The sequence below is a fragment of the Oncorhynchus masou genome, chromosome 23, assembly GCF_036934945.1.
Source record: "Oncorhynchus masou masou isolate Uvic2021 chromosome 23, UVic_Omas_1.1, whole genome shotgun sequence".
In the NCBI taxonomy this organism is placed as follows: Eukaryota; Metazoa; Chordata; class Actinopteri; order Salmoniformes; family Salmonidae; genus Oncorhynchus; species Oncorhynchus masou.
In genome coordinates this window covers 14,754,302-14,898,480 of record NC_088234.1, presented here as the reverse complement: position 1 = coordinate 14,898,480, position 144,179 = coordinate 14,754,302, and the positions used below count along the sequence as shown (strand labels likewise).

General features: G+C 43.0%; 5 protein-coding genes, 2 long non-coding RNA genes and 1 pseudogene across 10 annotated transcripts; 2 read left to right on the top strand and 6 right to left on the bottom strand.

Annotated features, from left to right (window-relative positions):
• Nucleotides 1–28,965: 28,965 nt before the first annotated feature.
• LOC135510385 (fucolectin-like) lies at nt 28,966–36,466 on the bottom strand. The gene is made up of 8 exons (XM_064931260.1): nt 32,970–36,466; nt 32,627–32,664; nt 32,193–32,231; nt 31,528–31,813; nt 31,068–31,219; nt 30,583–30,674; nt 30,361–30,481; nt 28,966–30,025 (listed from the first exon to the last, which is right to left on the bottom strand). The coding sequence occupies exons 2-8, from the start codon at nt 32,658–32,660 to the stop codon at nt 30,000–30,002; spliced, it is 750 nt and encodes a 249-aa protein (XP_064787332.1). The 5' UTR covers nt 32,661–32,664; nt 32,970–36,466; the 3' UTR covers nt 28,966–29,999.
• Nucleotides 36,467–40,173: 3,707 nt separating this feature from the next.
• On the bottom strand, nt 40,174–55,046 carry LOC135510399 (uncharacterized). Of its 2 annotated transcripts, none has more exons than XR_010451116.1 (3): nt 54,991–55,046; nt 44,123–44,214; nt 40,174–41,252 (listed from the first exon to the last, which is right to left on the bottom strand). It is a non-coding gene; the product is annotated as an uncharacterized LOC135510399 (long non-coding RNA). The 2 variants fall into 2 exon arrangements; XR_010451115.1 differs by lacking the exon at nt 54,991–55,046 and adding an exon at nt 47,162–47,282.
• Nucleotides 55,047–55,113: 67 nt separating this feature from the next.
• Nucleotides 55,114–58,465, top strand: LOC135510400 (uncharacterized). The gene is made up of 2 exons (XR_010451117.1): nt 55,114–55,192; nt 55,975–58,465. It is a non-coding gene; the product is annotated as an uncharacterized LOC135510400 (long non-coding RNA).
• A 1,626-nt stretch (nt 58,466–60,091) lies between these two features.
• LOC135510383 (E3 ubiquitin-protein ligase TRIM39-like) lies at nt 60,092–64,531 on the top strand. The gene is made up of 9 exons (XM_064931258.1): nt 60,092–60,239; nt 60,517–60,621; nt 60,783–60,952; nt 61,150–61,248; nt 61,656–61,874; nt 62,489–62,594; nt 62,878–62,904; nt 63,384–63,559; nt 63,908–64,531. Exons 2-9 carry the CDS (start codon nt 60,519–60,521, stop codon nt 64,280–64,282), a joined length of 1,275 nt encoding a protein of 424 aa, XP_064787330.1. The 5' UTR covers nt 60,092–60,239; nt 60,517–60,518; the 3' UTR covers nt 64,283–64,531.
• A 4,491-nt stretch (nt 64,532–69,022) lies between these two features.
• On the bottom strand, nt 69,023–89,182 carry LOC135510372 (FACT complex subunit SPT16-like). Its single transcript, XM_064931239.1, has 25 exons — nt 88,738–89,182; nt 87,741–87,833; nt 86,091–86,261; nt 85,723–85,875; nt 85,340–85,486; nt 84,918–85,069; nt 80,831–81,003; nt 80,628–80,718; nt 79,099–79,172; nt 78,849–78,961; nt 78,572–78,637; nt 78,229–78,327; nt 77,985–78,100; nt 77,485–77,638; nt 77,210–77,337; nt 76,804–77,066; nt 75,853–75,971; nt 75,632–75,685; nt 75,355–75,539; nt 74,987–75,062; nt 71,817–71,986; nt 70,478–70,607; nt 70,252–70,381; nt 70,074–70,148; nt 69,023–69,827 (listed from the first exon to the last, which is right to left on the bottom strand). The coding sequence occupies exons 1-25, from the start codon at nt 88,801–88,803 to the stop codon at nt 69,721–69,723; spliced, it is 3,105 nt and encodes a 1,034-aa protein (XP_064787311.1). The 5' UTR covers nt 88,804–89,182; the 3' UTR covers nt 69,023–69,720.
• Nucleotides 89,183–89,501: 319 nt separating this feature from the next.
• LOC135510375 (TOX high mobility group box family member 4-A-like) lies at nt 89,502–100,698 on the bottom strand (annotated as a pseudogene).
• An 898-nt stretch (nt 100,699–101,596) lies between these two features.
• LOC135510369 (solute carrier family 12 member 6-like) lies at nt 101,597–126,516 on the bottom strand. 3 transcript variants are annotated; one of them, XM_064931232.1, is made up of 27 exons: nt 126,319–126,516; nt 124,642–124,684; nt 123,854–124,081; nt 117,347–117,441; nt 117,111–117,239; nt 116,520–116,666; nt 115,988–116,042; nt 114,594–114,724; nt 114,001–114,242; nt 113,525–113,643; nt 113,050–113,229; nt 112,807–112,971; nt 112,436–112,534; nt 112,011–112,068; nt 111,432–111,606; nt 111,208–111,326; nt 110,998–111,096; nt 110,337–110,456; nt 109,981–110,085; nt 109,712–109,880; nt 109,252–109,447; nt 108,840–109,009; nt 108,619–108,750; nt 107,497–107,622; nt 104,575–104,846; nt 104,307–104,440; nt 101,597–104,077 (listed from the first exon to the last, which is right to left on the bottom strand). In XM_064931232.1, the coding sequence occupies exons 3-27, from the start codon at nt 124,071–124,073 to the stop codon at nt 103,986–103,988; spliced, it is 3,549 nt and encodes a 1,182-aa protein (XP_064787304.1). In that variant the 5' UTR covers nt 124,074–124,081; nt 124,642–124,684; nt 126,319–126,516; the 3' UTR covers nt 101,597–103,985. The 3 variants fall into 3 exon arrangements, with proteins under 3 accessions (XP_064787304.1, XP_064787306.1, XP_064787305.1); XM_064931234.1 differs by having other exon boundaries at nt 107,515–107,622; XM_064931233.1 differs by lacking the exon at nt 124,642–124,684.
• Nucleotides 126,517–126,689: 173 nt separating this feature from the next.
• Nucleotides 126,690–128,015, bottom strand: LOC135510395 (H/ACA ribonucleoprotein complex subunit 3-like). Its single transcript, XM_064931278.1, has 2 exons — nt 127,825–128,015; nt 126,690–127,366 (listed from the first exon to the last, which is right to left on the bottom strand). The coding sequence occupies exons 1-2, from the start codon at nt 127,876–127,878 to the stop codon at nt 127,226–127,228; spliced, it is 195 nt and encodes a 64-aa protein (XP_064787350.1). The 5' UTR covers nt 127,879–128,015; the 3' UTR covers nt 126,690–127,225.
• Between the last annotated feature and the right edge of the window lie 16,164 nt (nt 128,016–144,179).

Below are 144,179 nucleotides of genomic sequence, written 5' to 3'. Positions count from 1 at the left end.
AAGTGCGTGAATTGGACCATTTTACTGTCTTGTCTTTGGAATCATGGAAATATGACTATTCTATAGTTAGAATATAATAGTGGGCACTTTGAATCCAGTGTTGTTTGAGATGACAACGAACTAAAATGCCAGGGAGGAGTTATTGTGACAGGGTAGGAACTAAAGTGTTGATAAGTGTTTCCTCGGGGACCCTATAAACTTTGGCTACATTGCATGTTTTTTTTCTTGGCTACTTGATATAGCTAACATATTCTTGCTTTGCATATTCCTCTTTGATTTAGAAGATACTGTTGCACAAACAGCATGTTGATTTAGGTCTACACCATCACTGGTACTATCAGGCTGTATTAGCTAGCTACGTTCGCTCTTAGTCAATACATTTATTAGCTAGCTAGCTATTATCATTAGCGGCTAACAAGATGTAGGGCAACTTGCTAAGAAAAGACAAACTAGATGTAAGAAACACAAACTCATTATAGAACGCTAGTGGATTTATATTAAGAAGCATAGTGAAAACAGCATTGTTGCATGTGCTACTTTGACCATGCAGACTGAACACAAGTTTCTCGTAGTTGAGGAACATCATATGTGCTCCTTGAGTGACAGGGGGTGTGGCTAGGTCTGTGTGGAAAGTGGCACGGATAAAAAGTGCCGGGGAGAGATGACTAGTAGCGAAGAAAACTAACAATTGACATTATACATGGCGTATCACATTTAACAAACCAAACATTCAATCTGTACATGTAGGTGGGGCTGCTAGGTATAAACTGGCAAGCCCAAAGTGACTATGCATAGGTAACAAACAAACAGCGAGAACATGTGTTCGTTAGTTCTTGCCCATTTCTTGGGGTTTGTACTCCCGAAGAGTGTTTTGGGGCTTGCCAGTTTATACATAGCAGTTCTCAACTGTTAGCAGCCAATGGCTAGCAGTTTCTTACTGGCAATAAAAACAGAAGATTGACCATTTTTTAGAGTCATTACTGAATGATTTACTGTAACAAGTCAAACATTAAACCTGGTAAACAATTCATGGTAACCTGGTAAACAATTAATTTATCACTAGTCACTTTATACAATGCATTCTAAATAATGCCACTTTAATAATGTTTACATATCTTACATTACTCATACTCTGCGGCAGGTAGCCTAGTGGTTAGAGCGTTGGATCCCCGAGCTCACAAGGTAAAAATCTGTCGTTCTGACCCTGAATAAGGCAGTTAACCCACTGTTCTTAGGCCGTCATTGAAAATAAGAATTTGTTCTTAACTGACTTGCCGAGTACAATAAAATAATATCACATGTATATACTGTATTTTATACCATGTATTGCACTTTTACTACACTCGCATTAACATCTGCTAACCATGTGTATGTGACAAATAACATTTCGATTTGATTTAGACCCTGAGTTTCTTTGAAACAGGCATTTAGTTGCTGAAATGTGTTGTTGCATAACTATATGAGACTGGGTTTAATTAAAGTTTTACGGTAGATTGATTGTCATCAATACAGTCCAATCTTAAACTATTGTGTCTCCTTAGAGTCTCTCACCAGGCTAGCCCCCTTCAGTTCCAGAGACACCTGGAAGAGAAATGACATACAGAAACTCTTTCATGTACTAATTGAGTTGACTCGCTAACACGTTCTCTTCTTACAATAACAACTTGGCAATAAGATAATAAGACCCAGAGTTTGGGCTGATTACATTTCAATTCAGTCTATTCAGGAAGTAAACCGAAATTCCACTTTTACATTTTCATAATTGAACCTCATTAAGGTATATTGAAATTAGAATAAATAAAATAAAATGTATTTCCTGAAATGGAATAAACCCCAACTCTGATGAAAGCACAATGTCTTCATTGCCTGTCTGTTGCAATAAGGAAAACAGTCTGTAATATGCTCCTTGTTGTTACCTGTCTGTGTGGGTCCACCCTCCTTCTCTTCTTCCTCACGGTGGAAAATCTGTCCATCTGGCTGAGTCCTCCAGCGCAGTTGAAAGTCAGACACCCCCTGCTTCACGAGCTCTACATGCAGCTAGATTAAAGATCAAGCTTTTAGGTTAAATTGTTAGATTATTTTCTCGCTCACTCTCTCTGTCTGTCTCTCCCTCCCCTTTTCCCTCCCCCTTTCCCTCTCGCTCGCCTGCTGTAGTAGCTGGTCACCGACTGCCTGGTTTGTCAGATCAGCATCTGATTGGATCTTCATCCTCACCACCATTCTCTTTGACTTGGGGGCTGAAATACATTTGCTGATATTTTTTATGGTGCAGAATAGTTCAAATCTGTGCAAAATACCGTAAATACCACAAAACTGTCTTGACAGTATGATTTTATTTAACGTATTTCGTTAACAATGCGCTGTACAAAAAGGTGATTGTTTTACTAAAGTTTAGTAAGCTGAGCAATGTGTAAATTACACTGATTTGTACTAATTTGCATTGTGAAAATGTCTCCCACATTGTCACAAAATAACATTCAATATAACAAAACATGAATTGTGGGAAAAAAATTATAATCTCCACTAAACCGAAGTTCGATACGAAAATAAGTATGTTCATTAAAGTTATTATTCGACGTACCTTCTCTGACAGAATAAATAAATGTACCAGGAAAGAAGTACCTTCTGTGGAAGACTCTGGAGTTTTGACAGTGGCAAATACTTCCACCTCACAAAGTGTGAGCCATTCCGACCTGCCAGGGATGACCACAACAACATAGCGACCCTCCATCACATTACACTGGAAGGTGTAGGTCTTTCCTGCTGGGATGTGGGATATGACAACACATCTGAAAGAGAGAGAGATGGTGAGAGGAGAGAGAAGGAGGTGGGGGATAAAGAGAGATGGGGTTGTGGGAGAGAGTGAGGCGGAGTGAGAGGAGAGAGGGGGTCGGGGGAACGTGGGGGTGGGGTCGAGAAAGAAAGGGCGTGGAGTTTGAGTTTATTTTTTACAGGGACAGTGCACATTAATCAACGTTTCAGTAAAAGTGCCGGTTTTAGCCAGCCGGCTAATTTTCCTCCGCAGTCCCTGGACAGGTTATTAAAAACAATTACAATATAGACAATCATTGGGAGAGAGAGAGGGACATGATTATTATACAGTGTGTTGAAATAGTGAAAATGCCTCTTCACTACAGGAAGACTGAACATATTTCATGAAACAGTTTTTTTTATAATCACATAAAATGTACAATCAATCAGATTATAGTATAATGTTATTTATTCTATTTCACTACTCACCTGGGGTTGTTGATGCCGTTGTTCTCCAGTGAGTTACCGATGCGGATCTCAGCACCATCAAGTCTCTCAGGAACAGCATCTCCTCTGTTGGTGATGGTGACAGCTGTCACTCTGGTCACATCCAGCAGGTCCACTCTCCACCAGGGGTTGGTCTCCTTTGCAGTGTGTGTGCAGGATCTTTTGTAATAGTCTGATTCTCTGTTCCCATCAATGGCATTTTGAGCATTTCCATACCCATTCAGTGATGACTGGCTGGCCACTCCTTTCAATGCTACATTTACTACCGGGACATAGAATGTTTTAATATAGAAATGCAAGTTATTCTTTATCATCTTACAGTGTATACATTTGACATGTTTAAAAGACGGGAGATATTAGTGGTAGGAGGGGGAGTGGAGGGGAGAGGGGTGGATGTTAGAGAAGAGATGTGATATTAGTGGTGGGAGGGGTTGAGGAAAGAGGAGTTTATGGGTCTGAAATAAGAGGTTAAGAGTTAAGTTATTATTACAATCTCTATATAAGACATAAATACAACATTAAAAGTGTGAAGCAAGTAACACCAATAAGAATATGACAGAAATCTTGAGTGATGTTCTGTCAGCAAGCACATTATTTATACTTCCAGAACATTGATGTTCTACTATATAAAAGTAATGTAAACTTGACTTGGTGATGGATGTGAAGACAGTGACAGATGATTACCTGCAGGAGTGCCATATACTTCCAACTCACACAGCGTGAGATATTCCTTCCTGACATAGATGACCACAACAACATAGCGACCCTCGATCTCATTACACTGGAAGGTGTTGGTCTCTCCTGCTGGGATGTGGGAGATGACAACACATCTGAAAGAGAGAGGGAGAGATAGAGACGGTGGGGGAGAGAGAGATGCATGGTTATTGTACAGTGCGGTGCTGTAGTTCAAATGCTTCTTCACAAAAGTATTACTGAAAATATCAACACATTTAATGAATAACTGTTATTTTTACTGAATCCCATAAACTTTATAATTAATCAGAACTACCGGCTCTGACGTTCGTCGGATGCGGCGGTGCTTGCAAACTATTATGGAATACAAAGTGTAACCCAGCTGCGAGCTGCCCATTGACACGAGCCTACCAGATGAGCTAAATGCCTTTCATGCTCGCTTTGAGGCAAGCAACACTGAAGCATGCATGAGAGCACCAGCTGTTCTGAACAACTGTGTGATCACGCTCTCCATAGCCAATGTAAGCAAGAACTTTAAAAAGGTCAACATTCACAAGGCCCCTGTTACCAGGGCGTGTACTCAGAGCAGGCGTGGACAAACTGGCAAGTGTCTTCACTGACATTTTCAACCTCTCCCTGACCAGGTCTGTAATACCCACATGTTTCATGTAGACCACCATAGTCCCTGTGACCAAGGAAGTGAAGGTAACCTGCCTAAATGACTACCACCCCGTAACACTCACATTGGTAGCCATGAAGTGATTTGAAAGACTGGTCATGTCTCACATCAACACCATCATCCCGGAAACCCTAGACCCACTGCAATTCGCATACTGCTCCAACAGATCCACAGATGACACAATCTCAATCAAACATCATACTGCCCTTTCCCACCTTGACAAAAGGAACATCTATGTGAGAATGCTATTCATTGACAACAGCTCAGTGTTCAACACCATAGTGCCAACAAAGCTCATCACTAAGCTGAGGATCCTAGGACTAAACACCTCCCTCTACAACTGGATCCTAGACTTCCTGACAGGCCGCCCTCAGATGGTAACGGTAGGCAACAACACATCTGCCATGCTGATTCTCAACACCGGTTCCCCTCGGGGGTGCGTACTTAGTCCCCTCCTGTACTCCCTGTTCACACATCACTGCATAGCCAAGTACAACTCCAACACCATCAGTAAGTTTGCTGATGACACAACAATGGTAGGCCTGATCACCGATAACGATGAGACAGCCTATAGGGAGGAGGTCAAAGACCTGTCAGTGTGGTGCCAGGCCAACAACCTCTCCCTCAATGTAAGCAAGACAAAGGAGATGATCGTGGACCACAGGAGAAGTAGGGCCAAACAGGACTCCATTTAAATCGACAGGGCTGAATTGGAGCGGGTCAAGATTTTCAAGTTCCTTGGTGTCCACATCACCAACAAACTATCATGGTCGAAACACGCCAAGACAGTTGTGAAGGGGCTACGACAACACCTTTTCCCCCTCAGGAGACTGAAACTATTTAGATTGGGCCCCCAGATCATAACAAAGGTATACAGCCCATTACATCACTGGAGCCAAGCTTCCTGCCATCCAAGACCTATATACCAGGTGGTGTCAGGGGAATGGAGGCCCAATAAAATTGTCAGACTCCAGTCACAGACTGTTCTCTCTCTCCTACCGCATGGCAAGCAGTACTGGAGCGCCAAGTCTAGGTCCAAAAGCCTCCTTAACAGCTTCTACCCCAAACTATAAGACAGCTGTACAATTAATCAAATGGACACCCTGACTATTTACATTGACCCCCTGCTGCTACTCGCTGTTTATCATCTTATCATCTATGCATAGTCACTTTACCCTTACTTACATGTATAAATTACCTCAACTAACCTGTGCCCCTTGAGCAACCTGGGCCCCCTGTATATAGCATTGTTATTGTTATGTATTTCTACTGTGTTACTTTTTGTTTTTGACTTTATTTAGTAAGTATTTTCATAACTATTTCTTAATCCGCACTGTTGGTTAAGGGCTTGTAAGTAAGCATTTCTCTGTCTGGTCTACACATGTTGTGTTCGTCGTATGTGACAAATACGATTTGATTTGAGTACAATGCTGTTTATTCAATTTCACTACTCACCTGGGGTTGTTGATGCCATTGTTCTCCAGTGAGTTACCGATGCGGATCTCAGCACCATCAAGTCTCTCAGGAACAACATCTCTGTTGGTGATGGTGACAGCTGTCACTTTGTACACATCCAGCAGGTCCACTCTCCACCAGGGGTTGGTCTCCTGTGCAGTGTGGGTGCAGGATCCATAGTTTGTGTTTCTGTTCCCATCAATTGCATAGTGAGCATTGCGATCCGAAAACTGTGATGACTGAGCAGCCTGTCCTCTCAATGCCACGTTGTCTGAGTGACAGAGACAGATATAATACACAGGTTTATTCATTAGTCCACACTGTAGCAATACGTTTTGCAACTGAAAACGTTTTGCAGGTTAGTTCAGTTTAGTCAGTCTCCATTTTGTTCCGTTTGGTTCCTAGTGAATACACCTCAGATATACTCATCCCCCTCCCGCTGTTCACACACACCTGCACCAACTTGTATTAAATGTAGATAGTTACCTTTAATTGGGCACTTTGTATTTGTAATTTATTATGGATCCCCATTAGCTGCTGCCAAAACAGCAGCTTCTCTTCCTGGGGTCCAGCTAAATTAACCATCCCGTATCCGGGATCGTGACTAAAGCCTCAGGCTCATTAGCATAACGCAACGTTAACGATTTCTGAAAATCGCAAATAAAATGAAAATAATGCGCCTGCTCTCAAGCTTAGCCTTTTCTTAACAACACTGTCATCTCAGATTTTCAAAATATGCTTTTGAACCATAGAAATTGACTAATTTTTGTAAGAGTATGCTAAGCTAGCTTAGCATTTTGAGTAGCATTTAGCACGCAACATTTTCACAAAAACCAGATAACCAAATAAATAAAATCATTTACCTTTGAAGAGCTTCGGATGTTTTCAATGAGGAGACTCTCAGTTACATACCAAATGCGCAGTTTTTCATTTACATTTACATTTAAGTCATTTAGCAGACGCTTTTATCCAGAGCGACTTACAAATTGGTGAATTCACCTTCTGACATCCAGTGGAACAGCCACTTTACAATAGTGCATCTAAATCATCTGTGTGTAGGAGAAATCGTTCCGTTTTGTACATCGCATTTGGCTACCGAAACTAACCGAAAATTCAGTCACCTACAACGTCAAACTTTTTCCGAATTAACTCCATAATATCGACCGAAACATGGCAAACGTTGTTTGGAATCAATCCTCAAGGTGTTTTTTCACGTATCTCTTCATTGATATGTCGTTCGTGGAAGCTTGCATTCTTCTCTAAATTCCATGGAAAAATACTTGCAGCTGACTTTTGCGCACCAATTTCGGCGCAGGACACCGGGCGGACACCTGGTAAATGTGGTCTCTGATGGTGAATCTTCCAATGATATGCCTACAAATACGTCACAATGCTGCAGACACCTTGGGGAAACGACAGAAAGGGCAGACTTACTCCTCTCGCATTCACAGCCATATAAGGAGACAATGGAAAACAGAGCCTCAAAAATCCTGCTCATTTCCTGGATGCCGTCTCATCTTGGTTTTGCCTGAAGCTCACGTTCTAGGGCACGCACAGAAAATATCTTTGTAGTTCTGGACACGTCAGAGTGTTTTCTTTCGAAAGCTATCAATTATATGCATAGTCGAGCATCTTTTTGTGACAAAATATCTTGTTTAAAACGGGAACGTTTTTCATCCAAAAATGAAATAGATAGATGGATAGCATACGATCATAAATTCATTTTAGACTACACAAGCTTACAAACAATTACAATGGCAAAGTCACAATAATCACAAGAATGGCTTCAAAGTCTACGTTGAAACCGAAGTTAAAGATCCAGGCAGCCTCTGGTTTTAACAATAAATTATCAAGACGCATTCTTGTGTTCTAACTACCCGCTTTTCAAAGCGTTCTGAACAAATTAAGGGAATCGTTCACAAACATTGGCACATCCTAAAATCTGATGATAGTCTCGGTAATGTGTTTTCGGACCTTCCCTTGGTCGTATTCTCGCGGGGCAGAAATCTCAGAGACCAATTGGTACACTCTGATTTACCACCCCAAGATATTCCTGAACAAAGTCTCTTTGCGCCCCTACTGGATGGAAATTACAAGTGTAATGGCTGTGCTCAATGCAATGGCACTTATAAATGTAGATCCTTCAAACACCCACAAATAGGGAAATCGATCCCAATCAAAGGTATTTTTACGTGCTCCACTAAGGCAGTCATTCATCTTATAACTTGTCCTTGTGGTAACATTTATGTGGGTAAAACATAAAACAAAGCGTGAATTAAAAGTACGTATCTCAGAGCATCGTAGCACCATTAGGTGTAAAAACTTTACTTACCCAGTTGCGGCCCACGTCTTGGAGGCAGGCCACTCGATTTCGTCTCTGCGTTAAATTGGTATCGAACATGTCACACCCTCCCTAGGAGAGGGGGTGACCTTGATAATTTATTGTTAAAACGAGAAGCTGCCTGGATCTTTAACTTAAAGACCCTTGCTCCCTTCGGTCTCAAGTAGACTTTGAAGCCATTCTTGTGATTATTGTGACTTTGTAATTGTTTGTAAGCTTGTGAAGTCGAAAATGAATTTATGATCGTATGCTATCCATTTGTTGTTTGTATGCTGTTCTTTGTATGCCATTTTAATATTTGATAATTAACCAATGATATTAGGCCATACTTGGCCATGATTACAGACACCTGTGTTTTTTGACACCACATAAACAAGTCATCCCGCGGTGTTTGTAACTATACCCTCATGAAGACAGCTTGGCTGTCAAAACGTTGGTAATTAACTTTTTGCATCTGAGCGCCTAGTGCGTGCAGCTCTCTTTTATTTTCAAACCCAACTCCACCACTATCACATATCTACAGTACTAAATCCATGTGTGTGTGTGTGTGTGTGTGTGTGTGTGTGTGTGTGTGTGTGTGTGTGTGTGTGTGTGTGTGTGTGTGTGTGTGTGTGTGTGTGTGTGTGTGTGTGTGTGTGTGTGTGTGTGTGTGTGTGTGTGTGTGCATGTGTCTCTGTGCCAATGTTTGTGTCTCTTCACAGTCCCCGCTGTTCTATAAGGTGTTTTTTTAATCTGTTTATTAAATCTAATTTTACTGCTTGCATCAGTTACTTGATGTGGAATAGAGTTCCATGTAGTCATGGCTCTATGTAGTACTGTGTGCCTCCCATAGGCTGTTCTGGACTTTGGGACTGTGAAGAGACCTCTTGTAGGGTATGCATGAGTGTCCGTAGTTTAGACAGACAGCTCGGTGAATTCAACATGTCAATACCTCTCATAAATAAAAGTAGTGTTGAAGTCAATCTCTCCTCCACTTTCAGCCAGGAGAGATTGACATGCATATTATTCATATCGCTCTCTCTGTGTACATCCAAGTACCAGCCGTGCTGCCCTGTTCTGAGCCAATTGCAATTTCCCTAAGTCATTTAGTGGCATCTGACCACACTACTGAACAGTAGTCAAGGTGTGACAAAACTAGGGCCTGTAGGACCTGCCTTGTTGATAGTGTTGTAAGAAGGTAGAAACTAGGGCCTGTAGGACCTGCCTTGTTGATAGTGTTGTAAGAAGGCAGAGCATCGCTTTATTATAGACAAACTTCTCCCCATCTTAGCTACTACTGCATCAATGTGTTTTGACCATGACAGTTTACAATCTAGTGTTACTCCAAGCAGCTTGCTCAACTTTAGGGTTTAGTGACGTTAACTGAATGAAAGTTATTACTAGGCCTAGCTTCTGTCACAGCGGCTAATGCTTGTACTTCATGCATTGATTAGTTGATTTATTTACTTATTCACTCATGTTTTTATTTATTATTTTTCAATGTATTGCTTCTGTCACAGTGGCCAATACTGATACTTCGTTCATTGATTCATTGATTTAGATTGTTTGTTTTGTCTGTCTGTCTTTTTTGTGTGATTGTTTTTGTGTCTGTCTGTCTGTCTGTCTGTCTGTCTGCTTTATTAAAAATGCATTTACCTATTTGCACCGTGACCCTCAGAAAGAGTAGGAAAATCCCTGTAAAGCCACAATAAGCATATGAATGATTAGTCATAATTAATCAATGTGAATTCACTATATGACAAGTTCTCTAATGTGCTATAGGGTAATGCTGATCATTAAAGATCTTTGACTTAGAGATGGAAGGGTTGGGGTCAATTCAATTTCTGTAAATCAGGAAGCACACTGAAATTCAAATTAATTGTTAAACTCTGAGTGGTTGTTTTGGGCTCTGTACATGAAAATAGAAAGTGACACATCATTTGAAAACTACAGGCCTTGTCTTTTTGGAAATGGAACTAAAATCTTACTGCTGACAGTGTCATAAGAATCTCTTAGAGTTGAACTTCATTGGAATACGGTTCACGTTCTGATTCGACAGGTACTGAAATAGAATTGACCCTAACCCTTGTAGGGATTTAGTTCTCACCAGAAACAGGGATAGCTCTCCAACTCCACTCCATGGATCTGGGATGTAGCAACATATTCATCAGTCAATATGAATTAATAACGTTAAACATTTCCCCCTTTTAATTATCAGTTAATATGATCTATTTCTGGACATCCAACACCTGAAATTTGCTGTAGAATGTGGATGTACTATTCTTGTCCTTTTCAGCATTTCCATGTCACACATACCACCACAACAATAACCTTTTATTAATGTGATAACCCATTTTCTTTACTGATATATTATCATAATTCTTTATTATAGTATTAGCCAAGGTTTTGAACAATAACACAGCATATCCAAACATAAGATTAACATACCTGTATTGAGAGGGTTATCTTGTCCTTTGCTGAATCCCTCGCTGCTCTCCTCCGTCTCAGTGTGTGTGATGGATTCTTCTTACTCTCTTTTCTCTCTCTCTCTCTCTGTTTGGCAAACATGCAAACCTGGGTCATGTTCATTAGTGAACACAACAGAAAAAATGTAGCAACTTTTTGCAACTGAAAACAAAAATGTGTGTTTGTGATTGGAAAATATCAGATAGTCCCTCACTCCTTGTTACAATCTGTTTTCTTCCGTTTGGTGCCTTATGAACACAACCCTCTATTAGCCAAAGTTGGGGAGGTTAAGGTGAGGTGTATTTGGTTAGCAGTGAGCTGTAGCCCACCACCGTGTGTGTGTGTGTGTGTGTGTGTGTGTGTGTGTGTGTGTGTGTGTGTGTGTGTGTGTGTGTGTGTGTGTGTGTGTGTGTGTGTGTGTGTGTGTGTGTGTGTGTGTGTGTGTGTGTGTGCCGGTGTGTTTGCCGTTGCGCGTGTGTGTGTGTGTGTGTGCGTGTGTGTGCGTGTGTGTGTGTGTGTGTGTGTGTGTGTGTGTGTGTGTGTGTGTGTGTGTGTGTGTGTGTGTGTGTGTGTGTGTGTGTGGTGTTGTTTCCTGGGGATTTGTTTAACAGTCATCCAGATAACCTCATCCTCTCCCTGAGGTGTCAATAGTTACACAACTTCAGCCTTTTCCGTCCCTGATGGAAACTGTTTGAATCTGATGGAAACAGTGGATGCTCCTCAGAGGAAGAAGTGGAGGACCATCCTCCTTGGTGAATTTCATACAAATTTAAAGGGTGTAACATTTTTAAAGTGATATTTTTTAGATACAACTAGTATATTAAATATAATCACGTCACCAAACAATAGATTAAAACACACTAGTTTGCAAAGAAGGTCTACATTAGCCTCAACAGCACTCTGTAGGGTTGCACAATTGTGTAGCCAGAAGACAGCTAGCTTCCGTCCTCCTCTGGGAACATTGACTTCAATACAAAACCTAGGAGGCTCATGGTTCTCACCCTCCTCCATAGACTTACACAGTAATTATGACAACATCTGGAGGACGACCTCCAGCCTATCTGAGCTCTTGCAGCATGAACTGACATGTTGTCCACCCAATCAAATGATCAGAGAATTAATCTAGTACTGAATGCATACAATACAGCTAGCTAGCACTGCATTGCATAAAATGTGGTGAGTAGTTGACTCAAAGAGAGAGAAAGACAATAGTTGAACAGTTTTGAACAAATTAAAGTAAACTCACCCCACTCCGTACAAATGTGCGTAACCGCGACATTCAAACGAAGCTACAAAGAAAACTAATGGGACTGTAGCGACTGTTTTGACAAAATCGGGGGTGTGAACTAGGTTTCTATTCAAGCGTTGATCGACATGGTAATTGCACTATAGTATTGGAGAAAAGTTGAAAAAACGGACCCTTCGTTACATCTAAACGTGTCATGTCATAACGTACAGCACGCATAAAGCTACTATTTATGTCTTACAATCTCTCTCCACCAGGTGTAGCACTTCTCTCATCCTTGAAAAACAAGAAATGGACAGTGACGGGGGTAAGGGGGATACCTGGTCATTTTTTGCGTCATCATTGCATGCGATCATCATTCTCAATGCCACTGTTTACTTCTAAGATCACTTTAGTACCGCCCTAAAAACCCGATTCAAATTCGTAAAAAAACATTGAAATAGGTATGTAATGACACATTATATAAACTCTTTATAGTGTTTTATTTACATTTTAGAGGCGATAAGCTGATAAATTGGACAGATGGAGTGAAAAAATAAATAATTATCTCGGTCTCACTACCACGCATTAGTTTCGCTTCCCCACCCGCCATTTTTAAAAAGACCCGACGGGGCTCATTGCCTGCTTGAATTATGCAGAAACGGGCAGCGTTTAGGTCATGTAATAGATTCTGTTTGAAAGGGGAGAAATTGTGCGTTACACTGGTATTGACATTACAGTTGATTACTCTCTCTTTCTCTCTCTCGGAGGACCTGAGCCCTAGGACCATGCCCCAGGACTACCTGACATGATGACTCCTTACTGTCCCCAGTCCACCTGGCCGTGCTGCTGCTCCAGTTTCAACTGTTCTGCCTTATTATTATTTGACCATGCTGGTCATTTATGAACATTTGAACATCTTGGCCATGTTCTGTTATAATCTCCACCCGGCACAGCCGGAAGAGGACTGGCCACCCCACATATGCTCTCTCTAATTCTCTTCCTTTCTCTCTCTCGGAGGACCTGAGCCCTAGGACCATGCCCCAGGACTACCTGACATGATGACTCCTTGCTGTCCCCAGTCCACCTGGCCGTGCTGCTGCTCCAGTTTCAACTGTTCTGCCTTATTATTATTCGACCATGCTGGTCATTTATGAACATTTGAACATCTTGTCCATGTTCTGTTATAATTTCTACCCGGCACAGCCAGAAGAGGACTGGCCACCCCACATAGCCTGGTTCCTCTCTAGGTTTCTTCCTAGGTTTTGGCCTTTCTAGGGAGTTTTTCCTAACCACCGTGCTTCTACACCTGCATTGCTTGCTGTTTGGGGTTTTAGGCTGGGTTTCTGTACAGCACTTTGAGATATCAGCTGATGTACGAAGGGCTATATAAATAAATTTGATTTGAGTTGATCTGGAAGTATTAGGTTTTTGGGCCACTAAAATAAGGGCGATGTTTACGTGAGTTTACGTTAATGTATTACAAAATGAAGGAGAAGCAAGAGAGAGAGATTTTTTTCACTTTCAGATACTTGGCTAGTTTACATGGCTAGTTTAGCCTACTGAAACACCCTGCTCAAAGAGAGGGATGCTATGTTAGCTAGCTGGCTATGACTAGCAACACTGTTACGGAGTCTAGTTGATAGGTAATCGACTAGTCGGACTGTTCCCCGGACTCCACGTGTAGGGATTTGTACAATGCACAACCAAGGCTATTGAACTTGACATTGGTGTCTGTCTTTATTCCTTTATCCAACACATCATACTGATACAAACACTGGAACTCAATTTTTTATTTTTTTATTTTAAACTTTATTTAACTAGGCAAGTGAGTTACTTACGCGTTAGTTCTGTTAGTTATGCTGACTATGACGTTACCTTAGCTAATATGGTGTTTTCGTCTGGTCACATACAGCTGATGTGTTGTGCATTGATGTCCACAAGCAAACGGACAATGTGAGAGGAGGAGAGAGCATAGAAGGAATACATTGTGGCTGCTATAAAAGTGAACTGTGTTTACGCATGATCAGGGGTGTATTCATTCCACCGATTCTGTTGAAAAAAATTCTTAAACGGAAGCAAACGGAACAAAATGGGGATAAACATACATTAATTTGTCCAATAGCAACTCTCTTTTGCAACTGTTGGACTAATGATTACACACTATATCAGCTATATGTTGTATGTGTCAAACTGCTTTGCTTTATATTGACCAGGACGCAATTGTAAATGATAACTTGTTCTCAACTTGCCTACCTGATTAAATAAAGGTGAAATAAATAAATAAAATATGCAAGCAATATTGTGCAAGGCGGTATTGAATGTCACTGTCTGTCCATGTGTCACTGTCTGCCCCCTCAAATTTGTCTCTCGATCTTTGTGCACCTGCATTGTAAACTTTCATTCATAGGTTAAGTTGTAGCAACTTCGTTATGGGTATAAGGAAAATTTGAGTATCATGTAGTAGCCTGAACCCATCGCTGTTACATTGAACTGGATGAATGGGATATGAATGAGATTCATCCAATATGCATGCTGTAATAGAAATTAGGCCATGTTCATGTGAAAACATGTTGTCCTCCCTCATCATACACGACATTGACCGCAGCTAGATAGAATCAGTGTGAATCTGATCGAAACTGTGAAATTCTGATGGTAATTGTATGAATTTGATTGAAACTGTAAATCTGACGGAAACTGTTTTGAATCTGACAGAAACTGTTTTGAATCTGACAGAAACTGTTTTGAATCTGACAGAAACTGTTTTGAATCTGACAGAAACTGTGTAAATCTGACAGAAACTGTAAATCTGGAAACTGTGTAAATCTGACAGAAACTGTAAATCTGACAGAAAATGTTTGAATCTGGAAATTGTGTAAACTTGATGGAAATTGTGTAAATCTGATGGAAATTGTGTAAATCTGATGGAAACTGTTTGAATCTGGAAACTGTGTAAATCTGATGGAAACTGTTTGAATCTGGAAACTGTGTAAATCTGACGGAAACTGTTTGAATCTGGAAACTGTGTAAATCTGATGGAAACTGTGTAAATCTGATGGAAACTGTGTAAATCTAACAGAAACTGTACTTCTGACAGAAACTGTACATCTGACGGAAACTGTGTAAATCTGACAGGAACTGTACATCTGATGGACCGGAATTATTATTATTATATATACACTGCTCAAAAAAATTAACTGTGTAAATCTGATGGAAACTGTAAATCTGACAGAAATTGTTTGAATCTGGAAACTGTGTAAATCTGACGGAAACTGTTGAATCTGGAAACTGTGTAAATCTGATGGAAATTGTGTAAATCTGATGGAAATTGTGTAAATCTGATGGAAACTGTTTGAATCTGGAAACTGTGTAAATCTGATGGAAATTGTGTAAATCTGATGGAAATTGTGTAAATCTGATGGAAACTGTTTGAAACTGGAAACTGTGTAAATCTGACGGAAACTGTTTGAATCTGGAAACTGTGTAAATCTGACAGAAACTGTGTAAATCTGATGGAAATTGTGTAAATCTGATGGAAACTGTTTGAATCTGGAAACTGTGTAAATCTGATGGAAACTGTGTAAATCTGACAGAAACTGTACATCTGATGGAAACTGTGTAAATCTGACAGAAACTGTTTGAATCTGGAAACTGTGTAAATCTGATGGAAACTGTGTAAATCTGACAGAAATTGTGTACATCTGACAGAAACTGTACATCTGACGGAAACTGTGTAAATCTGACAGGAACTGTACATCTGATGGAAACTGTGTAAATCTGATGGAAACTGTAAATCTGACAGAAACTGTTTGAATCTGGAAACTGTGTAAATCTGATGGAAACTGTTTGAATCTGATGGAAACTTTGTGAATATGTTGGATACTGTTTGAATCTATTGGGTCATTCTTGATTTCTGGTGTTAAACTGTCCCTTGACTTTGGCACCATGTAAAAGAAAAAAGACAAAAACATGACAAATAATACAATTCCTGTTTAATTGAACTGTTTTTCCCCCTCCATTTTGTGTCATTTGTGTAATTGGTGTAATGCATTCAAAATAACTCATTACAAATATATACAAGGACGTTGAGCATTCTATCTAGTGGCAAACTGTTATCGGGGGAGGGGTCTAGATTCAAGACAATTATTAGCTAATCACGCTCTTTTAGTATTTCATACATTTGAGGATTCCATTGATCATTTGTTGTCTAAATCCAGTTTCATTTGTTGTTACTATAACTAATTGAAGGGAAATAAGATTTTGAGCATAATTATTAATCATGTCACTTTAGACAATAATTGTTTTATGATTGATTTCAGATAACCCTTCTTTACCTGAAATGTCTCATTGGTGATACTGCTGCTACTGGTGGCACAATGTTATCATAATGGTAAAACATTTTCCTTGTCATTTAAGCTAGGATTTTAGTTGATTCAGAATGGAGGTCAAAAGTTACATTTTCTAAATGCCTAATTGCCACCGTAACTCAAGAATAACCCTTTTGGAAACTGTGAGTCTGTTGGAAACTGTGAGTCTGTTGGAAACTGTGAGTCTGTTGGAAACTGTGAGTCTGTTGGAAACTGTGAGTCTGTTGGAAACTGTGAGTCTGTTGGAAACTGTGAGTCTGTTGGAAACTGTGAGTCTGTTGGAAACTGTGAGTCTGTTGTAAACTGTGAGTCTGTTGGAAACTGTGAGTCTGTTGTAAACTGTGAGTCTGTTGGAAACTGTGAGTCTGTTGGAAACTGTGAGTCTGTTGGAAACTGTGAGTCTGTTGAAAACTGTGAATCTGATGGAAACTATGTGAATCTGTTGGAAATTAAATATGTCACTGTAAATATTCAAATACCATAAATAAAGCCAAAAGCTGAAATGAGTCGTTTCTACTTTAACAATAATGCAGCTTTTTTATTTGTTTCCATTCCCCTCCCAAGTCTGCTCTCTATTTCAGTTTCCTCCTTACCTCCTAATTGTTTTAACTTATATATTATCATCATTCTTTATTATAATATTAGCCAAGGTTATTGAACAATCAAACAATATAAATAAACAGATTGTACCTGTATTGAGAGGGTTATCTTGTCCTTCGCTTGAATCTCTCGCTTCTCTCCTCCGTCTCAGTGTGTGTGATGGATCTTCTTGCTCTTTTTTTCCTCCCTCTGTCTGGCAAACATGCAAATCTGGGTCATTTTCATTAGGACACACAAAATAAATTAAAAAGTCAACTTTTTCCAACAGGAAACAAAAATTATTATTTGTTATTGGATAAGATCAGGTAGTCCCTCACTCACTGTTTCAATTTGATTTCTTTCCATTGTTGCCTTATGAATACAACCCTGTATTATCCAATCAATGGGAAGGTAAGGTGAGGTTTCTTTGGTTACCAGTGGTCCGTAGCCCACCATCCCGTGTGTGTGTGCGTGTATGTGTGGTGTTTCCCGGGGGATTTGGTTAGCAGTCATCCATAGAACCTCATGTACTACCTGAGGTGAAATATGTAAACTGTGGTTTATTTAACAACAGTGCTTTTACTCAGAATAATTCTCACTTTAAAGAATTACAATCAATTAATCTATTACTCAAATGTATAATAATGTATATTCAAGTTGTATTTTTATTAAACCTCTACTATCAAACCTGAACTGTATCTTAGAGGTGACATACACTTAAAGACAAAACCAAACTGAAAAATCCATTATAATTAAGTTATACATGTTTTCTCCCAGTAAGAAAGAATAACATATTCTACTATTTGTATAATTTATTCAGTTTAATTTAAACTATTTTGTCTCCCTGGAGGGTCTTGGTGCTGGGGTCTCACATGTCCATAACCCACAACCTCAAGAGTGTGTGTGTGTTTTTTTATTTAACTAGGCAAGTCAGTTAATAATTCTTATTCACAATGACGGCCTAAAAACAGTGCTGCCTTGTTCAGGGGCAGAACGACAGATTGTTACCTGGTCAGCTCAGGGATTCGATCTAGCAACCTTTCAGTTACTGGCCCAACGCTGTGCGTGTGTGCATGTGTGATCAAACATGACAACATTCTGCTGGACGAACACAGTAAGATGGCTCAGCCAATCATATCTGATTTTTGGTATGCTTAGCTCGCCAGTCTAATAGAGATCAATATAATTACTGGGGTGGATTAACTGTGTATTGTTGTGTTTTGTTGTAGGTGGTACAGATTCTGATTCCACCAACATGCACTTCCAACCCCTAGCTCTGCACAAAGTAAGGGTAAGTTGGCCGAAGTATTTACAATAGAGGTCGACCGCTTATGATTTTTTTAACGCAGACACTGATTATTGGAGGACCAAAAAAAAGCAGATACCGATTAATCGGACGATTTTTATTTATTTGTAATAATGACAATTACAACAATACTGAATGAACACTTATTTTAACTTAATATAATACCAATTTAAAAAATCAATTTAGCCTCAAATAAATAATGAAACATGTTCAATTTGGTTACGATTCAAAAACAAAGTGTTGGAGAAGTAAAAGTGTAATATGTGCCATGTAAAAAAGCTCATGTTTGAGTTCCTTGCTCAGAACATTAGAACATATGAAAGTTGGTGGTTCCTTTTAACATGAGACTTCAATATTCCAAGGTAAGAGGTTTTAGGTTGTAGTTAATATAGTATTTATAGGACTATTTCTCTCTATACCATTTGTATTTTATATACCTTTGACTATTAGATGTTCTTATAGGCACTATGGTATTGCCAGTGTAACAGTATAGCTTCCATCCCTCTCCTCACCCCTACCTGGGCTCGAACCAGGAACACATCGACAACAGCCACACTCGAAGCAGCGTTACCCATCGCTCCACAAAAGCTGCAGCCCTTGCAGAGCAAGGGGAATAACTACTCCAAGTCTCAGAGCCAGTGATGTTTGAAACGCTATTAGCACGCACCCCACTAACTAGTGAGCCATTTCACACGTTACACCAGCCATTAGGCTGATAGGCTTGAAGTCATAAACAGCGCTGTGCTTGTGAAGAGCTGCTGGCAAAACGCACAAAAGTGCTGTTTGAATGAATGCTTACGAGCCTGCTGCTGCCTACCATCGCTCAGTCAGACTGCTCCATCAAATCATAGACTTAATTATAACATAACACACAGAAATACGAGACTTTGGTCATTTAATATGGTCGAATCCGGATACTATCATTTAGAAAACAAAACGTTTATTATTTCAGTGAAATACGGAACCGTTCGGTATTTTATTTATCGGGTGGCATCCCTAAGTCTAAATATTCTTGTTACATTGCACAACCTTCAATATTATGTCATAATTACGTAAAATTCTGGCAAATTAGATCGCAACGAGCCAGTCTGCCCAAACTGTTGCATATACCCTGACTCTGCGTGCAATGAACGCAAGAGAAGTGACACAATTTCACCTGCTTAATATTGCCTGCTAACTTGGATATCTTTAGCTAAATATGCAGGTTTAAAAATATATACTTCTCTGTTTTAATTTTAAGAAAGGCATTGGTGTTTATGGTTAGGTACAGCCGTCCAACGATTGTGCTTTTTTCGCAAATGCGCTTTTGTTAAATCATCCCCCAGCATTGCATATGCAACGCAGGACACGCTAGATAAACTAGTAATATCATCAACCATGTGTAGTTAACTAGTGATTATGATTGATTGATTGTTTTTTATAAGATAAGTTTAATGCTAGCTAGCACCTTACCTTGGCTTCTACTGCATTTGCTGACAAGGTGAAAATCTGTCGTTCTGCCCCTGAACGAGGCAGTGAACCCACCATTCCTAGGCCGTCATTGAAAATAAGAATGTGTTCCTAACTGACTTGCCAGGTTAAATAAAGGTATACAAAAAATATATAGAAAAAAATCTGCAAAATCATTGCCCAACACGGTGGTCCCCTGGAGTGGCTCAAAGGCCAAGAAGATGAGAGGTAGCAGGTCGTGGTTCTTCACAATTATGTCGTTGAGACCCCGGTGATTGATGCACGGGCGCAGGGTTTTGTCCGGCAGGGTAGGCAAAAGGACGGATGCAGCCTGCTTCATGGGAGTCCTCAATGTAGGTCTCCATTGTCTTGGTCTCCGGACCCGACAGAGAGTGCAGTCGTCCCCAGGGCAGAGTGGTGCCTGGGAGAAGATTAATCCCTCAGTCATATGGTCGGTGCGACGGCAGAGAAGTGGCCCGGGCCTTACTGAACACCTCTGGAGGTCCTGGTACACTGCGGGAATGGCGAAGAGGTCCAGGGCAACTTCCGAGCCCCCAGGAAGACGTCCTGGGGCAGGCTGCACTGACTTCAGTCAATGGGTGTGGCAGAACAGGCTCCAGACCATGATGGCACGTCAGTCTTCAGAGGCTCTCGGGGGAACTCGGGTAGCCTTGTGTTCTTTTGGCAAAGGAGCCGTCTGAGGCTTCCGGGACACCTCGGAGGAGAGGTGGAATCCTTGGACTGGTGAGTGAAATCCAATCTTCTCTCCTTCCATTGTTCCCGTAGTCGCCCATTGATCCAAATGGTCAAGGCGATTAGTGAGTCGAGATCTGCTGGTAGTTCCCGGGCTGGAGCCTCATCCTTTACTCAAAAATGAGGGAACACTGTGATAGAAAAGCCTGGTAGGTTCCGAAATCTCCAGCATAGTGCTCCGGAGGTGGTAAGCTGGGTTCTCGGGACACTGGGGTAGGCTGGGAGATTATGGGTGTGACGCCGCTGCAAAGTGGGGAATCCGCAGAATTGCTCCAACATGGTATCGAACGCCTCGTCCTGTCAGGGTATGAAGTCCCCCCAAGTAACTCCTTGTGTCTTCCAAGGGTGGCTCCTTGCAGGGAGACATTATTGTGGAGCTGGTCTGAGTCTGCTGGGTCAGTCATGGCCAGTTGTCCTAAGGGTCGACCGATTAATCGGAATGGCCGATTAATTAGGGCCGATTTCAAGTTTTCATAACAATCGGTAATCGGCATTTTTGGACACCGATCATGGCCGATTACATTGCACTCCACGAGGAGACTGCGTGGCAGGCTGACCTACCTGTTATGCGAGTGCAGCAAGGAGCCAAGTTAGGTGCTAGCTAGCATTAAACGTATCTTCTAAAAAACAATCAATCTTAACATAATCACTAGTTATCTACACATGGTTGATGATATTACTAGTTTATCTAGCTTGTCCTGCGTTGCATATAATCGATGCGGTGCTTGTTAATTTGTCATTGAATCATAGCATACTTCACCAAATGGGTGATTTAACAAGTGCATTCACAAAAAAAAGCACTGCCGTTGCACTGATGTGTAACTAACCATAAACATCAACACCTTTCTTAAAATCAATACACAAGTATATATTTCTAAACCTGCATATTTAGTTAATATGCCTGCTAAAATGAATTTTGTCTAACTAGGGAAATGCAACAGAGTCAGGGTATATGCAGCAGTTTGGGCCACCTGGCTCATTGCGAACTGTGAAGACTATTTCTTCCTAACAAAGACAGCCAACTTCACCAAACGGGGGATGATTTAACAAAAGCGCATTTGCGAAAAAAGCTGAATCATTGCATAAATGTACCTAACCATAAACATCAATGCCTTTCTTAAAATCAATACACAGAAGTATATATTTTTAATCCTGCATATTTAGTTAAAATAAATAAATGTTAGCAGGCAATATTAAACTAGGTAAATTGTGTCACTTCTCTTGCGTTCATTGCACGCAGAGTCAGTTATAGTTTGGGCCACCTGGCTCGTTGTCAACTAATTTGCCAGAATTTTACGAAATTATGACATAACATTGAAGGTTGTGCAATGTAACAGGAATACTTAGACTTATGGATGCCACCCGTTTGCCAGCAGCTCTTCGCAATGCTTCAAGCATTGCGCTGTTTATGACTTCAAGCCTATCAACTCCCGAGGTTAGGCCTGTGTAACCGATGTGAAATGGCTAGCTAGTTAGCGGGGTTCTGAGCAAGGAACTTAAACATGAGCTTTTTTACATGGCATATATTGCACTTTTACTTTCTTCTCCAACACTTTGTTTTTGCATTATTTAAACCAAATTGAACATGTTTCATTATTTATTTGAGGCTAAATTGATTTGATGGATGTATTATATTACGTTAAAATAAAAGTGTTCATTAAGTATTGTTGTGATTGTCATTATTACAACTAAATAAATAAAAAATTAAATCAGCCGATTAATCGGTATCTGCTTTTTTTGGTCCTCCAATAATCGGTATCGGCGTTGAAAAATCATCAATCGGTCGACCTCTAGTTTGTACTATCAGGTTTCAGATATGACCCAAATGCAGACAGTGTCGACTAAACAAACTTTTATTTCAAGTACAGGAGCAGGCAAACGACAGGTCAAAGGCAGGCAGAGGTCAACAATCCAGAGAGGGTGCAAAAGGTTCAGAATGGCAGGCAGTCAGGGCAGGCAGGGGTCAATAATCTATTGAGGTGGGGCAAGGTATAGAATGGTAGGCAGGATCAGGGTCAGGGCAGGCAGGACGGTCAAAACCGGAGAAGAACTAGAAAATAGGAGCAAGAACAGACAGGAGCAGGGGAACAAACGCTGGTAGGTTTCACGAAACAAAATGAACTGGCAACAGACAAACAGAGAACACAGGTATAAACACACAGGGGATAATGGGGAAGATGGGCGACACCTGGAGGGGGTTGGAGACAAGCACAAAGACACGTGAAACAGATCAGTGTGTGACAGTCTCAGATTCCCCAGCCCACCATTGCCAGTGTACCGAAGCCGGATAATGGACTATGGCTACGTTTACACAGGCAGCCCAATTATGATAATTCTTTCACTAATTGGTCATTTGACCAATGGAGCGAAAACCTAGTTGTCAGGCAGAGGTCACATGCAGCCCAATTATATTCATTTTTTCACTAATTTGTCTTTTGACGAATTAGTTCCAATAAAGAGCTGATGTGATTAACACCACTTAGTGGAACAAATATCTGCATTGGTCTGGTCTACCTGTGTAATTGCAGCCAGTGTGGCACAGGATAAGACAGCATTTCACAAACTCGACCCTGCACCCCTTGGGGTCCCCAGGACCGAGTTTGGGAAATCCTGGCATAAGAACATGTAGGACAGGGGTCTCCAACCCTGTTCCTGGAGAGCTACCCTCCTGTAGGTTTTCGCTCCAACCCCAGTTGTAACTAACCAGGTTCAGTTTATCAACCAGATAATTATTAGAATCAGATGTGCTAGATTAGGGTTGGAGTGAAAACATTCAGGATGGTAGAGCTCCAGGAACAGTGTTGGAGAGCCTTGATGTAGAACCAATATGAAATATGTTTTCGATATGTTCTATCACTCTTAGAAATTTGTCAGCCCTTATGGATTCACAGAATATATGTATGTAAACTGTACAGGGCTCTGTAGCATCAAACATATGCTAAACATTGAGATTGACAAATAAACAAACTAAAATACAGGACAATTCACATTATTTAATGCTCAAGAGAACTGGGTATTGAACAACAATGTTAAATGGTAAAAGTAACATACAAAAAACATTTATGTACAGTGTAGTACATTCCTGTCCGAGTGTGTCTCAGGTGTAGAGACAGACAAGTGCAGAGAACTGTATCTCATGTGATTTACCCAAAGGTTTTTGCTGACATCCTTCTTTTCACTCTGTCATTTAGGTAAATATTGTGGAGTAACTACAATGTTGTTGAGCCATCTTCAGTTTTCTCCTATCACAGCCATTAAACACTGTAACTGTTTTATTGTCACCATTGGCCTTGTGATAAAATCCCTGAGTGGTTTCCTTCCTCTCTGGCATCTGAGTTAGTTAGGAAGGATGCCTGCATTTTTCCCGTGATTGGGTGTATTGATAACCATCAAGTGTAATTAATAACCATACTCAAAGGGATAATGTTAACCCATTTTTGCATGGCATTGGACATTGAACTCCATGGTCTTTGTGGTTGAATCTGTTAAGCACAATTTTACTCATGAACTTATTTAGGCTAGCCATAACAAAGAGGTTATGCCTCCTCCCCAGCCATGTCAAGGGGACAAAATATGGTCCTCTAATCAATTTCTGTTTTTCATGGACTCTTGGAAGATTTTGCCCTATTGGGGACATAAATAGATTAAAATAAACAAACTCCTCTACTATGTTGACAACAATAGTAAGAAATGGATAACTTGCTAAAATATTTTCAAAATAACTTTATTTATTTTTTGAAAGAGAAAGATTGAAATGGTCATGGTGTAATTAACTCAACAACCTTAAAAACAGATCTAAGTTGAGATTTCTAAATGAACCTGTAACGGTTCTCGTCTGGTGAAGGAGAAGCGGACCAAAATGCAGCGTGGTATTTTTTTAGACATGTTTAATGGCGAATGAAAAACAAACTATACAAAAATAACAAACGGAACGAAAACCTATACAGCCGATCTGGTGACAACAAACACAGAGACAGGAACAATCACCCACAAAACACTCAAAGAATATGGCTGCCTAAATATGGTTAGGCAGCCACTCCTTGCAGACTGGCGGCTCCTTGCAGACTGGTGGCTCCTTGCAGACTTGCAGCTCCTTGCAGACTGGCAGCTCCTTGCAGACTGACAGCTCTGGCTGCTCCATGCAGACTGACAGCTCTGGCTGCTCCATGCAGACTGGCAGCTCTGGCTGCTCCATGCAGACTGGCAGCTCTGGCTGCTCCATGCAGACTGGCAGCTCTGGCTGCTCCATGCAGACTGGCAGCTCTGGCTGCTCCATGCAGACTGCTCTGGCTGCGCTGAACAGGCAGGAGACTCCAGCAGCGCTGTAGAGGAGGAAGGCTCTGGCAGCGCTGAACAGGCGGGAGACTCCGGCAGCGCAGGAGAGGAGGAAGGCTCGGGCAGCGCTGAACAGGCGGGAGACTCCGGCAGCGCAGGAGAGGAGGAAGGCTCCGGCAGCGCTGGAGAGGCAAGGCGCTCTGTAGGCCTGATGCGTGGTGCTGGCACTGGTGGTACTGGGACGAGGACACGCACAGGAAGCCTGGTGCGGGGAGCTGCCACCGGAGGGCTGGTGTGTGGAGGTGGCACAGGATGGGCTATACCGTGAAGGCGTACTGGAGATCTTGAGAGCAGTGCTGGCACAGGACGTGCAAGGCTAGGGATGTGCACAGGAGGCCTGGTGCGTGAGGCTGGCACCAACTTCACCAGCCGACTAACACGCACCTCAGGACAAGTATGGAGCGCTGACCCAGGTGCCATCAAATCCCCGACACGCTCCGTCAGGCGAATTCAATGCAAAAAGCACCAACACAGCCAACTCCCTCATTTCTCTCTCCTCCAATTTCCCCATTAACTCCTTCACAGTCTCTGCTTCGCTCACCTCCAACACCGGCTCTGGTTCTGGTCTCCTCCTTGGCTCCTCACGATAAACAGGGAGAGTTGGCTCAGGTCTGACTCCTGACTCTGCCACACTCTCCCAGAGCCCTCTCCCAAGAAATGTTTGGGGCTGACTCTCGGGCTTCCTTCCGAGTAGCCGTGCTGCCTCCTCATACCGGCGCCTCTCGCTTTCCCCGCCTCCAGTTCTTCTTTGGGGCGGCGATATTCTCCAGGCTGAGCCCAGGGTCCTTCCCGTTTAGGATTTCCTCCCAAGTCCAGAAATCCTTATTATGTTTCTCCTGCTGTTGCTGTTGCCTGTTACCACGCCGCTTGGTCCCGTTGTGGTGGGTGATTCTGTAACGGTTCTCGTCTGGTGCAGGAGAAGCGGACCAAAATGCAGCGTGGTATTTTTTAGACATGTTTAATGACGAATGAAAAACGAACTATACAAAAACAACAAACGGAACGAAAATCTATACAGCCTATCTGGTGACAACAAACACAGAGACAGGAACAATCACCCACGAAACACTCAAAGAATATGGCTGCCTAAATATGGTTCCCAATCAGAGACAACGATAATCACCTGACTCTGATTGAGAACCGCCTCAGGCAGCCATGGACTATGCTAGACACCCCCAAGACAAAACACACCACAAAAAACCCATGTCACACCCTGGCCTAACCAAATAAATGCAGACAAACACAATATACTTCGACCAGGGCGTGACAGAACCAGAAAATCAATAGTTGTATCTGGTGTTGCCAGAGGTCCGGACAGCAGACCCTCCGATTTGACACACTGAACTCTATCAGAGAAGTAGTTGGTGAAACAGGCGAGGCAATCATTTGAGAAACCAAGGCTGTCGAGTCTGCCGATGAGGATGTGGTGATTGACAGAGTCGAAAGCCTTGGCCAGATCAATGAACACGGCTGCACAGTAATGTTTCTTATCGATAGCGGTTAAGATATCGTTTAGGACCTTGAGGGTGGCTGAGGTGCACCCATGACCAGCTCTGAAACCAGATTGCATAGCAGAGAAGGTATGGTGAGATTCGAAATGGTCGGTAATCTGTTTGTTGACTTGGCTTTCGAAGACCTTAGAAAGGCATGGTAGGATAGATATAGGTCTGTAGCAGTTTGGGTCAAGAGTGTCCCCCCCTTTGAAGAGGGGGATGACCGCAGCTGCTTTCCAATCTTTGGGGATCTCAGACGACACGAAAGAGAGGTTGAACAGGCTAGTAATAGGGGTGGCAACAATTTTGGCAGATAATTTTAGAAAGAAAGGGTCCAGATTGTCTAGCCCGGCTGATTTGTAGGGGTCCAGATTTTTCAGCTCTTTCAGAACATCAGCTGAACGGATTTGGGAGAAGGAGAAATGGGGAAGGCTTGGGCGAGTTGCTGTGGGGGGTGCAGTGCTGTTGACTGGGGTAGGAGTAGCCAGGTGGAAAGCATGGCCAGCCGTAGAAAAATGCTTATTGAAATTCTCAATTATGGTGGATTTATCAGTGGTGACAGTGTTTCCTATCTTCAGTGCAGTGGGCAGCTGGGAGGAGGTGTTCTTATTCTCCATGGACTTTACAGTGTCCCAGAACTTTTTTGAGTTAGTGTTGCAGGAAGCAAATGTCTGCTTGAAAAAGCTAGCCTTGGCTTTTCTAACTGCCTGTGTATAATGGTTTCTAGCTTCCCTGAACAGCTGCATATCACGGGGGCTGTTCGATGTTAATGCAGAACGCCATAGGATGTTTTTGTGTTGGTTAAGGGCAGTCAGGTCTGGGGAGAACCAAGGGCTATATCTGTTCCTGGTTCTAAATTTCTTGAATGGGGCATGTTTATTTAAGATGGTTCGGAAGGCATTTTTTTAAATATCCAGGCATCCTCTACTGACGGGATGAGATCAATATCCTTCCAGGATACCCCGGCCAGGTCGATTAGAAAGGCCTGCTCGCTGAAGTGTTTCAGGGAGCGTTTTACAGTGATGAGTGGGGGTCGTTTGACCGCTGACCCTTTACGGATGCAGGCAATGAGGCAGTGATCGCTGAGATCTTGGTTGAAGACAGCAGAGGTGTATTTAGAGGGCAAGTTGGTTAGGATGATATCTATGAGGGTGCCCGTGTTTAAGGCTTTGGGGAGGTACCTGGTAGGTTCATTGATAATTTGTGTGAGATTGAGGGCATCAAGTTTAGATTGTAGGATGGCTGGGGTGTTAAGCATGTTCCAGTTTAGGTCGCCTAGCAGCACGAGCTCTGAAGATAGATGGGGGCAATCAGTTCACATATGGTGTCCAGAGCACAACTGGGGGCAGAGGGTGGTCTATAGCAGACTGCAACGGTGAGAGACTTGTTTTTAGAGAGGTGGATTTTTAAAAGTAGAAGTTCAAATTGTTTGGGTACAGACCTGGATAGTAGGACAGAACTCTGCAGGCTATCTTTGCAGTAGATTGCAACACCGCCCCCTTTGGCAGTTCTATCTTGTCTGAAAAGGTTGTAGTTTGGAAATAAAATTTCAGAATTTTTGGTAGTCTTCCTAAGCCAGGATTCAGACACAGCTATTACATCCGGGTTGGCAGAGTGTGCTAAAGCAGTGAATAGAACAAACTTAGGGAGGAGGCTTCTAATGTTAACATGCATGAAACCAAGGCTATTACGGTTACAGAAGTCGTCAAAAGAGAGCGCCTGGGGAATAGGAGTGGAGCAAGGCACTGTAGGGCCTGGATTCACCTCTACATCGCCAGAGGAACAGAGGAGGAGTAGAATAAGGGTGCGGCTGAAAGCAATAAGAATTGGTCGTCTAGAACGTCTGGAACAGAGAGTAAAAGAAGGTTTCTGGGGGCGATAAAATAGCATCAAGGTATAATGTACAGACAAAGGTATGGTAGGATGTGAATACAGTGGAGGTAAACCTAGATATTGAGTGATGAAGAGAGAGATATTGTCTCTAGAAACATCATTGAAACCAGGAGATGTCATTGCATGTGTGGGTGGTGGAACTAATAGTTTGGATATGGTATTGTGAGCAGGATTAGAGGCTCTACAGTGAAATAAGCCAATAAACACTAACCAGAACAGCAATGGACAAGGCATATTGACATTAAGGAGAGGCATGCTTAGTCGAGTGATCAAAAGGGTCCAGAGTGGAGAGGTTGGTTGGGGGTCACGGCGATCCAGACAGCCAGCCAGGCCATCGATAGCAAGCTAGCATAGGATGGACGTCTGTTATTAGCCACCTCTTGCGCTCCGTCAGTAGATTAGTGGGGTTCCGTGTGGTAGAGGGGACCAATGCAAATCACACAACAACAACAAAAATAAAACAATAGATATAGCTAGAGGCCCAGAAGAAGAAAAAAATAACAATAACAATAAAAATAAATAAATAAATTGTCCGATTATCTATTCAGATAGCAGCCGATAAGACAGCTAATGGCTAGCAGGCCGCAGATGGGCGCCCAGGCAACGGCAGGTACATTCCAAGAGCAGACAATAGACTGTGATATTTCTCAGGTTATTGCATTTATTTATGTTCTATAACATTTTCATACATTAACTTATATTATTTCCCAACTCTGTCTCAATGTTTTAACAGGGGAGTACATAAATGTGTAGAGCATTTCTGTCACACATTTGTATGGTTTCTGCACAATTAAATTAAAACACCTAAAGCTAAGCTTCTATTTAGAAAAGACTAGATTGGGTATACTGCCAAGCAGAATCAATGCGTTAGCCACAAACATGCCTAAATATTCTAAAATAACTATATATTGTAGAAAGATAAGCTTGAAATAGGCAAAGGTCTCAACCAAAAGCATAATGTACCTGAAAATCAGTCTTTATTTTGGTTGTTTATCAAAGCTGGCTGGCTAACTCATTGGTAAGTCAATAGAATGCAGGCTTGCAATAATAAACTTGACTAAACCATGTTCATTATTTGAAATAAAAATGAACCAAACTGCATATTAACTTATACATGTTGAAAGGAATAATGTTGTTTATACATTAATTTAAATACAGGACAACTTCAATTTATCGCCCCGGCATTTATTTGCTTAAATCACTGAACACAACAGCCGCATATTAGATAAATGCTTCTATTTGAGCCAGGAATCTATTTCCTTAATGCACACAGGTTTACACATTTGCATAGTTAGTTGTTAAATTCCAGCCTTTTAATCAATTTCCTACACTAATGTGTTATCGTTTACACACTGTGTCACATTTCTTTTGTCTCAGCTTGCCTCTATAAAAAAACAATCCTTGACAGAAACATTATTCACATCTTTTACTGTGTTTTTGTCCGTTCTTACTGGGGGTGCCAATTTCTGGGGGTCTGTACTCCCAAAGTTGTTGATGCTTTTGTTCTTGCCATTTCATATCTTTCAGTAATTCATGGTAACCTTGTAAACAATTCATTTAGACCCCGTGTTTCTTTGAAACAGGCGTTTATTTGCTGGATTGGCTATTAGAAGGGACAGGCAGCTATTTGAAATTTTGGATTTAATTTAAGTTTTATGGTAGATAGATTATGTCGTCAAGGCAGTCCAATCCTAAAACTATTGTGTCTCCTTAGAGTCTCTCACCAGGCTAGCCCCCTTCAGGTCCACAGACACCTGGAAGAGAAATGACATACAGAAACTCTTTCATGTACTAATTTAGTTATGACTCGCTAACACGTTCTCTTCTTACAATAACAACTTGGCAATAAGATAATAAGACCCAGAGTTTGGGTTGATTACATTTCAATTCAGTCAATTCAGGAAGTAAACTGAAATTCCACTTCCACATTTTCATAATTGAAACACAATGAGGAAAATTGGAATTGGAATTAAAATATCAATTTATTTTCTGAAATGGAATAGATCCCAACTCTGATAAAACGACAATGTCTTCAATGCCTGTCTGTTGCAATAAGGACAACAGTCTGTAATATGCTCCTTGTTGTTACCTGTCTGTGTGGGTCCACCCTCCTTCTCTTCTTCCTCACGGTGGAAAATCTGTCCATCTGGCTGAGTCCTCCAGCGCAGTTGAAAGTCAGACACCCCCTGCTTCACGAGCTCTACATTCAGCTAGATTAAAGATCAAGCGGTTAGACAAATGTTCAAATACACGGATACATTCTATTCCTCCCTTTCTCTCTCCCTCCCCCTTCCCTCTCCATCTCTCTCACCTGCTGTAGGAGCTGGTCACCGACTGCCTGGTCCGTCAGATCAGCATCTGATTGGATCTTCATCCTCACCACCGTTCTCTTTGACTTTGGGGCTGAAATATATTTGGCGCTATTTTTCATGGTGCAAAATAGTTCAAATCTGTGCAAAATACCGTAAATACCACAAAACTCAAAAGGTGATTGTTTTACTAGAGTTTAGTAAGCTGAGCGATGCATAAACAGAGTTATTTATATAACGCACATTGTTGAAGAAAAAAAAATGTCACACTGCCAGATTATGAGTTTTACGGTTTATTTTACACAGATTTCTACTAATTTGCATTGTCTCCCACAAAAAACAAACATTCAATACAAAAAAACGTGCATTGGAAAACAATTATCATCTCCACTAAATGTGTTCGACAGGAAATAAATTCTGGTCATGAAAGTTATTATTCGGCATACCATCACTGACGGAATAAATACATGTACTGGTAAAGAAGTACCTGGAGGTTTGACTGTGGCAAATATTTCCACCTCACACAGAGTGAGAATCTTGTTCTGTCCAGGGATGACCACAACAACATAGTGACCCTCCATCTCATTACACTGGAAGGTGTAGGTCTCTCCTGCTGGGATGTGGTGGATGACAACACATCTGAAAGGGAGAGGGGGAGAGGAGGGGAGAGGGAGAGAAAGAGGGGGAATGAGGACTCTCTACAATGTACCATACAGTCATTCTGTTAAATATATAACCGCTGAATAGCTACAGAAGCATGGATCAAGATCAATGTATCCAATCTCCTTCAAGACTGGACATAAAAATGTACTGATGTCCATTTGTCACCTGGAGTTGTTGATGCCGTTGTAATACAGACACAGAACAGCCCCAGAAGAATGAAGACCATATCTGAACACCTACAAGAGAATAAATACATATGTACAAATGTCTACAGTATGTGTCACCTGGGGTTGTTGATGCCGTTGTTCTCCAGTGAGTTACCAATATGGATCTCAGCACCATCAAGTCTCTCAGGACAGCAGTCTCCTCTGTTGGTGATGCTGACAGCTGTCACTCTGTACACATCCAGCAGGTCCACTCTCCACCAAGGGTTGGTGTTAAATGCAGTGCTGCTGCAGGATCCACCATAGTTATAGTTAGTGTTGCGGTTTCCATCGATGACTTTACTTGGACTATTTTCCCAATGAAAAAGGGAAGACTGAGCAGCCACTCCTCTCAATGCCACATTGTCTGTTTGAGTGACAGTGACAGATATAATACACAGGTTTATTCATTAGTGCATATCATAACCATATATTTTTCAACTGACAACATTTTACAGGTTAGTTCAGATTAGTCCCTCCCTGTGTCGGCCATTTTGTTCCGTTTGGTTCCTAGTGAATACACCTCAAATATATAGAAATACCCCCTGCACACACACCTGCCTGCACCAACATTATCAAATGTAATTAGTAACCGTTAATTGGGACATTAACTGAACAAAGTGTATTATTAGGCCTAGGTTCTGTCACAGTGGCCAATACTGATAGTTAATTCATTGATTAGTTGATTTGGTTTGTTTGTTTTTGTCTGTTTGTCCGTCTGTCTGCTTTATTAAAAATGCATTTACCTATCTGCATGGTGACCCTCCAAAAGAGTAGGAAGATCCCTGTAAAACAACAATATTATGAATGAATAATATTATGAATTTGTCATAGAGAATAATATTGTGAATACACTTTAACATTATATGACAAATTGTGTAACATGCTATAGGGTAATGCTGATCATTAAAGATCTCTGACTTTTAGATGGAAGGGTTGGGGTCAACTCAATTTCCATTTCAGTCAATTCAGGAAGTGCACTGAAATTTGAATGGTCTTTTCAATTCTGATTGGTTCATTTGAAAGCTACAGGACTTGTCTTTTTGGAAATGCAACTCATTCTTATTCCTGGCAATGTCATAAGAATCTCTCAGAGGTTAATTGGAATGTGGTTTATGTTCTGATTTGACAGGAACTGAAATAGAATTGACCCGAACCCTTGTAGGGATTTAGTTCTCACCAGAGACAGGGATAGCTCTCCTACTCCACTCCATGGATCTGGGATGTAGCAACATATTCATCAGTCAATATGAATTAATAACGTTAAACATTTCCCCCTTTTAATTATCTTTTAATATGATCTATTTCTGGACATCCAACACGTGCCATGTATAGGATGTGGATGTACTATTCTTGTCCTTTAAAGCATTAGACATTACCACACATACCACCACAAAAATAACCTTTCAATAATGTGACAATAACCCATTTTCTTTACTGATATATTATCATAATTATTTATTATAGTATTAGCCAAGGTTTTGAGCAATAACACAGCATATCCAAACATAAGATTAACATACCTGTATTGACAGGGCTATCTTGTCCTTTGCTGAATCCCTCGCTGCTCTCCTCCGTCTCAGTGTGTGTGATGGATTCTTCTTACTCTCTTTTCTCTCTCTCTCTCTCTCTCTCTCTCTCTCTCTCTGTCTGGCAAACATGCAAACCTGGGTCATGTTCATTAGGGCACACAGCAGAAAAAATGTAGCAACTTTTCAACGGAAAACAAAAATGTGGGTTTGTTATTGGATAAGATCAGATAGTCCCTCACTCCTTGTTGTAATCTGTTTTCTTCCGTTTGGTGCCTTATGAACACAACCTTCTATTAGCCAAACATGGGGAGGGTAAGGTGAGGTGTATTTGGTTAGCAGTGGTCCGTAGCCCACCACCCCATGTGTGTTTACATTTGTGTGTGTGGTGGTTAATTTATGTATTATCAAATGAGGAGAGACAAGCTTATCACACAAGTGATAGTTATACTTGAACTGAATCTTTATTAGTGAGAGCTCTGCAATAGCGATGGCTGGTCGCCGAACCACCCTTGGATGATTCGTTGAGAGACCCGACACAAAGGCTACAAAAATATTTTATAGCAAAGATCTACCCCTCAGTCTACATGACAATCAACAGATGTGTGGAATGGCTCACAAGGTGAGACTTGATATATGAGAAAGGAGTATCCCGCAGCCAGATAGCATTTGCTATGAACACTGTTCTAATTGTTCAGTTTGGCCCCTTAGACGTGGCTCCGATCTCGTTCCTGGTACTTCATAGCACAGAAACACCAACTCATTCTATGGCATAGATCGATTGTCAACTCCAGATACTCCCATCTCAAGTAAAACCCCTTCTTGCCCACACGCCTGGACAAGCTGACTGAGGGAGTGAGCCTCTAGGTCATACACTACACCAGGATAGGTGCAACATCAGAGATGACATACAATGGTTCCAGACACTACCACACACATCTTTTCTCAGACCTTATCTCCCCCAAGCACACAGACATTGTAGAGACAAGTAATTGGTTCCCCATTAATCACGCCATCCCTTCACATGGTTTAGAATAGGTAAAGACACATTCACATGGTTTAGAATAGGTAAAGACACATTCACATGGTTTAGAATAGGGAAAGACACATTCACATGGTTTAGAATAGGTAAAGACACATTCACATGGTTTATGAATAGGTAAAAACACATTCACATGGTTTAGAATAGGTAAAGACACATTCACATGGTTTAGAATAGGTAAAGACACATTCACATGGTTTATGAATAGGTAAAAACACATTCACATGGTTTAGAATAGGTAAAGACACATTCACATGGTTTAGAATAGGTAAAGACACATTCACATGGTTTATGAATAGGTAAAGACACATTCACATGGTTTAGAATAGGTAAAGACACATTCACATGGTTTAGAATAGGGAAAGACACATTCACATGGTTTAGAATAGGTAAAGACACATTCACATGGTTTATGAATAGGTAAAAACACATTCACATGGTTTAGAATAGGTAAAGACACATTCACATGGTTCAGAATAGGTAAAGACACATTCACATGGTTTAGAATAGGTAAAGACACATTCACATGGTTTAGAATAGGTAAAGACACATTCACATGGTTTATGAATAGGTAAAAACACATTCACATGGTTTAGAATAGGTAAAGACACATTCACATGGTTTAGAATAGGTAAAGACACATTCACATGGTTTAGAATAGGTAAAGACACATTCACATATGAAGAGAATCCCTCCTGTCCTCTTCTCTTTCTGATATTCTGCATGGCAACAGGGACATGTGAAAGACAAGCCTGACCTCTCCCCTCTCTGGGCCCCAGGTGACTGAGCCCCAACTGAGGGAGGAAGTACAACTGTCAACACCAGAGTCTGAAGGGTTACATTCTAATAAGTATATCATATAAGAATATTATGCAGATAAGACATCTTAATGATCTATGTTACACAACTAATTCTGATTCTTCTGCCACATGTGTGTGGTGTGGTGTGGTGTGGTGGTGTGTGTGTGTGTGTGTGTGTGTGTGTGTGTGTGTGTGTGTGTGTGTGTGTGTGTGTGTGTGTGTGTGTGTGTGTGTGTGTGTGTGTGTGTGTGTGGTTGTTTTCCAGGGTATTTGTTTAGCAGTCATCCATAGAACCTCATCCCTTCCCCGACGTGTCAATAGTTACATAACTTCAAACGTTTCTGTCCCTGTCTGTCTCATGATCACTGACTGTGTGAATCTGTTGAGTCATTATTGAATTGTGGCAGTAAATGCTGTCCCTTGACATGTAAAGAAAAACACACAAAAAACAAAAACATGAAAAATAATACATTTCCCATTTAACCGTTATTTAATATGAAAACACATGTGTCCTTTATACAGCAAAACATATTTTTTTATGAACTAGAAACGACTGGGCACTAGCAAATCGTCTTGATTCACTGGTAATTTGTAGAGGTGTGTTTCTGGGATTTAGAGATATATACTATTTTGAGATATCTACTATTTTGAATGCTAGAAAGTGAAAAAATGTATTTATAATATATTAAGGATCAATAAAAACATGGAAAGCTATTAAAATACCGGTTTTTACCTCAGTTTTATTTAATTGTTGTTACTGCTTTAAAAATCACTGATTCCAAATATATTCAAGGACCTTGAGCATTCTCTCCAGTGGCAAAATGTTATCGGTGGAGGGGTCTAGATTCAAGACAATTATTAGCTAATCAAACCCTTTTCGTATTTCATTAATTGTGGATTCCATTGATAATTCGGTGTGCCTACATCCAAACTGTCATTTGGTGTTTGTCAAATTAATTGAAGGGAAATAATACTGTGAGTAAAATTATTAATCATATCACTTCAGTAAACACCTTTTTCATGATTGATGACCTTAGATTTCAGCATTTGTGTCCAGCATTTCAGAAATTGTTTTACCTAAAATGTCTCATTGGTGTTACCATCATTTGTGTTACTACGGCTACTGTCCAGCATTTCAGAAAATCCTCCTTTTCCCTACAGTTTCTCATTCGTGTTACCATCATTTGTGTTACTACGGCTACTGTCCAGCATTTCAGAATATCCTCCTTTTACCTACAATTTCTCATTCGTGTTACCATCATTTGTGTTTCTACTGCTACTGTCCAGCATTTCAGAAAATCCTCCTTTTACCTACAATTTCTCATTGGTGTTACCATCATTTGTGTTACTACGGCTACTGGTGGCAGAATGTTATCATAATGGTAAAACATACAGTGCCTTGCGAAAGTATTCGGCCCCCTTGAACTTTGCGACCTTTTGACACATTTCAGGCTTCAAACATAAGGATATAAAACTGTATTTTTTGTGAAGAATCAACAACAAGTGGGACACAATCATGAAGTGGAACGACATTTATTGGATATTTCAAACTTTTTTAACAAATCAAAAACTGAAAAATTGGGCGTGCAAAATTATTCAGCCCCCTTAAGTTAATACTTTGTAGCGCCACCTTTTGCTGCGATTACAGCTGTAAGTCGCTTGGGGTATGTCTCTATCAGTTTTGCACATCGAGAGACTGAAATGTTTTCCCATTCCTCCTTGCAAAACAGCTCGAGCTCAGTGAAGTTGGATGGAGAGCATTTGTGAACAGCAGTTTTTAGTTCTTTCCACAGATTCTCGATTGGATTCAGGTCTGGACTTTGACTTGGCCATTCTAACACCTGGATATGTTTATTTTTGAACCATTCCATTGTAGATTTTGCTTTATGTTTTGGATCATTGTATTGTTGGAAGACAAATCTCCGTCCCAGTCTCAGGTCTTTTGCAGACTCCATCAGGTTTTCTTCCAGAATGGTCCTGTATTTGGCTCCATCCATCTTCCCATCAATTTTAACCATCTTCCCTGTCCCTGCTGAAGACAAGCAGGCCCAAACCATGATGCTGCCACCACCATGTTTGACAGTGGGGATCGTGTATTCAGGGTGATGAGCTGTGTTGCTTTTACACCAAACATAACGTTTTGCATTGTTGCCAAAAAGTTCAATTTTGGTTTCATCTGACCAGAGCACCTTCTTCCACATGTTTGGTGGCTTGTGGCAAACTTTAAACGACACTTTTTATGGATATCTTTAAGAAATGGCTTTCTTCTTGCCACTCTTCCATAAAGGCCAGATTTGTGCAATATACAACTGATTGTTGTCCTATGGACAGAGTCTCCCACCTCAGCTGTAGATCTCTGCAGTTCATCCAGAGTAATCATGGGCCTCTTGGCTGCATCTCTGATCAGTCTTCTCCTTGTATGAGCTGAAAGTTTAGAGGGACGGCCAGGTCTTGGTAGATTTGCAGTGATCTGATACTCCTTCCATTTCAATATTAACGCTTGCACAGTGCTCCTTGGGATGTTTAAAGCTTGGGAAATCTTTTTGTATCCAAATCCGGCTTTAAACTTCTTCACAACAGTATCTCGGACCTGCCTGGTGTGTTCCTTGTTCTTCATGATGCTCTCTGCGCTTTTAACGGACCTCTGAGACTATCACAGTGCAGGTGCATTTATACGGAGACTTGATTACACACAAGTTAAGTGATCCGAGCATAAATCCTAATTGGATGTTCCGTTGTGCATGTGCGTTTATGATTACGCAAGTGCACATGTCAAGGGAAGGAAACCAAGTATTCTGGCAGATTACAACTTGTTCAGAATGAGTCTGACGTAGTCAGGTAATTTTCAGGTCAATGCCTGGAGGTCAGTCAGAATTGGTGTCGAGGGAGTCTGTAGTGGTTTTACTACCAGTCACTGTCTTCCACTATTGGAGTGGCGGTAGGTATGACGAAGTATACTTCATAGCTATGTCATTGGTGTTTTTGGTGTAACAGTAATATAGGCCTATTATGCTATTATATTCAGGTTCTGTTATGTAAAATACACATTAATCATTAGGCCTATGTCATGTTGAAAGACATAGGCTACATAGGCTACAATCAGACAGGGTTCATTAACTTTGTTATACATGAGCCCCACGTCCATAACAAACTGTTTTGAGGACCGCCGTTTTAGCAACCCCTTGTAGAGTTTTCTGTCTTTGGCTGTTCTTGTTACATCGGCAGCAGCTACTCTTCCTGGGGTCCAGCAAAATTAAGGCAGTTATACAACATTACAATACATTCATAACAGATTTCACAACCCACTAAGTGTGTGATCTCAGGACCCTACTCCACTACCACATATATACAACACAAAATCCAGGTGTACGTGTGTGCATAGTGCATATGTTATCATGTGTGCATAGTGCGTATGTTATCATGTGTGCATAGTGCGTATGTTATCATGTGTGCATAGTGTGTATGTTATCATGTGTGCATAGTGCGTATGTTATCATGTGTGCATAGTGCGTATGTTATCATGTGTGCATAGTGCGTATGTTATCATGTGTGCATAGTGCGTATGTTATCATGTGTGCATAGTGCGTATGTTATCGTGTGTGCATAGTGCGTATGTTATCATGTGTGCATAGTGCGTATGTTATCGTGTGTGCATAGTGCGTATGTTATCATGTGTGCATAGTGCGTATGTTATCATGTGTGCATAGTGCGTATGTTATCATGTGTGCATAGTGCGTATGTTATCATGTGTGCATAGTGCGTATGTTATCATGTGTGCATAGTGCGTATGTTATCATGTGTGCATAGTGCGTATGTTATCATGTGTGCATAGTGCGTATGTTATCGTGTGTGCATAGTGCGTATGTTATCATGTGTGCATAGTGCGTATGTTATCATGTGTGCATAGTGCGTATGTTATCGTGTGTGTAGTGTGTCTGTGCCTATGTTTGTGTTCACAGTCCCGCTGTTCCATAAGGTGTATTTTTATCTGTTTTTTTAAATCTGATTCTACTGCTTGCATCAGTTACCTGATGTGGAATAGAGTTCCATGTAGTCATGGCTCTATGTAGAACTGAGCCCACTCAAAGTGAGCGCCGGGCGTTTTGGACCTGGAAAGAGACATCCATTTTTGCCACTTTTAGCCTCAGTCAGCACTCAGTGAGTTGGTTACTTCTAGGCTGCTGTACATATTGATTTGGTTTGCCAATCTATCGTTTTAATTTAATTTAAGTGGTAATTAAATATAATTCATATCAGCACTCAGTGAGTTGGTTACATCTAGGCTGCTGTACATATTGATTTGGTTTGCCAATCTATCGTTTTAATTTAATTTAAGTGGTAATTAAATATAATTCATAAAATGTCTCTAATTGAAAAAAGTGATGGAATGCTACAACCCTGCACAACATTGTGTTTATGGTTCAAATCAACCCATTTCCCCCTATAACCAGAGCAGGGGGACACTACAGATGGAGGAGTGAACAGGACGATCCAGAAGTTCTATAATATCCTCCAATATTCTTTATGGGCAACTTGTTTTGATATTTTGGGTGTTATACCATTTGGTTTACAGTAACTTAAAGGATTTGGGCATTATTTCTGAAGCATCCTGTCGTAGGCCATACCACTCCCATTGTTTCACTATCAGCGATGCTAATGGTGGCATGTTTGGTGAGTAAATAAAGAAAACTAAACCATATTTTTTGTCAATATATTCAATACCCCCCAAAAAGGTTGTTGTAGTTAGTTGCAAAATTGTTTATTATTATTATGACTGGTAATGTTTGTACTGATTAAATACTTCTTGATATTTTCCAACGAAAACCTGCACCACGCTGTAAACTCTCAATGACCAGGTGTCATTGACCACTGCTGTACACTGACCCATCTGAGTGTTGTTCCTGTGATGAATGTTGTCCTGTGGGGTTCTCTCAAGTGGCCCAGCGGTCTAAGGCACTGCATCTCAGTGCTAGAGGTGTCACTTCTGACATCCTGATTCGATTCCAGAGTGTATCACAACTGGCCGTGAGTCCCATAGGGCAGCGCACAATTGATCCAGAGACATCTGGGATTGGCTGGAGTAGGCTGTCATTGCAAATAAGAATTTGTTCTTAACTAACTTGCCTAGTTAAATAAAAGATTACATTTAAATATATATATAAAAAACATGTAGCTGTAGGGGGCGGTATGTTCATGTTTTATTGTCTGTCATGTTTCATTACCAGGTGACTGTGGAGCAGGAGGAGAGTGAGACTCCCTGGAGGCCTGGACCAAAGCTCTGGACTGGGAATGTGACCCTGGACCAGAGTTATGAAATGTAACATTTACAGATAAAGACATATATTAAACACAAACATTTTTGCTATGATTAAACATGTGTTTATTACTTTATATAATTAATAGCCATCAATGCCCCAAAATTATGCTGTCATAGAAGCCATTGTTACAAGGATGCATATATAACCCTTTCTCTCTCTCTCTGGTACTGTTCTCGGTCCTGAACAAGGACACAATGTGGTGGGGAAAACTTAATGATTGTTTACATGTTCATGAGGAAAATATATAATAAAGTTTATAATCAAGACAACTAAAAAAAAAATCCTGTTAATTACATCATTGTTTATTATAATTATGACTGGAAATGTTGTACTGATTAAAAATGTTTTGATATGTTCCAAATCATTTAATAAAAGATGTAACTGATAAACAATAAGTGAATGAACTCTGGTCATTGTTGTGGGAGGTTATGGTAATTTTGAACATTAGAATGTGATTATAATATAAAAATGAATAATTAAGAAAGGACGAACAAACATCACAGTTTCCCAAAATGTGAATTGAATAACTGTTTATGATACAAAGCAACTCATCATTGACCTTCCAAGGAGGATTACAAGCAAGTACATCTGTTATTTAGTTGCAACTAGACTCTACATATATTTACATGTTGGTCATTTAGCCTTTAAAATGGTCAGATTTAACTCCGGCCTTTTTTATATATTCCATATTCACCAGATATCCCCCTTATCCCCCTAGTAGAGGCTTGTGGCAGGAGCTATAGGAGGACAGGCTCATTGTAATGGCTGGAAGGGAATTAATAGAACGGTATCAAACACATCACACATATGGAAACCACATGTTAGCCTCAGTTCCACTTATTCCATTCCAGCCATTACAATGAGCCAGTCCTCCTATAGCTCCTTCCACCAGCCTCCACTCCTTCATATGAGTATTAGCCCTCAAATAGCCTTCAGTACTGGGATTTTTTACAATGTATCTTTCCTTGATTCCTCACATCACATCTCATCCTCCATTATTGGAAGTCCCTCCCCATGGTCCTTCTCCAATGCAGTTTGAGAAGGCGAGGTGACAGAATGAAAGGAATCGAGGGCAGGTGAATTGACTTCTACGCCTGTCGTTTGCTGCACTCGCTTCCTGTCCATGCAGACAAACCAAAACAGAACACAGTCAGTGATGGGTCTTAGACACGGCAGGTAGTGGACAACATAACTAAACCTCTCTATCCCAGCAGGTCTGTGGTGTTGTATTATCTTGAAGAGGAACTCAGGAACATAGAGTATCATAAAAGTAAACATGGCCACTGTTAATACCTTCAAACACTGACATTTAGCTGTGAGGTTCCATGTTGGCAAGGGTATGAGGGCTACAACACATGCTGCAGCAGCTGTGCCCAAAGCAATCAATCCAAAGAAAATATTCATAATATTGAAGAATAAGTAATTAACATCAAACAAATGCACAAGACCTGCAAATAAAATGGAGGAAGCCATGTCGGTGTCTGAATTACAGCTGTATCGACCCTTTGGGAAGAATTTTCTAGTGTGTCCGATTAGTTATTTACTTTGAAAAGTAGAACCTAAACAGTATCACAAATGTAACATGATTGAACACACTACCACACAGTAGGTGGCAACATGCACAAACAAAATGTGCGCCATGAAGAAGAAGAAATCAACAAATAGCGGGAAACAACGCAATCGCATATGACGCATTCTCAGAATGGAAAATAATGTTTAATAGCGTGTGAATTTTCAAAAATCAAGTATGGTTTAAATGTCAGGATGTTATACGCAATTCATTTGAAGAGGTGGGCTGTGAGTGATAGGCCCTAGTTCTCTTCAAGTAGCCAAAACAACAAAACTAGGTTACTTCATTGGAAATATGGCAAACAGCGAAGCTTCTGCGCTGGTATATATTTTTGTTCTCCTTAAAATGTTCACGAGTACTGCTTGGCAGGCTACATCTTTGAAAACATATGTGTTTTTTTCCCCCTCCCAAAGTGGACTTCTGTTCTCATTGAAAAGGTGTTTGTTCTATTGGCCTTCGTCAGAGTTTAAAACTAAAACTTTGAAACTAAACTAAACCATCTTTTGATTTGTGAATCTGTCGACACCGGGGAGTACTATCATGTTAAATCAGGCCTTTTGATTTGTGAATCTGTCGACACCGGGGAGTACTATCATGTTAAATCAGGCCTTTTGATTTGTGAATCTGTCGACACCGGGGAGTACTATCATGTTAAATCAGGCCTTTTGATTTGTGAATCTGTCGACACCGGGAGTACTATCATGTTAAATCAGGCCTTTTGATTTGTGAATCTGTCGACACCGGGGAGTACTATCATGTTAAATCAGGCCTTTTGATTTGTGAATCTGTCGACACCGGGGAGTACTATCATGTTAAATCAGGCCTTTTGATTTGAACATATGGATTGTTTAAGTTTTGTAAGCTAGGCTACCCATTTAATTATGTAATTTATGGATCAAGACTTAGCAGCCATTGTGATCTCGTTCCCAATGATCAGTGCTTTATTTTATATTGCTGTCCAGCGGTTCTGAATTTGGGATGCACCCAACTGTCCACATTTTTCTGTGCAATCGGCTTTTGATTTGAACAGTTGTGTGTGTACTAGGCTATTTGATTTAATGTACTGTATATATGTTAAAGCACTTTGGCTTCACTAATAAATATGTCTTCAGTCGTTTATAAATAGGATAGATGGCTATATGGGCTTTGGCAGGGGTGTCAAACTCATTCCCTGGAGGGCCTAGTGTCTGCAGGTTTTTGTTTTTTCCTTTCAATTAAGACCTAGACAACCAGCTGTGGGGAGTTCTTTATTAATTGGTGATCTTAATTCATCAATCAAGTACAAGGGAGAAGCGAAAACTTATCAACGTGATAAGTTTGTGAACGTGATGTTACAAGATTTTGTTCATAATTGATAGTGAAAATTGAAGAAACCTTCAGGATTGTTTGTTTTACATGTGTTTGTTTGCTTTTTGCAGTGTTGTAGTCGAGTCACTTAACCTTGTGTTCGAGTCAAGTCCCAAGTCCCCTGTACTCGAGTCACGAGTCCCTATGGCTGAAGTATGAGTCAAGTCCATGTCTGAATCATGAGTCTATCGTTTTATAATAGGTTTTATTACGCAGTTGCTTTTGGTCGCCATCAGATGGCAGTATACCACCACTCCCTCATTAGAAAACTAATTCACTGTTTATCTCTAACTCAATTTCTGTTTATCACTACCTCAGAATTTCTACTCAATACCTGTGTTTCATTACTTATTTACTACATAAATTCATGTTAAGTCGGGTGCTCAGCAACCGCTCATTGATATTTGTGTAGGTTTTTATTGCAGAATGAAGGGAGAATGAAGGGAGAATAATCAGAACCTGCCAACTCCTATTTCTGAGTTTAATTTTCAATTCCATAAAATGTATTTTGCAAATAAAAGTTCCAGATTGTATCTTATTTTTGGATTGAATGCATGACATTTTCATTGATTTAAATTATATTGATAGAAGTATTACAACGGGTAAATGTACTATTAACCCGTCTGTCTGCATGTTTCAAGACATGGCAAATGAGGGTGCAGTGAAATACCCAATGAGTTGGACGATACTTTTCTCATCTTTCATCTTTAAAAAAACATATACATAAAAACTGGAAATCAACCAATCCTGAATCAACAACACAAAGGAAAGGCCAAATGCTTTATTGTGTGTAAATGTTGAAAGTGTGTGGTGGACGGAGAGAAACTAAATGGTACAGTTAGAGGCCATGTGGAGGAGAGTGACGCGACACAGGAGATGGGGGTGTGAACAGTTGGGTCTGGTCAGGGGTGATGTTATGGATGTTTGTGTGTGTCTGTATGTTTTTGATGGTATGTGTATGTTTTTTATTGACCATAAATTACATTTTACAAAAAAGAATTGTATTAACATGTTGTTACATAATAATGCAGAAATTGCCTTTAAATTGAGTTTAGCGTTTTTAGGACTACCTTAATTCTTCAACTTTTGCAGTCGACATTGGAGCGTGGTCTCTCACCCAGTGTCTGGAAAGCTGACGATACCAACAGGTCTGGCTGTTTCCCTGCGGAGGTGAATTATTTGTAACAGTGTCAAATAACTATGCCACTTTGTTTACATACTCATCTCATATGTATATACTGTACTCGATACCATCTACTGTATCTTGCCTATGCTGCTCTGCACCATCACTCATTCATATCTTTATGTACATATTCTTTATCCCCTTACACTGTGTATACGATATTAGTTTTGGAATTGTTAGTTAGATTACTTGTTGGTTATTACTGCATTGTCGGAACTGGAAGCACAAGCATTTCGCTACACTCGCATTAACATCTGCTAACCATGTGTATGTGACAAATAAAATTTGATTTGATTTACAAGAAATGGGGAGCTGGACATTTTCACTTTCATCAGCACCTCTCCCTCAGTGTAATATACTGCCCTCCCAAGCAAAAAGGCCGTGACTGTTCATTTGGTCCAAAATTTGTTAATGTCATTTTTGCTACAGTAACAACATGCTTAATCATGTGGACAAGTATCCTGCCTCTATTGTATTGTGCTTTGGAGAAAATGGGGGTCATGTTAGCAGTAACTGCATTATAATGAGTAGTGCATATACAGTATGTATCTGATATGACAGTCTTTTTCAATCCAACATTGTAAATTGGAGAAATAAGAATGATATACTGCTGGGCAGGAGTGTGTGCAGTGTGTCTCAAGAGCGTGGATATTGAAATAAAGTCTTCAAAACCTTCTCTAAGCACCTCCTTCATCATGTAATTTACCTACAGGAACATTTCAGTATGCAGGACAATAGGCAGGTCTCCACATTACATAGCACAAATGTCAAACTCTATGTGTCTATACATTAACGAATATCGTTTTCCAACTTGCAAAGAAAAAAATTTGCTCTTTCAAATAAAGTGTATGTGTGTTTTTAAAGAAAAACTAACAGAAGAGAAAGGGGGAGATTGAGTGGGGGATGGAAAGAAAGAGGGGATGTGGTAAGGTACTTTTCTAGCCTCACAGACAGGCAGACAGACATACAGACTGCCTTGCCACAAAGACATGTGCTATCCGGGACGCTTGGGACGTCCCTACCCCATTGAAATGGACATTGAAAATGGTTGAGGTTAGGGTTGGGTAAGAGTTAGGGTAGGGGTTTAGGTTAGGGTTTAGGGGCGTCCCAAGGACACTGGATAGCACTGCCACGACTCTTTACACTAGAAAAAGTTCCCCATCAATTCAGGGAAGTCCACATCTTACTCTTTAAAGTTTGGAAATCAATAGAATGTAAATAAATTCAAATGGAATGTACATTATTTTATATTAAAAAAACAATAAGACCAAATGTGGACGGAAAAATATAGAACAATATAATTTTTGCAAAATACTTTTTGGGGGACTTAAAAATCAAATTCACAAATGAGATATTTTGTATTTTTATATTACAACTGGCAAACAAACAAAACACAACAAATAAAAAATATTGAAGGTTTCTGTAAGAGAGTGGTGTGAAAACACTTTTTGGGGTTTCAGTGTCGCATCAAAAAGCATTTCTAAACCATTAACTGTATGAAAAACTGTGTTTTTCATACAGTTAATGGTTTAGAAATGCAAATGCAAATAGTTTATAGCTTAAATATTGATTGATGATAAGTCCCTATGGAAAATATTTTTTTGTGGGGATCACACACTACAATATTATTCACTTGTTCGTGAGGAATCTCGATACCAGGCTGTCTCGCCAAAACAATCATATGATTAGATTTACGTAGCTACGAGCTGTAGCTCAACGCAGCCCCATAAACGTCCAGTCAGATATTCACGCTTGCCATACATAGTTGAAATATCTAGCCAGTATTTTGAATTGAATAACATTGGTTGTAAACTTCAGAGCTGTAACGATTTGACACTTTGGCTTTGGTTAAATGCAAGTAAAAACGCATACTTGTAGTAGTCATCGCTCCTGCTCTAGTCTACTCATTCTGGGTGACGCGAAACAACCTTATGATCTCACTGTTTTCTTCTCTGGCGAGCTCTCATTGGCTATTGTTGATCACCGTTCTCAAAACTTGTTGTAGCACATCTCACACTACAAGAGCATCACAGATTTTGTGCGGATAAAATCAAACCTGTTTGGAAATATCAGGACGTCTGGGACTGCTCAAAGACGAGATCGGTAGCACTCTGATTGCGTCTTTGACACACTCACATTAAACGAGCGTCGGCGACAATCTACTTTTCCATTATACTCAAGGGGGAGAGAGAAGCTAGCGTTGTTTTACTATTAAACTCAATACTAGTATTGTTTTCAATTCCTTAAAGCAGTTTGTGTTTCTTAACCATTTTAACCAGGCAAAGCTAAATAGTAGGCTGGTGGATACAGAGAAGCAAGAGAGTGGCTTCCGCAACGTCGAGCCTATGATCGGAAGCGGATCCGGAGCAGAGCCTGCCTGTCTGCCCACAATCATTATTTTCTGCGAATGCAGGGTGTGGCGCTTTCCACTGCTAGATAATGGAACCCTCGCTGCTGTGCTGCGCGCACCCTGTCCTTCTACTATTCTGTTTATCATAGTAGCCTATCCAGTCCAAGCGCAAAAACAAGCTACGAGAAGGCGAATCCGAGTCACCAATGGTCGAAAAAGCGAGTCCAAGTCTGAGTCACTAATGTTTCAATCCAAGTCCACTCACAAGTCATGAAAATCGGGACTATAGTTTGACTCGACCATACTATCTATCTAAGATTAAAATTCAAAATCTCCAATTTGTGTTTAATTTTCAATTCCCCAAAAATATTTTGTAATGAAATATTCCAGATTGTATCTTGTTTTGGGATTGAATACATTATAATTTCATTTATTTACACTATATTGATATCAATACTATATAGCGAGTAATCACCCAAGTAACGTTTAATTACCCAAGTAACGTTTATATTGATATGTTGTTACATAATAATGCAGAAATTGCTTTGAAATAGGGTTTAGCGTTTTTAGGCCTACCTTAATTCTTCTACTTTTTGCAGTCGACAGTAGAGTGTCGTCTCACCCAGTGTAAGGACACGTTAATTATTTGTAACAGTCACTTACACGAAATGGGGAGCTGGAGACTTTCGCTTTCAATTGGGAGATATCACGCACTTCTCCCGCCTCGAAGGGATCCAGATTTAGTCAAATGAACGTCAGATAAACATTTACGTAGCAGGTTAGTATTTATGCAGCAGTTTAAAAGAATTCAATATTAGCTAAAATGCTAAACATTTCAACTTTTGAAGTAAATTTGACAACAGTTGGATCCCTTCTAACCATGACCCTTGGGGCACTATACATATATCTTAAAGGCAGAGTCTGTGCTCAAGTGTGGGCCATTACTGAAACAAAGTCAATTCTTGATTGAAAGTGTAAATTATAAGCACCCTTCGAGATTTTCCTATTTTATTTATGTTTTGTTTCTTTGACATTTGTAAGATTAAAATACAAAGTCTCATTTGTGAGATTTATTTTCAATTCCATGAAAAGTATTAAGCAAAAATGTAATTTTGATATTTTCACATTCTTATTTTTTACTTGAAAAATTACATATATTACATACATTATATTGAATTCCAAACTATGACTAGTCATATTTGAACTTAACTGAATTGCCTGAGAAACTGTTTCTAGTGTAGAGATTTGTCGCAAGTTCTGTCCGGGATCCTCGGGACTACCCTAAACCCTAACCCCTACCCTTATCCTAACCTTAACCCTTACGTAGCCCTAACCTTAAACCTTACCTTAACCCTTAACCATTTTAAATGTAATCTTCAATGGGGTAGGGATGTCCCAAGCATTCCAGACAGCATGAACCTTTGTGGTAAGGCCGTCTGTCTGTCGGTCGGTCTGTATGTCTGTCTGTCTCTCTCAGTGGATGTGAGGTTAGAAAAATACCTCACCACATATCCCTCTTTCCCTCCCTCCCTCCCTCCCTCAATCTCCCCCTTTCTCTTCTGTTACTTTTTCTTCATTTCACTGTTCAGTTTTTCAACACAAAACACACATACGCTTTATTTGAGAGAGCTATTTTTTTTAACTTTTCCAGCTGGAAAATATTCCACAATGTATAGACACATAGATGACATTTGTGCCATGTAATTTGGAGACCTGCCTATTGAACCGCATACTGAAATGTTCCTGTTGGTAAATTACGTGATAAAGCAGGTGCTTAGGATGCTTTGAAGAATTCACTTTATTTCAGTCTCCCCACACTGAACACACCAGCCAACAGTATATAATCGATTATATCTCCAATTTACAATGTTGGATTGAAAAAGAGTGACATATCAGATTGATACATAATGTATATGCATTACTCATTATTGTTTGGGGGCGGGGTTTAAAGTGAAACATGGCCTTTAAGAGATATTTATATTTCACTGAGGGAGAAGTGCTGATGACCTCCAATTGGAAGTGTCCAGATCCTCATTTCTTGTATGTGACACTGTTACAAATAATTCATTTGTACAGATTAACAACGAGAGCCATTGGTATCGTCTGCTTTCCATTCACTGTGTGAGCGACTACATTCCACTGTTCTCCACTCTCAACAGAAGTTAAAGAATTAAGGTAGGAACACACTATGTCAAGATAATTTCTGCATTATTGTGTAACAGCATATTAATACAATCCTGTTGGTTGGGTTATTACAATGTTACTGACTGTAAATTGATACCTAACATTATTTGTGTGTGTGTGTGTGTGTGTGTGTGTGTGTGTGTGTGTGTGTGTGTGTGTGTGTGTTCTTGATCATGTGACCTGACTAGGAAAAACTCCAGGCATTGTTTAGAGCTCATAGCTAGGGCCCAGGGTTTTACCTAGTATGGTCAATTAAACAATTGTTCATTTCCCAGGCATACATAACATCAGTGGTGTTGTGTTATTTTTTTTAGGTGTGGTAGTGCAAATATTTTTTTCAATTACATCATAATTTCTCAATCAAGGTTTGTACAGATAGATGTAGACTATTGAATATCATTGTAGAATATGCATGAAATACCATCCGTCCATTGCAAAGTCTACATATTCCCACATATATTGTCTCGATAAATCTTTATATCTTTAATACCCTCAAATACCAAGTTAGGCATACATAATTTCAAAATAGGCCATCATCCCTGTCAATCATGAATGATAATTATTCAGGTTTAACATGTCCAAACTCCAAATTGCATCTAAATGCCAGTCATTTGATCTCAACGCTGTAAAAAAAAAAAAAAAAAAAAAATGCCAACTTGGAAAACGTTAGAACAACAATCATTGGAAATTAAACTGGACAAATAAATGTGAAAAAGTTGAGTTAAACTGTTAAAAGTAGTTGGCCCACCAATTTCTTTTAGTGTTCTGGATTAATATTGTTTTATGCGCAAACCCAAATTTCACTACAAGAGGGAGGGTTTTCAACCCATTTGCGCATGCTCATTGGGATCGTTGAACACATTGTTATTGTTGCCCTGCTCCTCTGAAACGGGGTTTCCTAATAATTAATTCAGCGGCTTCAAACTCTAAAAACCAGTGTTACCATTTTCGCTGCTTTCAAAATGTTGGGCCACTTTGAAAACGATGTCCCCGGTGAAAATATATTTTGTCGCCGGTTGCAGATTTTTGGGCTACTTCTATGTTGCACAGCGGCTGCCATGGCATTCCTTTCACTGTGACCCTCTGCTGCTGACTGTCAGGCAGTGAGGCAGGCTCACGCATTAGATTGAAGGGTAACATTAGTCGGTTAGGCAGGGAAAACACATTTTAAAAATTAGCAATGGCTGTTGTTGACAAGCATATTCGTTTACATATTATTAATATTTAATTCAGTGATTAAAATGATGACCTCATCCTCAGTAGCCTATTCTAGCAGGCTATTGGGAAACACAAGAACATAACTCTTAATCACCTCGCTATTCATGTTGAATAAATTAGTCTGTAAATTTGAACTAAGCAAGCTGCTTAATGGTTCAGTTTACATCTAGTCTACATCTTGTCCAGGCTACTGTAGACTATTTGAAATGAGATGTAGGCCTATCAGGGGCCATAGGCTACCTGTCTTTATCTGAGCAAACCATGGCAAAATTGAATTAAAATAATAAACCCAGAGTTTAGTCTCTAGCCTATGCCTATTGCAATGATAAATCAATCTCGCAAATGGGCCATTTGTAGCCTAAACATTTGGCTCATAATAACATCACTATTGGCAGAAAATAGACTAACATTAGTTTTTTATGTTAATCCAGGTTTTTCTTGCGCAGAGATTTAGAGATCCTCTGTCCAACTTGCATCACTCAAACCCGCATAACTTTTGCATATTTCATACACAACATTGTAAGTTATAAAATGTTTGATTAAAATAAGTTCATACTGTTTTTGGACTCATAATTGTGTTAAATGCAGCAGATAATCGCTGGTTTGGTTTTGCGTGTATTATTCAACAGATAACGTTTGCTGTGTCTGGAGTGGGCTGGCTAGTAACTATGGGAAACGGGCTTTCGGAAGGCTTTTGCGCTTTCATCATTTTGAGACAGAAAATGGTTCATTGCCCTGGGCTTCATTCACAATGCACAGTAGGGACATCTGCTGGTCAGCAATAAATAGCAGACGTTTCTTCACTGTTTTCTTCTGTACTCTGTGGCACAGCAGTAAATCGTTGCCTTTGTAAAATCAGTTGTAATACCAGGTTTGTATCTCACATCATGCTTCCCGTTTTTTCCTTCAAGTTTACTATTTTTCAAAAATGCTTAACACAGAAGCTTATACTATACTAAATAAAACAAATTATTTGAACAACAGTACAGAAAGTGTGCTTTCACATAAAACTAAATTCCAAATAGTGTCTTCAATGTGATTCCACCTCATAACCTCACTTCCCTTAACGCTCCATAGTACCCTACTCAGTGGCGATTTTAGCATGTAAAATCTTGGTGGGACAAAAAATGTACATTTGTGGGATGCATGCCAGCAATGCTACTATAAAACACTACCCTAAACAATACATGCATTGCACTATAACGGTGACAAACGGTGCCCACAAACTGTTAGGGCCCACATAAAGCTGTCCCAACAACAGTCCCAACATCTTACCACTCTACACCTGGCTATCAGCGGAGCCTTTTCTGGCAGCAAAAGAGTTCATTCAGCCTCATTTTCTGCCTTTAAAGAAAACATAGCTGATATGGCTGAGTGACTTATAGTCAGTGCGTTCAACTATGGTAGGTAGGACAACCAGGACATCCCCTGTTCCTTAAGACAAACCAACTCAGAACAGAGTCAGTAATGGGTCACAGGCACGGCAGGTAGAAGAAAACATAACTAACCGTCCAAGGGCCTGTGGTGTTGTATTATTGATGAACAAGTAGACATGGCCACTGCTAATACCTTCAAACTCTGACATTTATCTTTGGTGGGATTAAAACAGACCTCAGAATTTTGACAGGAAAAAACTCTCAAACAAATATACTACCAACCGATAATGCTTCTTAGCACAGTTACATAACAGGGGAGGTAATCAGCTGCAAGTGTATCCGTGAGGAGGAGGGACACGAGAAAGGCTGAGACGTGTCTGTCCCAGCGTTTATGATAGACAGACAGGCTAACCCAACCGAGTGCAGGGAGGCAAAGGCCAACGAGAGGAAGCACTGACATCGAGACCCCACTGATGAGGTATTAGGTAATAACATTTGTTTAAAATATACTGCTGGATGTGAAATTGAAAGGTTTTTGAAAAGTAATTGATTTTGTCACGTCACCCAGTTTCTTTTGATGGTTGTGCACAGAGAGACTGAAACCACATACCCACAATCACATTCACCAGTTATACTTATTCTCAAGGCTACATACAGTTGAAGCCGGAAGTTTACATACACCTTAGCCAAATACATTTAAACTCAGTTTTTTACAATTCCTGACATTTAATTCTAGTAAAAATTCCCTGTTTTAGGTCATTTACAATCACCACTTTATTTTACGAATGTGAAATGTCAGAATAATAGTAGAAAGAATGATTTATTTCAGCTTTTATTTCTTTCATCACATTCCAGTGGGTCAGAAGTTTACATACACTCAATTCCATTTGAAACGGAACCCAAACCGCGTGCGCCATCGTGCATAAATGTATTTTGTCCCCCCCAAACCAAACGCGATCACAACACGCAGGTTAAAATATCAAAACAAACTCTGAACCAATTATATTAATTTGGGGACAGGTCGAAAAGCATTATATTATATCCCTCAGTGTAATATACTGCCCTCCCAAGCAAAAAGGCCGTGACTGTTCATTTGGTCCAAAATTTGTTAATGTCATTTTTGCTACAGTAACAACATGCTTAATCATGTGGACAAGTATCCTGCCTCTATTGTATTGTGCTTTGGAGAAAATGGGGGTCATGTTAGCAGTAACTGCATTATAATGAGTAGTGCATATACAGTATGTATCTGATATGACAGTCTTTTTCAATCCAACATTGTAAATTGGAGAAATAAGAATGATATACTGCTGGGCAGGAGTGTGTGCAGTGTGTCTCAAGAGCGTGGATATTGAAATAAAGTCTTCAAAACCTTCTCTAAGCACCTCCTTCATCATGTAATTTACCTACAGGAACATTTCTGTATGCAGGACAATAGGCAGGTCTCCACATTACATAGCACAAATGTCAAACTCTATGTGTCTATACATTAACGAATATCGTTTTCCAACTTGCAAAGAAAAAAATTTGCTCTTTCAAATAAAGTGTATGTGTGTTTTTAAAGAAAAACTAACAGAAGAGAAAGGGGAGATTGAGTGGGGGATGGAAAGAAAGAGGGGATGTGGTAAGGTACTTTTCTAGCCTCACAGACAGGCAGACAGACATACAGACTGCCTTGCCACAAAGACATGTGCTATCCGGGACGCTTGGGACGTCCCTACCCCATTGAAATGGACATTGAAAATGGTTGAGGTTAGGGTTGGGTAAGAGTTAGGGTAGGGGTTTAGGTTAGGGTTTAGGGGCGTCCCAAGGACACTGGATAGCACTGCCACGACTCTTTACACTAGAAAAAGTTCCCCATCAATTCAGGGAAGTCCACATCTTACTCTTTAAAGTTTGGAAATCAATAGAATGTAAATAAATTCAAATGGAATGTACATTATTTTATATTAAAAAAACAATAAGACCAAATGTGGACGGAAAAATATAGAACAATATAATTTTTGCAAAATACTTTTTGGGGGACTTAAAAATCAAATTCACAAATGAGATATTTTGTATTTTTATATTACAACTGGCAAACAAACAAAACACAACAAATAAAAAATATTGAAGGTTTCTGTAAGAGAGTGGTGTGAAAACACTTTTTGGGGTTTCAGTGTCGCATCAAAAAGCATTTCTAAACCATTAACTGTATGAAAAACTGTGTTTTTCATACAGTTAATGGTTTAGAAATGCAAATGCAAATAGTTTATAGCTTAAATATTGATTGATGATAAATCCCTATGGAAAATATTTTTTTTGTGGGGATCACACACTACAATATTATTCACTTGTTCGTGAGGAATCTCGATACCAGGCTGTCTCGCCAAAACAATCATATGATTAGATTTACGTAGCTACGAGCTGTAGCTCAACGCAGCCCCATAAACGTCCAGTCAGATATTCACGCTTGCCATACATAGTTGAAATATCTAGCCAGTATTTTGAATTGAATAACATTGGTTGTAAACTTCAGAGCTGTAACGATTTGACACTTTGGCTTTGGTTAAATGCAAGTAAAAACGCATACTTGTAGTAGTCATCGCTCCTGCTCTAGTCTACTCATTCTGGGTGACGCGAAACAACCTTATGATCTCACTGTTTTCTTCTCTGGCGAGCTCTCATTGGCTATTGTTGATCACCGTTCTCAAAACTTGTTGTAGCACATCTCACACTACAAGAGCATCACAGATTTTGTGCGGATAAAATCAAACCTGTTTGGAAATATCAGGACGTCTGGGACTGCTCAAAGACGAGATCGGTAGCACTCTGATTGCGTCTTTGACACACTCACATTAAACGAGCGTCGGCGACAATCTACTTTTCCATTATACTCAAGGGGAGAGAGAGAAGCTAGCGTTGTTTTACTATTAAACTCAATACTAGTATTGTTTTCAATTCCTTAAAGCAGTTTGTGTTTCTTAACCATTTTAACCAGGCAAAGCTAAATAGTAGGCTGGTGGATACAGAGAAGCAAGAGAGTGGCTTCCGCAACGTCGAGCCTATGATCGGAAGCGGATCCGGAGCAGAGCCTGCCTGTCTGCCCACAATCATTATTTTCTGCGAATGCAGGGTGTGGCGCTTTCCACTGCTAGATAATGGAACCCTCGCTGCTGTGCTGCGCGCACCCGGTCCTTCTACTATTCTGTTTATCATATTAGCCTATCCAGTCCAAGCGCAAAAACAAGCTACGAGAAGGCGAATCCGAGTCACCAATGGTCGAAAAAGCGAGTCCAAGTCTGAGTCACTAATGTTTCAATCCAAGTCCACTCACAAGTCATGAAAATCGGGACTATAGTTTGACTCTACCATACTATCTATCTAAGATTAAAATTCAAAATCTCCAATTTGTGTTTAATTTTCAATTCCCAAAAAATATTTTGTAATGAAATATTCCAGATTGTATCTTGTTTTGGGATTGAATACATTATAATTTCATTTATTTACACTATATTGATATCAATACTATATAGCGAGTAATCACCCAAGTAACGTTTAATTACCCAAGTAACGTTTATATTGATATGTTGTTACATAATAATGCAGAAATTGCTTTGAAATAGGGTTTAGCGTTTTTAGGCCTACCTTAATTTTTCTACTTTTTGCAGTCGACAGTAGAGTGTCGTCTCACCCAGTGTAAGGACACGTTAATTATTTGTAACAGTCACTTACACGAAATGGGGAGCTGGAGACTTTCGCTTTCACTTGGGAGATATCACGCACTTCTCCCGCCTCGAAGGGATCCAGATTTAGTCAAATGAACGTCAGATAAACATTTCCGTAGCAGGTTAGTATTTATGCAGCAGTTTAAAAGAATTCAATATTAGCTAAAATGCTAAACATTTCAACTTTTGAAGTAAATTTGACAACAGTTGGATCCCTTCTAACCATGACCCTTGGGGCACTATACATATATCTTAAAGGCAGAGTCTGTGCTCAAGTGTGGGCCATTACTGAAACAAAGTCAATTCTTGATTGAAAGTGTAAATTATAAGCACCCTTCGAGATTTTCCTATTTTATTTATGTTTTGTTTCTTTGACATTTGTAAGATTAAAATACAAAGTCTCATTTGTGAGATTTATTTTCAATTCCATGAAAAGTATTAAGCAAAAATGTAATTTTGATATTTTCACATTCTTATTTTTACTTGAAAAATTACATATATTACATACATTATATTGAATTCCAAACTATGACTAGTCATATTTGAACTTAACTGAATTGCCTGAGAAACTGTTTCTAGTGTAGAGATTTGTCGCAAGTTCTGTCCGGGATCCTCGGGACTACCCTAAACCCTAACCCCTACCCTTATCCTAACCTTAACCCTTACGTAGCCCTAACCTTAAACCTTACCTTAACCCTTAACCATTTTAAATGTAATCTTCAATGGGGTAGGGATGTCCCAAGCATTCCAGACAGCATGAACCTTTGTGGTAAGGCCGTCTGTCTGTCGGTCGGTCTGTATGTCTGTCTGTCTCTCTCAGTGGATGTGAGGTTAGAAAAATACCTCACCACATATCCCTCTTTCCCTCCCTCCCTCCCTCAATCTCCCCCTTTCTCTTGTTCAGTTTTTCAACACAAAACACACATACACTTTATTTGAGAGAGCTATTTTTTTAAACTTTTCCAGCTGGAAAACATTCCACAATGTATAGACACATAGATGACATTTGTGCCATGTAATTTGGAGACCTGCCTATTGAACCGCATACTGAAATGTTCCTGTTGGTAAATTACGTGATAAAGCAGGTGCTTAGGATGAAAGAATGATCAAAACAAACTCTGAACCAATTATATTAATTTGGGGACAGGTCGAAAAGCATTATATTAGGCCCAGCCTTTGAAACTTTGGTTTTCCTAGATATGGCTATTATATTGTGATCACTACATCCTATGGATCTGGATACGGCTTTAAAGCACATTTCTGCAGCATTAGTAAAGATGTGATCAATACATGTTTATGATTTCATTCCTGTGCTGTTTGTAACTACCCTGGTAGGTTGACTGACAACCTGATCCAGATTGCAGGCACTGGTTAAAATTTGATGTTTTTTCTTGAGTGGGCAGCTTGATGAGAGCCAGTCAATATTTAAATCACCCAGAAAATATACTTCTCTGATATCACATACATTATAAAGCATTTCACATATATTATCCAGATACTAACTGTTAGCACTTGGTTGTCTATAGCAGCTTTCCACCAGAATGGGCTTTAGGTGAGGCAGATTAACCTGTATCTATATTACTCCAACAGTATTTAACAGTATTTAACATTATATCGTCTCTAAGCGTTACAGGAATGTGGTTCTGAATATAGACCGCAACACCGCCTCCGTTGGCATTTCTGTCTTTTCGGGAAATGTTATAACCATGTATTGCTTCCACTGTATCATCAAAGGTATTATCTCAGTGAGTTTCAGAGATAGTCAGAATATGAATGTCCTCTGTTAATAGCAAGTTATTGACTTCATGGACCTTGTTTCTGATGTTTCTTATATGTTAATATGAGCTTTTTTTAGCACCTTTCTGGTTTGCTTTATTGATTTTAATGCTTTACTGGGAAGCATATTAGAAGTAGACTCGTTCATGTTATTTACATTGGAGCTGATAGTGCAGGGTGAGCTGTACAAAGTGGTCTTCCTACTAGGGCACAACGCTTCAGTGCTAACAGTATTACTCTGGTTCATAGGCTCATGATTACTGCATACAATAGCTGTAGGATAAACAGAGGTATTCGGTGCAATTAGGGTCACATAAATTAAGTGACTTACATTGTGTTTGCCAATGCCCCTGGGATCATGTACATTTGATGCAGCATTATGACGATTCATTGTCACAATGGTAGGGATTAACTGAGTTGGTCTTACTACACCACCCTCTAGAGAGCCCTGCGGTTGTAGACGGTGCAGTTGCTGTAGCAGGCGGTGATATAGCCCGACAGGATAATCTCAATGGTGCATCCGTAAAAATTTGTGAGCGTCTTAGGGGCAAAGCCAAATTTCTTCAGCCTCCTGAGGTTGAAGAGGCATTGTTGCGCCTTCTTCACCACACTGTCTGTGTGGGCGGACCATTTCAGATTGTCAATTGAAGCTTTTGACCTTCTCCACTGCCGCCCTGTCGATGTGGATGGAGGCGTGCTCCCTCTGCTGTCTCCTGAAGTCCCCAGTCAGCTCCTTCATTTTGTTGAAGTTGAGGGAGAGGTCCTGGCACCACTCTACCAGGGCCCTCACCTCCTCCCAGTAGGCTGTCTCGTCATTGTTGGTAATCAGGCCTACCACTGTTGTGTTGTCTGCAAACATGATGGAGTTGGATGGAGGTGTACGTGGCCATGCAGTCATGGGTGAACAGTGAGTTCAGGAGGGGGCTGAGCATGCACCCTTGTGGGGCCCCTGTGTTGAGGATATGCTAGTGGATGTGTTGTTGCCTACCTTCACCACCTGGGGGATGCCCGTCAGGAAGTCCAGGACCCAGTTACACAGGGAGTTCAAACCCAGGGCCCAGAGCTTAATGATCAGCTTGGAGGGTACTATGGTGTTGAAGGCTGAGCTGTAGTCAATGAACAGCATTCTGATGCAGGATTTCCTCTTGTCCAGATGGATAGGGCAGTCTGTAATGCAATGGTGATTGCATCATCCGATCTGTTGGGGTGGTATGCAAATTGCAGTGGGTCTAAGTGTTAGGTGATATGATCCTTAACGATGATATGATCCCTCCCACTCTGTCTCCCGAAATCTTTCTCTTTGCTCTTGTTTTCCTTAATAGGATGTCGGTGGGCGGAGCTGGGAGGATCGTCAGCGCCATGGCACACACCTGGGTTCGGGTGTGTCCCGGGAAAAATACACCTTTTCCCCATTCATCGAGGAAACTCTCTCCATGCAGACACGTTGTTAGATTTTGGTTGTGGCCGTTTTGTTTGTTTGCTTTGGCACCTTTCAACACCCCTCATTATCACATTTATGCACGCAACCATTCACTTACACTACTGATTACACACACCATTGTTAATTGTATTTACGTTACTTCAGTAAATAAATATATTTTTGTTATTCCTTATCGCCACATGGTCTCCCTTTTTGTTACGGACTTCGAGCCGGTTCGTGACAATGACAGAAGTGAGTGCTACGGGGAGATAGTCATTTAGTTCAGTTACCTTCGCTTTCTTTGGTACAGGAACAATGGTGGACATTTTGAAGCAAGTGGGGACAGAAGACTGGGATAGAGAGAGATTGAATATGTCTGTAAACACTTCAGCCAGCCAGCCAGCTGAGGACGGGGCTAAGGATGCATTCTGGGCCGGCAGCCTTGCGAGAGCTAACATGCTTAAATGTCTTACTCAGGTCGGCCACTGAGAACGAGAGTTCACAGTCCTCAGGAGCGCCCGTGTCGGCAGCACTGTCTTATCCTCAAAGTGGGCAAAGGTGTTCAGCTTGTCCTAGAGCAAGACGTCTGTGTCCGCGATGTGGCTGGTTTTCCCTTTACAATCCGAAATTGTCTGGAGTCCTGTAAAGAAATGCTAATTCTTATGCAGGTGACCATCTTATGCAGGTGACCAACTTACTGCTATTGCCTTGCTGTAACTTAGACAACACATAGCAACGTATTTTCACAGACTCACTTAAATCATCCACAACACTGTCAAAATAGGATACATCCTAGCCACAGGTGCTAGCCTTCAGTTCGGCCACAACATCCAGTGAGGACACGAACGCACACACATTACACACTAACTACCGAGGACATACAGATAAGACTCCTACACACATTGGCAGGGAGAAACAGAATAGGGAGAGACAACCTTGACTTGGAGACAAACCAGCGCACACACATAACCTCCTTTTTCTAGCTGAACATTGTGTGACTGAGAACAGGCATGGAGGGATTCTACGATGACGGACAGACAACTGAGCCAATGATGGAAGACTACACCCCAGCCTGAGCCTGAACCAATCCGAAGAACTGAACTTCTAGAATCAACCTACTTTCTGTTCTGTATTAATTGCTTGTGCAAACGATTAGCGGGGCTTTTTTGTTGGTTCCTCATGAGCTAATAGAAGGGCCCGTATATACGCTGTACCAGATATCTTTACTCTGAATAAACTGTCGCTTGTCATACAATCTACCACCTTGTCTGCATCGATCCTTGACCGGCTCACCCTTCATCATATCTCTTTATCAACAGTCCCTGCCACATACGTGTCGTGTCTGAGCTGTTGAATTGCGACTCCACTTTGTCTCTGTACTGACGTTTTGCCTGTTGTATTACCTTACAGAGGGCATAACTGGACTGTTTGTATTCAATCATACTGTAATTGGAAACATTGCTTTTGTTTTTTTTATAATAAAAAAACATATACTTTAGTTGAAATAGCTATTTTTCCAGTAGAAAAGCAATATTCCATTAATATTAATACAGTAATATAGAGACACACAGAGGATGACATTTGTGCCATCTAATGTGGAGACCTGTCAATAGACCTGCCTACTGAAATGTTCCTGTTGGTAAATTACGTGATAAATGAGGTGCTTAGCGAAGGCTTTGAAGACTTTATTTCAATATCCCCACATTTGAGCCCACACTGTGCCTTTAAGAGAGATCTATATTGCACTGAGGGAGAAATGCATGAAGACTTCTATGTGAAAGTGAAAGTGTCCAGCTCCCCTCCTCTTTCTATGTGAAAGTGAAAGCACCCCATTTCTTGTAAACGCCACCTTTACAAATAATTCATCTGGGCAGATGAACTGCCAGACCCGTTGGTATAGTCTGCTTTCCATACACTGGGTGATTACAGTTCACTGTTCTCCGCTGTCGACAGCAAAACATTCAAGAATTAAGGTAGGAACAGTCCATGTCAAGACAATTTTTGCACTATTATGTAACAACATGTTAATACAATCCTGTCGGTTGGGTGATTACAATGTTACTGACTGTAAATCGCTCTGGATCAGAGTGTCTGCTAGCTAATAGACTAAAATGTAAATGTACTACAAAGGGAAAAGGGGTAAAGCAATGTAAATTGATACCTAACATTATTAGCCTATATGATCAAATAGTGTGTGTGTGTGTGTGTGTGTGTGTGTGTGTGTGTGTGTGTGTGTGTGTGTGTGTGTAGATATGGCGTCTCTCAGCATGACAGAAGACCAGTTGCGCTGTTCCATCTGCCTGGATCTCTTCGTCCACCCTGTCTCCACTCCGTGTGGACACAACTTCTGCAAATGTACGCCATCTTTTATGGATCTTAACTTTGTATGAAGTTTCAAACAGTAAATTGTATCTATTTTTTGTCTGTCACTGATGTACATAAAAATTGTCCCTAAGTGATTAATAAAGTTCCTGTCTGTCTGTCTGTCTGTCTGTCTGTCTGTCTGTCTGTCAAAGCTTGTATCTCTGACTACTGGGATATCAGGGAAGCCATCTGCCCTCTGTGTAAGGAGACGTTCAAGAAACGTCCTGACCTCCACGTCAACACATTCATTAACGAGATAATCAACCAGTTCAAATCGGCACAGGAGGACATTTCTCCACACACCATTTTGCCATTGAGAGAGGTACGTGGTGTGGGATAGCTGAGTAAAATTGTAAAGCTAGAAGATTTTTGTTCTTGATCATGTGACCTTACTAGGAAAAACTCCAGACCCTGTTTAGAACTTATAACCAGGGCCCCAAGTTTTACCTGGTATGGTCAATTAAACAATTGTCCATCAACGTTGTGATTATGGTTCAAATCAACCCATTCCCCCTATAGCCAGAACAGGGGGATGCTACAGATGGAGGAGTGAACAGGAAGATCCAGGCCAGACTGAAGAAGGTGGAGGAGATCAAATCCTCAGTGGAGATCAGCAGAGTGAGTTCTGGATCGTTTTCATAAAGAGTCTTAGAAGTGCTGATATAGGATCAGTTTTGCTTTTTTACAGCATAATGAATATGATTATTATGGACAGGGGAAACCTGATCCTAGATCAGCACCCTGACTCTGAGATGCTTTATGAATACAGGCCCTGATAAGCATCGGACTGTTGTTCTCATCTATGTAGGGTACAGGTCTTCTGCAGTTGTAGTAATTCAATTTAATTAATTTAATCATCATAGCTGCATTTAAAAAAATTTAAACTGATAAATAGTTCTGGCCCACCCAGTCTGAATGCTCTGATTGTGTGGCATAGTAAAGTAACACCTGTGACCCAGATTCCAAATAGGTAATTTCTTTACAGTACATTAATTGGTCTGAATCTATTTCACTTCATTCCACAGGCTAGTTCACAGAAAGACATAGAGGAAAGTGAACAGGTCTTCACTGAGCTGTTGCGCTCCATTGAGAGGAGCCAGGCTGACGTGGTCGGTGAGATCCAGGAGAAACAGAGAGCTGTGGAGAAACAAGCTGAATGTCTCATCAAGGAGCTGGAACAGGAAGTAGCAGATTTAGAGAGTGGAAATAATAAACAAGGGGAACTCCGTTCCACCCCACAACAGGTAGGTGTGCTACTGCTTCTCTCTGTGGTCGAGTTGAATGTTGTCGACTACAGGGTTATAGTTAGGATTGAGATGGGATGTGGACATGAAGCTAGGGTTATGGTTAGGGTTGAGACGGGATGTGGACATGAAGCTAGGGTTATGGTTAGGGTTGAAGCTATGGTTAGGATTAGTCTTAGCGTTGAGACGGGATGTGCACATGAAGCCAGGGTTAGGATCAGTTCTTAGTAAAACTCAACTCAGCTGACTCTATCCAGTATAGCCAGAAGAGGGCCACCCCTTTGAGTCAGGTTTCTCTCTCTTCTGCTCTGTGCTGGGTTACTGTTACGCAGTTTACAATTGGCTCATTCATCCCCCTCCTCTCCCCTGTAACTATTCCCCAGGCCGTTGCTGTAAATGAGAACGTGTTCTCAGTCAACTTACCTGGTAAAATAACAGAGAAATAAAAAATGAATAAAATTAAAACTTTGTGACAATGTTTATGCAAATAATGTATAAAATACATTTAGTTGAAGTCTGTTCTTAGCAAAACTCGATCCCAACTGTCCTCTGCTGTATATCTGCTCTGAGACCAGTCCTTAGTAAAACTCGATCCCAACTGTCCTCTGCTGTAGATCTGTTCTGAGAGCAGTGCTAGCGGTGGTGGAAAAACCATCTGGGGAATTGTGTCCCAACTGGAAGATACCTTCAGAGAGGAGATGAAGAAAGTCATGGATAAAGGTTACTATTCTTTATTTATCTATAATGATACATTTGATAAAAGTTTACAAATACTGTAGAATCATGACCCACCGGGGACAGATGTCAATTCAACGGCTATTCCACATTTCTTCAACGTAACTTAGTTGAAATGACGTGGAAACAACGTTGATTCAACCAGTGTTTTACACATTTACAGTAATTTTCTATTTGGACCCATTTGATATTTCTATAATTAAATTAGATTAAATCTTCATCGTGAACAATGACATTTTCAATTGTGAGTTTTTTTATTTTCATTCAGGGTTGAAATTGCTGAAGACTAATGCAGGTAAAACATGCTACAATTTGCAATCCACATATTCACATGTTAATCTCTCGATTCTCAACCTTTTAACCCACCATTTAATTATTTACCACACCATTTAATTATTTACCACACTATTTAATTCATTATTTTATATTTTACTGTCATTTATCCGTTCTTGTTTTGATCCTAACTATAGCCTGGTCAGATGACACCACAGGGTGGTCATGGAAGACCCCTGTCCCTAATTACAACTAACAGAATGGATGGATGGATTAATTAAATAATGGATGGATGAAAGGATTAATGTATGATGAACGTTTTGATGAATGGATAGATGGATAAATGAATGTATTAATGGATGGATGGATGGATGGATGGCTGAATTAATGCATTACTGCATGGGTGAATTAATGAATCAATTGATGGATGAATGAATGGATGTATTAATTAATTGATGAATGGATGAATGATATATCTGCTTTATTGTTATTTTCCGATAGTGAACGTGATTCTGGACCCCGACACAGCTCATCCTTTCCTTGTTCTGTCTGAGGATGGGAAACAAGCCAGACACGTCAACCATTGGAGGATCCTGCCTTTCGACCTCAAGAGGTTCAATACCAGTATCAGCGTTCTTGGGAGGACAGGGTTCTCCTCCAGGAGATTCTACTTCGAGGTGAGATACAGTACAATAAAGAAGAGCCAACCGGATGTATCGGTTGACTGACATTATCGGTGGATATTTGACTTTTAGATATTTATACATACCACCATATTAGACTGGACAAAAATCACACTAATCCTTTCAGATCATTGTTTCCAAGGTAAGAAATCAGCCCTCAGAGTATCATTGTAGGGATGTTTCAGTTTTGCGGGTATATTAGAGGGAAGTTGTACTTACTATGACTGTAAGATGTGGTTCTCGTACCTAGCGATGAACACACTAACTGTAAGTCGCTCTGGATAAGAGCATCTGCTGAATGACAAAAATATAACTATTTTTAACTTGAATTTGAACTTAAAGGTGCAGGTCTCTGGGAAGACTGACTGGGGCCTAGGAGTGGCCAGGGAGTCCATCGACAGGAAGGGGAAGGCACTCCCGACCCCTGCGATTGGCTACTGGACCTTGTGGCTGACCAATAGGTATGAGTACAGTGCTGCAGATGATTCTGGCTCCATCCTCCTCTCCCTGAGAGAGAAGCCCCAGAAGGTGGGGGTGTTTGTGGATCACAAGGAAGGGCTGGTGTCTTTTTACGACCCGGAAGCCAAGGCTCATATCTATTCCTTCACTGGGTGCTCCTTCAATGAGAAACTTTTCCCCTTCCTGAACTCTAGTGTCAATGACAATGATAAAAATTCTGCCCCATTTGTCATTCTGCCTGTCAGTCATAGAGGCTGACAGGCTGATTGGTTAGAAAACAAGATGGGATGGGCCGCATGTATTTTGATTGGTTCTGGTCTGTTGAGAACTCGGATTCTTGACATAGCCAAGGGAAGTAGGGCTGCCGCAACCCCTGATAAATTTAATTGGTATATAGTGAAGTACATTGTTATCCTGTATAAGAGTTAGACAAGAATCAAAGAATAAAGCCATCTTTCTGTAGCACGTTTCCTCTATTTGCCATGAAAATAAATATGATTTTCTTTATCCTCCTTTCTTTTCTTCTCCTTATCAACACTTCTTCCATCCATCAAATCAAATGTATTTATATATCCCTTCATACATCAGCTGATATCTCAAAGTGCTGTACAGAAACCCAGCCTAAAACTCCAAACAGCAAGCAATGCAGGTGTAGACGGACGGTGGCTAGGAAAAACTTCCTAGAAAGGCCAAAACCTAAGAAGAACCCTTGAGAGGAACCAGGCTATGAGGGGTGGCTTGTCCTCTTCTGGCTGTGCCGGGTGGAGATTATAACAGAACGTGGCCAAGATGTTCAAATATTAATAAATGACCAGCATGGTCAAATAATAATAATCACAGGCAGAACAGTTGAAACTGGAGCAGCAGCACGGCCAGGTGGACTGGGGACAGCAAGGAGTCATCATGCCAGGTAGTCCTGAGGCATGGTCCTAGGGCTCAGGTCATACTTAAATTCACACAGGACAAGACAGGAGAAGTACTCCAGATATAACAAACCTACCCTAGCCCCCAACACAAACTACTGCAGCATAAATACTGGAGGCTGAGTTCGTGTCAGTCTTTTTCTTCCATCTCAGATTGACAGACTCTGATATCCCTCGCCCTCTCGGTTCATCTTGTAGCTAAGAGAGGAAGACAACTAGAACAGTCACCTCATGATCTGACCAGGGACATATCTGGGCCCTAGTTGTCCCACACACCACACACCACACACCACACACCACACACACTACTGTAGTTTTAGTGACTCACTTCCTTCAAGTGCAGCTCTCTGATGTCAGCTGTTTTGTTGAAGTGATTTCACCCACATATCTGAATAACACTGTATACATTATTTAACCACTGCAGCTGATTAGAACCGCCAGCAGTCCAAACTATCAGGAATGATCATTTTAAATTGTGTAAATAATTTAAATGGTGAACACACCTTTACCTGCAGCAGCTGTTTGTCACTGCAGTTGTCATCTGTTCGTTTCCCAGAATCCAACATGAACACTGTGGTACACCTCTGATGCCCTCCCGAGTTGACTCCTGAACGCCAGAATCTAAGGGAGGAGGGGGGGAGGGAAGGGGAGTCTCTTTACATTAGTGTCCTTCTTACAGTGTAATTATTCCTGTTATACATGGTATGTATTTAGAGCAGCAACCCCCGTAACCACACGTGCTGGGTAAGTACAGTGTAGCAAGAGCACTGTAATGTAACGTGTTGGTGTTACCTGGAGGAGGAGTCACTGATCTGACCACTCCCTGTTTCTGAACAAACCAATCCCCACCGTGCTGATGCACCGGGCTACACTCTGTGCTGTACTCTCTGTAGCAACTCTGAGCTTCAGACCAACTCGTCAGCTGTCTGATAAGAATGTCCGACTCCCTACTTTCTTTCTGCACAACAAGTGAACGAACATAAGGTGTGAATCCTAACTTCCACTTAAGTCACATTTTTCACGTTAAGTCTCCCATTGACATCAATGTATGGCTAAGTAAAGAATTTACTGAGATGGAAGTTAGGATAAAAGTGGACAAACATTTATACCTGGGTTTGCATTTTAACTATGATAATTCAGTGTTATAGTTATGCATTGCTGTCCATGGGAAAACTAATTTACACAAGTACGGAAGGCTACTCACCATCACAACACACAAAGTTCATTCGGAAAACAGTCAGTATCTTCCTGTAGCGTGCCGTGGTTCTGGGGCCTGGGCCTTCAGTGAAGTCCTACACAGTCCCACCCAAATTAATCCACCTCTTATTACCATCATTATGATGCCATGGCTCTAGACACTATACATTTAGACAGAAACGCAGTATAACCAGGCGTTGCGTCACCTTGAAATTGACATTTTTATTCAGAGAATTGCAGGGGAAGAGTACAATACCTTTTCATTGTGCAGCTTCGTTGCCCTGCGCGCTTGTTCGTTGAGCTGTAGATCCACTCGGGTGTCCCCAAAAGTTTTCAAAAGCACCATTGTTTGTATGTGCCCAGCCGTACTTTGGTGTCTCGTTGCTGCCTTGGTTAGACAACTCAGGTTTGCAAAGCCAGTGTGGCTCCAAACACCAAATCGATCACTTGCAAATAATAGGCATTCCCAGCAGTACAGTTTGCAGTGCTTCTCGGAGCCTGTCTTTGTAGCGTCGGCTTTGTAGCATCGGCGTCTACCTCTCCTGACAATGCCTAACTTTTCTTGAAAATTTTGTCTTGAGAATGGCGTTATAATTATATCCTCGACCAAATCGATATCTTCTCCTTCCGCCATTGTGGGTTGAAAAAAACAGCATAGTAGTACACAAATTAATTCGTTGATGTTACGGCTTTCGTTGTGGGAAGGAGGAGCGGACCAAAATGCAGCGTAGTTTAATAAGGAAGCTATACACGATAAACTAACACAATAACAAACGTCCGAAAACAGCCCTATCTGGTGCAAGAGACAGGAACAATCACCCACAAACACACACACACAGTGAAACCCAGGCTACCTAAATATGGTTCCCAATCAGAGACAATGACTAACACCTGCCTCTGATTGAGAACCATATCAGGCCAGATATAGAAATAGACAAACAAGACATCCAACATAGAATGCCCACTCAGATCACACCCTGACCAACCAAAACATAGAAACATACAAAATAAACTATGGTCAGGGTGTGACAGTTGATCAATTTCAGTTTCCTAGTTCTGAGACCTGCCCATATAGGACCTGCCTCTCAATATTGGTAATCCAATCAAAAGACGTGCAGGCACTACGCCTGCTAGCTGGCTCCTGTGTAACACTGGAGCCAGCCAGCAGGCGTACAATCGCCAACTCTAAAGCTGATTGGTTGACACTAAATTTTAATTTCCATTCACTTTAAGCTACAAGAGCCCGCACTGTTGATTCTGAAGGCCTGAGGGCAGATTTTAGACCCCTGGCAACACATGATGGCTGAATATGATTGGATAAAATATCAAACATAAAGACCAGCCCTCCAAATCTCAACCTGGGGCTGGAAGCAGTGCAACCAAGAGGAACGCTATGAAATGAAGTGTAACTCTTACTCTGGGGAATAATTTAATACATATTTGTGGGAAAATATATTTAAAAAAAAATTATATTCTGATGTTTAGGCCAGCAGAGAAGGCCTTGCTGGCCCACCACTGGTATCTTCCCACTTCCCTCCACTCAACAACAGTCCACAGTATTGACTTCCTCCAAAATGATCCAGCTGTCCGTCATCCCAGTTAGCAAAGTCTGTCCCTCCTTCTCTATAGAACCAAAGTTATCAACCCTGTGTTTGATGTATTTGTTAACATTCCACTGATTCTGCTCCAGTCAGTCCTGAGAGGCGTAGTGATCTAATGCACTGCATCTCAGTATTAGAGGCGTCACTACAAACCCTTGTTCAATTCCAGGCTGTATAACAACCGGAAGATCACCATGCGCAATGCCAAGTGTCGGCTGGAGTGGTGTAAAGTGCGCAGGCATTGGACTCAGTGGAAACGCGTTCTCTGGAGTGATGACTCTGAGTTTGGCGGATTCCAGGAGAACGCTACCTGCCCCAATGCATAATACCACCTGTAAAGTTTGATGGAGGAATAAGTTAGGGGCTGTTTTTCATGGTTCAGGCTAAGCCCCTTAGTTCCATTAAAGGGAAATCTTAACACTACAGCATACAATGACATTCTATACGATTCTGTGCTTTCAACTTTGTGGCAACAGTTTGGGGAAGGCCCGTTCCTGTTTCAGCATGACAATTACCCCCGTGCGCAAAGCAAGATCCATACAGAAATGGTTTGTCGAGATCGGTGTGAAAGAACTTGACTGGCCTGCAGAGCCCTGACCTCAACTCCATCGAACACCTTAGAGATTCATTGGAACGCCGATTGCAAGCCAGACCTAATTACCCTGACCTTTCTAATGCTCGTGGCTGAATGGAAGCAAGTCCCCTCAGCAACGGTCCAACATCTAGTGGAACACCTTCCCAGAAGAGTAGAGGCTGTTACAGCAACAAAGGGGGAACCAAGTCCATATAAATCCCCATGATTTTTGGAACAAGACGTTCGACTGCCAGGTGTCCACATATTTTGTCATGTAGTGTACCTTCAGTTACACCAAAAGTTATTTAACCCCCTGTCTGTGGAGCTCATTGTGGCCCAAAGACTTAAAGAGGGTTAGCTAAGAATTAAGGAAATGTTCCTTTAGTTTAGATTTGACTTCCTGGTCCCATTGTTAGTTTCCCCTCATACCACCTGACAATTGTTGTTACTTGTTATTGGCAGAGATGGCAGCCAGACAACATTCTCCATTCCTGTGTTTATTTGTTAGTTCATTATTTTATGATGTGAAGCACTTTGTTACTTGTATTCAAAGCACTATATACACATTTTGTATGAGAATAATTTAACAGGAGACTGGTCATGCTAGACCAACACAGAAGTGAACACTGAACCATTCTCTATGCTACAATCTCATAGTTATTAATAGGCAGCATTGACAGACAAATGAATGAAAAAGACAAAATAACCACAATTTTTTAATTTTATTACAAAAGCATCAGGATTTTTAATTAACAATTCAACAGTCTACCTATCCAGGATTAACAGAAAGATGGAGGAAAGTGGTGGGGAAATTAGAGACATTGTGAGGTTCTTGAGCGTCAGTCTGTACAAACCCCCATAAAAAAAGGAATTGGAAAACGGAATTGATATCTGCTCTGCCCCCCCCCCCCCCACATCAATCGCTCAACAGATAAACTATGTCCAAGAAGGATAGAACGGTAGAAAGGAGGAATGGAAGATTATTTGTTTAGACTAAATCTTGTAAAAATGCTTAGCAGAAGATACTGTATCATCATCACTGCTTACTATATTGGTTTAGAAACAATTTAACAGAAAAACAATAGTTTGCAATTAAAACTCTTTCAAAACACACACGGCCCTTGGAAACAGGGGAATGAGTTGCCAAAGGCATGGAGAGATGAATGAACCGTCTACCGTCAGGTATGATATGCCCATTTAATCACGATACTCACGGCCTAATACAAACGCATGGGGGTGCTACTACCTCTATATACACAACGTATAGCGTGCGTGTGTGTGCGTATGAGAGAAAGACGAAGGGAAATGACAGAGCCAAGATGAATTAGAGGAGAGGGGGATTGAATCAACAATGTTTTTGGCAGTGTGTGCGTAGGTGAGACAGTCTGGTGGTGGTGCCATTCAGTGGCGGCGTTTCTTCTTGGCGCTGGGAGGCGGGGCTGACGAGCGACCCTTCCGCTTAGCCGACGAGGTCTCCTCCGCGTCCTCATAGTGAGACTCTTTGTCGGCTAGGAGAGGAGGCGCGAGACAGACACTCAATACCAAAACATTTAAAACTGATTTCACATTACAGGAAGAGCGTCAATATCAAAACACACGGGGACAAAAATGTCATAGGTCAGTGAAGAAGTTCCAATTCACATCGGATAACCAAGCTGGATTATTTTCCAGTGTTCCTCTACCATGGTACCTCTTGCTTCAGGGATTGTAAACTAGGTTTCTCCCTCCTTGGGGAGAATGTAGAGTAGACTCACCTTTCCTGGCCTCCTCTTCCAACTCATCCCAGTCTTTACCGCTCTCCTCTTCACTGCCCAGCGACGCACTGTAGTCTGAAATACACACACTGCTAAGTCTCTGTATATTTGTGTGTCTGTGTGTGTGTTACAGTGTGTGTGTTATTGTGTGTGTCTGTGTCTCAACATGACTTCTTACCATTACCGGAGTCCTCGCTCTCCGAGTCATAATCTTCATCACTGTCTTCCTCCTCTGCCTCACTCTCGTCTGCCGAGGGGTTAAATGTCTCGTCTTCCCCCGACTCAGAGTCATCCTCTGCTCCTTCCCCCTGAGACAGTTGGAGAGAGAAATACATTTGTCCAACATCTTCATTTTAACACTGTTTTGTATCTTGCAATAACAACACACACACACACACACACACCTCGCTCTCTGGGTCTAAGAATGACCAGCCCCCCTGTTCAAAGAAGCCCTCTGGATCATCCACTATAGTCTTCATGATCTTAGTCCAGTTCAGAGACTGGACCCCCTCTGTGTACTTGATATCACAGGAACTGGACAGAGAGAGAGACAGAGAGCAACAGAGATCGAGAGACAGATGTGGGGGAGAGAGAGGTGGGGTGGAGAGAGAGGGGGGGGACACAGGAGAACGAGACAGGTATTTAAAGTATTTAGTTCTTTTGAGGAGCAACACTTGGTAAAACTCTACTAAAACACAAACAATTTAAAATCTAATTCCTTTCCCCCCAAAACAAATTCAGTTAAAAAGGAAGAGGCTAAATCCATAAAGTGATTGGTTGATGGCTATATGACATTCAGCAGACACTTAATCCAGAGTTTTACAGACGTGCTTACATTTTCGTATTGGTTGCAGATCTGAAATCAAACCCACGACTTTAGCGTTGCGAGTGCCACACTACCAACTGATCCACACGGATCCAGTCGACTTCAGCCCCTCCTTGATGGGGTCCAGTGAGTTGACAGACCGGTTAATAAGTTGATTGGTTAATGTATTTATTAGTTAATTGATGTACTTCAGCCCCTCCTTGATGGGGTCCAGTGAGTGGACTGACTAATTGGTTAATCCGTGTTGTCCGTAGATTCATGGAGTAGCCAGCCAAACAGAAGAAAAGTAGCCAGGGGGTATGTCCCCTGAATTTGAGGGGCAAAACAAGGTCTATTTGTGGTGGCCTCTGATACATTCTAATGCCTTGATTCCATCCAAAATGCACAGCTAAATTATTAAATAGTTTAACATTACCTACCAGATTGGTAAGATGAGTTGTGGCATTCAGTAGAAAGACTACAATTTAAATGACTGAAAATGTATGCATTCAGTGTGTTACTTGTTTTGGATATCATCTAGGCCAAGACCTACATGATCAGGACTATTTTGTAAGGAAGAGAACCTTTAACATTAAACCTGTTCTCTGGAAATTAAAAGTAATATTTAGTTTTACTGCAAAATATGAATTGCCACAATGCTTGTTCTTTAAAATGATGTATGTTATTGGATCTGCTGCTGTCGACACCTAGGATAAAGAAACCAATGTCATTTTGTAATTTGGGTGAACTACCATTAAGAGTTTGGGCCTGTCAATCACTGTGGGTGGAATTTTCAGATGAGAGGGCAGGATGTTTGAGAGTCAGAGTTGGTAGGGTTTCAAACCTGTCAATCAATCACTGTGGGTGGGACTTTGAGGAAAGGCAGTAGATTAGTAATCTAGTTAGAAAAACTAGTCTAGGTTAATTGATGTACTTACTTGAGCCACTCCTTGATGGGGTCCAGTGAGTTGACGGGCACGGCGTTGATCATGGTGACCTTCTTGCTGTAGTCCTTGTAGACGATGACCACGTCAAAGTTCTTCAGGTGGAACTGAACACGCTCAAAATGAACCAGCTCGACCTCATCCAGAGTCACCACGAACGGAGGCTGGGGAAGGAGAGAGGATGGGGAAGGAGAGAGGGAGGATGGAATGAAAACAGACTGCTGAGAGCATGTCCCTTTTAACCTACTGAGGATTTTATTATTAGATCTGTAGTCAAATATCTGCCTCAAGGCCTAACTTGGTTTAAAACACATGGGAGTAATCAAGCAGTGCTGCTGGCTATATCAGGGAAGGTGTTGTACTACTGCGGTAGTATGGTAACAGTAATGGCGGCAGGAGCAGTAACAGTACTAGCAGAGGTAACAGTACTAGCAGCGGTAACAGTACTAGCAGCAGTAACAGTACTAGCGGCAGCGGCAGTAACAGTACTAGCAGCAGTAACAGTACTAGCGGCAGTAACAGTACTAGCGGCGGTAACAGCACCGGCAGCGGCAACAGCACCGGCAGCGGCAACAGCACCGGCAGCGGCAACAGCACCGGCAGCGGCAACAGCAGCGGCAACAGCACCGGCAGCGGCAACAGCACCGGCAGCGGCAACAGCACCGGCAGCGGCAACAGCACCGGCAGCGGCAACAGCACCGGCAACAGCACCGGCAGCGGCAACAGCACCGGCAGCGGCAACAGCACCGGCAACAGCACCGGCACCAGCAGCGGCACCAGCACCAGCAGCGGCAACAGCACCGGCAACAGCACCGGCACCAGCAGCGGCACCAGCAGCGGCACCAGCAGCGGCAACGGCACCAGCAGCGGCAACGGCACCAGCAGCGGCAACAGCACCAGCAGCGGCAACAGCACCAGCAGCGGCACCAGCACCAGCAGCGGCAACAGCACCAGCAGCGGCACCAGCACCAGCAGCGGCAACAGCACCAGCAGCGGCAACAGCACCAGCAGCGGCAACAGCACCAGCAGCGGCAACAGCACCAGCAGCGGCAACAGCACCAGCAGCGGCAACAGCACCAGCAGCGGCAACAGCACCAGCAGCGGCACCAGCAGCGGCAACAGCACCAGCAGCGGCAACAGCACCAGCAGCGGCAACAGCACCAGCAGCGGCAACAGCACCAGCAGCGGCAACAGCACCAGCAGCAGTCACAGTAACAGTACTAGCAGCGGTAACAGTACTAGCAGCGGTAACAGTACTAGCAGCGGTAACAGTACTAGCAGCGGTAACAGTACTAGCGGCAGGAGCAGTAACAGTACTAGCAGCAGGAGCAGTAACAGTACTAGCAGCAGGAGCAGTAACAGTACTAGCAGCAGGAGCAGTACTAGCGGCAGGAGCAGAAACAGTACTAGCAGCAGGAGCAGTAACAGTACTAGCAGCGGTAACAGTACTGGCAGCGGTAACAGTACTGGCAGCGGTAACAGTACTAGCGGCAGGAGCAGTAACAGTACTAGCAGCAGGAGCAGTAACAGTACTAGCAGCAGTAACAGTACTAGCGGCAGGAGCAGTAACAGTACTAGCAGCAGTAACAGTACTAGCGGCAGCGGCGGTAACAGTACTAGCAGCGGTAACAGTAACAGCGGCGGCAACAGAACCAGCGGCGGCAACAGTAACAGCGGCGGCAACAGTAACAGCGGCGGCAACAGTAACAGCGGCGGCAACAGTAACAGCGGCGGCGGCGGCACCGGCAACAGCACCAGCAGCGGCAACAGCACCAGCAGCGACAACAGCACCAGCAGCGACAACAGCACCAGCAGCGACAACAGCACCAGCACTAGCGGCGGTAACAGTACTAGCGGCGGTAACAGTACTAGCGGCGGGAGCAGTACTAGCGGCAGGAGCGGTAACAGTACTAGCGGCAGGAGCGGTAACAGTACTAGCGGCAGGAGCGGTAACAGTACTAGCGGCAGGAGCGGTAACAGTACAAGCGGCAGGAGCGGTAACAGTACTAGCGGCGGTAACAGTACTAGCGGCGGGAGCGGTAACAGTACTAGCGGCGGGAGCGGTAACAGTACTAGCGGCAGGATCGGTAACAGTACTAGCGGCAGGAGCGGTAACAGTACTAGCGGCAGGAGCGGTAACAGTACTAGCGGCAGGAGCGGTAACGGTAACAGTACTAGCGGCAGGAGCGGTAACAGTAACAGTACTAGCGGCAGGAGCGGTAACAGTACTAGCGGCAGGAGCGGTAACAGTAACAGTACTAGCGGCAGGAGCGGTAACAGTACTAGCGGCAGGAGCGGTAACAGTACTAGCGGCAGGATCGGTAACAGTACTAGCGACAGGAGCGGTAACAGTACTAGCGGCAGGAGCGGTAACAGTACTAGCGGCAGGAGCGGTAACAGTACTAGCGGCAGGAGCGGTAACAGTACTAGCGGCAGGAGCGGTAACAGTACTAGCGGCAGGAGCGGTAACAGTACTAGCGGCAGGAGCGGTAACAGTACTAGCGGCAGGAGCGGTAACAGTACTAGCGGCAGGAGCGGTAACAGTACTAGCGGCAGGAGCGGTAACAGTACTAGCGGCAGGAGCGGTAACAGTACTAGCGGCAGGAGCGGTAACAGTACTAGCGGCAGGAGCGGTAACAGTAACAGTACTAGCGGCAGGAGCGGTAACAGTACTAGCGGCAGGAGCGGTAACAGTAACAGTACTAGCGGCAGCAGCGGTAACAGTAACAGTACTAGCGGCAGGAGCGGTAACAGGAGCAGTACTAGCGGCAGCAGCGGTAACAGGAGCAGCCACAGAACTAGCGGCAGCAGCCACAGCACTAGCGGCAGTAACGGTAACAGCACTAGCGGCAGGAGCAGTAACAGTACTAGCGGCGGCCACAGCACTAGCGGCAGGAGCAGTAACAGTACTAGCGGCAGGAGCAGTAACAGTACTAGCGGCAGGAGCAGTAACAGTACTAGCGGCAGGAGCAGTAACAGTACTAGCGGCAGGAGCAGTAACAGTACTAGCGGCAGGAGCAGTAACAGTACTAGCGGCAGGAGCAGTAACAGTACTAGCGGCAGGAGCAGTAACAGTACTAGCGGCAGGAGCAGTAACAGTACTAGCGGCAGGAGCAGTAACAGTACTAGCGGCAGGAGCAGTAACAGTACTAGCAGGCACTCACCCACTCAGTGGTGTTACACAGGGAACTGGAGGTGGGCTGCAACAGACAGGTACTCCTGTAGGGGGCGCCCTGGAACCTGAACACACACAGTAACTTCAACAGTTTCATACAGTTCATTACTTGAACACCCAAATCTGTGCTTAAAGGAACGAGTACCCATCATATGATGCAAAACTCAGCCATCGCTCAGATACACATTAAAACATGAAATGTCCTCGGGAATCAATAGAACATCACTCAGAGGCACAAAAAGTATACAAAATTCAAAGTGGGTGAACGTTTCCTTTAAATACTCACTTTCTCAAAATGACTGTCAAAACCCTGTCAATATCCCTCCGATCACTTTCCTCCACCCCCCTCCCTCATACCCGAGGTCTCGGAAGGGCACTTCGAACTCCAGCTCCTCCTTGGTGAGGGTCTCCACCTTCTCGATGAAGTTCTTGAAGGCAGACTTGAGCTTGTGCCTCATCTCCCTCTCCATCTGCTCGGCGTACAGGTCGTCGCGGTCGTGCATGTGCTGGTGCTTGCCCAGGTCTGTGGTGATCTCACCCACCTAAGAGATAAGGTAGGTGGAGACAATATTAAGACAATATAATAAGGTAAGATAAAACATAGGATCACAACTTTATTTAATCTCATATTTACCTCTGTGTAGAACTGCACGTCTGTGTGACGCTTCTTACCAAACATGATGGCGTTCTGATGGAGGACGAGAGGGGTGGGATTAGTCAAAATGGAAACAAACACATCTAAACTAAATCAAGACCACTCCAAGTGCCACGGGGGAAAGCATAGACCCAAATACCCACAGCTTGATTACCAATGCATAGAAAGTCAGACATATTGTACTTAGCCTAAGGTCACACCTTGAGGTGGAAGTGCAGTACGATGATCATTTCTCCGTCACAGGGCTGGAAGAGGGAGTGTTTAATGTTGTTGTAGAGAATGTCCACTTTGTCCCCACGGACGGACGTGAAACGGAAACCTGGACAGACAGACATGTTATTTACCAGGTTCTGTCCAGGAAAGACAGACATGTTGTTTACCAGGTTCGTTGAGGCTGGAGGGAAAGACATGTTGTTTACCAGGTTCATTGAGGCTGGAGGGACAGACATGTTGTTTACCAGGTTCATTGAGGCTGGAGGGACAGACATGTTGTTTACCAGGTTCATTGAGGCTGGAGGGACAGACATGTTGTTTACCAGGTTCATTGAGGCTGGAGGGACAGACATGTTGTTTAAACGGTTCATTGAGGCTGGAGGGACAGACATGTTGTTTAAACGGTTCATTGAGGCTGGAGGGACAGACATGTTGTTTACCAGGTTCATTGAGGCTGGAGGGACAGACATGTTGTTTACCAGGTTCATTGAGGCTGGAGGGACAGACATGTTGTTTACCAGGTTCATTGAGGCTGGAGGGACAGACATGTTGTTTACCAGGTTCATTGAGGCTGGAGGGACAGACATGTTGTTTACCAGGTTCGTTGAGGCTGGAGGGACAGACATGTTGTTTACCAGGTTCGTTGAGGCTGGAGGGACACACCTTTTCCTACTAGACCACACTTTTTAGAGGAAAATACGCTTACTACGACTGATATGTAGTTGTCTCACCCAGCCATCTTAAGATGGATGCATTTCCTGTAAGTCACTCTGGGTAAGAGAGTCAGCTAAATGACAAATGTTGATTGAGAGCACACAGCATTCTCGGTCTTTACAGCAACGCTGTGATCTGCGAAGAACCTCAACCATTCTCTCTTTCCCCTCTGTTCGTTCCTCCATGCCTCTCTCAATTCCTTGTTAATGGAACCTTTTCCTCACCGTTGGTATGGGCCTCCAGCGACCCCTGCATCCTCTTCTGGGCGATGTTGGGCCTGATGTAGAGGTCTTTGAGTTTGGGGTTGGAGCGGTTCAGGTTGATGACCAGCGAGTCCTGCTTGACGATGCCCTCCTTCTCCTTCTCCTCAGCCTCCCGGGTCTTGTAGCGCTTCTGCACCTCCTTGATGATGCGGAAGGCGTTCTGGAGGTTAGTGGACGGGACTGTTGGGTCGCCAGGCGCCTTGAGGTTCGACGCCCGGTACGTACTGAGGGTGGGGGGGATATGAGCAACGTCAGACACAGCAGCAGGTGGATAAAGATGGATACAACACACACACACAGACTATCAGTCCATCTGCTTGATAGTTGACAACAGTGAAACATGCAGTACATGGGCACTCAGACACACATTTCTTTGACAAAGGTGGCATCAGGGTTGGGGAAGATGTTGCCCTCGTTGCGTCCCAGAGAGCTGCCGGGAACATAGAAGTTTATCCTCAGGTACGTCCAGTCTCCTTCCACCGACGAACTGATGTTCTACACACACAGAGGGACACAGAAATGGTTTTAATTTTTTTTAAATCCTCAGATAGGTATAGTCTCAAATTCAGTCAAATTGTGATGTGTGTGTGTGTGTGTGTGTGTGTGTGTGTGTGTGTGTGTGTGTGTGTGAGAGAGGTGTACCTTGATGGTAGCGATATGGAAAGGGGTGGCGATACCGAAGACAGGCATAACAACAGTCTCATATTTCTTGTCGATGAAAATCTTCATGTCTCGAATATCTTTCTCTCGAGGCATCTGAGAGCCGTTCTTGTAGGAGACATTGGACTTTCTGGACCTGGAAAAGAGAAGGAAACACTGCATTTAATCATTTAATTAATTGGTGACGTCACACATTTTTGGACAGACGATCTACATAAACATAGGGAGTAATATCATGAATTATTTAATCATGCAAATGTATCTGTTGTAGTTGTTTTCTACGAAAGATAATTCAGACCAACATAATACTATAAATATCTCTTAATTCTCTCGTTCTTCCACCTCTCCCCAATCATGTAGATTCTACCACCTCTCCTCCTCTGTTCCATTCCACTCCTTTAAAGGTTACCAGCCTCCTCTCATTCTGGTCTCTCATCTCCCTCCAATTATTATACCATCATCCCTTCTCCTCGTTCACTCACTTCTGGACCTGTTGCTCTCCTTTCTGTTCTGTCAGACGTCTCTTGGCCTCCTCGTTCACCTGATTGGCCAGTTCCTTCTGGTGAGCCCGCCTCTTCTCCTCTGCCGTCATCTCGTTCTGACCAAATAAACAACAGTTTCTCACATTCTGACCAATCAAAAAGACAGCGTTTCAGCTCATACACACAAACTGAGATGGTGTAAGTATAGTGAATTTCTCTCAAGCACATACACACACACACCCACCCTAGTCCTGTCCTGGAGTAAAGCTTGTCCACGCGCTCCCTTCCCCAGTAGTTCCTCTGCATCGTCAGCATCTTCCTCATCATCTTCCTCCTCATCGTTCTGTCAAGAAGAAACAAATCGTATTTTTTTGGGGGGGCTAAACTGGGTAGTTTGTGTCCTGGACACTGATTGGCCGAAACAGTATTTCAGCCGCGTGTATGTCAGACAACATACCATAGGCCTTAAATATAAACAGAGGACATAGAGCCCCAACTAAACATTTAAAATAGATGCATCTTTCAGGGTTTGTGAGGGACAGAATGAATCAAGAAGTAGAGAGAGAGACGGCGGACATCTTTCGTACCTTTAGGAAGATTCCGACGTTCTTTATCTTCTTCTTGACCGGAGTGAGAACTGTCGCTGGATCATCCTTAAAGATATACATTAGAAGTGTTTCTTTACTGCCATCACTGAGCGAATATCACAACCCGAATGTGATTGATAGATAACAAAGTGACTGTCAAACATATAGTTTAAAAAAATAAAATAAAGAGTTTGAAATATATCCTACTTTGTTGATCTGTATATTCTATGAACAGGGCGCATTTCTTCCTTCATCCCCCCTCCTTCCTCTCTCCTACCTCGTTGATCTGTACAGAGTCTCCTATGAACAGGGCGTATTTCTTCTGCTCCTCCTTCTTCCCCTCCTTATTCACCAGGTCAGCGAACCCCAAGCTGATGCTCAGTACCATGCCTGTAAAACACACAGTGATGAGTGTCCGCTCTACACACCATTTAAAATGGCCTCTGTATGAGACTCTCACAAAACACCATGTCTACAAATTATCCTACTTATAGTCAGTAAGACACGACTGTGACTTGAGTGCTCACCTTTCTTCAGTTTGTACTGGTTCTTACTGTTCAGGACCAGGGAACCCTCTCTGAACTCTATCCCCATGGCAAATCTACAGCAGGGAGAGGGGACACACAAAATCAACACGATACATACTCTATCCTCAATAGGCTTGGGCAGTATACCGTAATATTTACCAGACAAATTGGCAGGTGGTTACACAGAGCATTTGGGAGCAGTTTATTTATTTCTTCCCTATACAATACAAAACCCATGTTAAAAAAATAAAATAAAAATGAATGTCAGCTCTGGAAGAGAAAATACCTAACCTAGTGGAGAAAGCAGGTACTGTGTTCTGTGATTAATCTTCACTATAATTTCTTTCAGAATGAAAAGGGTATTCACCAGCTACTGCAGCTGGTGGACCAAAAGTACATGTCCCACCCTGTTTGAAAAAAGCCACGGGATGGTATTTTCCAATACTGTTGAATCTATTTCTTTGAAGTTTTTAAAAAATATGTTTGTATTTCTTTAAGTAAATACCTGCAGTCAAATGTAAACAAATTGCTGCACAAAACTAGAGACGAATAAGGTTTTTGTGCATATGGAACATTTCTGGGATCTTTTATTTCAGCTCATGAAAAATGGGACCAACAACATCCTGCGTTTAAAATTTTTGTTTAGGTGTAGATATGATAACCCGGAAGCCAGCCGGACCAATGTGTGGGGGGAAACAGTACACCTAGCGACCTGGTCGATTGTGCGCCGCCCCATGGGTCTCCCGGTCGCGGCCGGCTGCGACAGAGCCTGGGCTCGAACCCAGTGCCTTAGACCACTGCGCCACCCGGGAGGCCTTGAGTAGCATTTTTGAGTTACTTGTATAAGTGTATTAGCTGGGATGTCTGTCCTGCAAATACTTTAGATAAGAGTCGCAGCCTGTATATACACAAGCTCACAGTACTTTATTGGGTAAAACCACCAACGTGTTCGCATCACTGTGCCTTCTTTTTATTTGTATTATTTAACTAGGCAAGTCAGTTACGAACAAATTCTTATTTACAGTGACGGCCTACCCTGGACGATGCTGGGACAATTGTGCACTGCCTTATGGGACTCCCAATGACGGCCGGACATGATGCAGCCTGGATTCAAAGCAGGTACGACAGTGACGCCTCTTGCACTGAGATTCAGGGTGATCTTGAAGCTGACCAGATAGCCTACAGCTGACCCGCCGTTAGGCACATGGGGTGTGTGCCAGCTCATGCTTTTTAATAGACTGCAAATACTCTAGGTCAGAGACTGTATAAAATGTACGCTATGCGCTCGTTAGCATTAAGTTATCATTCTCTATGGGATTTTACATGTACTTGTTAGCATAGCTAACCTTCTGATTGAAGAGAATCAGTGGGGTTTGAAAATAGTGTCCTTTGTGTTCATCGCTGGTATTACAGAATATCCCGGAATGGCACAAGGTCGGTACGAAGGTATGACAATCTGGATTACCGCCCAAGACTAATGATCAATACAGGAGGCCATGCGTGTGAGAAGGAAAGTGTGTGTGTCCTACCCTAGGTTCTTGGTGAATTTGGCCGCCAGGTCAGGCTTCTCCTTCTTGACGTAGTCCAACACGGCATTGTACACGTCGCAGATCTTTATACCTGCAGAGAACAAGGTAAGAGGGAAAGAACTTGAAATAAAGTCAGGTTACGTAAATCATGTGTACTCTACCCCGTAAACACAAACACCCTGCATCTCCCTTCCATCCCTCACCGTGTTTGAGCTCTTTGAGTAGTTCCTCTTCCACCTGCAGTAGGAAGCTGTAGTTGTCCTGCATCTCCTGTGGGGGGTCCACCATCAGGGTCCGGACCAGGTTGGAGCAGTACGATTTGTAGCGGATCCCCATGGCACAGGTGATGGCCCCAAAGTGCATGTGGTTCTTATCGCTGAAGAGTTAGAGCAGTGTTATAACGTCTAATGAGTCTGCAGTGACAGGTACTGTATGTGTGATACAGAAAGAAGTTGGTCTTTATCATCAAAACGGGTCACATTTTGGATTAACCCGTTAATTTAAATTAAAAAAAAATGTTTTGCATGTTATGGTTGAGCACTGAAACTAGGTTAAAGAAATATACATCACAGTGGGGACGGTCGTTGAAGACGTCGCCATGGAAGTGACACAACGACTAGGTTCCAGTTGAACAACGTTTACTTCACCGTACTACCACAGAACATCGTCGCCATTACACTCAGGACAGGTCTTTCAACAGACTTCCCACACAAGCGCACTAACAACAGAGTGATAGCCCCGTAATATCAGAAATATAGGCATCCTTAAAACATGAACTTAACAATCTCCAACTTTCTTTAGACAAATAAAACAAAAAATAATACTGGGGACATTTTAATTAAAGTACCCCATTACAAATGGGTTGAGTGACAAGGTTTTTATTTGTATTACTCAAGTTGCCACTTTCCATTACTTTAGGAACACAAGACCGGATGCTCCCTTTTAGTCTGACAGTCAGCAGGCTGTTCCTTTGTGGTCGACCAGGCTTTGAGGTGTGGAATCACAGTTGTAGTAAAGGTCTGTGAGCCACCCCAGATGAAGTCATCAACATGACAGGCAAGTAGTACAGTCACACTGCAGTCTTGATCAAGCCAATAGAAGACTGCAGGATCCACTTGACATGTTTCCACCTGTACTCAGCATTGTTGCCTTCACTTTGTTGTACCAGTTGATAGATGCACCTGCCAGGCCATATACACACTTGTTTTTTTTTTTAGTTTCCAGTGTTCCTTCGCTTTAGCTTCAGGAGGTGGTCAGATGTCTGTCCCTTGACAGCTCCGTTCCCTGCAAAAACGCAGATTTGATGTCTATGGAATGAAGTTTCTATTTCTTCTGGTAGATCACTGTCAGCAGTAGCAATCTGAGTGACTGAGGCACATGTGAGTCTTTTGGGAGTTCTATAGCAGCCAGCTCCTCAAAACCTCTAGCAACTAGACATGATTTTGGCACTATTCCGGTTAAGGGTACACACCCACCTTGTTGAGACATTTTTGTCCAATGTCTTTGACTTCCTTAAAACCCTCAATTTTTCCTCCAATTACTGATCTCATATAATTTAGCCGAGTCAAATGACATGTCTTTTGTTTCAAGTACATAATTTTGAATGTCATTCTGTTTCTCAATTTTCTATTGGATGAAATCAGCTTATCTACAAGTGACAGGTCAGCTGGCCCTGTTGTACCAGAAAGTGTAGCTGGTTCAGAGTACTGCAAGTTGGACCAGTTCTGGTGTTTTCCTTTGGCTTTTCCTGCTCGTCCAATGACTTTCTCTGTCCATGTATTTAACAGTTTGTCCAGTTTTCAGACTGGAACAACCACGTTGTCTTAACACACATGTCGATCAACGTTTTTCCTAATTTGAACACAACAGTATTACCTGTCATGGTTGAAGGTCTCTGCTCCATTTCCTGTGCCAGTTTCAGGGTCCGTATCATTGGATCCGACATCTGGTAGGTTTGTGTCTGTTAATACGTCCTTTTTGTTATTTTCAGTGGGAGGCTGATTCTCAGCAACAGCCCCTACATCTTGTTGATCATTTACTTTCCGCAATCTTGAGTGATGCAACCTGACAATGGTGCCTCCGGGTCTCACAAATATCACCACACCATCTTGGCCAATGACTACTCCCGGTCCTTTCCACTCTTGACAGACAACTCATTTGTAGTGTACTTTGTTTCCAGTCTCGTATTTCTCATCTGCGGGACATAGCGGTTTACGCAGAGCCTTGTGAATTATCTGAACACTCTGCTTCAGTGAACGCTTTTCTCGCTGCATGTAGTGCTGAAAGGTGCTGTCCCACCCCCATGCACTCACACTGGTCCCTTCTAGTGCTGGTGGCTTGTCAACCAGTACAGAGGGAAGAGTAGGGTTCTGCCCCAACACTAGTTGCTATGGGCTGTAACTATGAACATTGAGTTTCTTGCCATCAAAGTCCAATCTAGGGGTGTTATCCAGTCACATCCATTGTCTTGTTTCACTTTCAGCATGATCTCTGAGTGTTTGATTGTGTCTCTCCAGAAGTCCATTGCTCCATGGACTATATGCAACAGTTGCTTTACTTCAATGTTGAATTTCTTTGCCATTTCTCTTATTTCATTATTATTGAATTCTCCTCCATTGTCACTGTACAATTTCTGGGGCGGGCCATGCACACTTATCCAGGAGTGAATGAAGTGCTTGACCATTTCACTGGGTTTCAATGTATCCACCACAAGGCTTCCAGCACTGAAGCGTGTGAAGTGGTGGGTTATGTGACGATACCACACACTTGGTCCAGGCTCATGTAGTTCTACGGCCACTGTTTCATTGCATTTGGAAGCTAGTGGCAAACCAACAGCTGGGCTTAGGTTTGCTGTTTTTCTGACATGTATCACAACTGTTAACTATCTGCAGTAGAATGGAAATAATCTCATCATTATTCCCTGAACTGTGGAGTCATTTCTGAAGTCTGTCAGCTGTAGCATGTCCAAACTGTTTGTGAAGTTAACAATATTTAATGTTTCTGTGTCCGTCAGAATCTAATTTTTACATGGACTCTGACGTCTGTCTAAAATGTTTACACAATAGTGGGCCGATGTAGTAAGTTCAAGGGTCACTGGTTTTTTAAACATCACTGCTGTGTCATTTTCTATGTCTAGTACAGCCCCTGCATTCTTGAGGGAAGCTTTGCTTAATAGTAAGGGGATATCTGTAGGGACCACCTCTGTTTCAATGTCTCTTAGTCTGACCAAGGTTTACTGGTATCTTAAACTCTTGGTAGAATGGACGATTCTCCCATCTTCAAATTTGAAAGCTCCGTTGCTTGGTGTGTCAACCATATTTTGTACCCATTTCATATTTAGTTCACTGACATCTCTATCAAGCCATTTTGCGCCACACACTGTCCGTGTCCATGCAGTATCACTCACAGCAGATCCTAAGGATTCAACTATAAAGATCTCAAAAGCAGATTAGTTTGAAAACAGTGTAATGGTACACTGCGCTCTCTGTGATTACATTTTCCTCTGTTAGTTTAACGTGTTCATTTTTACGAGGACAGTCTTTAACCCAATGGTAAGTGCTCTGACAAATAGCATATTTTGATCTCCTTTCATATCTGTCCAGCGGATTTGTGCCAGGCAATGGCGCCCTCGTCTGGTTGTCTTGAGAACGTGACTTGTTGGCACCTTTTCTCTGCTGCTCAGTGTAATATTCCGCGTCCCTCACTTGCATTCCATCCGTCTTTCCATCAAAAATCCTTTTTAGTGCCGACTTCAATGACGCAAAGGTCAGCACAGTACAAGCAGTCAAAGCCAACTGTTCCCCCTACCATCCAGACAGGCAGTAGTATCTAGCAACTTGAAACCTGACGCTGCATCCGGGAGAACCATGTCGTACTTGCGCATCCTATTGTACCTCGATGATGTAGTCCGTCATCGCAACCCGAAATGTCTCTACACGGTCAACGTTTGAATATGCCTCGTAGGCACGGTCTTGCTCTTCAATACACACAGAATCCAGTGGTCTGATGAAAGTTCCCATACCGTCATCCTTGTTCAAATCCTCCACGAATATTTCCATTGCTGTATCTCTCACTTTTCCCTCTAACATCACAGTTATTAGCCATCATCTGCTACCAAAGTTAACTCAACATGACAACGTTTACTTCACCGCACATCGTCGCCATTACACTCAAGTCAAGTCCATCAACTGAGACTCCTGTGCAGGAGCACTAATGACAGAGTGATAGCACCGTAATAACAAAAATATAGGGATACTTAAAACATGAACATAACAGGAAGCAGCTGTTTACCTGACGACGCTGAACTTGAGGCTGTAGTTGCCCCCACTCTGAATAATGGGGGGGTAACACATCTCGACCGTGGAGGGGTCTGCTCCCCCCAGATACTTCTTCTCCTCGATTGCCTTCTCCACAGACTCAGCCAGCTTACTGTGGCGCACCTTCTGTTAGGGAACAGAGGAGAGAACACATTCAGGAAGCAATGCTTTGTTTCTGTCATCTTGGGGACAAAATGAGATGGTTCAAAACTATTTAGACATGCAGTCTAGATCTTAGATTAGTAGTGGGTCAGTCTGGCCCAATTTGACTGCACCTGTCTGAATGATAACAGTGGCGTTCCAGGATGGCTATATCATATGAATGTGGTTGCTGGGATGTTGCACCCGTCTACAGGCGATGGAAGAGCGGATAATGAGCGCGACTACAAAGCCTACCTCGTCTGCGTCCACGATCTCCATGACCCGCTCCTTGAAGAACTTGGAGTAGACGTCGCTGGTGACGGCAGCAGCCTTCCTCATCAGAGCCAGTTCCCCATCCTCCTTCACGGCAATGGTGTAGGCCACCACCGCACTGATGTCCACCTGGGGGGAGGTGAGAGAGAGATGGAGGCAGGGAGAGCCCATAAGGATTGTGACCTGCTGCAGACCAATAACTAGCTACATGAGTCTCTTTAATGCAACACTGCCTCGGCGCCAGACCAGCTACCCACCATTCTGCAAATTGATACCACATGGAAACAATGATATTTTATTATCAACCTATCTTACCCCTCCCTTCCTTCCTTTGTCCCTTTGCCCCCACATTTGCCCCCGCTCACCTTCTCCAGGCCCTCGGCAGTGATCATGTCATTCCAGCTCTTCATGTACTCGCCGGGGAACTTGTCCTTGCTGAACACACCCACAGTCTTGCCCTCCCTACTGGCCCTGATCGCCTCCACCATCTTCTCAAAGTTAACCTTGTTGCTCTCGTTCTGAGGGAAGGAGGGGAAGAGGAATGTTAAAGCATTATCCTTCTGCTCAAACACATTGACATGAGTGCATGCACTCACACACACTCTTTCAAACACACGAACGGTCACACCAACTTCTTGTGCCACACACATTAAAGAACTGTCCTGAAATGGGGGAATACGCATTGACAGCGAATCAGGGATAGAACATCCCGAGTCTACCAATCAACGCTTACCTTTTCCCTGATGAGCAGTGTGATTGGTGGAACGCCGTTGGCGTTCTCATTGCCCTTGGTTACAGCCACCTGTTTAAGGAACTCCACCTTCTTTTTGCTGGCCAGGAAGATGATCTTAGACTCACAGAACACCATGATGGTGTCTGTCAGCTCATAACCAAACAGCCATGTCTGGAGAGGAAGGATGAGAGGGTATATGAATTACTCCATGCAATATGCTTATTCTGGAGTGTAAACTACTGAGGTTTCTTCAGAACAGAAACCATAACACATACAGTGCATTCTGACCACCTTCCCCCATTTTCCACTTTGTTACATTACAACCTTATTCTAGAATGGATTTACATTTTTTTTTAAACCCGCAATCAACAAAGCAAAAACAGTAAAAAACTGAAATACCTTACTTACGTAAATATTCAGACCCTTTGCTATGACACGAAATTGAACTCATGTACATCCTATTTCTATCGATCATCCTTGAGATGTTTCTACAACTTGATTGGATGTGATTTGGAAAGGGACACACCTGTCTATATAAAAGGTCCCACAGTTGACAGTGCATGTCAGAGCAAAAACAAAGCCATGAGGTCGAAGGAATCGTCTGTAGAGCCCTGACACAGGATTGTGTCGAAGCACAGATCTGGGGAAGGTCCCCAAGAACATGCTGGCCTCCATTCTTAAATGGCAGAAGTTTGGAACCACCAAGACTTCCTCGATTCCTTTATTGTGTTGGCCAGACAGAAGACACTCCTCAGTAAAAGGCACATGACAGCCTGCTTGGAGTTTCCCAAAAGGAACCTAACGGACTCTCAGAACATGAGAAACAATATTCACTGTTCTTATGAAACCAAGATTGAACACTTTGACCTGAATCCCAAGCATCATGTCTGGTGGAAACCTGGCACCCTCCCCATGGTTAGGCATGGTGGTGGCAGCATCATGCTGTGGGGGATGTTTTTCAGCAGCAGGGACTGGGAGACTAGTCAGGATCAAGGGAAAGATGAACAGAGACGAGTACAGAGAGATCTTTGATGAAGCCCTGAGTGCTCTGGAGCAGGTTCTCAGACTGGGGTGAAGGTTCACCTTCCAACAGGACAACAACCCTATGCACACAGCCAAGACAACACAGGAGTGGCTTTGGGACAAGTCTCTGAATGTCCTTGAGTGGCCCAGCTAGAGCTCGGACTTGAACCCGATCAAACATCTCCATAGAGACTGTAAAATAGCTGTGCAAGCAACGCTCCCCATCCAACCTGATCGAGCTTGAAGATCTGCAGAGAAGAATGGGAGAAACTCCCCAAATACAGGAGTGCCAAGCTTGTAACGTCATACCCAAGAAGACTTGAGCCTGTAATCGCTGCCAAAGGAACTCCAACAAAGTACTGAGAAAAGGGTCTCAATACTTATGTAAATATGTTCGGTTTTTACATTTGCAAAAATTTCTACACCGGTTTTTGCTTTGTCATTATGGGATAGTGTGTAGATTGAGGGGGGAATTTAAAAAATATATTCTTTAGAATAAGACTAATGTAACAAAATGTAGAAAAAGTCAAGGAGTCTGAATACTTTCTGAATGCACGTGCACACAATTTCCCCTGATGAGCTCAGTCAGGAATAACTCCTGGATAGGGTTAAGTCCATGAGTTTTACCTGCAGGGCAGTGGATTTGGCATACACTATCTCTTCGTCCACCCCGACAGAGACCACCATGGCATCCACTTTGCCAAACTCATCTTCTCCTTTCTAATAGAGAAAAATAGATACTTGTTGATTAACATAGAAATGTTTCACATTGTTCAAGCTAAGTCAACTAGTGAGCAAAAAGGTACAGTTAGCCACAGTCGTGGTCGACACGTCGCTTGTTCTTTTTGAGTGCAGGTGATGAATAAAGTATGAATAAATGGAAAGTTAGCTAACCAGTTAAGAACATGTTAGCTAAAGTTGATAACTATATCTATTGCTTTATCTCAATGATGATTGAGAGAAAGTTGCTAGTGAACTACTGGTTGGCATTCAAATGCAGATGAGATCAATCGTTGTGCCCTCAAAAGAAAAAAGTGCATGCAACAAATCAGTGCCTGCTTGGCGCGATGTAATGCTAGTTAGCTACAGTAGCATGCTAGCTTGAAAATGTCAAACTTTGATGTTAGTTATGTGGACAAGAGGCAACTAGCTAGCAATCTCTGTCAAAACATTCCATGGTACTTTCTGACAACGTATTTTGGTGCAACTTCAGAATGAATTAATATTTTGCTGGACTGGCAACGTGCTAAAGTGGTTGTTCCACAAAGTGCCAGATATGGCTGGTTAGCTAGTTAACTATATATTAGCATAGCTAAACGTTAACAGCCTGAATTGGTGGATAATATACAATGCATAATAAGTGGCCATGTTGTAACTACCATTTTTTAGGATGTGTAATGTCTCCTGAATGTATTCAATCTACAAGTGTTTCATAACTACATGTAAGTCTATATAATCAAATTGATCATTGCGGTTTGCGCTTCTGTAGCTACAAAACCAACCACGGCACTCACTTATGCTGAAAACAAAGTCAAAAAACGCACTTTAAAAACGTGGCTCCCCGCCGTGCTAGCATCCAGCTTTTACTAGTTTGATATACACATGTTTATATCGTGCTAATTACCTTCCAATTGCCATATAATCGCTTGATTCGGCGGTAGTACGCTTCCTTGTCCAAGTTTACCGCCATAGCGAGTATTTTACACCTTCAAACTCCAGCTCCTGGCTTCTCAGAGCAGCACAGGCCGAATGAGTGTGGTTGCTGTTTTCTCGCACTTTCCACGCCTTGAAACCTATATCAAAAGAGATGTTTCTTTCCTTCTCGATATATGCTCGGTGGTTACGTTCAATTCTCCTCAAGATGTGCCTCTATGGTTGATATATAACCTTTTTTTTATATTTTTAAAAATTTATATATATATTTACATTAAAATACACCCGTTTTGTTAAAAATCGATACAAATATAAAATGCATAATTTTTCTTCTGATTAAGAATTATGTAACATCTCGCTGTTTTGTTGCCCACACTGGTGCCAAGCATAAACGACTCGAAATAATGAATACCCTTCCCCCTTCTCAGTTTTCCCCCTCCCTCCCCGTTGTTAGTCTGTCCGGCATGTTGATGTTTGATAGGTCAATTACCACACTCGCCCCTATAATGGAAACCACTTTATTTTGATAAAATAGCGCCATGCGTTTATAAAATGCTGGTGGACTAATTTATATGCCACACGTGGTTTGCTTATGTTTTTCTCTTGACCATGCCTTGATTTCTATCTTTATTGAACGTACATGTTTATTTTTATATCAGTTCATATAACCGTTTGATGGGGGGGTTCTATTTGGGGTATTTCATGCATATTGTTACCAAAGACAGTACTCGTGTGTTGTTACACATAGTGTATCATTTATTTGTTTTACATTGCTCGACAGCGCCTCCCAAGGTACATCTGAAAACCCGCCTCCGTCGGATCGTGGCTGTGACCATGCGCTTTTTTCCCGCCACTGCATATTTTCCCGCCACCTCCAGAATTCGAAATTGCTGACACGTCACGCTGGAAACAAACGTATATTTAAAACAAGTTTTTGACATCACTGCAGAAACCTCTTCTCCTTGCCGCTGAAATGGGATGTGCAGGGATGGCTCTTGCAAAAAGTGATTTAAAAAAATCATTAACTGGATTAGTTCATTTAATTTTCTGCAACTTGACCTAATTTTCCCCCTTATTTTTACCTTTTAGGGATATAAACCAAAACACACACAAATCTTACCTAATGATATATAAAGCATTATTTTTCCATAAAACATTTATGATCATTAGTTAAAATTATCTACAAAAAAATAACCTTTTCATTCATTTCCTTTTTTTTTTTTTATATATATACACATTAACATGTTAATGTCATTTTTGTTCCACATGCATAATGTAGTGATGACAACTAGTAAGTGATAATTCACAACCCATAATTTCCCTTTTACTAATGCAATGCCAAGTAAATCTATGGATGCACGTGGTAAAACCATATCAATATAATTACTATTGAATAGAATTTATATTAAATGAGAATTCCCTTTATTGTTACACTAGTGAATGGGAATGTCCTTTCTCGTAATTACATTTCAATGGTTCAAATACTAATTTCTTTATTTGCAGTCTTCATAAAGCATCTGAGTAGAAGTGCTGATCGAGGATTAGTTCAGCCTTTTAGATCCAAATGAACACGATCACATATGGGGGGACCTGATCCTAAATCAGCATTCCTACTCCGAGACACTAAAACATTTAAAAAATATATATTCTCCCTTTCCTCTCCAGAAACACACCATATATACCTACAAAAGTATGTGGACACCAATTTACAATTACTGGGTTTGGCTATTTCAGCCACACCCAATGCTGACAGCCATGCAATCTCTATAAACAAACATTGGCAGTAGAATGGCCTTACTGAAGAGCTCAGTGACTTTCAACGTGGCACCGTCATAGGATGCCACCTTTCCAACAAGTCAGTAAGTCAAATTTTTGCCCTGCTAGAGCTGCCCTGGCCAACTGTAAGTGCTGTTATCGTGACGTGGAAACGTATAGGAGCAACAACTACTCAGCCGCGAAGTGGTAGGCCACACAAGCTCACAGAACGGGACCCCAGAGTGCTGAAGCATGTAACGTGTAAAAATCATATGTCCTCGGTTGCAACACTCACTACCAAGTCCCAAACAGCCGCTGGAAGCAACGTCAGCACATTACTGTTTGTCGGGAGCTTCATGAAATGGTTTCCAAGGCCGAGCAGCCGCACACAAGCCTAAGATCACCAAGCGCAATGCCAATCGTTGACTGGAGTGGTGGAAAGCTTACCACCATTGCACTCTGGAGCAGTGGAAATACTTTCTCTGGAATGATGAATCATGTTTCACCTGGCAGTCCGACAGATGAATCTGGGTTTGGTGGATGCCAGGAGAACACTACCTGGCCGAATGCAGTGCCAACTGTAAAGTTTGGTGGAGAAGGAATAATGGTCTGGGGCTGTTTTTCATGATTCGGGCTAGGCCCCTTAGTTCCAGTGAAGGGAAATCTTAACACTACAGCATACAGTGACGTTCTAGAAGATTCTGTGCTTCCAACTTTGTGGCAACAGTTTGGGGAAGGCCCTTTCCTGTTTCAGAATGACAAGACCCCCATGCACAAAGCGAGGTCCATACAGAAATGGTTTGTCGAGATCGGTATGTAAAGAACATGACTGGCCTGCACAGAGCCCCGACCTCAACCCCAACGAACACCTTTGGGAGGAATTTGAACGACAACTGCAAGCCAGGCCTAATCGCCGAACATCAGCGCTCGACCTCACTAATGCGCTTGTGGCTGAATAGAAGCAAGTCCCCGTAGCCATGTTCCCACATTAGCAGCAAAGGGGGGGACCACCTCCATATTAATGCACATGATTTTGGAATGAGATGTTCGACAAGCAGGTGTCCACATGCTTTTGGTCATGTAGTGTCAAAATAAAAGCTGGTTTAGTGTTGTTTTGTGCTTTACTTAAAAGACTATGTATTTTCTTTCAAATATATTTTTCCTACAGTTTTATTTCACCAACATGATGGTTTTTCATAAACAAACTGTAATCCTGAATGTTCGTAATATGCATACGTGAAACCTGACAATCATGTTCAGTGTGGAACAACCGTTCTGATAGAAATACAACATGTAAACAGACATGCTTCTCTGTAATGTTCTAGAGAAAGGAATCATGTCAATTCTATACATGGCCTGTCTATCAGCAACGTTCAGAATTTTTCACACTCCTGAACGCAGCCCAGAGGTTTGTATGTCATGGTGGGATCTGAAACCAGGTCTGCTTGGGAAACCAACGGTCTAAACGATTAGACTGAAGGGAATTTCCCACTAGGGCCGAGGGTGAGACTGATTTTAAGTCGCAGGCAACATCGATAACATGGACAACATTGATACCGTGATCTCCGTTTCAACGGAAGTCGGACGAGAGGACGCACACGTGAAATAAACATGCCTTCTCATTGGCTGATGGATAGGGACAGGAGTTTCTCCTGATCACGTGACCTAGCCAAGAAGAATATGGTCATCGTGGCTAAGTTTTTCCTTGTGTCACGTGATCAGGAAAAATAAACTCCCGATCTTACCCTTTATCCAACTCTAACATCCAAGCTATGAAATGCAAGACATCCCAATCGTACCCTGCAGCGTTATATTACTTTTCACCAACATCTTAAAATGATTAAAAACATTTCATATAAAATACTCTCATTATTTAAACTTCATAATTTAACATCACAGGAGTATTGGTCTTCCACTTGATTCTTCTTAAGAGGACAAAGTCTGCTGTGAATAAAAGCCAAATCTATTCTCCTTTCTCTCCTTCCTCCACCATGTCCATTGTTCAATCCACACTCTTCTCTCCTTCCTAGTCCTCCCTCTATCATGTCTATATCATGATAATCTTCTCTCACTCCTCTCTTCTGTCCATTCCTTACGTGACGGAGGTGGACTTCTGCCCTCGGATCGCACACCAGGCCATGAAGACATCCCTATAGAGATCGTCAATAGATCAACACCAATTTTTAAAATCACAATTGGGAGCAGAAATTTTGTTTATCGACATTTTCCATTCTTTGGGAAGAACATGATATATCTTGACTCGCAAGCGTTTCACATGGTAATGTCAGTGTGTGTGTGTACGTATACATCCGTCCGTACCTGCAGTGTGTGGCCACACACTCGTTGCTGCAGTACTCCCTGTCCCAGTCCTTGTTCTCGACAGCTGGGTTGGTGCAGCCGGCTCTGACACACAGGTTAGGGCTGGAGGCCTGGGTCACAACTGGCCCTGAAGACACATTCAACTCTACCTGCATCTAAGATGGGGGGGGTTTGAGTGGCAAATATCAGATTTATAGAATTAGCAGGCATGTTACCAAGCATATATTATGACATCACCATATCTAGGAAGCATCTTACCCCTTCCTCTCCTTCAGCCCCGTCCTCAGCCTCCGTTGAACAGGCCATTACTATGGCAGAGGACTGTACCACCTTCCCGAGTTCGGATTGAACCCACCCGACGCAGCTAAACCCCCTGCAGCAGTCACAATAATTGGAGAGTCCAAATCTGATGGATGGACCATCTTGATCTGCAGGGGGGGTGGTGCTGTGGCACCACCGGCACCCCCGCCTCTTGGTTTGGCCTGCAGTGGTGGAGGGGCCTGGGCATGTACCATCTGCTGGAGACGGGGGGGAGGAGGGGTGTTCTGCATCTGTTGGAGTGGCGGTGGTTGACGGGACGACAATACCGTACTACTGGACACCACCGTCACCCCTGAGGGAGACTTCTGTTGCTTGATGATGATTTTGGTGACGGTGGGGGGGCTGGGGGTCGGGGCGGGCGGTTTGTGCGCCCCTGTACGGGAACGGGTGGTGACTTGAGGGAGATCTCCACCTGTTAGGATGATGTTGGAGGTGCAGATGTTGGTAATGGTGTTCTCCTCGGGGGCCAGGTGGGGGGTGGAGGAACGAGTGGAGCGGGGATGGGGGGCGACGGGGGTGGGGAGAAGGGCGGGGGAAGGAGGAGAGGGAGGTGACAGAGCAGTGTCCAGAAGCTCTATGGTTGGCTGGGAGAGAGGAGGAGAAAGTTAGAGGGGTAGAGGTAAATGTGGACATTTAGTTTACACATGACATTTTATTCATTTAACAGATGCTTTTATCCAGAGCGACTTAAAGGAGCAATTAGGGTTACGTGCCTTGCTCAACGGCACATCAACAGTTTCTTCACCTAGATGGCTCGGGATTTGATCCAACGTTTACTGGCCCAATGGTCTAAAACGCTAGGCTACCTGCACCCCGTTGACAAAGACTGGCCATCGTAATAAACCTAAGCACACACACAGTACAGCTGAATATCATTCTCTAGGAACACTAGTCTTGTCTCACCTCAGGAAGTTGATTATATCTGTAGGCTGCCAGAGCCTTGAGATCCCCTGCCTTAGCTGCCTCAGTCTTCCTCTTGTACACCTGAGAAGAATACATACAGGGATATCATGAGAGAATATGTGAACCCGATGATAGTACAGTGAACAAAAATAAACACACCTTCAACAATTTTGAAGATTTTAACTGTTCAAAAAGTCAATTGAAAAACTATAAATACTAATACCCCGAATACAACAGGTGTAAAAATTACAGTGAAATGCTTACAAGCCCTTAACAACAATGCAGTTAAGAAAAATAAGTGTTAAGTAAATTCTCTTAAATAATCACAATTAAAGCGCAGCAGTAAAATAACAATACCGAGGCTATATACAGTGTGCGGGGGCACAGGTTAGTCGAGGTAATATGTACATGTAGGTAAAGTTAAAGTGACTGTGCATAGATAATAAACAGAGTAGCAACAGGATAAAAAGGGGATGCGGGGACAATGCAAATAGTCTGGGTAGCCATTTGATTAGATATTCAGGAGTCTTATGGCTTGGGGTTAGAAGCTGTTAAGCCTTTTGGACCACTCAGGTACCGCTTGCCGTGCGGTAGAAGAGAGAACAGTCTATAACTAGGGTGGCTGGAGTCAATTTTTAAGGCCTTCCTCTTACACCGCCTGGTATAGAGGTCCTGGGTGGCAGGAAGCTTGGCCCCAGCGATGTACTGAGCCGTACGCACTACCCTCTGTAGTGCCTTGCGGTCAGAGGCTGAGCAGTTGCCATACCAGGCAGTGATGCAACCAGTGATGGAGCAGCTGTAGAACCTTCTGAGGACCCATGCCAAATCTTCTCAGTCTCCTGAGGGGGAATAGGCTTTGTCGTGAGGACGACGAGCACGCAGATTAGCTTCCCTGAGTGGGTCTGACAGTTTGTGCAGGTGAAGAAGCTGGATGTGGAGGTCCTGCGCTGGTATGGTTACAAGTTGTGTGTGGTTGTGAGGCCGGTTGGACGTACTGCCAAATTCTCTAAAATCACTTTGGAGTCGGCACATAGTAGAGAAAATAACATTAAATTCTCTTGCAACAGCTCTGGTGGATATTCCTGCAGTCAGCTTGACAATTGCACGCTCCCTCAAAACTTCAGACATCATTGGCATTGTGTGACAAAACTGCACGTTAGACTGGCCTTTTATTGTCCACAGCACAAGGTGCACCTGTGTAATGATCATGCCGTTTAATCAGCTTGTTGATATGCCACACCTGTCAGGTGTATGGATTATAGCATAGAAATGCTCACTAACAGGCGTAAACAAATTTGTGCACAAAACTTTAGAGAAATTAGATTTTTGTCCATATGGAACACTTCTGGGATCTTTTATTTCAGCTCATGAAACTGACACTTTACATGATGCGTTTATATTTTTGTTCAGTATACATTATTCATATCTACATATGTTCTTGTATAGTGAATGTGAACATGTGCGTTTGAATGTCTGCATGCGTGTGTTCGTTTGCACGTGAATGTGTACCTGTTTCTGCTCCTCCCCCAAACTTTCCCACATGGAGGCCACTATCTTGGACACCTCTCCGAAGGTGGCGTTAGGGTTCTGTCCCTTAATGGCTGCCTGTGTGTCCCTGAAGAACAGAGCGTAGGCCGACACTGGCTTCTGGGGCTCGTTGGGGTCTTTCCTCCTCTTCCCTTTCTTCCCTCCTCCGACCGCTCCCCCTCTCCGGACGAGGGTAGGAGGGGTGCTGAAGGACGGAGCGGAGGAAGGTATGGGGGAATCGGAGAGAGAGGGATCGAGGGAGATGACGCCGAGAGAGACGGGGGACTCCACCAACACACTCTGCTGAATTAGAATAGGCAAGAGAGATGGGGAGAGAGAGACGAGAAATAGAGACAGTTTCCCATACATTGATCAAAGTACTTGAATATGGAGTGCATTCAGAAAAGTATTCAGAGCCCTCCCCCTTTCCACATTTTGTTACGTTACAGCCATGTTCTAAAATGGATTAAATAAATAAATGTCCTCATCAATATACACACAGTACCCCATAATGACAAAGTGAAAACAGGTTTTTAGAAATGTTTGCAAATTTATTAGAAATAAAAAAACAGAAATACCTTATTTACATAAGTATTCACATCCTTTTTCTATGAGACTTGGAATTGAGCTCAGGTGCATCCTGTTTCCCTTGATCATCCTTGAGAGGGTTCTACAACTTGATTGGAGTCCACCTGTCGTAAATTCAATTGATTGGACATGATTTAGAAAAGGCACACACCTGTCTATATAAAAAGGTCCCACAGTTGACAGTGCATGTCAGAGCCAAAACCAAGCCATGAGGTCGAAGGAATTGTCTGTAGAGCTCCAAGACAGGATTGTGACGAGGCACAGAACTTGGCAAGGGTACCAACAACATTTCTGTAGCACTGAAGGTCCCCAAGAACAGTGGCCTCCATCATTCTTAAATGGAAGAAGTATGGAACCACCAAGACTTATTACAGCTGGCCGCCCAGCTAAACAGAGCAACCGAGGGAGAAGGGCCTTGGTTAGGGAGGTGACCAAGAACCTGATGGTCACTCTGACAGAGCTCTAGACTTCCTCTGTGGAGATGGGAGAATCTTCCAGGACAACCATCTCTGCAGCACTCAACCAATCAGGCCTTTACGGTAGTGTGGCCAGATAGAAACCACTCCTCAGTAAAAGGCACATGACAGCCCGCTTGGAGTTTGCCAAAAGGCACTTGAAGGACTCTGACCATGAGAAACAAGACTGAACGTTTTAGCCTGAATGCCAAGCATCACGCCTGGAGGAAACCCGGCACCATCCCTACAGTGAAGCATGGTGGTGGCAGCATCATCATGCTGTCAAGATGTTTTTCAGCGACAGGGAGACTATTTAGGATCAAGGGAAAGATGAACGGAGAAAAGTACAGAAAGTTCCTTGATGAAAACCTGCTTAGGACCTCAGACTGGGGCAGAGGTTCACATTCCAACAGCACAACGACCATAAGCACACAGCCAAGACAATGCAGGAGTGGCTTCGGGACAAGTCTCTGAATGTCCTCGAGTGCCCCAGCCAGAGTCCGGGAATGAACTTGATCAAACATCTCTGGAGAGACCTGAAAATAGCTGTGCAGCGACGATCCCCATCCAACCTGACAGAGCTTGAGAGGATCTGCAGAGAACAATGGAAGAAACTCCCCAAATACAGGTGTGCCAAGCTTGTAGCGTCACACCCAAGAAGACTTGAGGCTGTCATCGCTGCCAAAGGTACTTCAACAAAGTACTGAGTAAAGGGTCTGAATACCTACGTAAATGTAATATCTTTTTTATTTTGAATACTTTTGCTTAATTTCTAAAAACCTGTTTTTACTGAAATGTCATTATGGGATAGTGTGTGCAGATTGATGAAAATGATTTGATACATTTTAGAATAAGGCTGTAATGTAACAATGTGGAAAAAGTCAAGGGGTCTGAATACTTTCTAAATGCACTGTAAACACAACATTGAGAACTGCATTACAACAGAAAGACGAACAAACAAGACCGACAGAGACTAATCCACTAACAGACAGACATGACAGAAAGATTGACCAATAGGACTGACCCGTCTGAAGTCGTCCATGTCGTCATCCTGTAGTGAACCAACGGGTGAAGCAGCGGCCGATAGTGGTTGGTCAGGCGACTGCGAGCACGCCAGGATGGCCCCGCCCCCCAGGCTGAGCCCCAGCTGTGCGCTGAACTCTGATTGGTCCATGGTGGTCAGCTGATTGTGGCCCAACAGGCCGTGGCCCATGTCATTCAGCGGGACGTCTATGGTCATTGGGGAGGAGCTGCTGAACTGGGAACCAATGGGGTGTCCCAGATCCTGGAAAAGAGGTGGGGTTCATAGACAGACAAGGGCTGAGTATTATGAGCTAAATAAAATATTGTAGTCCTCACAGAATTAAATAAAACTCTAGAATGGTGATTGGCATTCCGGGCAACGAGACTACAGGACGGCCATATTGGTCAGATAATATTTATTAATTGAAATGTATGTCTATGGTTCTCACCATCCCCAGAGCAGACCCCAGCATGGCCCCTCCTCCACCAGGTTGACTGATGACCCCCAGACTAAGATGGTGTTCCAGCCCCTGTGACCCCGAATGTGGGTTGACAAAGGTCATGGCGAAGGACGGGTCGTCTCCCCCCACCACCGCATTCCCGGGGGTGGACAGGCCACCGCGCTCCCCGTCCGAGAGCTCTCCAAAGTGGGCCACTACATCAGACACAGTGAGGGCCTGGTCCGGATCCAGGGAGATGGGGGGGATCTCAAACTCCTCATCGCCCAGGCTGGGGGTGTGGAATGTCTGTTGAGGGGAGGGATAGAATGGAGAGGAATGAGAAGGGGGAGAAGAGGGTAAGGGATGGGGGGAGATGGTAAGGAAGAAAGGGGTGGAGAGGAGACAGTAGAGAGGAAAGAGGGCGGGGAGAAGTATGTCATTGGAAGTATGAAACGATGTCAAGTATGAGACGTCCTCACATGCTATACTGTATGTTAGTGGTGTGTGAATAACTGCAGATTGTTTGAGGATTTGTAGACAGAGAAACAGGATAGGGGAGATGAAAAAGAGAGGGAAAGCATGTTTCGAAAAGAGAGTGAAGTGGAAGGTTTGAGTAGCTACCTCAGAGGAGGAGAGGAACGGATGGCTTGCCCCGCTGATGGTCAGGAAGTTGTCACTGCCTCCCGGGAACTGAAACACAGAGCACACACACATGGGTCAAACCATCATCACCACATAACAATGAGCATCATCATCATGTTTATAAAGTCAATGACATCATGCATTGCATCAACAACACCTCATCAAACCTTACAACAACCACACACACACACAACTAGGCATACTTTTCACATTGTAAACATCCCAATGCCCACAGCTCACCTCACCATATCAGCCAATACATTACACGTGTGTTGTAGCTACCACATATTCAACCAAGCCCTAATATGCAGTTATAAGACTTCTGAGTATTTGTGGGGGTCATAGATGTCTCCATAGAGCGCGCACACACACACACACACACACAGAGCTCTTGTTGTCGGTCACCTTATTGTCAAATCCATTGAAAGACCCCGGGTCAAGGAATTCTGGATCTCCGTGTTGCCCAGTCCCATCCATTAGATCAGAGTAAAAATTCAGGTCCATTTTCTAAGGGCGCCTCGTATGACATTCAATCAATGCAATTGGATGAAGTGCGGAACAAATCTATAAACGAAAACTACTGTACCACTCACTGACTGTTTTAGTATCACGAAATGTACAAACAATGAAGAATAAATCAAAAATGGCTACAGCCCAGACTTCAGATTTCTGTCATGAAATATGCAGGATTCATAGCGACTTCAAGGTATAAAACGAAGCGGACGTTTGCTATGCATATGGCGAAATAATTCTCTCAGTGCACGCCAGAGCTCGGTCACTCATACCAAAAATAACCCGTCTCGTTACTAGCTAGCGTGGCTATCCTACTATGCTGACGCAAGGCGGTGGTACCAAATCCTGTGCTAGCTATATTTATACACCTAAATTACTACACTAGAACAAACTATCTTAACCTCACAAGCTAGCATAAGGCTAATATTATACGATATATGGAATCCGGCAAATGACCGTAGTTTGACTTGTCTTGATGCATTTAAGAATTTAGCTCGTCCGGTTCTTTCTCACCGCTGCTCTGCGTTCGAGCAAGGCTGATCAATGGAACCAGAATTGTGGATTTGGAATTGAATCGCCATAATCTTGGGGGCGGGTTTCAGTGTGGGAATGGAGGGTGTCTGGGATATCGGAATTTTGCTTACAAACAGTTACTTTCAAAGCGGTTTGTCATCATGTAACAATCGATGTACTTTTTAAAAATGCACATATGGCTCAATTATGACAAACAAACCAATATATTATTTAATTAAATAAACATCTGATATCCAACATGGACTTTCACTCCCTCCCACTTTTCTCAAATGGTTTATCCCAATGGCCTAGTAAAGACCACGCCAAATTAAAGGCTTTAACCGTTTATTCTCTGGACAAAACATAAAATAAATGTTACAAAAACCACTACTAACTGCCTTTCACATCTTTGGAAAATCCCACTGTCAAGAATAACATAGAAAAACAGCAATTGCCACGCGTTAATTTCAGAGACAACTCGAATAGAGTGGCAGAGGAAATGATTTTCCTGTTGTCACCTTCTTGCTGTTTACTAGCAAGCTTTCTCACAAAGATCATATAAGGTAGTTAGTTAATCTCAATCTTTAGGGACTTTTAGAAAGCAGAGGTTAAAGCTCTCTACTCAATGCTGACAAACTAGGAAAGAGTTGGCTAATAGCTAGTTAGCTTGCTAGGTCTGAATGATGTCAGGCTTTCTGAGCGTGTATTCATTGTTGTGTGTTTGAAAACCAAATATTGTTGACACTTGTGCGATCCAACCTGTACAGGGTTGGATATGCCGACCACACAAGTGATTCCCACCTGAAAACTTTCTACTCTCGTTCTTACCTCCATTCTCACCCCGAAATGTGCTCTGTCCCACTTTTCTGAACTTCGCCCGTGATGATTTTTTAGTTTTTCGTCAAAAATCACAACATGGCACCGGCTTCCGGGATAACATGAGGAAGTGACATCATTTCCAGGGAGCGACGTGAGCACGTTGACGTAGCGCGGGCTCAAGTTACAAATATGCAAATGAGTCAAGTGAAGTGTGTATTTAAAAAAAAACTATTGATCAATTATGATATTGAGAATTATATTTGTTATTTGAACATGTTCTACTATATCCATGTCAGAATAGACACAGAACATGACAAGTGGTGATATCTTTATTTCAAAATTGGTTTTATTCACATTTTCTCAAGCAACATTTTTTTTTATTGTTTTATATTCATGTAATTAAAAAAAAAAGTGGGATTTCTCTTAGTTTTTATGTACAAGCAAAAACAAATGGTGGAGGAAAAACAATTGAACACAAATAATCCATCCCTGTACAATAAAGTTAATACATTGAGAAGATCGAAGACAAGCATTGTGGAATAAAATACCGCCAGCTTGTCCCCCAAATGACACCCTAATTCCCTACATAGTGCACTACAATGGAAGTAGAGTGCCATTTTGGAAATAAATAGGCAGTTAGCACAGCAGAAGCTGACGGAACAGCACAGGCATGTACTAATATGTAGGTAGTGAGGGGGAGGATAACTCGTAAGATGATTTATTTTTATTTTTTAAATCACCATTTTCCTTCTCTCACACACACACAAGCGTGCTCGCAAACTTCCAATCCCTCCCTTTCACTGACAGTGCAATGTAAAAAAAAATAATTAAACAGCATGCAGGGTAATGGTCTCTTTAAAACAGTGGTCCAGTGTGCAACAATAACACCCCCACCCCCCCACCACCACCTAATATGGCTACCTACAACACTGTTACTCATTCACAATACTTCCATCCATTCCTTACATCCTTAAAACCTTCCACACCTCTCTCACTCAAGTTTTCCCCTGAAATAATTTGGCTTCAATTGACTACTGTTGTGTTTAAAGTGAACCACCCCCTTGATATTGACTTAGTAGGCCTTGATTTGGCACCCTGCCTTGAGAAAACACATGTTTTCACCTAAACTAGGAGCCATTGCTGTCAACACATGTACCTTTTTGCAGTCTAAGTTCTGAACTACATGTCTTATTCACACCTCTCTCTATTCAAGGACAGCCTGGTCCCAGATCTGTCTATGCTTTAACTAACTCCCATGGCTGTATTGTTAGAGGAGTTAGCTATAGCAAATGGGTCATTCTCATAAAACTGTCCCAAAGAAATGGTGTAATTTTTCACATAATATCCTCTTGAATCACTGAGATTAGGATATGTACTTATCTATTCCATAATTAATGTTTTTTGATCAGATATTATGCATTTTACTAACAGTTTCACAAAATTCTCATTACCATAAGTTTTAAAAGTAAAAAAAAAAGTCATAAACAAATCAATATTTAGATATTGTTTAAAAATGTCTCCGCTAATGAAAACGCCAGAGTTAAACATAACACTGAAAATAAAATTATACAATTACTATAAAATCTTAGTTTTCCCCACTATTTGAGCTCTTGAGCCATTTCAGTAATGAAAAGGCCAAGTGGGGTAAAGGGGGTGTTTGAGAATAAGAATCTTATTCTGAAGGCATACAAGCTAATAAATTAACAACTTGTGCTCATATAAGGATTACTCCTCTAGATGATGCATCATGCGTGAATAAAAACTTATTAAAAATGTTTTACAGGAACTAGAATAAGTAATGAGACGTCCACAGACACTGTTTGTACTTAATAAATATTATACTTTAATGTAAACTCCAACTAGAATACCATTTGTATGATTTATGGACAAACTACAGCAACATATTTGGTGTTTTATTCAAATAGGTTACATTTTTGTAAAGATTATTTTTTAATAGACCAGAGAATTTAATCCAGACGCATTTCGGTAATGAGAATTTGGATGAAAATGTGAAATTGATTTCAAATAAGACACTTTCCCCAAAACTAAACATCTTATTCCTCAGAATGATAGTTGATTTTTTAATATGTATCATGGTTTTGTAACTCAATTTGGTAGAGACATTTTAAAACCGTTTTAATGATAATGACCCAAATACAGATCAGAGACCAGCAGGCTTTTATAACGTATCACAAAACCTGGGTACTATTTCAAATGTTTCTTCTTGAGCGTCTGTCTGCTTTGCCTGGTTGGAGACACCAATACCAAACGTTGGGTTTGCATGTTTTGGCACTATTCTTTTGGTTCCATCAAGCATAGCTCAAGTATTTCAAATGATTTCAAATAGTATATGAACCTAAGTCCATTCTCTGTCTAGCTCTAGCCTACACAATGTACATACATACTGTACATATATAACATACACATTTTCTCACACTCGTACCACACAATCCACTCATCATCAGGTCTGCGTTACAATAATCCATACTACGTAAAATGCACGGCTTCACTCTAGCATGCTAGACATGTGGATTTTGGAAGAGCGCGCCTGTTGTCGTTTTCTATAACTAAACCCTGAGTCACTCAGTGGAACACTCACTGTTTCAGGGTGTTCTAGATTCTATATCAATATTCTAGATTCTATGTAGATATTCTAGGATGTGCTAGATTCTATCTAGATGTTCTACAATGTTCGAGAGTCTATATTGATTTTCTAGATTCTATATAGATGTTCTAGAATGATCGATTTTATATCGATGTTCTAGATTCTATATGGTCTGTCTGTCTACTAGATTATGACTATCATCCATTGGTCCATACACGCTCATACTACACATTGTAAGTCCAAAATCGCACCCTATTCCCTATTTAGTGCAAAAGTAGTGCACTATGGGGAACATGGTGCCATTTGGGACATAAACACTGGTCCCTGATCCAACTGCTGTATATTATTGTGCATTATGTGAGAGGCCATGAGTTTTTCCTGACCATGTGACCTGATCAGGGGGAATACTCAGGGCCCTAGTTATCAGCTATAACCAGGACCAGGAGTTGTCCTGGTCTAGTCACGTGGGCTGGTCCTTTTTGTATTATATGTTGAGATGAATATCTCTCATACACTTAGACACACACAGACACACATTATGAGAACTTTCGCTCAATGTTCACTTGAGGAATCGTGTTGGCTTTTTGTAGCTTGTCTTTAGTGGAATGGGGAAGCCTAGGAATAATGACTGACAGCGGAGAGATGGGAGGGGTTTATCCAAGCTGCAGTCAATGACAGTCCATCTTTGCGCTGTCTGACAGAGGGGCCACACCCCCAGGGCTCCTTAGCCCCACCTCCTTTAGCATTCTCTTCCACGTGATTGGCTGCTCTGACATAGCTGGTTTGTGTGAGCAAATCAGGAGTAGATGGTGATGACTTCGCTTCCTCCACCTCTGACCAATAGGACACGTTCCAATCCCTCAGTTAGAACTTCCAGAAATTCCATATCTGACCATCGGTTAAGGACTGGTCTGGAAACGTTTCCTCAATAACAATAAAAATCATAATACTGTAACTACTACAACTGCGTCTACTATAGCTATGACAGAACACACAGCTATTGGTTCATTTTCAATTCACTCAATTAAGGAGGTGAAAAATAAATCGATTGAAGTGGAATTGAGTCCAACCCTGGTACACAGGAAGAGAAGCACAGTCAACAGGAAGTGAAGGATACAGTTTTCGTCTCCGGCTGGGTTCCGTGGCGGTCCCGGCATGTTGAGCAGGACCAGCCGAGCATCATGGGATTTGTTGACGATGACCTCGTTGAGCTTGACCGCCGTGTGCATCCGCCGCACGTTGGAGTGGTCCCTGGGAGAGAGACATCATTAATAACAACAACCATCAACAGTCATCGGTTTGTATGTGTTCCATTCAAGTGTGTGTGTGTGTCCATGCGTGCATGTGTGTGTGTGTCCATGCATGTGTGTGTGTGTGTGACTTACGGCCTGATACTGAGCATATCTCTGAAGCCCTCTGGCGTACTACAGCCAGAGTGTGTAGCTCTGTACTGCAGGGCTTTCTCCTTAGTCCAGGTCATGTGGACTCGTCTGTTCTCCGAGGCTGACATCCCTCCATCCCTTTCCCTTCCTCCGGCTGCTCCTCCTCCCTTTTCGGCATTTCCTGTGGGGCCTCCACCCCCGTCGGTGTCTTCATCGTCGTCAGAACCAATGCTGGTTAGCCGAAGCATGGAGTTACGATCCTTTACCAACTGTGCCTGGGGGAGAGAATGTGTAACACACGTTTAGAAATCCTCCCTCTCCCCCTGAGAGATACACCTACAAAAGACACTTAGTCACTGAGTACAGGGTAGGGCTGGGCGATATATCCAATTGATTCGAATTTTTGTTTAACGTGATGTTCCAAATGCCTTCATCAAGGTTATTTTGTAATGTTTGAGCATTCTGTCTTTTTGGTCTCGTCTCCTTCGCTGATGTGTGCCTTCCCACTCACACAGACACCAAGCCCCCTTCCTTCTGTGATGTGTGCCTTCCCACTCACACAGACACCAAGCCCCCTTCCTTCTGTGATGTGTGCCTTCCCACTTGCACAGACACCAAGCCCCTCCTCCTTCTGTGCTGTGTGCCTTCCCACTTGCAGACACCAAGCCCCTCCTCCTTCTGTGAATCTTCCCACTTGCAGACACCAAGCCCCCCCTCCTTCTGTGCTGTGTGCCTTCCCACTTGCAGACACCAAGCCCCTCCTCCTTCTGTGAATCTTCCCACTTGCAGACACCAAGCCCCTCCTCCTTCTGTGAATCTTCCCACTTGCAGACACCAAGCCCCTCCTCCTTCTGTGAATCTTCCCACTAGCAGACACCAAGCCCCTCCTCCTTCTGTGAATCTTCCCACTTGCAGACACCAAGCCCCATGATTGTGGAAAATGAATGGTCAGGTTGTCGTGTGCAGCATTGCAGTACCACATACCGCTAGCAGGATTTTAACCACAGACTGAACTGTGCTAGCTGTTTTGTCTAGGTTTTGGAAATGTCCACAGAAAAGTCTGGGTTTTGGAAATGTCCACAGACTTATGTGCTAGATGTCTAGTCTGGGTTTTTAGAAATGTCCACAGACTTATGTGCTAGCTGTCTAGTCTGGGTTTTTAGAAATGTCCACAGACTTATGTGCTAGCTGTCTAGTCTGGGTTTTTAGAAATGTCCACAGACTTATGTGCTAGCTGTCTAGTCTGGGTTTTAGAAATGTCCACAGACTTATGTGCTAGCTGTCTAGTCTGGGTTTTAGAAATGTCCACAGACTTATGTGCTAGCTGTCTAGTCTGGGTTTTGGAAATGTCCACAGACTGAACTGTGCTAGCTGTCTAGTCTGGGTTTTGGAAATGTCCAGACTGGACTGTGCTAGCTGTTTTGTCTAGGTTTTGGAAATGTCCACAGAAAAGTCTGGGTTTTGGAAATGTCCACAGACTTATGTGCTAGCTGTCTAGTCTGGGTTTTAGAAATGTCCACAGACTTATGTGCTAGCTGTCTAGTCTGGGTTTTAGAAATGTCCACAGACTTATGTGCTAGCTGTCTAGTCTGGGTTTTAGAAATGTCCACAGACTTATGTGCTAGCTGTCTAGTCTGGGTTTTGGAAATGTCCACAGACTGAACTGTGCTAGCTGTCTAGTCTGGTTTTTGGAAATGTCCAGACTGGACTGTGCTAGCTGTTTTGTCTGGGTTTTGGAAATATCCACAGAAAATCTGGGTTTTGGAAATGTCCACAGACTTATGTGCTAGCTGTCTAGTCTGGGTTTTAGAAATGTGCAATGACCATAAAAAACACATTTATATAAGGAATTGGCAACTTGTCCTCATTCTGAAAAATAAGCATCTTATCCAGGTAGGCTACTTGACTGAAATATCTAAACAACGTGAACAGGCTGTTGTTCAAACAGTTAAGACACAGACTGAAAAGTGCATTCATAACAGTTAGACTGTTCTACCTTGTTAGCAAGCAAATAGATCCAAGTTGATGAGACTTTAAATATTAAAATCAGCTGGTTACTCACTAGCACGTGGTTTTGTGCTTGAGAGATGAGACCGGTGTTCATTTTCTAGAATGCTTGATACCATTAGTGGACGTGCATTGTGCATGGTTACATTTGTAAGAAAATTGGCATTTTCATATACAGATTTAAAAGCCAGATCAGTAAGTATTGTAAAAAAGCAGGTTAATTGAATTATTTTATCAAAATAGTTTATGAATGGGTCTTATGGTTGTGGAAGGCTTATATTTAGCCTAGGTATAATTTTACAAACCCAAAATTCATTAGAATATTCCTGACTGTCTGAAATGATGTGTATTGACCTTTCATTGTGAAACAAAGGCTATTTAGAGAAACTGTAAAAAATATAGGTATATATTGTGAATCAGCCAGAAGTTTGAACAAATTGTAGATATAATTTTTTGGACATATCGCCCAGCCCTATTATATGGTCATATTCATTGGGGCACACCGTAGCAAAACATTTTGGAACGGAAAACAAAAACGGGTGTTTCTTATAAGCCAAGTTTAGGTCATCCCCTCCCTGTTTCAGTCCACTTTCTCCCGTTCGGTGCCTAATGAATACGACCCTGATACACACTCTCCAACACAGGACAGCTTACGTCTAGCGACATTAGCAATATGTAGGCTGCAGGATAGAGTAGGGCATTACGTCTGAAGTTGACTACGTAGTCTACGAGACAGTTCGGAGTCAATTACTAACTGAGCAGACAGCAAACTTACTTCATCTATACTCCAGCGAACTCGCTAAGGAAAACAACAATAGGCAGATGAGGTGAAGATGAACACACACACACACACTTTTTCTCTCTCTCATTTTCACACACACACGCACGTATGGAAACAGAACTATGAAACAAACACACTTGTTGAGGCCTCCGCACCTCTTTCTCCCGGTCAGACTTGGACAGCCTCATCTGTCTGAGCATCTGAGACCTCTGCTCCATCATCAGAGTCCTCTCATAGGTGTAGGCTGAGATGTCACTGTTATGCTAGGAGAGGAGATGGGGAGGTGGGAGTGAGGTGGAGAGAGAGGAGGGGGGGAGGTGGTGGAGAGAGAATAGGGGGTAGTGAGGAGAGGGGAGAGAGCAGGGGGAGAAAGGAGAAGAGAATAGGGGGGTACAGAGGAGAGGGGAGAGAGCAGGGGGAGAAAGGAGAAGGGAGGAGAGAATAGGGGGTACAGAGGAGAGGGGAGAGAGCAGGGGGAGAAGGGAGGAGAGAATAGGGGGTAGAGGAGAGGGGAGAGAGCAGGGGGAGAAAGGAGAAGAGAATAGGGGGGTACAGAGGAGAGGGGAGAGAGCAGGGGGAGAAAGGAGAAGAGAATAGGGGGTACAGAGGAGAGGGGAGAGAGCAGGGGGAGAAAGGAGAAGGGAGGAGAGAATAGGGGGGTACAGAGGAGAGGGGAGAGAGCAGGGGGAGAAAGGAGAAGGGAGGAGAGAATAGGGGGGTACAGAGGAGAGGGGAGAGAGCAGGGGGAGAAAGGAGAAGGGAGGAGAGAATAGGGGGGTACAGAGGAGAGGGGAGAGAGCAGGGGGAGAAAGGAGAAGGGAGGAGAGAATAGGGGGGTAGTGAGGAGAGGGGAGAGAGCAGGGGGAGAAAGGAGAAGGGAAGAGAGAATAGGGGGGTAGTGAGGAGAGGGGAGAGAGCAGGGGGAGAAAGGAGAAGGGAGGAGAGAATAGGGGGTAGTGAGGAGAGGGGAGAGAGCAGGGGGAGAAAGGAGAAGGGAAGAGAGAATAGGGGGTAGTGAGGAGAGGGGAGAGAGCAGGGGGAGAAAGGAGAAGGGAGGAGAGAATAGGGGGGTAGTGAGGAGAGAACGACAGTTTCTCATGGGTCAAATGAACAAAGCGTAACACATAGCTATTAGCTAGCGGTCAATATTGAAATCAAAAGATATTTCTTGATCATCAGTACACTACGTCATTTTTACATGAACGTTTGAGTAAAGTGCGTGGGCCTCAAGTTATTATTGGGTCTATGCAGAAACCTACCATCTCCACCACTTCAACATCAGCCTCTATGCGGAGGTGGTAGAGGAACGTAGCCAGGTCCTTCTTCATCTGAATAGAGTTATCCTCCATCTGAGCCACCGTGAAGATACGCATCGCACACTTACGCCACACCTGGGGACGGAAACATGACAACGTTGTCAGTTACATGTGTACACAACCTTTGTCTCTTCGAGAAGATGATGACTAAATATTTCTCTGACCTTGTGTTGCCTCAGCAGGAAGGGCAGTAGCATGAGCATGCCCCCATCGTGGACGATCCACCACACGTCAATGTATCCCTCCGCGCACGGCTCACTGTTGCCGGGGAACAGAGAGATGTTCTTGGGCACAAGTAGGGCCAGGTGGGCCGCTGTCGTCACACGCACCGTGTCTGGAGGAAACACACAGAGAGAGGGGGCGCTGTTTATTCAAACTACAACATCTCAAAGTTAGATGGCAGGTAGTCAAATTCAAAGGGCCAGTTGCAATGTTTGACAAACAGATGGCAGTAATGGTACCATTCAATGATTCCCTCTTGCTCCCCCCCTCTCTCTGTTTCGCCTCATGGCTTTTGCCTTGAAGTCTGTTGAGAAAGCGCACATGCACACCTCTCCTGTCCTGTCCTGTACTCACTGATAAAGGTCTTCCAGGACTGTGGATCCTCACTCTGCCTCCAGGCCAGGGGCCAGCCCATAACCACAGTGTTGTGCCTCATCCCTCCTAACCCACTGGACTGGATCATGTGGCTGATGCCTTCCCTGGCCTTGTTAGCCACAATACACTGACAGAACCCTTTCACCTTCTCCTTGTCCATCTGGTGCTTCAGAGTCTACAGGAGGGGGGGTGAATAAAGAGCGAGAGAGAGATGGGAAATAGGGAGAGAGATAGGAGGGATAGTGAGAGGGAATGGAGAGAGAGATGTTATAACACAATACACCTACAGATCCATCATGTGAGTCTGAAGGAGAAAGACAAAATTAGACGCCTGAAAGAAGGGAGAGGAAGAGGGGCAAAAATCAGAAGAGGTATTTAAAAAAATCATTTCTAGAGAAACGCACCAAGAGTGCTAGACAGAGAGAAAAGAGAGACCAACCTGTTCTGCAGCCAGTGCCTCTCCGTAGCTGTGGAGATAGTTTCCAGTGATGACGGTCCCTACAATGGTCAGACCTTTACCTGCCTTCAGCTGAGATGCAAAGGTTAGCAGGCGGGGAGACTTGACATAGGCATCCTCATCTAACTTCAATAGAACTAAGAGCTGGGGTCTGGAGGGGAGAGAGAGAGATTGCAAAGGTGTGAGATTGGGTGTATATACATGGGTGGTTGTGCAAGAGTCACTTTTAACGGTATACTGCTATACTTTACCTCCAGTTCTTGGTGTGTGGTGGTCCCTCTTCCAACCTCAAGAGGGCGTAGCGAGCAGCACTGAGGGACAGACCCCGAATACCATCTCCCCACTCCTTCTCTGCCCTGGAACACACACACATGAAGACAACTTAGAGATTCCTACACATACATGAAGACAACTCAGAGATTCATACACACACTTTGTATAAATATATTCATCTTCCTTTTGAATTATGAATGTAACACCTCCACATAATATATAATTGGATTTCTGTGACCTCCATTCACACAAGCCCACACACACACCACAAAATCTGAAACACACACAGACACACACAACTGGTTTGTTCCAGTAGGTCCCCATGGAAACCTACCCGTGGTACTCGATGTATTTGTAGATCATGCCAGCAATCACTATAGCAACAATAGCATAGTACCATGACGATATGAACATCAGCGCCAAGCAGATGATCATACCCAGAAATGACAAGGTCCTAGAGAGAGAGAGAGAGAGATAAAATAATCCATCATCACGCAGGGCTCAACATTAATGCTTGCCCTCTTGTCCGGGACAAGTAAAAATAACATTATGACAAGTTTTTATTTGATTTTTTATTGTCGGACAAGAAGAATGGACAAGTAAAAAATAATAATAATAGAGTACAATAAATTACAAAATCAAAAATGAATCTGGTCAGAATGGGATCAATTGTAATATTTTATAGGCTACCAAGGGTGGTCAACCACCCGGCAGGAGAGTCTTAAAGGGCCATGGTTGGATTTTGAGACAGGCTAGAATATGCAGAGAAGCCAATGGACAGAGTGTAGCCTACATTTCTATCCGATTGTCTATGGCAAAAAGTAACACATTTTATTTTATTTATTTTAGAATTAGTGTTAGGCCTAAGAGCTAGGGATAGGTTAAGGTTATGGTACAGGTTAAGGAAAATAGGATTTTGAATGGGACTGAATTGTATGTCCACACAAGGTTAGCTGTGCAAGACTGTGTGTGTGTGTGTGTGTGTGTGTGTGTACCAGTGGTAGTAGGAGAAGCGTGGTCTCCAGTTGGGAGTTCTCAGCAGCGTCTGCAGAGCACAGGCCAGGTTCACAAACAGATAGCACATCAAGAAGAACCTACAGAGAGAGGGAGATGTGGGACTCAGGCTGCACTGAATCAGCATCCATACACTCAGACAAACAAACAATTACTCACACACTTTCTCTCTCCAAGAAACACACACTCACATGGAGAGGATGGGTGCAACCAGGTCCAGAGAAGCAATGAGGATTCCCAGCTCAGCTATCAGAGCTGTCAGGAGCAGAGCCCAGGTAGGCTCTCCATTAGCCTTGCCATGACCAAACACCTGGACAGAGAGAACAGAACATCAGAGCGAGAGAGAGGAGTGAGAGAGGAGTGAGAGAGAAAGAAGAGCTATATATACACTACAACACTTGTTTATCTATCTCACCCTGAGGAAGGGGATGATGTTGTCCTTGGCGATGGCCTGGAGGAGGCGGGGAGCACCCGTCAGTGACTGGAGGCCAGCGCCGCACGTCGAAAAGAAGGAGCCAATCACAATGACCCAGGGGGAGGGCCAAGACAAGGTGCCCACTACCAGGTTTCCCTTTACAGAGTCTCCAAACCTTCCGAACAACAGACAGGTCAGTTAGTGTGACTTCAATAAGTCTCAAAACCTTCAGATAGACAGACAGGTCAGTTCGTGTGACTTCATGGAGTCTCCAAACCTACAGACAGACAGACCGTTCACTGAGTCTCCAAACCTACAGACAGACAGTTCAGTTAGTGTGACTACACGGAGTGTCCAAACCTTCAGACAGAAAGACAGGTCAGTTAGTGTGACCACAGAATGTGTCCTAAGAAGGCCAAGACACACCAATTTCAATTTACTTCCTAAATTGACTCAATTTAAATGAACTCCACCCTGAAACACACACACACACACACACACACACACACACACACACACACACACACACACACACACACACACACACACACACAGAGAGAGAGACAACAATATACTAACTTGTCTCTGAGCACCACTCCTTCGATGCAGGCTCCAAACAGCACCACACTGCTCAGGTCTGGCCAGGCCACTCAGGTAAATAACCCACTAGTCACATCACACCTGAACCACAACACAAGTCTGTCCCAATATCAACCCATTACCACACACTAAGCACCATGCAGGTGTGTGTAACTAGAATGATTCTAATTCTATGACTAGGACAGAGTTTACATGTGACATTTTCAATTAAAAATACAACAGCTTTATTGTCCTTGGATGTCTGAAATTGCCCCCTAAACCCTACACTACTTTTGACAAGAGCCCTAGTCAAATGTAGTGCACTATGTAGGGATTAGGGTGTCAATTCAGACGCAGACACAGAGTTAATATGGAAGAGATTCTCAATTAAATCCAAAAGCTGTATTGTCCACAGTGAAGGATACAGACGAGGGAGGTAGTGAGGATGGCCATAATGGTTCCTATGGGGATGGAGCGCTGAGCGTCTTTCAGATCCCCAGACCGGTTAGAACCAGCCATTATACCTGGAGGGGGGAGAAGGGGGAGGAATTGTGAGGAGGGAGAGAGAGAAAGAGTGAGCGAGCGAGACAACAGAGTTGGTGTATGAATCTATGACAAATTATTTTACAGCTGGATCAGCCTGTCCCAAATCTCTCCCTACAACTCGTCTCTGTTTCCGCAGAGCTGTAAGCACCATGGTGGGAGCTCCACCACTGCACTGCTTCTACCGATTCAGATCTACCAACATCAAGAGGTCCAAGGGGATCAGGAGAGACGAAAAGAGGAGGAAATATACCTGTGACTGAGGGGAAGAAGATTCCCACCAATAGCGTGAAGGAGGTGGTGATGTCAGCGAAGACATAGGGCAGCCGATTGGTGGGTGGGTGGATGGGTCTGGGCGAGGGGAGTGACCCTTTCTCCAGGACGTCACCTTTACTGAGGTAAACACTCCATATGTTCTCTATGGAGAGAATACTAATTATTAGAGAGAGAGAGAAAGAGAGCGAGAGAGAGAGAGTGTGAGAGACAGAGAATGTACCTGTGATAATTCCACTGGACAGGCCTGGTATGCCAGGTATCTCAGAGATGTTGCTGAGGTTAAAGTAGTAGTCACAGGAAGCGTTGAGGTCTGGGCCTTCACAGAAATGCAGCCACAGGGCCGTGGTCACCTCAGAGGAGGGCAGGGAGAGATCAAAGGTTGACGGCACCGTGCCATTTCCTAGAAGAATTGGTTGATTAGTTGATATTGGGGACGATAATGAACAAGCGAGCAAAGAGGTGGAGAATGAGGAATTCTAACAGTGGTCGAATGGCAGGCAGATCTAACACCTTCAAAGCCTTGATTGGCGTGATTGATTAAGGCTTCAGCAAATGAGCCGCAAGTGGGCATGTCCCATAGTGAGATGTCAAACAGAATGGACCGAGAGAGAACATGAGGGTTAACATTTAAAAAAATCTCTTTATAATTGACGATGTCATTTTTCCAAATTGAAAGGTAATATTGACGGTTTTACCAGAGAGTGTGAGGTTGGTATCCACAGGTCTAGGTGGTTCTTTGGGCAGGGTGGTCTTGGCACAGGGACTATCATGGAGGATGTGTCCTGACAGGGTACGGTTACCCAGCATACACACCCTGAGGAGGAGGGAGGAGAAGATTAGAGCACGGGATTGGTCAATCACAGAAATGTCAGTGAACGGATGGTCAATTAGGGCATCAGTCAAGTTTGTAAGTGTTTGGCAGTAAGAGTGGTGTGAAAGTCTTGAGAATGGGTCAATACGGGTACGTGTATGTCTCAATGAGAGTGGTTACAACGTTTTCAGGTTTCTCACCGGTGTTACCGGCAGTGAAAGTGTAAATCAGGCATGCCAATGGAAACACATCAGATTAGTTTCTGGTTTCTTTGCGACTAAAATGCGACCCATAATCAATTCCGATTACACCATGAATCTATCAATCAAACCGCTCTACGATCACAATGGAGGAACTCACGGGAAAGTGGGCGGGCTGAAGGCGGAGACCAGCGCTCCGGTGTAGATGGACAGGATGGAGATGATGACACAGGCCAGGAAGACGGACGCCAGCTTGTTGACATATTTGACGCCGACAAAGACCAGTAATGCCATGAGGAGGAGGAAGATTGATCCGTAGACCCTCATGTTGTTCAACATGGCTGCTCCCTCACCGTCCGGACCGCTGGAGACAAAGATGGCCGCCCACGGGGCAATGTACATCTGGGGGTAGGAGGAGAGCGAGAGAGGGTAAGATAACAGACACTCAAAATCAAACGATATATTGGATTGGTGAGGGTGAGTTGATGCTGGAGTTACATATACATATATATATACATACATACATACATACATACATACATACATACATACATACATACATATATATATATATATATGAAGGTCCATGCTGACAAAACTGTGCATGTCATGTGAACACTTATACAGACAACATGAACATGACAATAACCATGATAATGAACATCAGAGTAATTTGATGGTGGTTATAAATGATGGTTATAATGAGGATGACGGTGAGGAAGAGGAGCGGGCGACGAAGGCTCTCCCACCCACCAGCAGGATCTCGATGGCTCCCAGGATGTACATGGCCCCGGCGAATGTGGTGCCCAGGTAGAAGCACAGCCCCACCGCCCCCCCAAACTCTGGCCCCAGAGAACGACTGATCATGAAGTAGGAACCACCCGCTGGAGAGGAGAGAAGAGGGGGAGAGAGAGGGTAGGGGAGGAGAAGTTTGGGAAAGAGAAGGGGAAGGGGAAGAGATAGAGAGGAGAGGGATGGAGAAGGAGGGGGTGGGAGGGAGAAGGAGGTGGGAGGAAGGAGGGGGTGGGAGGGAGAGAAGTAAAGAGAAGAATGTGTGTTAGTATCATTATGGGCGTTATGGAAGAGGAAAACAGAGAGAAGGAGAAAGAAAGTAGAATAGTACAGTATTATGATAATGAGAGACAACACACTAAGATTGTACCAATAAGCATAGGTCCCAAATGGCACCCTATTCCCTATGCAGTGCACTACTTTTGACCAGGCCCATAGATGAGGGAGGAGATCAATGGAGGAAATGAAACTTTGCAGATAGAAGCAAGGGTTTTGTCTTGACATAGAGCCCCTTACTGATTCTAACTACAATGTTGTCAGGCGGAATAGTTCAAATCAACTGAACTTGATTTGCTTCATATTCAAATATCACAAGAATGTTAAAATTGTTCGACGACAACTTTGACATTTGGGATATTTCCGGCGTGAATGTTGTTTCACTCAGAATTAGAATGATTTTATTATGTGTGTATAATTACTCATTCTATGTCTATGGTTTTACTAGTGGTGAATGGTATTGCTGGATGAGGACACTATGTCTCAATGTGTACAGTCAGAGAGGGGAGAGGCAAATCAGACATTAGAATGAACAGACAAACCTGACCCGGATTCAAATTTCATTTGAAATATTTTATCTTTATCCTGCCTGGCGCAGTGGAAGCGATACAATAGTTGGGAAACTGCCAGACTCCGCCCACCCGGCAGTTCAGGCAGGCTAAACCAAAAGCTACAAGTATTTTTAAATACCCAGGTCTGACACATACAGACATCACTGAGACAGAGTTGCAAAATTCAGATCACTTTTCCAAAATTCCTGAAAACCTGGGAATTCTGGAGAAAGTAACCAGCATTTTTAAACCATAACAAACATTAAACATACACTTGGATGACAACAAGACAGAGGGATGGAGAGCAAGAGATGGATGGATGGAGAGAGGGATGAAGAGATGGAGAGGGATGGAGGTAGGGAGAGATAGATGGAGAGATGGAGAGGGATGGAGAGAGGGAGATATGGATGGAGGTAGGGAGAGATGGATGTATGGAGAGGGATGAAGAGATGGAGAGGGATGGAGGCAGGGAGAGATGGATAGATGGAGAGAGGGATAAAGAGATGGAGAGAGGGATGGAGGGAATACCTGGTACAACTCCATTGGTGGCGATGGCACTCATTGAGATAGCAGTCAGTAAAGTCTGCAGAATGAGAGAGGAGCAGTAGCTGTATCATGCATATATCGATACACATAAAGATACTCACTAATCACGATCTATAGGGCACTGCTCTTAACAGGCCTGTTTCAATTATCTCCTGTTCTCTTTATCTTAAACACTTTCTGGATAATTGTCTGCTAAATCACCAAAATGTAAAAATGTGTGTATATGTGTGTGTGTCTGCATCTGTCCGTGTGTGTTGCCTCTACTGTGTGTATGTGTGTGTGTGTTTGCCAGGAGTAGACGTGTGCTGCAGCTCTGTACCAAAACATGGCAATCTACTAACATAACTTAAGCCCACCTGTTGTCACGGTCATTGTTAATACAGCAAAGGTCAGAGGAAGGTGTGTCTTGTATCCATAAGTGTCCATATATCCATGACCTAGGAAATGTTTGAATCCTTCTCGACAGTAATGTGATTTGTGGATTCAGAACTGTGTGTGTGTGTATTATCCTCACGCAGCAGCAGCATATGAAGACGATGCAGAGAGCTTGCAGCACACCGGCAGTTCCCACCACCCATGTGAGACGCAGGAACAAGATCACCCCGAAGATGTTCTGCAGGCATGGCAGGTACACCCCCATGAACGTACCCATTTGGGGAGACTGGGATAGACACACAGGAGAATAGTGATCATTAATGCACAACGTAAACAAAAACATGTTCTGCAGACAGGGCAGGTACAACCCCATGAACGTACCCATCTGCGGAGACTGGGAGACACAAATGGCATTAGATATAAGGGTCCTGTTCATTAGTGAACACCGTAGCAAAGCATTTTCCAAATAATAAAAACTCCTGATCATATCCATGACATGCTAGGTGCGATTATATTAGGTCAGACACCTTACATCCCTGGGTCTATTTTCTTCTACAGTGCCTGTACGGTGCTGTAAGTCAGTGCAGTAAGGGTGGAGTCGTCAGTAACAAGGGAGTCAAAAGTACAACCTAAAAGCATCATGGGAATCACAGCCCTTAGATATTACTGCCAGGGATCAAAGTACCATGCCAGGCCATACCGGGAGCAAAGGGGTCAGAGTGGAGTGTACCTTGTGGGCCTTTCTCTTCTCTCCTATGCTCTCTGCCTCCTCATGCTCCCTGGCCCCCTGGGTCAGGTTGGTGTAGTTGGCCAGACGGTTGAGGAGAGAAGATACCTTCGGCCTAGTGTCCATCTCCTCCTGCAGGAGGGGGGGGGCAGAGAGAGAAAATAGGAAGAGATGAAGACATGACGAGACACTCATAAAACAGAGTGCATCAAACATTATTTATTGATTGATGCTCTAACCTCAAAGAGAGCCAAGTTTCGGTCATAGAAGTCATCATCGTCCACCCCATGACTGTTGTTGATGTAGACATTGGACATTTTGGCATTGCCATCTCCTACACACACAGAGACAAAGAGAGAGAGAGAGACAAAGAGAGAGAGAGAAGACAGAAAGGAGACAGAAAGGAGACAGAAAGGAGACAAGGGAGAGAGAGAGGAAGAAGGAGAGAAAAGTTATACCGCTGTCAGCAGGGCCCTGAATCAGCACTCTCAGTTCCCTCTCCTCTACCACCAGGGAGGACACACAAAAACACACACACGCACGCACGTGACAGTCTCAGACATGCATAGTTAAATACAGACATGTCTACAAACACACTGCGTCTTGAAAACACACACACTGGGATGATCCTTGTGACACCCTTGTCTCATTCATTGCTACACATACACACAAACATCTAAACTCAGCAAAAAATGTTTTAAAAAAAACATCCCTTTCTCAGGAACCTGTCTTTCAAAGACAATTTGTAAAAATCCCAAAAATTCATTGCAAAGGGTTGAAACACTGTTTCCCATGCTTGTTCATTGAACCATAAACAATTAATGAACATGCACCTGTGGAACGGTCATTAGACACTAACAGTTTACCGACGGTAGTCAATTACGGTCACAGTTATGAAAACTTAGGTCACTAAAGAGGCTTTTCTACTGACTCTGGAAAAACACCAAAAGAAAGATGCCGAGGGTCCCTGCTCATCTAAATTGCCATGTCTGTACTGTGAGATGCCTAAGACAGCACTACAGGGAGACAGGACAGACAGCTGCTGAAAGAGGCTGGAGTGGGGGCTTGTAGGCCTGTTGTAAGGCAGGTCCTCACCAGACATCAACGGCAACATCGTTGCCTGCGGGCACAAACCCACCATCACTGGACCAGACAGGACTGGCAAAAAAATGCTCTTCACTGACGAATCGCGGTTTTGTCTCACCAGGGGTGATGGTCGGAATCGTGTTTATCGTCGAAGGAATGAGCGTTACACAGAGGCCTGTACTCTGGAGCAGGATCAATTTGGAGGTGGAGGGTCCGTCATAGTCTGGGGCGGTGTGTTACAGCATCATCGGACTGAGCTTGTTGACATTGCAGGCAATCTCAACGCTGTACATTACAGGGAAGACATCATCCTCCCTCATGTGGTACCATTCCTGCAGGCTCATCCTGACATGACCCTCCAGCATGACAGTGCCATACTGCTCGCTCTGTGTGTGATTTCCTGCAAGACCGGAATGTCAGTGTTCTGCCATGGCCAGCGAAGAGCCCGGATCTCAATCCCATTGAGCACGTCTGGGACTTGTTGGATCGGAGGGTGTAGGCTAGGGCCATTCCCCCCAGAAATGTCCGGGAACATGCAGGTGCCTTGGTGGAAGAGTGGAGTAACATCTCACAGCAAGAACTGGCATATCTGGTGCAGTCCATGAGGAGGAGATGCACTACAGTACTTAATGCAGCTGGTGGCCACACCAGATACTGACTGTTACTTTTGATTTTTACCCCCCCCCCCTTTTTTTCAGGGACAAATTATTCAATTTCTGTTAGTTACATGTCTGTGGAATGTGGTCAGTTTATGTCTCAGTTGTTGAATCTTGTTAATGTTCACAGAAGTATTTACACGGTAAGTTTGCTGAAAATAAAACGCAGTTGACGTTTCTTTTTTTGCTGAGTAAACAAATACATTTTAATCAGTTAGCATACGCTCTTATCCAGAGTGTACAAAACATTAGGAAAACTTTCCTAATATTGAGTTGTTGCTCTACAAAGGTGTCGAAAGCGTTCCACAGGAATGCTGGCCCATGTTGACTCCAATGTTTCCCACAGTTGTGCCAAGTTGGCTGGATATCCTTTGGGTGGTGGACCATTCTTGATAAACACGGGAAACTATTGAGCATGAAAAACCCAGCAGCGTTGCAGTTCTTGACACAAACCGGTGCACCTGGAACCTACTACCATACCCTGTTCAAAGGCACTTAAATATTTTGTCTTGCCCATTCACCTTGAATGGCACACAAACAATCCATGTGTCAAAAGTCTTAAGGATTAGAAATCCTTCTTTAATCTGTCTCCTCCCCTTCATCTACACTGAATGAAGTGGATTTAACAAGTGACATCAATAAGGGATCATGGCTTTCACCTGGATTCACCTGGTCAGTCTGTCATGAAAAGAGCAGGTCTCCTAATGTTTTGTACAGCCTATGCGGCAAACAACCGCCACAGCAAGCACATCCTCCCCAGCAATACACAAAGGTAGCCTTATGTGTGTACGACAGGTGAGATAGTGCTCAACTGAGGTGTAGGGGTCTCTCTCCCTCCCTCCAGATATTGCTCACCTGAGGTGTGTGCGTGCATGTGCGCGTGCGTATCCCTGCATGTGTGTGTGTGATGGAGAAGAATGTGATATCAGGAGTTAATGTGTGATGTGAATGGATCCAGTCTGTCAAATTCTATTACTGCTTTGTGGGCAAGACCGACTAAAAATAACCATCACTGCACGCGCTTGACCTTCCTTGAAATAACACAGCTGCCTCACTCTCTCCACTGCTTTTGTCTGTTATGGCTGCTCAGCCAGTATACTGCATCGTCTCAGCAGTGTGTGTGTGTCTGCTTCGGTAGATCAGCCTGTGCAAGTCTATTCCTAATCGATTTGTTGCGTTTCGTTTCTCCTTTCTTGATATAAATAACCAAAGCGTCACCCTTGGTCTATAAAGTGTTCATGAAATGCTTTTTCGCCTGCACACTACCATGGCTCATAGATACAGGAATTCTCTCTCCCAAACAACAGGCATATACACCAGATATACACAAAAGTATGTGGACGCCCCTACAAATTTGTGGATTTGGCTACTTTAGCCACACCCATTACTGACAGGTGTATATATATAAAAAAAAAACAATCGAGCACACAACTCCATGTTAATGCCCATGACCTTGGAAATTAGACATTTGACGAGCGGGTGTCCACATACTTTTGGTCATGTAGTGTATATAGACAGACAGGGCATGAATGAGCATTTGGAATTGATGGCTTCAAGCATGAATCCACAAGGTTTTACACAGTGTTTCTGGACTTTAGAGATGCATTGAGGAAATACCACTGGCTTATGTGGACATTAGATCTGATAAGTACAAAGGCTCTTTTCTCCAAGTTACCTGTGGGAAGCAGCTAAAACTAACCAATCCCACTCAGGGTTAGCATAGAAAAAGACTGCTGTCAACTTCATCCTAGCCATCAACCAGTGGCTGAAATGGCTATGCCAGTGTGTGTACCCCAGCCCATGTGTGGTCACTGAACCCAGTACAGGGGAATCTTGATGATGTTCAGATCAAAAACATGCTCTCTCGCACAGACAACTTTTAGGAATTGCCTGGGCTGGAAGTGAAAGACACTAAATGTGCAGGCTTGATATGATTGACATTTCCCATCCGACTGTGGTCATGAAGCTAGCGGCTGTGAAAAAGGTGGCCCTTGCAAAGATTCAACATCGGTTTGCCAATGTACAGTTGAAGTCGGAGGTTTACATACACCTGAGCCAAGTACATTGAAACCCAGTTTCACAATTCCTGGCATTTAATCCTAGTACAAATCCCTGTCATAGGTCAGTTAGGATCACCACTTTATTTTAGGAATGTGAAATGTCAGAATAATAGTAGAGATAATGATTTATTACAGCTTTTATTTATTTATTTCATCACATTCTCAGTGGGTCAGAAATACATTCAATTATTATTTGGTAGCATTGCTTTTAAATTGTTTAACTTGGGTGAAGCATGTCAGGTAGCCTTCCACAAGCTTCCCACAATAATGTGGTTGAATTTGTCCCATTCCTCCTGACAGAGCTGGTGTAACAGTCAGGTTTGTAGTCCTTGCTCGCACATGCTTTTTCAGTTCTGCCCACACATTTTCTATGAGATTGAGGTCAGGGCTTTGTGATGGCCACTCCAATACCTTGACTTTGTTGTCCTTAAGCCATTTTGCCACAACTTTGGAAGTATGCTTAGGGTCATTGTCCATTTGGAAGACCCACTTGCGACTAAGCTTTAATTCCCTGGCTGATGTCGAGATGTTGCTTCAATATATCCACATAATTTTCCTTCCTCATGATGCCATCTATTTTGTGAAGTGAACCAGTCCCTTCTGCAGCAAAGCACCCCCACAGCATCACGGTTGGGATGGTGTTCTTTGGCTTGCAAGTCTCCCCCTTTTTCCTCCAAACAATACGATGGTCATTATGGCCAAACAGTTCTATTTTTGTTTTATCAGACCAGAGGACATTTCTCCAAAAAGTACGATCTTTGTCTCCATGTGCAGTTGCAAACCGTAGTCTGGCTTTTTTTAATAGCGGTTTTTGGAGCAGTGGCTTCTTCCTTGGTGAGCGGCCTTTCAGTTTATGTCGATATAGGACTTGTTTTACTGTAGATATAGATACTTTTGTACCCGTTTCCTCCAGCATCTTCACATGGTGCTTTGCGGTTGTTCTGTTCTCGCACCAAAGTACGTTCATCTCTAGGAGAAAGAACGCATCTCCTTCCTGAGCGGTATGACGGCTGCGTGGTCCCATGGTGTTTATACGTGCATACTATTGTTTGTACAGATGAACGTGGTACCTTCAGGCATTTGGAAATTGCTCCGAAGGATGAACCAGACTTGTGGAGGTCTACAATTTTTTTTCTGAGGTCTTGGCTGATGTCTTTTGATTTTCCCATGATGTCAAGCAAAGAGGCACTGAGTTTGAAGATAGGCCTTGAAATACATTCACAGCTATACCTCCAATTGACTCAAATGATGTCAATTAGCCTATCAGAAGCTTCTAAAGCCTTGACATAATTTTCTGGAATTTTCCAAGCTGTTTAAAGGCACAATCAACTTAGTGTATGTAAACTTCTGACCCACTGGAATTGTGATACAGTGAATTATAAGTGAAATAATCTGTCTGTAAACAATTGTTGGAAAAATGACTTGTGTCATGCACAAAGTAGATGTCCTACCCTACTTGCCAAAACTAAAGTTTGTTAACAAGAAATTTGTGGAGTGGTTGAAAAACAAGTTTCAATGACTCCAACCTAAGTGTACGTAAACTTTCGACATCAACTGTATCTCTCCCACAGAACATTCTAAGGGAAATTAATAACAAAACTTGTCAAGTGTTGATAAAATAAAACATTATCTTCCTGAGCTAAATGGTCTGGGTGTCCCAAATGTCCAGTGGATTTACACTGCTACCAGACTGACTCACCTGTCGAACATGCTCAACAGTGTCAACGCAACATTTAGCCAGAGCCTCCCTCCTCCTGGACTAGGAAGGTCCCACTGGCCAATGACACTAAGGGACAACTTCCTGAGCTTCATTAGGAAGGCCAATGGAAAACTGGACACTCGTGCTGCAGGCTTTGGAGTCTGGTCAGACCTCAAGGAGCTGTACAACCGGACACAAAACTGACACAGACCACAGGAGTTTGGTGGCACCTTAATTAGGGAGGACGGGCTCAATTAACGTGTTTGATGCCATTCCATTTGCACCGTTCCAGCCACTATTATGATCCGTCCTCCCCTCAGCAGCCTCCACTGACGCGGACTGAGACTGAGACCGCCTGTGATGCAGTTGTGTTGTCGTGGAGGCTTCTGTCACCCATGACAACACTCCTCTGTTTTAGACAGATGCAGCAACGGCACCTCTGGACTGGCCTGAGGCTGCTGGGGAAACTTGCTGCTCTGGACTGTGCTGACGTTTCTGTCTTTCATTCCATGTAACAGAATACTGCCAGTGACGAGGACATTCTCACACTTACTGTTAAGGCGAGGCTGTAAGTTCTACTCACAAAACACAACCTAACACTCTGGTACCCTGCAAACCATGATCTGGAATGGAGACTGTTGCACATGTTGTTAATGGTTGCCGTTCATACAAAGACATGTACATTGCAAGACATGACCGCCTTGTCGAGCTGGTACCTACTTAGGTGAGAAAGGTGTTCTCACCACCAGCATTTCAAATGTCTGCGTGCATGTCTGCTTCTTTAGTTCAGCCTGTGCCAGTTAATTTCCTGTTTGATTTGTTGTGTTTCTTTTCTCCTTTCTTGATATAAATAAGCAAAGCATCACCAATGAGATAACCCAGCTGAGACTATTTCTGGAGCCAGTAATTGCTTATTAACATTGATACTATTATTGTAACATAGAAGCTGATTCTGTCCAGAAGAATGATTGAGAGTACCCTGTCACTAGAGGGCGACATCACAAACAGTTGAGCAAATAGGCTAACAGTCCAAAACAGGGTAATGTTCATTAGGACATGCAATGAGACACTTTTTGCAATGGAAAACAAAAATGAGGGCTGCTTATTAGACAAGCCCAGACAGTCCATCGCTGTGTCTGTTTTTTTTATGTTTGGTGCCTAATGAATACAACCCATTAATAACCTAAAGTTGTCAACTTGTTGCGCACACACACACACACACACACACACGAAGTGATGTGTCACCTTGATCTGTGTTGGTCCTGTCAGGCGTCTCGTTTTCACCAGTTGTGGTGAGCCCTCCCGACCCCTCGCTTAGCGGTTCACTGCGGTTTACACTCTCCCGTGAGCCAAAACGTACGTGGCCGCGACCGCTGGACCGGGAACTGATGTCCGGCGAGGTGTCTGACAGCCCCGGGAGGTCCTCGGCCTTGGTGGGCGTCACCGTGAACCGTACCGACGCCATTATTGGGTCTTGGAGGAATGGGGGTCAAGGGTTAGAGGTCATGGGTCACCAACTACGCTAGCTCGGCTAACCAATACTAGGCTAACCTATGCTAAGCTAACATTCAAGTGACTGTGCAGAGACAACTACTAGACTTGAATCTGCGCTTCCCCATTGAATTGGACTGGTTTAATGGCACATTTGGGATGAATGTCATGAGATGTGTGCCTTTTTTTCCATTTGATGAATGTGTAATGGTTTAACATAGAGCCTACACTTTAAAATTGTAAACAAATGAATTAGGTTGAGGAGTAAACGGTGTCTCTAAGAATATTTTTTTTAACTTCCCCCTTCAGCTTTCAAGTCAGGTTATATTTTTAAAAAGAGGGAAGCAAAGTAGCGTTCCCTTTTCACTTCGATTAATATTATTGTATCTCATTGCTTGTTCAGAAACTGGATTAGTACGGTTAGTTCGTACATGCCCAAATGACCTGACAATGAACTTAATAATACTGGCTATCAAATCTGCCTCTCCTCTCGTATTCCCAAGTAAACATGGGTTTGTTTTTTTCTCTGTGGTTATATGCACCTCAGTGATAGCTTAGATTTCCTCTATGGATGACAATGAGTGACTAATGATGGATTGATTGGGGGGGAACAGGGAAGGGGTAAGAACCAAGACAAAGGGAGAGAAAAAAGGGAGAAGAGCAAAGGAGAATAGCTGCTATTAGAGTTCAATTATGTATGGTAGGTGACAGTAAACAAAAGGCATTTTGTTTTGATTAATGAGTGATGACATGCAGGTCACTCAGTAACCTAGCCTGACAAAGAGCAGAACAGAATCATGTGCTTTCACAAACACCGCTCAGGGGAGCAAACTGCAAAGTTAACCAGGTGAGAACACTGACTGATAAACAGTCTCCTTGCTCTGACTCAATTATGTGAGGTACAAGTACCTGCCAAAATAAAGGAAACCCCAAAATAAAGTGTCTTCATAGATATACACATGACCCTAAGCATGATGTGACGTTAATTCCTTAATTAACTCAGGAACCACACCTGTGTGGATGCACCTGCTTTGTTTCCCTCATTTAACTAAATTGTTTCCTTTATTCTGGCAGTTACTTGTAGTTCAGTTGAGTAGTTGCTTTGGTGCGGTTTATAATTTAATTATTATACAAGAGCAGTTCCAACCGGTTGGGCCAGCGGCAGCGAGAGCCGAGCCACATGCGGAGGCACTCATAGCTTTGTGCAGTACCGTGGCTGTATTGTAGACTGCTACCCGTATGTAAAGATGGGATGGTAGCTTATCAGTTTCGCAACATTTCGAGTTGTACTACTCGTCTTATACTAGACATTTTTAGCTAGACGAGGGGGTGGCAAATTGTTTGGGCAATCATGTCAGTTCGCGGGGTACACATGAACTGAAGCTAGTTAACAGTGCATTAAATTATTTTAGTCTCATAGCTAGTTTGAACCTTGATTGCCATCCCATGAATCTATACAAATGGTAGAGACAAGGACCAGCATCTGTACAACTGGCCAGTATGCGACTGTTGAATTGAACTGCAGCCGTTTAAATTATAATGAACGCTTAGCAACTAGTTGGAGCATATATATGTAAAGCGAAATAAGATTGTGTTCGCGGAGCAAGACTCATCAAATGTCCAGATGAAACATACTGATAACGTTACACCTACGTGCACTTGCTTGAAATATCGTACGACGAGCTAGCTAGTATCGGTTATGCTAACATTAGCTGGCTGGCTAACTAGTAACTACCCTTAACCGTTAAGCCAATTATAATTTCTAGCTAGTTTGAACCAGTCAGGGAAAATTTTCATATCAATATATTCCAATCCCGCGGTTGAAATATATTTAGAAAAAAATAGTCTGTTATTAAACTACAACTAGCATGGGTAGCTGGCTATAGCGTTTTTGTTGGCAAAACGATGCGGCATGTCAACAATGTATTAGCATGTCAATCAATGTATGCAAGCAGATGTTCCGTTGTAGTAAACAACATTTTCTTTCTGGAATTACACAACATAATGTGTACGGTAATTTGTGTCAACTTTCAAGTCATGGTATCGAAATAAACTAGACGAACACACTACTACGTTTGTCTTGCTTATCATGAAAGGATCCCTCAACTCGTTCAGTACATTAGCTACTTGTCGGTATCAGTCGACTGACCGTTTAATTTACAGTGGTACAGTAGCTAGCTGTTAGCCACGCCGCTAACGTGTGACAGAACTCCACGTACCTTGCTCAACGGCTAGAAATTGGCAGAATTCTGCGGCAACTTCACGAAAATATTTCAAACAATATACATAGCGCGTATATAGTACTCTCGTGTCCCTTGTATCCAGCTGCTTGACTTGCTAGTGGTCCTCAAAATGAATTGAAACCATAGTAGCTCCATGCATGTACTCGCCTCATCCTTTTGTCGGCACTTTGTCCAACAGTCAGAAACGCGTGCCAGCCCCCGCCTCTCAATACCTCTTTCGCTTGCCGTAATTTCGAACTCACGCATGCGGGGTAGGGTGGAACAATAAATACCTAGACAAAAAGGTTTGTCCCAGATGAACCAAGAGTTGGGAAAGCAAGTGAAACAGTAGCTAGTAGGACTCAATGTACTTTCCACATTTAATTTATTCTCCATCTCCAAGACATATTGACAATAGTACACCGCAATTTGACAGCTCTGAAACCAAGAAAATCCCAATGCAGAATTTGATGTCCAAAATTGTAAGTATTCTGTAAACAAGACAGAAATAAAACAAACTAAATTTTAAAATACATTCTTGCAGATCAAACAACCTATATAGGTGCCAGCCTGAGACTTTCACAAGCAGATATCTCAGGCTGGCCCCAAGGCCAAACATCCTAAACAGATGTCAACAAACAACAGCCACCGGGCACCCCTTTGGCCCATGTCTGTCAAACAATGGAGGAGCGAGCCTCTCAAATCAATTGATAATGTGTGAATCAAAGCCTGATTCACACATACATGACAATGCTGAGCTGTACTGGTTACATATCACAGCATGCTGGAAAGGACAATGTGAAGAAAAAAATATCCAAGCCAACGCATTGGGCCTACAGTTTGGGTCAGCCATGTTGCATTAATCAGCCATAAGTTATTGGGAAAATGTTGTTCCATGCTTCAATCATAGTATGGGTCTAGGCTGCTGGGTCAGGAGGAGGCCGAAGCGTTTCTTCAGGGTCACCCGGTGCCTGGAGAACTTGTCATCAGGCGAAAAGCGGGCAGGATGGGCAGAGCTGGTGGGCTGGCCCAATAGATCCACCTTCTGTTGAACCACGCCATGGGAGAACGTGAGAAAAGAGGGGTGAGAAGATAGCATGAACAAGTAGCTTTGTATAACTTGTCACATAGCTAGGATTTTAGTGTTTGACAGGCCCATTTTCTACATACAAGTTGTAGGGTCAGAAAAATAAGTTATTTGGATACGTGTGCCAATCCTTAGAGAAGATTATGAATTGTGTAATTAGTTGACGTGCCATCGAAGCAGGACATAAAAACACTAACGTTAGCTAACTAGCTATTTAAACCAGGACCTAGTTACAATAACACCACATAACGGTCTACACACAATGTAATAACACATTCCGTGAAAAATGCATTAAAATACTGAAAATGTAGCCAATGTGTATAGAGCAGACACGATTCTATTCCACATTGAATACTGCTAAACGTTACAGTACAGTAGTTAAATTAAATAAATAAAAAGTAGCTTGCTAAACATACCTTCAATGTGTAAACTCTCTCCCCATTCTCGTTCAAATAGAATTGCAGGAACATCGTGGTAAATAACTTGTGCTTTTTAAGTTATAAACAAATTTACTGCACCGACCAAAGTGGACTTGTTCACTTTTATTTTACAGAAAATGTATCTGTAACGTTCCTGCGCTCCACGTGCAACGTTTTGTCATTTGGTAGAAACTAAAAAGCGGATATCCGTAAGCAACAGGATCGCTCTTCCGCAAAGCAAATCGGGAAAATGAGTTTTATTTGCAGTCCTCATACTTGAAAGAATTTTCGTATTATAATAGTTTATAAACACAGTCTGTACAACATTATTATAATGTTCTGTTTATAAAATAGTTTTTTTGTCCCCATAATGTTTGATCATCGTAACTATCTGAGTTAGAATCAGAACTCGAAATGTTTATTTTCGAAACAAAATGAACGAAAAATGCAAAATGATAATTTGCGTGTGCGCACAGATTGCAAAACATATGCCATAACAGGTGAGTTATATATATATATATATATAGCGTCTCAAGTTTTTCTGATGATTAATCAAATTACCCAGTGGGATATCAATGTATTTTCCCTATTACGCTGGCTTTAAATACATCAGATTCGCCAGTCTCTATCAAAAGAGGCGGCCTGTCTGTGATAGTTTATGACACTTACAAAGTTAGCTTTATTACATAGTTTACATAGTTGTTTTCGATGCAGCTAGATCAGTGATGTCCGGGGTGGAGGGCGACGACTCAGTCCGGGTCTCGTCCAACCGGGGGACTGGGACGAGGACGAATCAGTCAGGGTCTCAATTTAATGTTGCTAGTTAAAATAATAGAATACACAAGGTGTAATTTCGAAATTTGGTTGCGTATTAGCAGTCACTCAATTAGCCCATGTCAGCATTTTTTAGATTGGTCAATTATTCAAGCGGCCAGCTATCTAAACTTGTAACCTAGTAAGCATGGTCGAATTACCGACCAGGGTGGGGCCCATTGATCATTCATCAGTTATCATATTAAAAACTGCAATCATTTGCTTCCACCCTATGGCAAAATGTGTAGAATTGCAGGAATTTAATTTATAAAATAGCAATAATTCTCCCCGCCCCACTAGTTATAATAGTCCTATTTCAGGGAGAGATTGAGATGCTTACTGACACTCACTAAACAGAAACTTCCAAAGTTACAGTAAATTTAGCATGATATCAAATACTGTGTGTTTTGGCAGGTGCAAAAATTCAAATTCTTGACCGATCCACTTTTGGAAACAACCCCACAACCCACTTCTTTACCCCAGGAGGAAGGAGAAGGAACATCATCTCCCATGGACCTTGGCGATACACAGACAGCATCCATACCAACTCCTCTTCCTCATACAGACCCGGATGAATCAAAGCCTGTAACGGCACAGGGAGCAAACCCAGACTGTGGGGTGGACTCGGAAAGGCCCATGTCTGAGTCAGAGCCACCACCTCAGATACCATGGGAATCACACCCTGCACAGACGGTGTCTATTTCTCCACTTCCTAACATAGACCCTGAGGAATCAGAGTCAGTTCTGAAGCTGGAGACAGCCCCGTGCCCTGAGGTGGACCCCGAAAACACAAACTCTGACTCAGTTCCATGTCAGACACAAGAGGACTTTTACTCGGCACAGAAACCATCAGAGCAGCGAGATCCAGTCCCAGGTTTGACCCTGCTGACTGATCTCTCCTTTCCAACTGTGTCAGAGACAGCACTGTGTCTAGGACCAGAACTATACCCATATGACATGAGGGGCTCTGAGGATCCCATATCTGCTTCAGAACCACCTCAGATAGACGTGGAACCAGACCCTGAGTTGGCGTCTATGCCCAGCCCTACTCCTCATCTTCACATAGATTCCAGAGAGTTAGAGGCTACGCTGAAGCTGGGGCCACACCCAAGCCCTGACACAGACTCAGAAAACCCAAGATCTGCAACAGAGACACCGCCTGAGCTCCAAGGGGAGCCCGACCCAGCCGAGATACCTTCAGAGCAGCCGGCCACAGCATTGACCTCTATGTCTGAATCGGAGGTTGACCTGGCCTCTCCAGCTGTATCATGTTCAGTGTCATGTGTTGGACAACCAGACTTGTGCAATGGGATGCGATCTGACAATTCCATGCCTGCCTCAGAGCCACTTCAGATAGAGATAGAAAAATGTCCTGATCTGGTCCAGATACAGGCTAATGATCCTCTACCTCACCTAGACTCCCAGGAATTTGAGCCGGTGCCACCTCATCAATCTGACCCAGCTCAGACAGGCCTACAGCCAGAACAGCCAGCCCCAGTCTCACTGACTGTCAAGACTGAGCCCGGTCTCTCTTCTCTGGCTATATTGTATCCAGCAGCATACATCAGACAAGAACCAGGTGTAGAGACTCTGCAGTCTGACTCACAGGGGAGGGACAGAATCCTTGACATTTCCCACCTGCGATGTCTCCAACCACAGTCTCAGTCTCTCCCATACTTTCCACCCATACAATCACCAACATATTCACCCATGCGGCCTCAGCAGACTCCATCCATATCGAATGGCCCTTGTCCGATGATCTGTCACTCAATCCTTATCCCTAGCTGCCCTCCCCTGGATCTCCCATCAGACTTTCCTTTATACCACCCCCATATGAACCACAACTGCCCTCAACCAGGCCCTAATCACCCTTCACTGACCCCCCAACCAAGGACTAATTTCCTCTCACTGGCCCCCCAGCTACGCCCGAACCACCTCCAACCACCACCAGACCTCCAGCTCGGCCCAGGCTTACCCGTTCATCTCCCTGGGATGGCTGGTTCCATCCCTGGTTCTATCCCCAGCCAGCCCCCAGCCCCCCAGGCCTGGGGTCGCAGCGAGGGCTCCTCCTCCCGGGGGATGTTTGAGAACTACAGGTGGTGGCAGAATCTCCGAGACATAGCCAGCAAAATCTACCCCGACAGTGGACCTGACGCAGAGGCCCTGGCCTGCTTCTTCATGTGAGTTTTGAGGTTGCGTCTGAAATGGCACCCTTTTCCCTATGTAGTGCACTATTTTTCATAGAGCCCTGGACAAAAATGAATGCACTCTATAGGGCACTTTCCATCCCCTTTCCCTTAACTATTCTTGTTTAGCTAGTTTTTATGTAGACTCTTGCTCAGTGACTTGGTGCTGTGTATTGTTTTGGTAATACAGTCTTTATTACCACGTAATAACTGAATATAAATAGAAACCTTGTATCTTATTGACCTTTTATTAAAATTTTTGCACTGTCACTATGCAGACTCACAGGGCCCTACACACTCACACACACAGTGTCACTCCAACACACACAAACACTCACAACATCATTTGCTCACTCACACATAATATGCATTTATACTGACTCTACACACACTCTACACTGCTGCTACTCTGTTAATCTTATATCCTGTTGCCTAGTACCCTTACCCCTATACATATCTACCTCCATCTCTCCAGTATTCCTGCACATTGTAAATATGGTATTGGAACTGAGCCTGTATATAGTATGCTTACTTGCTACTTGTGTTCTTCATATTTTTATATATTGTGTTCTTGTTCTATCTTGTTATTAATAGTATTACACTGTTATTGATTACTGCATTGTAGGGTTTTGAGTTAGCAGGAAAGACATTTCACTGTACTTGTGCATGTGACATTAAAACTTGAAAACTAATAGTCTCTGAGTAGAGGACCTGCGAGTGAGAGTTGTAGAGGGTTTTGTTACAGTTTTGGCTACATAGTTATTGACCGTGCTACCCCTAACCCTGTGTGTGTGTGTGTGTCTCTTCAGTCCAGTGATTCGTTCCCTCTGTCTCCAGTACCCCTCGCTCCTCTTCACCCAGGGCATCAGTATAGCGGTGGGAGAATGGAGGAAGCTCTCGAACTACGACCGTATGGAGTACTATCACTTGGCCCAGAAGTGAGTCCACAGTGTGTGTGTGTGTGTGTGGTGCGTGTGTGCATGTCAGTCAGTCAGTCAGTGTGTCTGTGTGTGTCCTCACAAAACACAAGATGTCATTCAACTTTGGCACAGTTTTTAAGACACACAAACAACTTTTGAAAGAAGTGTTAACACTGACATACCATCCAATTATTACCCTCACAGTTTGTACAGTTTGTTAACTCCCATAGCTCTGCACCTAAAGAGCAATCTGGGATTGGTTCATCCATTTTTATACTGATATTGCCATTGATTCCATCCTCCAGATTGCTCCTTTAAATGTACTTTTCGTGTTAACGTCAACAGAATGTTCTCATAAAAGATGGAATGTTTGATTAGATTATCAAATAAGTGGGTAACTGCATCATTGTGGAATTACATTGAAGGCTACTAACAAAGATACCCTACTGAAGATATAAAGATATGAATCATGTGGAAAGAGTTTATTTATCCATTTAGATTCCATTTAAATTAGTAGTTTCAAGTCTTCATATCACGTGCACAAGTGCAGTGAAATACCTTTCCTGCGAGTTCTAAACCCAACAATGCAGTAATCAATATCAATGTAGTACTGAAAATAACACAAGGTAGAACAAAAACACATGAGAAATCAAAAATAAGAACACGAGAAGTATTTAAACTATACTGAACAAAAATCTAAACACAACATGCAACAGTTTCAAAGATTTTTACTGAGTTACAGTTCATTTGAGGAAATCAGTTAATTTAAATAAATGCATCAGGCCCTAATCTATGGATTTCACATGACTGAACAGGGGCTCTGCCATGGGGGACCCTGGGAGGGATCAGGCCCACCCCCTGGGGACCCAGGCCTAGCCAATCAAAATGAGTTTTTCCCCACAAAAGGGCTTTATTACAGACAGAAATACTCCTCGGTTTCATCAGCTGTCCGGGTGGCTGGTGTCAGACGTGTAATGATCATGCTGTTTAATCAGCCTCTTGATATGCCACACCTGTCAGGTAGATGGCTTATCTTGGGAAATGAGAAATGCTCACCAACAGGGATATAACATTGTGTGCACAGAATCTGATAGAAATAAGCTTTTTGTGCGTATAGAACATTTCTGGGATCTTTTATTTCAGCTCATGAAACATGGGGCCAACACTTTGCATTTACATGTTTTTTTATTTAACCTTTATTTAACTAGTCAAGTCAGTTAAGAACAAATTATTATTTACAATGATGGCCTAAACCGGCCAAACCCGGACGGCGCTGGGCCAATTGTCCTATGGGACTCCCAATCACGGCCTGATGTGATACAGCCTACATGCTGCATTTATGTTTTTGTTCAGTATATATATATATATATATATATGTACAGGGTCTGTTCCAGTACCATATTTACAATGTGCAGGGATACTGGGGTGATAGAGGGAGATATGTATAGGGGGGTAAGGTGACTAGGCATCTGAATATATGGTAAACATTAACAGCAGTTCCCAAGAAAGCTAAGGTAACTGAGCTAAACAACTACTGCCCCGTAGCACTCACTTCCGTCATCATGAAGTGCTTTGAGAGACTAGTCAAGGACCATATCACCTCCAGCCTACCTGACACCCTAGACCCACTCCAATTTGCTTACCGCCCAAATAGGTCCACAGACAATGCAATCTCAACCACACTGCACACTGCCCTAACCCATCTGTACAAGAGGAATACCTATGTGAGAATGCTGTTCATCGACTACAGCTCGGCATTTAACACCATAGTACCCTCCAAGCTCGTCATCAAGCTCGAGACCCTGGGTCTCGACCCCGCCCTGTGCAACTGGGTACTGGACTTCCTGATGGGCCGCCCCCAGGTGGTGAGGGTAGGCAACAACATCTCCACCCCGCTGATCCTCAACACTGGGGCCCCACAAGGGTGCGTTCTGAGCCCTCTCCTGTACTCCCTGTTCACCCACGACTGCGTGGCCATGCATGCCTCCAACTCAATCATCAAGTTTGCGGACGACACAACAGTGGTAGGCTTGATTACCAACAACGACGAGACGGCCTACAGGGAGGAGGTGAGGGCCCTCGGAGTGTGGTGTCAGGAAAATCACCTCACACTCAACGTCAACAAAACTAAGGAGATGATTGTGGACTTCAGGAAACAGCAGAGGGAACACCCCCCTATCCACATCGATGGAACAGTAGTGGAGAGGGTAGTAAGTTTTAAGTTCCTCGGCATACACATCACAGACAAACTGAATTGGTCCACCCACACAGACAGCATCGTGAACCTCAGGAGGCTGAAGAAATTCGGCTTGTCACCAAAAGCACTCACAAACCTCTACAGATGCACAATCGAGAGCATCCTGGCGGGCTGTATCACCGCCTGGTACGGCAACTGCTCCGCCCACAACCGTAAGGCTCTCCAGAGGGTAGTGAGGTCTGCACAACGCATCACCCGGGGGACAAACTACCTGCCCTCCAGGACACCTACACCACCCGATGTTACAGGAAGGCCATAAAGATCATCAAGGACAACAACCACCCGAGCCACTGCCTGTTCACCCCGCTATCATCCAGAAGGCGAGGTCAGTACAGGTGCATCAAAGCTGGGACCGAGAGACTGAAAAACAGCTTCTATCTCAAGGCCATCAGACTGTTAAACAGCCACCACTAACATTGAGTGACTGCTGCCAACACACTGACTCAACTCCAGCCACTTTAATAATGGGAATTGATGGGAAATGATGTAAAATATATCACTAGCCACTTTAAACAATGCTACCTAATATAATGTTTACATATCCTACATTATTCATCTCATATGCATACGTATATACTGTACTTTATATCATCTACTGCATCTTTATGTAATACATGTATCACTAGCCACTTTAACTATGCCACTTTGTTTACATACTCATCTCATATGTATATACTGTACTCGATACCATCTACTGTATCTTGCCTATGCCGCTCTGTACCATCACTCATTCATATATCTTTATGTACATAGTCTTTATCCCCTTACACTTGTGTGTATAAGACAGTAGTTTGGAATTGTTAGTTAGATTACTTGTTGATTATTACTGCATTGTCGGAACTAGAAGCACAAGCATTTCGCTACACTCGCATTAACATCTGCTAACCATGTGTATGTGACAAATACAATTTGATTTGATTTGATTTTATGATGATTGTATGTGAGTCTGTGTGCGTGTGTGTAGAGTCCAGTGAGTGTGCAATGAAAAATTTAAATACAAGGGTCAACTCAGAAAGTATATCAGATAGTCCATGTCGTCATTTTGTTAGATATTTAGTAGTCTTATGGCTTGGGGATAGAAGCTGTTCAGGAGCCTGTTGGTGTCAGACTTGATGTACTGCTTGCTGTGCAGATGCAGAGAGAACAGTCTATGACTTGAGTGGCTGGAGTCTTTCTTGGCCTCCCTTTCACACCGCCTGATATAGATGTCTTGGAAGGCTGGAAGCTCGGCCCCAGTGATGCACTGGGCTGTTCGCACCAGCCTCTGTAGCGCCATGCAATAGAGGGCGGTGCTGTTGCCATACCAAGCAGTGATGCAGCCAGTCAAGATACTATCAGTGGTGCAGCTGTAAAACTTTGAGGATTTGAGGGCCCATGCTAAACCTTTTCAACCTCCTGAGGGGGTAGAAGCGCTGTCACGCCTTCTTCACGACTGTGCGCGTGTGCGTGTGGAACAGTTTAAGTCCTTTGTGATTCGGACACAGAGGAACTTGAAGCTCTCGACCCGCTCCACTGCAGCCCAGTCAATGTGGATGGGGGCGTGTTCTACCCCCCCTGTTTCCTGTCGTCTGCGATCAGCTCCTCCCTCGATCAGCTCCTTTTTTTCTAGTTTCTCTGAATGCAATTAGATTACAAACACTTGTCACATAGCTTGTCAAAACATGCTGTTTGTGGCCCTAAATGCCATGGGTGCATCCTAAATGGCCTCCTATATCCTATAAAGTGGTAGTATATACTATACACTTCTTTTGACCAGAGCCCTATTGGCCCAGTCAAATTTAGTGCACTATGCACGTGAAACATGAGAATTGGACGACCTGGTAATTGATGCTCGGTTTCTGGTTGTTTCTCATAATATTTTACCAATATAGTAGTGCACATACATTTTGATCACGTTAAAGTATGTTGGGGAATAGGGTGTCATTTGAGGTGTCTTGTGTGTGCTTGTGTGTGTGTGTGCGCATGCGTGTGTGTGTGCTTAATCAACTCTAGATTCGTGGAGCTTGAGGTGGAGGAGGTGACAGCTAAGGAAAGGTCAAAGGTCATACAAAGGTCACCGTCAGGTCAGAGTGGAGCCCAGGCTGAGTTGAAAGGTCAGGATTCCTGCATGCGATCTACTACTGAGAGGTCATAAGGTCACCAGCAATTTCACAACATTTTCCGGATTGACTAACCTTCATGTCTTAAAGTAATGATGGACTGTCATTTCTCTTTGCTTATTTGAGCTGTTCTTGCCATAATATGGACTTGGTTTTTTACCAAATAGGGCTATCTTCTGATGGGCTGAAACACATCAAGAAGGAAATTAATGCCACAAATTAACTTTTAAGAAAGCACACCTGTTAATTGAAATGCATTCCAGGTGACTACCTTATGAAGCTGGTTGAGAGAATGCCAAGAGTGTTCAATGCTGTCATCAAGGCAAAGGGTGGCTATTTGAAGAATCTCAAATATAACATATATTTAGATTTGTTTAACCCTTTTTTGTTTAGAATATGTGTTATTTCATAGTTTTGATGTCTTTACTATTATTCTACAATGTAGAACATTAAAAAAAATAAGAAAAACCCTTGAATGAGTAGGTGTTCTAAAACATTTAACCGGTAGTGTATAGTTAATTATATATATAGTTAAAGTGATTAACCAAAAAGTGAATTAATAATTTGAATCAACGAATGAAGCCACATGGTGTGGCAACTTTATGATGGTCTCTCTTTCTCTCCCTCTTTCTCTCTCTCTCCCGTCTCTCTCTCTCTTTCTCTGCCTCTTTCTCTCCCCTCTCGGCAGGTTACATGGGGAAGAGCAGTGCCACCACGTCAGCCAAAGAGACAGAAACCAAATGCAACACAAGAGTTAACCAAGCCAAAGATAAAACTCAGAGGGCCGCTAAGAGTGGCAGTGGTCCGAGAGTGTCCCGTGGTCGCCGACTAGGGAAGGTGGACATCAAGGTATTGACAACAGTTACTGGAAGCTACACTTGTAGGATATAGAGACTGTCCCAAAAGGACCCAGTCACTCTTGTCAGATGCTTTAGTTGCAGTTAAACTCTATTCATTTGGCATGGCGGTGTAGAATGTTAAACAAAGGCAAACCATTTGTCTTCTTTCCTTAAGGTCCTGGAGGAACGTGCCCTCGGGGAGTACACGGCAGCCATGGAGGCCCTCCTTATTGACCCCACCGGGGTCAGGGAGAGGTTAGAGGTCAGAAATCAAGAGGAAGAGGGGGGTGAGAAGAAGAATGATGAGGAAGAAGAGGGAGGAGGAGATGGGGAAGGCTCGTTCACAGAGTACCTAAATGAGCTGTGCAGTCAGAAGGAGTTTGTCACTAAGGTAATGAACAGACAAAGGAATTGATGTGATGTCTATTTTTCTTACAATCATAAGCATTTCCTGGTGGATTCTGTCTTTTCAGTCTTATAAATCGTATAGTGTGAGGATGGAGTTTTAAGGTAACGAACAACAGTTGAGGAAAAATAAGAAAACTGCTCTCGCTGGTATCCCTGCTATTTTTACATATCGGACTCAAGGCATTCGTCGGAGCTTTTGTTAGTGTTTGTAATTTGCAACCTTATGTAGACATTGCTCCATCCACATCCGTTCAAAGCACCGAATGGGGTTGGAGTCAAGGGAAAATAAGCAAGTGTTACCAAATATAACAATGTGCATTTCATACGTATTCTAATAAAGTGTGTACATAAAACATGTTAAAAAAGTCTTATCGAAGGGTGTCTCTTTTGTACCCACATGTACAGACAAACCATTTGGTACAAAAGTAGATCTGTTTAAATTATTTTGCAAAATTAAACATCTGTTTTCCCAAAACACTATCTCTGGCATAGAAACCCAACAAAGAACTGTTACCCATTTTAAGCCCAAAAGAAAATGGTGTTTTATGGTTAACAACTCATCGATTAATACCTATTGTAGGTTAGTGGAACAAGAAGCCTTGTCAGTATATACGAGACACAAACAAACCATATTCAGAATAACCTCACCAGGACAGAAGAACATGTTTGGTTATCAAACCTGCAGACAAGGGGGGTGCTGTGGTTGTTTTAGACTATGAAAGACAGAGACAACGTAATGAACATTTGTGTTGATCCCACACAGGTGTTCCAAAGGGACATTCGCTCTAATCTGGAGCCCGATTAAACAACCTCATCTCACAACTTGAATATGAATACCTTTGCTACAAATGTGCCATACGTCCATGCCTGTACATTTAGCCTAAATTAGGGATTTATCCAGGCAGACCAGTGGTTGCAGGAATAATCCCAATGTTAGAGCCATTGCTGAACTTTGTTGACTCTTTTATTAAATCTCACTTGCAATCATTGCCATCATATGTGAAAGACTACAGACTTCATAAACAAGATTTCACCAATAACCATTTTAACAGAAGACTGTATTTTGGTCACATTAGATGTCGAGAGTCTATATACCAGCATTCCCCATGTGGGGGGGGGGGGGGCTGGCTGGCAGCACTAGCTCACTATTTGAGAGACAGAGATACTAACAAATACCCACCAACAAACTTCATTCTAGAACTGGCTGAATATGTTTTGACGTATAACTATTTCAGGTTGTATGACGAATACTACCTTCCAAACTAATGGAACATCGATGGGCTCCACATTCGCTCTGAGATATGCTAACCTTTATTTGGGTCTTTTTGAAGAACTTTTTGTTAATAATGAAAATGAAAATCAATTTCTGAATAAAGTCCTGAAGTGGTATTGATATATTGACGACATCTTTTGCATATGGGAAGGAACGGAAGAAGAGCTGTCAGACTTTATGGCACGACTCAATGACATTGACCCCAATCTCAAATTCACTATTGAACGTGACCCTAAACGTGGTCATTACCTTGGTATGTGGATTGAGAAATCAAATGGAACTCTGTTTACCACTCAGTACAGAAACTAAACGTACATAAATACTCTAATTCAGAGAGACAGATTCCACCCTGGGCCATTAAAAAGAGGACTTCTAAGAAGCCAGTTTTTCAGACTTTGCTTTATATTCCACTCCTCCGAGGACTGTCTAGAAAAGGCATCGGAGATGGTGTGTATAAGGTTTCTAGGAAGAAGCTCCACTCTACATTGTGTTGATGAAGCTCTTCATTTGGCATTAGGGAAAACACGAGATTAACTGCTACAAAAAAAAACCCCACTAGAGCTAAAGAACACTCTGGAATGTTCACCACCACATATACTTTGAACTCGCGCAAAGTGGGAGGATGCTGTCAAGAAACACTGGCATGTTTTATCAACGGATTAGGAGACAAAATCCAAAGTATTTTAAATAGTATAATGTGCTGGTTTTATTTTATTTGACAATTTAAAAAACATGTTACACCTGGCAACAGCTACATTTACCAACAACTGTAGAAAGGGTATAAACCCAAGGAAGCTGGTGGGAGGAGCTTTAGTTTTCCAGACATTGGAATTCAATACATGGAACTGAATCAAGCATGTGATTTCCATGTGTGACACCATTCCATTCCTGCCATACAATGAGCCCGTCCTCCTATAGCTCCTCCCGCTAGCCTCTGGTGTAAACACAATCAAGTCAATAGACTTGTTTTCCAGTGTGGTCCTCCATCCATCGTGGATGATGTTATTGTTTCTTTTTCACACATGATAAGCTAGTATTCAAACAACAGTTGAATTCTGTCTTTCCTGTAGGTTGCAGTGGTTGATATGTGGGGTTTTGATACCACCACCCCTCTGTGTTTCCTGTAGGTTGCAGTGGTTGATATGTGGGGTTTTGATACCACCTCTCCTCTGTGTTTCCCTCGCAGGTCGGAGCAGTGCTGGATTTGCAGTACCTGTCTTCTCTCCTCACCTCAGACCCCGATACCATCGACCCCCAAGCACAGGAGGAGGCACAGGTGTTAAAATGTGCTCTATCTCTCAATAAAAGTCAAACAAAGAAATGCTTTGATGTAGCCTATTTCATTGGTGTGTCTCCTGTCCCTCTCTCCTCACAGGTGGATCAGGAGATGCCAGACGTGCCTGCCTGTGTTACTTGCAGTGACCCAGAGGACTACGCTACCCACACTGCATCTGAAGGCTGTACTGCACAACAACAGGCCCCGTCACTCACAGAACACAGAGAAGCTCTGAGCCCACCTATGACATCATATGAATTACAATTCGAGAGGCACTGCAGGTCTATGTCCACCAGTATTCATCGTAAGAGCCGTTCAACTTCAAACTACGATAACCACAATGCACCTGACCACGGGCCTCCATTGTTCATACAGACCCAGGACGGTTGTACTGTTAGTTACCTCATCCCTCCTACCCCTTCACTGTCTGGAACTTTCCAACTGGCAACCTCACAGGACGGCATGTTTCAGCTTCAAGGTCCCTGCCCCCCTCCTCAACCTGGGAACAACTACTCCCACAATGCACCATTCCCAATGCCCACACCACACCTCCGAGCCTTCCCTCTGCCACCTCTACCTGTTAGTCACAAAAATGACAACTACCACAACGCACCACCACCGCAAGGGTTTTTCGTCCTACCGGAAAACTATTCCCCACTCCCTACCCCTATGGCAGGCCAGGATGCATTTCAGATGTGTCCTCCACAACGTTCCAGGCACTTTGTGTTCAGTGAGGACAGCCCTGAGGGTGGACCCTTCATGTTTATTCCTATGGGAGATTACGTCCCCCACAATGCACCACTTCCGATGATGATGAACTTCCCCTCCCCATTTCCTTTCTCGGAACATCAAATCCTGAGTTATACTCCTAGTAACCATACTTCCCAGCAGACACAGTATCATTATCCAAACAATGCTATTGCTGTGACTGATGTCTACTATCCCCCAGGAGCTTTGCCTGTAGAAAAAGAAAACAATCAGAATCTTTATATAACAACTGGGCCCAATACAGCCTATGAAGCTATATTGTCACATGGTCATAGCTCGTCAATAGAACTACCCGCCGCCATCTTGCCTGTTGTGGGCAGCAGTGGTCAATATAGAACAGGACATTCAGCCTCAAACTTTGTGGTTCAGGAATCAAAAGACCCACTCTCAATCACTTCAGTCCTTGACCTCCAGGGCGGTCCTCTGCAAGGGGATCTTCTAGCCTCCGAGCCCGCCACATCCTCAACCACGTCTGGGGTACTCAACAACCTGCACCGGATTAAGTCCGATCAACAGAACTACAACCAGTCAGTTCAACAAAACTACAACCCCCGGAACGAGGCAAACTTGTCAAACATGTCTGTCCCCTTAAATACGAGTAAAGATGGGTTAACCTTCACGATCCTGCCTCTGGAAAGAGAGGAAGATGGAGTGGAGGGAATGAGTGAAGAAGAAGAGGACTCTGGCGACTCCACCGCGGGGAAAGTGGGAGACGTGCCGAAACAGGAGGATATGGAAGAAAAGAAAGAAGAGGAGGAAGGGAGAGAAGAAGGAGTAGTACTATCACCCATCCAGACATATCCTTTCCCCTCCCCTCCTCCTGTCTCTAGTCTAGGCCCGCCTACTCCGATTGCATCCCCCGGCCCTTTCCCTCTGGCGGCTTATCACGGGGGCAGGAGGAAGTTGACGGAAAACCCACCATTCAGCCCCCCTAACCTGAGACTCCTAGCCATGGCTGCACTCATCCACTCTGTCTCTTCAACGCCCCCGGAGGGCCAAGGAGACGACAACAAGGACGAGGGTCAACTGAACTGGAAGCCCCAGGATCCTCGCCCCTTTCAGCTGTCTCACCCTGCCCGGGACAGGGACAGGGTCACCCCCCCTTCAGGCCATGGGGATGGGGATACCCCCTGCACCGTACCCATCCAGTCCTTCATCATGGCTGTCTCCTGCTCCACCCCCAGAGGCGACCCCTTCCTGAATGCTCACCTGACAGGCTGGGTTAGGGACACCCCGAACCCGGCAGGTGAGGGAGAGCCAGAGCCTCTACCTCTATGGGCCACTGCCTCTCTCTCAGACCCCACAGAGGAGCCTCAAATTGGGGAAGGGAGTCTGGAACACAGGCCTCAGCTGGAGGAAGGTCCTAGACTGGATGTGACTGGGAGAAGAATGGAGGTGGAGGCAGCTGACAAGGGAGGTGAGGAGGAATGGAGGGTGATAGACACTTCGTCATTCGACGGGCCCAACACTGAAACATCTGATAGTTTCAATGCTAAAACGTTAGACTGTGTGAATAGTCCAGCTTCAGATGGCAACAAAGCTGAAGCTTCAGACATGCGTATCAGTTCTCAAGCTTCAGACATGCGTATCAGTCCTCAAGCTTCAGACATGCATATCAGTTCTCAAGCTTCAGACATGCATATCAGTTCTCAAGCTTCAGACATGCGTATCAGTTCTCAAGCTTCAGACATGCGTATCAGTCCTCAAGCTTCAGACATGCATATCAGTCCTCAAGCTTCAGACATGCATATCAGTTCTCAAGCTTCAGACATGCATATCAGTTCTCAAGCTTCAGACATGCGTATCAGTCCTCAAGCTTCAGACATGCGTATCAGTTCTCAAGCTTCAGACATGCATATCAGTCCTCAAGCTTCAGACATGCATATCAGTTCTCAAGCTTCAGACATGCATATCAGTTCTCAAGCTTCAGACATGCATATCAGTTCTCAGGCTTCAGACATGCGTATCAGTCCTCAAGCTTCAGACATGTGTGTCAGTTCTCAAGCTTCAGGACTGGACCGTGCCAACGTTAAAGCATTAAATAGAATTGATCTTAAGGTGACAAATGTGTCAGAAACAAATCCTCCAGACAATGTCAACACTCAGGCAACTAACAGTGCAATTGTTCAAGCAACAGACACAACCATCACTGAAGCACCTTGCGTTACTAACTCTGGAAGTTCAGCCACTGTCAACGAAAAGCTAACAGACGTGATCACAGCCACCGAAGCCTCTGGTATCACTGAGTCATGTGGTTCAGCTGGTGGCAACAAACCGTCGCCAGACTCTCCTGCTATTGACTGTGTGAAGGAGTTCGCTGACCTCAGTACAGTTCCTATTATCACTCAGGTGGACTCAGACATAGAGAGCTCACCGCCATCCATAAGCAGCAGAGATCCTGGATCAACCCTACTGTCAGACTGTATGAGTGAGACAGTTGAAGAAGCCTATCCTAGAATGGAGGAAACATGGAACCAGCCTATAGAAGGGGTGAACTTGGATGAGTCTATGTCCGATAGTCAGGCTTCCATACCTGGGCTGCTCCACCCTCACTCTGCCTGGGATGAGTCCACTCCACTCCCCCTATGTCTGGAGGCTACAGGGGTCAACAACGACCAGCTCCAGTCATACATGCCCAGGGACAGCACAAGGGAGACGGCCAACATCTCTACCGCACACACCCTCCTCACCCTGGGGCAGGTTGAGGTGGAACACTCCCTCACCCCAGCGTCTCGTGGAAGTACAGAGGGAGAGACCGTTTTGCGTGGCACCGAGGGACAGATGGAGAGTGATGGAGAGAGAGAAGACGGGGTGGAGACAGGAGAGGAGGCTGAGATGGAGGTAAAAGAGATGAAGCAGCAGAAGAGAGGGACTGAGTCGGAGGTAGAGACCACCCAAACCGGTCAACGGGCAGATGCAGATAGAGGGAATACAGAGAGGAGAGAAAGAGAAGAAGACGAAGAGAGAATGAAGGAGAGGAACGAGATCGTTGGAAGACTTGAAGAGCCGTCAAAGGCGAATCCAAGCAGAGACAGCAAGAGGTCAACTAGACATCAGAAACAGAGAGATAGTAGACGGAGGAACGACACCATGAAAACAGAAGAGGGGAAGAAAGAAATAGAAAATGAAAAGGAGGTAGTAAAGAAAACTGAGAAAATAGGAATGAGGGAAGTCGCAGTTAGAGAAGAAGAAGAGGGGGAAGTAATAGCAACCAAAAACAAGATGGAAGAGAAAACAGAGAAAAAGAAACAGACACCGTCAAGGAAAGGACGAGAGAAACAAGCTGTGAATAGAGAACAGGCTGAAGAGAAAGAACAGAGGAGTGACAGAGCAGTGCAGACGGAGTTCAAGGCTGCTACGGCTCCTAATATTAACACTGATAAAGTGAAGGTGACACTGAAAGAGCCTCAACAGCGTCAAGGACAGAAAACGGAGGCAGACAGAGAGACGTTGAAACAACGGGACGAGGCAAAGGATAAGACACAAAAGCCAAGTACCATGACAGGACCTATG

What these genes read in the sequence shown, in the direction of transcription:
- LOC135510385 (XM_064931260.1), bottom strand. Translation starts at nt 32,660, where the DNA reads ATGGAGTGGAGTAGGAGAGCTATCCCTGTCTCTG. An exon ending in GAGAGCTATCCCTGTCTCTG is followed by an intron (nt 32,232 to 32,626) that starts GTGAGAACTAAA and finishes GTTGTTTTACAG; the next exon opens with GGATCTTCCTACTCTTTTGG. An exon ending in GTGACCAGCTCCTACAGCAG is followed by an intron (nt 30,482 to 30,582) that starts GTGAGAGAGATG and finishes TCTTTAATCTAG; the next exon opens with CTGAATGTAGAGCTCGTGAA.
- LOC135510383 (XM_064931258.1), top strand. Translation starts at nt 60,519, where the DNA reads ATGGCGTCTCTCAGCATGACAGAAGACCAGTTGCGCTGTTCCATCTGC. An exon ending in CCATTTTGCCATTGAGAGAG is followed by an intron (nt 60,953 to 61,149) that starts GTACGTGGTGTG and finishes TTCCCCCTATAG; the next exon opens with CCAGAACAGGGGGATGCTAC. An exon ending in ATTGCTGAAGACTAATGCAG is followed by an intron (nt 62,905 to 63,383) that starts GTAAAACATGCT and finishes ATTTTCCGATAG; the next exon opens with TGAACGTGATTCTGGACCCC.
- LOC135510372 (XM_064931239.1), bottom strand. Translation starts at nt 88,803, where the DNA reads ATGGCGGTAAACTTGGACAAGGAAGCGTACTACCGCCGAATCAAGCGA. An exon ending in TACTGCACTTCCACCTCAAG is followed by an intron (nt 75,686 to 75,852) that starts GTGTGACCTTAG and finishes GTCCTCCATCAG; the next exon opens with AACGCCATCATGTTTGGTAA. An exon ending in GAGCGAGGACTCCGGTAATG is followed by an intron (nt 70,149 to 70,251) that starts GTAAGAAGTCAT and finishes TGTGTATTTCAG; the next exon opens with ACTACAGTGCGTCGCTGGGC.
- LOC135510369 (XM_064931232.1), bottom strand. Translation starts at nt 124,073, where the DNA reads ATGGCGTCGGTACGGTTCACGGTGACGCCCACCAAGGCCGAGGACCTC. An exon ending in GAGCCATCGAGATCCTGCTG is followed by an intron (nt 114,243 to 114,593) that starts GTGGGTGGGAGA and finishes TCCTACCCCCAG; the next exon opens with ATGTACATTGCCCCGTGGGC. An exon ending in CGCTTCTCCTACTACCACTG is followed by an intron (nt 110,457 to 110,997) that starts GTACACACACAC and finishes CTCTCTCTCTAG; the next exon opens with GACCTTGTCATTTCTGGGTA.
- LOC135510395 (XM_064931278.1), bottom strand. Translation starts at nt 127,878, where the DNA reads ATGTTCCTGCAATTCTATTTGAACGAGAATGGGGAGAGAGTTTACACA. An exon ending in AGAGAGTTTACACATTGAAG is followed by an intron (nt 127,367 to 127,824) that starts GTATGTTTAGCA and finishes GTGGTTCAACAG; the next exon opens with AAGGTGGATCTATTGGGCCA.